At 37.4% G+C, this 144,179-nt stretch overlaps 1 protein-coding gene across 1 annotated transcript; it reads right to left on the reverse strand.

The window, feature by feature from the left end:
• Window positions 1-8,184: 8,184 nt before the first annotated feature.
• LOC140803366 (uncharacterized) lies at window positions 8,185-99,910 on the reverse strand. The gene is made up of 9 exons (XM_073159227.1): window positions 99,683-99,910; window positions 95,639-95,768; window positions 94,887-95,145; window positions 81,895-82,028; window positions 81,165-81,403; window positions 58,379-58,392; window positions 9,249-9,382; window positions 8,515-8,773; window positions 8,185-8,422 (listed from the first exon to the last, which is right to left on the reverse strand). Exons 1-9 carry the CDS (start codon window positions 99,765-99,767, stop codon window positions 8,321-8,323), a joined length of 1,356 nt encoding a protein of 451 aa, XP_073015328.1. The 5' UTR covers window positions 99,768-99,910; the 3' UTR covers window positions 8,185-8,320.
• Between the last annotated feature and the right edge of the window lie 44,269 nt (window positions 99,911-144,179).

Genomic DNA, 144,179 nt, shown 5'->3' on the forward strand with positions numbered 1-144,179 from the left:
ATCGATCAAAAGTTAGATTTTTTGACATTCATTTTGGAAAATTTGGTTGTAGGACAGGTACAACATGCCAAAGCTTGTGGTATATGTGCGATTGTTGGACATTCGACGGACATGTGCCCTACATTACAAGAAGATCCAACACAACAAGCTGATGCAGTCGACGGATTTCCTGGACAAACTCAGCGCCAATACGATCCATATTCTAATAGCTTCAATCCAAGATGGAAAGATCACCTGAATTTCGGCTACAAGAATCAAGGAGGTCAACAAGGATATCCACAAAAAAAAATTCACAAACATCCATCACCTGCGCAAGCCTCTAACTCAGGTATGTCCCTAGATGAAATTGTGAAGGCCTTAGCTGAGACACTCAATAATTTCAACAGGAAACAAACGTTAGCATTCAGAATTTGAGCACTCAAGTGAGACAGTTGGCGACCACAATTCACAAGTTGGAAGCACAAAATTTAGATAGTCTACCTACTCAGACAGTGGTGAATCCAAGGGAGAATGTGAGTGCAATTAATTTGAGAAATTGTTAAGAATTGGAGGTTCAAGAGATTGGGATACAAGCATCAGCCAAGCTAAAGGAAGAAAATGAGATAAAAGTCGAGGATAAAATAATCAATCAAGATGATGCTCTGAAAGGTAAGTTTTCTCCTCTATTTGAGTATAAACATATTCCCCATTCCCTCTTGCATTGAATAGGAAATGTGAAAGTATTAAGGAGTTGAATGATACTTTACGTAGAGGCGAGGTAAATATTCCTTTATTAGATGCTATTAAACCAGTACCTCGTTGTGCTAAATTTTTAGAAGAATTGTGTACTACACAAAAGAGAAATAAGCTGAAGGGCTGTAAAAGAGAAAAGTTAGGAGAATATGTTTCCGCTGTTATTCGAAAAACTATTCTTATCAAATGAAGTGATCCAGGTATGTTTTCTATCCCTTGTACTATTTGCGATACTAAACTTGAAAAGGCTATGTTGGATTTGGGTGCTTCTATCAATTTCATGCATGATTCTATTTGTAATTATTTAGAACTTGGACCTCTGAGCTGAAACCGGCATTGTGATTCAATTGGCTGATAGGTCCACTGTTTATCCTAGAGGTGTAATTGAATATGTTCTTGTGAAAGTTGAAAATTTGGTTTTTCCTGCTGACTTTTATGTGCTTGACATGGAAAATGATGATTTAAACAGTCAAATTTTGCTAGGAAGACCATTTTTGAAAACTTCAAAGTCTGTCATAAATGTTAATAGTGGTACCCTTACTATGGAATTTGATAGTGAGATTGCTAAGTTTAATATTTATGATACCATGAAATATCCCGATAGTGAAAGCACTATTAATACTCTTGATATCGCTAATCACTTGTCAAAATAAAATTCAAAAATTGTAGAAGAGATTATTGAAAGACCTATTGAGAATTCTAATACTATATTTTCTCTCTCTGATTCGCAGACATCTAAATTTGTGCGAAAACTTCTTCCAGATCGACCCAAGCATGTACTCGTAAAAAAGGGAAGAAATGTCCTAGGGTTAGGGATTTCCAAGAAATTCAAAGAAAACACGCATTTGCTGAAATTTTCTATGAAAATATTCAAGCGGAATAAAGTGGACAAAGTGACCATCTATGAACAACCATGAGCAACAAGAAAGAATGAATGTCATGCATAATGACTTAAAAAAATTGTGCTTTTGGGAGGCAAACCAAATTTTTGTTCTTAATATTTATAAGTTTTGTTACTTTTCTGCAGAAGAGGTCTTTTTACGGGGCGTGATAACGCCTTATAAGGAAACCACTTCTGGTAAAAAAAAAATTGAGGTCTTAAACGTAGATGAAGTCTATTAACAAGGCGTGAGCACGCCTTGTTCGCACACTTACTCTGTAGTCCCACCACAGTAGATGTCTTTTGACAAGGCGTGATCATGCCTTGTCAAAAAACATCTTCTTAAAAAAAATAGAATTTACGTTTCTTTTCTTCTGAAAAAAAATAGAATTTACGTTTCTTTTATCTAACACTATTTGTTCTCACCCCTTTCATATCTTCTCTCAAAAGCTTCCATCATCGATCCACCATTTCCCCAGCCACAACAATAGAAAGCTTTACTCTACGATATCAAACATTTTTCAAGGGAGTTTTCTTAATTCCCTTGCGTTTTTTTCTGTCTGCGTTGTGCATCTACTTTTTGTGTAATTGAGGACACTGCCATATATAGGCATGGGAGGGGTATATAGATTTATTTCTAGTTTCAATTTCTTTTTCTTTTTTTCTTTTTTTCCTATTTTTTTGCATGTTTATTCAAAAAAAAATTTAAAATAATGCAAAGTGAATTAAAAAAAAAAGAGAGAGTACGGCAGAGTGAAGTTGTTTGATCCATAAAGCATTTAATGTTTATTTGTTATCCCTCTCATTTGAATCTTGAATGCCTCTGATGCGAGTCTAAAAAAACTGATGTTTTCTATGTGTGAAACTATTTTTGCATTCTTATTACTACATTTATGGGAAGTTGCTCTTGATGATGTGTTGAAATGATAATTGCATGGGGTCTAGCACACATAACGTTCTTTTTGTGAGCTTTGGGCCTATGAACATTCATCATATCATGCTTTGTTTTTTTATTTGATTGTGTGTTGGTCATGCAATGTTGATTTTTCTAGAACTTGAATTGTTATACATGTCTTTGTTGACATATTTTGATGGATCAGGTGCACAAACAAAAGTAAAGGGCATTTGGTTCAAACCGTTTTCTTTCACATCATCAGTGTCGTTCTTTTGAGCCTACCCTGATTCATTTACCCTTTAGTGAGCCAAGTTCGAGCCTGAGCCTATTCTTTGGAAAATAGCCACATTACAAGCCATGATAAATCCCTTTTGTTGGTTATTCCTCTGTTTGAACCTTGAATTGGAGAATCATACAAAATTTTTGCATTTAGCATCGCTTTGAGCCAAGAAAGTGAAAATTGTTGTGATCGAGTAATTAATGCTCGAAATCGTTGTTTCAAAAACTTCTTATGCCAAAAAAAAAATTATATATATATATATATATATGATGAAAAAGGAAAATGAAAAAAAAGGGAGTGAGAAGGAAAATAAGAGCAATGAAGAAGAAAAAAATGTTCTTGGATGTTATAACGAGATTGAAGATGTTATTGTTAGTTGGATGCAATTGTCTTTGTGAAAAATGTCTATGATTTCTTCAATTCCATAAACTCATTTTGCCTTCTTTCCTATCTGACTTCTAGCCACGTACAACCCATTTACAGCCCTTGTTTGTGCACTTTAATTTATTAATTTGGTGGAAGATGTGATATATTTGCAAGCTTATGGTAAAAAATTTCAGTGTTTTGACATGAGAGCTCCTTGATACATACTAGACACTTACGAGTGAAATGAGCGAATCCTGTGAGGAGTGTTTGGACCCTATGCATTTTTATTTCTACACATTCGGATGGAAGCAGTTGATCATAATGTTGATATGTCAGATGCTCAACAATTAAATTTCTTTGGTGCTTGGAAAAATATTGTACATAGAGTTGAGAAAATGAATCGAGCTCTTTTATGTTTGGGGAGAAGCATGGTTTAGGTGTATGAGATTTGATAGACTCATAATAGTTTGCATCTTTGTTGTCATATCTCTCATTGTTACCACTACCTACGTGCTTAATTGACACATTTTTGTGTGATTTTATTGTAGGAGGAAGTTTTCTGCGCTTGCGATAAATTTAGACTAAAAATAGTGATTTTATATCACAATAAAAGTTTCCTTATGATCTTAGTAGAAGACTTGACGCAGAAAAATTCATAAGTAGTTTTTGGACAAGGCGTGATCACGTCTTGTGACTTCTCATCGGCTGTCTAGTGAGAATTAAGGAGTTTTATATCAAGGAAGAAATACAAGATAGGTTTTTTTTTTTCCATAAAAAACTCTATATTCTTAATGGATATTTCCTAGTATCTTTTAATTTTAAGTAATTAGGTTTTATTTTGGATTATTGGGCTTTTCTTCTTTTGGACTCATTTTTTGCTTTTGATTACCTACCATTCACGGAAACAAGGGAGGAGGCAGATTACAAAAGGAGATCTCCCAACCTTCTCATAGATCGTTTTTGCATCAATCCAAAGCTCCAAAAGGGTTTTCTAAAAGAATTATTGAAATGAGTTCAAATGGAAGTTCCTCACGTACAGTACAAAGGGGAGGCAATAGGCTGCGCTGAAATCTTCCGTATCATCTCCTGAGAAATTAGTTTGCACTCTTTTGTTTTATTTTTATTTAATATGCATGGAGATTGAATACCAAACCATGCTTGGCTAATTTTCTTGCCTGATTTAAGGGTTGTGTTTTAGTGTTTAATTTATCACTGTTAGGTATTCGTTCTTAAATTCAGTATTTTTTTTATTTCAAGTATTTGTCGATTTATCATTTAATTATATGAATATTTTATATCGATTAATCTGAAAATTTAATTCGATGTATGATTTTCTACTGCTAACCATTAATTCAGTGATCCGTAATTGTCATGAATGATTGGTACACGAGTAACATAGATTAAATGTGTTATGCTATCATAATATATTTAGTCTAAATAAATCAATAAAACTGTATTTATCAATTGCACATATCTCGATTGTTAGATTTAAGTATTAAATGTTTTCACAAATATAAAAGGTATCGGTAATTAATATGAAACGCTATCGTGCCCAGTTGGTTATCGATAAGTTTTGACGGGATGCTGGGTTTGGTCAATTAATTTACTAAACCACAAGAATTTGAGCGGCTATCCCTATAATTCTAGGGTTAATTGCTTGGAACAACTTGAATAAATTATTTGTTAGCCGATGAACAGTGATATAATTAAATAGTAGAACCCCCCTTGAATCAGATTTTTCTCGTGCTAAATTCTTCATTTTAGTCTAGTAGATTAATTATCATTTAAATTTATTGTTTTTATTTCTTGGATAAATTTAGTTTAGTATTTTATTAAATTCATATCACAATATCCCCCATGTATTTACATTTTACTCGAAAGAAATCATCCCATGTTCTCTGTGGATTCGACTCTGCTCACCATTACACTAATTTTATTTAGAGAGTAGGAATATAAGTTTGGTGGATCCACGACAGTACACCAGTAACTTTGGTAGCCATAGTTCGAAAAGAAACCACATTTTCATACACCAAAAATTCAAGAACGTCTCTACCATATCGTCCACCCACCTTAGCTTGCAGATATTTTACCTACATTTGTAACACTATTTTAAAACTTTAAAAAAACTCAATTTACCAATCCAAATTTTGAACTCATCATTCCAGCCCATGGGATATAAGTTATGCACATTATATTTTTTATTTAGTTTACCTAACAACACAATATAGGTCCCCCTATCTCTCCTAGAGCCAGTGCATCCAATTTCCTTATTTTTGTTAGCCAAAATAATTTAATCAATACAAAATACAGGAAATAATTGTGATTATTTGCAAATAAAAATTTAATACTTGATTAAAATATACCAACAGACTTAGACATAATAAGTTGAGTATCAAATTAAAATTAAATAAATCGATAATAAATTAACCAATTTTCTCTTGGAATTGATGAACCTCGTACTCTAAATAATTTGCCAGTCAAAATTGCTAAACCAATATATAGACAAAAAAAACTAACAAATAAATATATTGCAACATATAATAGAATAACAACATAAATATAATCCAACAAAACTAATTTGTATGAGAAATCTAATGAAACAAAAAAACCGAGGCCTGTAACAAAATACAATTTTTTTAGGATAGATGTAAACTCTACATGAGGTGCTTGAGGGTCAATGCAAATGTCTGTTTTCTAGGAAACAATGGTTGAACCAGTAATGAATTATGTTCGACGAACTCAAATCGTACCTTTACTTTATCACCAAAACTCAATGGAGGTCAAATGAAGAGTTAACGATAAAAAAATGCAAGATAATGATTGAATGAGATCTTGAGTGTGTGAATGTGGATTGAGTAAATTGACACATTTATTTATAGAATAAAAAAGACACTCCAAAAGTCATTCAAGAACGTAACTCAAGAATATAGAGAGTCAAAAGATACTTCCACCTTACACAATTTTTAATTCAAACTTTAATTTTAAATCCATTTTCCAACAATCGCCCGCAGGCCGCATGAATGAAAATTGATATAAAATCTTGATGATAAATCTATATAGTTGAACCCTTCATAGGATAAGTAGGTATATTTGTGTATTTTAAATACCTCAGCAATATGAAAATTACTCTCTAGTGTTCAGCTTCTGGATTATTCGTGAATCTGATTAATTTGCTTATTGCATAGGATATGTTTGGTCTTTAGCAACTCCCTAAGTATATCAGACTTCCAACTACTTGAGAGCATTCTAATTCATAGATATTCTCACATAGATTCTTTAATAGATGTTGACTAGTATCTATCATAATTCTAGCCGATGCAGAATCATCCTTATTGAATTTTTCAAGAATTTTGTCAACATAATGGAATTGACATAGAACAAACCATTTTGATGTTCTATGGATTTTAATTCCAATGATTACATCGGCTAGGTCCATATCTTTCACTTCGAATCTTGAATTCAAAACATTCTTAGTGAATGTTAGGATCCGTTAATAAGGATAAAGTGCTTAAAAGGGGGTTGAATAAACACTCTGACCTTTTGAAGACCTTTTGGATATGAATCAGTTCTTTGATTGAACTTATCCTGAGATCTTGTGTGTCAATATCAATCAGTCAACTAATGATAGTGAAAACTTATACTGAAAGATAGATTAAATACTTAGGCTAAGGTGTTGTGATAACTGAATAAACAATAGGATTTTAAACACCCAGATTTTTATGGATGTTCATGTACTTCAAATGGCCCTACGTCATCCCTTCTATCGTAAGGATAGATTTTGCACTAAAAGACAGAGATATATTACAGCAGAGTGTAATAATCCTCTTCAGTTGGACTTATACACTGCCAATTTTAAACTCTTAGTTTTCAACACTTTACAGTATATAACTGAATTGCTCTAATAAGTATCCTAAATGCTACGAATAAATACAATGAAATGAGAGCTAAAATGTACGAGTTGTAAACTGGCATAAACCTGACTATGGATCAGGTCAATTGAAGTGCCAAAGAAAAAAAAATGATAGAGTTTGATAGTTTGGTAGATTTCCGGACCATTGTTCATTTTGCTGTGATCTGGAAAGAAAAGAGGGTCAAGGAAGTTGTTGGTCTCAAACAGAAGATGTTAAAATAGGTAGAGACCCAAGTGATCTCTGAAGCTCTCCAACATCGAGACTTCATCGAGATGGAGGTTAAGTACAATCTTCTGCGCCTATTCAACAAAGGCGTGCTATTTTTGTAGCCCACAGTCCAACTGCCAAAGTTGATGCATCCATAATTAGTCAACTTAAAATGGATGCACTATGCTGGTCAATGAACGTTAAGTTGAAGTGCCAAGAAAATGAGCTAACAGAAGCTGAAACAGAAGAAAGCATTTCTGTTGGGTTTGAATTAGAGGAAAGTCAAGCTGGTCTGCGATATGAAATTGAAGAAATGAAAAAGCTAGCCTTTGAAGATAAAGCCGCTCAAAAATAAAAAAGCAAGAGGTTTAGATACCCAATCATGAGGAAGAACTCCCTCAATCCACTGTTGATGAGGTTAAGAATCTAATTCATGAAAAAATATAAAATTATATGCTAAAAATATTGTTTTTTAATTTAAGTATGGATCGGATCAGTCCTACAAAAATAAATCCGTGAGACCGTTTATGAGACCTATTCATAATATATGAGAGTTTCTACAGGTTTGAGTGCTAAATTCGGAAAACTCTACTTTTCCTCGTATCAACAAACTAAATAACTTTGCAAAATATTGAATCTCTCTTTTTAAATCATAGGTGAAATAGATATCATATAATATTTATAATTGTTCGTGATTTAAAAACTTAATTAAAAATCTTAGTTCTTTTGTACATTGTAATTGTATAATCTAAACGATGACTCGAAGTCATAAATTTCATGAGAGAAAAAAAGGTATCCCAACTCCCATAAAAAAGTTCAACAATACAATTTTTTTTCCATTTCCTTAAATATTGATAGGGTGCAAATGAAATCGATTTAACCACAGAAGCTGATTCTGTTTGGGCATAGGTCATTCTTCAAGAACAGAAGTATCGATTAGACCATAAAGAGTACTAAAAAGATAACACGCATTTGGTGAGCACAAAAATTAGAAGAAGAATCAGGTGCGGAAAAAGTCTGCAAACAACATGAGTTCAAGAAGCCAAAAACTAGTCACGGAGATATCGAATGACTTCTGTCCGGGCCTTGTTCATCAGCATACAGCGAGTCTCATCCCGAGTCAACTCCTTGGGCCTCACGGGAATGTTACTCTGTAAAGGAACTCTGTTAGCAACATAATTTTCACATGGGATTACAGTATCCTGCATATAGGGCATGACATCCAAAATGTAGCAGATCTTACCTCGGGTTTCAGGGAGCGGGAGCGATTGTCTGTCATCTCACTCGATGAAGCAAGATTTTTAGGTTGCTGTTTTTTACAAATTGGCTGAGATTTGCTAGTTTTGAATCTTTTCTGTTGTGCAGGAAGGCCTAAGATGATGCCGGCGTGTGTTTGATACCGAGTATGAGGGCTCAAGACATTATGTAAAACAGCAGCCGCTGGAGTCGTTGGTGATTGAGATTGGCCTGGGGGATCACGAGAGGTCATATCCTCCCTTGCACTAAAACAGAGGAAGAGAAGTCAGCAATGTCAATCTTATCTTTGCAAAAAATATGGTATGAATTACCAATAAACTAGATTGCCAACTTCTACAATTGAATAACTGTAAAATAATTCAAGAGAAAAACAGTCCCGCGATGTAGATTAATGATAATGAAAACTCAAATTGGTTATGAAGATCAACAGATGGAATCAGCCATTCGATGACTGTTGAAAAAGCAATGGAAAAAACACTATTTTGCTAGAAGTAACACAAAGATAAACCACACTAGGAATACATTTTCATTAGGCGTTTATAGTTTAAGGTTTAGACATTATATTCATCAGAGAAAACAATATATTTTGGAGAAGGGAAAAAATTGTCAAAAGTTTCAGATCATCAAACGGATTTCATCATTTGTTAGTGATATGCAGTAATTGAGTATAACCCACGAAGAAATAATTAATAAATGGGATATTTTTAAGCATGGCAGTACCATGAATCAGTCATGTTTGCAGAGGCGCCTGGGTGATTGAGATTGATCTCGGTGCTGGTTCCAGGTGTCAGATCATATGGGGGATTCATAGTAGGATCAACTGGAAAACTGCCGGCCTTTGTAGGAGTCCCTGGCTGCATAAGTTGGTAAAGAGATCAAGGGAACTCATGTAAATCATTGGATGAAAAATGTCAACAGAACAATGTCAATCTTAAGATCCCTAAAAAAATATGATCACAAATGCGACAACCAATAATCTTGATAGCCAGCTTCTAGAAAAGGGAAATAGATAAAAGGAGTAATCACAAAAAATATGGGGACAAAAAATCATGACCTAAGGGCTAAGATATGCGACGAAAGACATGAAAGAAAGACTTATGTTTCAAAAAGTAACATAACGACAAATTCGATGCACCCTAGCTAAATGGGATTTCATTTCCTTTTATGTCTTTGAAAATTGAGATTTAATTCATCATGTAAGTTCATCTCCAGCAAATGACATTCAATGAATCGTACGGAAACATCACCACAGCATATATATAATAAGGCAACAACAATAAACCAACCAACGGAAAACTAAATTAGCAAAATATTTAAGCTCCAAGCCAGACCACGTCAGATTACGAAAAAGTTACCCAACTTTTGAAATATGCAAACAGAACTGGCGCGAAAATCCTAACCAGGTCTAATTCTCATCAACTGCTAAATCTAAGCAAAACAGAAACTTTCATCACCATTTTATCCAATCAAATCAATCAAAAAAAGGACAGATAACATTCATCACTAATACCAGAATACATGAAAATCCAGATTTGTGAAAACACTTTTTTAACAAAGTTTTGTTCCTGGAAGCCCAAAACTATAGTCACCTACTTTTGCAACTTCGAAAGCCAAAAAGAAAGGAAAAGGTTTATGACTACTAGTCAATGCTTCAGAACATCAAATATTCAAATGTATCTTTATATCAGTGAGTAACACAAAATAATTGGGGAGAACCCACAAAAAAAAAACCAATACTTAAGAATAAACCCAATGATTGTTTCAAACAAAAACAATACAAAAATAGATTAAATCAACCTGTATGGTTATTCAAAATGACACTTGAGTGAAAGAGACCAAAAGAATGATAAAAGCTTTCTCAAAACTCAAATGAGAAACACCCTGTGTAATGATATGAAGGAACCTTACACAGAAAAGATAGGCATATATATAATACACATAAAAATCAGCAAATGAATTGACCCAACCAAAACCCTAGATTCCCAGAATAAGTTGACATACATTCAATTATATCCATAAAAGGTTGAATGTAGTTATTTATAGATTTAAATAGTGGTCAAACAATGAGGATGTGCACACAGAAAATAACAGAAATACATACAAAATTGCCTCTTTCCATTGTTGCTTTTAGCACACAGATAAATAGAGTTGCAGAGTAGTGGAGAACAAGAACTGATTTTTTGTGTTTTCTGAAAATCAAAGGGCAGCAAAAATGTCTAATTCTGGGAAGAGATACATAAACTGACTGAGGGATCTGAATAAAGGGACTGGAAAATTTGGAAGCCCTGGTTATTTAGTTAGAATTGCAACCAAGATTAGCTATGGATTTCAATGAATTTGGACACATATAACAGGAAAATTTCATTTAATGCTTGGCTCCTAATTACAGATTTGATGCATTAGAATTTGTGATAAGATTGCAAGAACATTTAAATTTTGTGAACCTTGATTGAGTTAAGGAAATACTGTTACAATTATTGTTGTTTTATAATTGTCAAAATGTATTTAGGGTTAGAAAATTTGAAAAAGTGACAGAAGGGATCAGACAAGGAAGGACTGGAAAATTTGGCTTTATCTCAAGTCTTACTGAAAAACGGGGTTCGTCATAATTTTCTCTGAATTCGGACACATATAACTGGATAGTTGCATATTAAAGCTGCTTGGTTTTCTGGTAAATACAAATTGGATTGCACTAGGATTTATAGTAAATAAGATTACGAGAACACCTAGGATTTTGTGAACCTTGATTGAGTCTAGGAAACAATGTTACAGTTATTGTTGCTTTATTGTTCAAATCTGTTTTATCATGGTTTGAAAAAAAAAATCCACATTAGATTGAATATTATTCATTAAAATTCAAAGTTGACATTTACAATTAGCTCCCCGAAAAATATAGACAATTACTTTTTGTCAATGTGCATGCAGATTTGTTCGATCTACTTATTTTCGTACTTGACATGCTTCGAGATTGCCAAATTCTTAGCAACAAAGTTGATAGAACCTATAACTCTGCAAAATCAGCACTTTGTCAAAGGGTATACTGTATAGGCAGGAGTGGACCAAGGATTTCGAGCAAAGGGAGGGTGAGCCAATAAGATGGGGACAAATCAAAAGAACTAGGGAGGCAAAACATGATTTTTAGAAAATTTACATGTAAAAATTATGTTTCCATGTGCTTAGGAGATGCATATGAGCTTTCATTAATTAAGTCAAAAAAGAGTTCTCTAGTCATCTGAAATTTAGCAGCAGGGTCAACTACGATAATATACAAATCAACTAAAAAGAACCATCTTTCAAATTGAATGAATGAGCCCTATCATAGCTTGGAGGAAGAGTCCTTTTGGTCAGCTTGAGGACACAATGAAGAGGAACTTAGAAACTATTAAAGTTATCGAAAAATCAACAATCAAGTTTATCGTATTTAATACCATTTCTGATAAGACGTATTATCATGATCTCTATCTTTCGAGGATATAAATCCTTTACCTTTTCAAACTCTTTTCTATTAATCATTTTCAATCTTTTTCTTACATTTAATTATTTTTCATCTCCTTATTTTTTCATTTTTTCTTTCTTCTTTCCACTTAATTTCATCCTAAGTTTCCGACAAGAATGAAACTGTGGAACAATGGCCATTCCCATTTCGTCCGATATTGCGGCATTCGGTGAAACTATTAAAGTTATCGAAAAATCAACAATCAAGTTTATCGTATTTAATACCATTTCTGATAAGACATATTATCATGATCTCTATCTTTCGAGGATATAAATCCTTTACCTTTTCAAACTCTTTTCTATTAATCATTTTCAATCTTTTTCTTACATTTAATTATTTTTCATCTCCTTATTTTTTCATATGTTTCTTTCTTCTTTCCACTTAATTTCATCCTAAGTTTCCGACAAGAATGAAACTGTGGAACAATGGCCATTCACATTTCGTCCGATATTGCGGCATTCGGTGAACCATGAGCTCTATGAGCAGAAATCCAACATCAAAATTCGTTCCCGAAGGGATAGAGTGAAAGAAATTAACTTGCATTTAGTACATTCCAATTTGAAACTAAATTGTGTTACATCCGCGAAAAATACATAATAATCTTTTACACCTGACATCAACCGGAGAAGGAAAAATTGGCAGAGCTTATTCAAGAATCGATTCTAAAATACACAGTAAACACACTGAATAATGCAAAAAAAAAAAGATAAACTTCGACGGAAAATATTCCATATATACAAAACACGTACTATAAAATACCCCCGTCCATCGACAGTGTCATGAAGACCGGTGCCGCCACGGCCATCGGTGTAAGTAACACCTTCCGTCGCATTCAATCACACTGACTTCCGCCACAGCCACATCGCCGGATGCGGCGGAGACCGGCGTGGGGCTTCCCGGCGGATTGTATTCCATCTGTTTTTCTCTGTAGAAAGAAGCGGAGAGTTGTGTGAAGGTAGACTTGACTCCAGGATTTTTAGATTGAATGTACAATCTGTATAGAACAACGTACAAGTTCAATTATTTAAATATTGAACTAATTTAAAACAATTATAATTATACTTGTAAATATAATATTTTTTAGGAAATAGAAAATTTTTAAAAATTAAATCCAATATATATAAAATATTAAATTTTAGATTTCATTTATTATGTTGGTAATAAGTTTAGCATATATATATTTAATTAATTCATCAATTAAATATCTTGGGATTAATATATAAACAAAAATAGAATTTATAATTTATTAATTCAGAAAAATTTCATTTGTCAGACTTTATATTTCTGGGTATTAAAATTATAAGATTGTGCTTATAAATGATGCTTGAATAAAATTTAATGGAAATGATCCCCAACTTGGCACTTGCCTAGGGTCACGAGGATTTATTAAAATTATTGATGTAAACGTTGCGTATTTGTATATTGTTTTCGTATTTAAATCGATTTAAATTCAATTGAAGTAATATCATAATGATAAAAAAAAAATAAGGAAAGATCGTTATGCAATTTAAAATGATCATGTTTAAACGAGGTCATATCATAATTGTAAAAACTAATAATCGACCTGAAAACTATGGACTCCCCCATTGCTAAATATTCTCGTATATTTTTGTCTCTTTGATTCAAAATATGATGAATCTCTCATGTTTATGCAACTTCTTATCCCTTGGTATGATAATATCCCTAAGTGCAAATGATTATTTGACACCGAAGTCACAATTCTTTTAGAGAAGTTTTGGTTTCTTGGCCCGAAAGATGTGAACTCCCTCACATCTCTAGAGTGACTCTCTTAATAGAATCTTATATTATGACAGTACACATGTTTCTTCACATCATCAGCATATTGAGATATCTATTTTGCCTAGAAAACCTTTCCTTGGAATCCTATATTTCTTTATCTTCATATTTTGAGTCACATGTTTTCCTTTCCTATTTTCATTTAGCAATGCACATAAATTTGTGATATTCAAATTCATAGAGGTCACTTGGGGAAACAAATCTTCATCGGTGACCATCTTTTCGGGAAAATTGAGTATTTGCTTTTTTATTTTTCCTTGCAAAATATCTATAGAAACACGACACACTTTAGTAGGATGATTAAATAAATCATGAGATTTACAGTGATCTTTGTCTTCCAACTCCTCCTCGGATGGTTGTCCCCTCGAGCGTTTGTACCAACATTTACTCCTTAGAACTCATACATGGTCTCATCTTCAAACCGTCCAGGCTGGTATGGGGGATTAATCACCATACGCTCATGGTTCACCGATTGTTTTGCATTTTCCTTCGAGCATCTAACAGATTCTCTTTACCAAAAGTTGCATCCCCCTATCTGGCAATATTTCTTTGTGGTTAGGTAGTACTGTCTCTAGGGAAGAAGATCACCTGCGTTGGAACTCCAGGACCCTTAGGTTGGTTGCTCCCTGGCAAAATATTTTTAAAAGTACAAAAAACTTTAATGACATTATACTAACAGCAACTTTTGTCTTTTGACTCATCTTTGGATGCTTGCCCCCGAGCATCTACTTCTTGTATGATCAAGGTTGATGGATTTAATAAGTCACAACTTGGTTTACTGGTTGATATTTATTTCCAATTGCACGTACACTTGATCGATTCCTCATGACAGAAACCTCTTCTATTCTTTGTGGTGGTGTGCACTCTTTATCACTAATAGAGTGTTGAGATTGGACTATGAATGTCACCTGTCTTGAAACTCCCTGAACCTTGTTCTACCTTCTTGGGTTGATTATTCTCTTGACTTGACTTCACATATTTAATTGTTTGACTCAAAACTGCTTTCACATAAGCCTGGATTTTATCGGCCAAAAGCTCTGAGAATTTTTCCACATCTAGTGCATTATTTCCTAGTGCATTCCTTTGAGGCTCTTAAGTTTTTTAAACACAAAATGGCCATGTTGTTGGCATTCAATTTGTTTAACCATGTGTTAAACAGATATATCTGGTTCAACTTCCTCATATCAGAGGTTCATCTGCGTTGGATTGAGACTCTTCAATTCCCTTGTCAGCATTTTCTCGTATCTGGCTCCAGTCCTACTGGGCGTGCCAATATTGTTAGCACAAATATTTGTAGATTCATGGTTTTCAGGTGCTAAATGCACCAATTTGTGTAGAAAAGTGTAAAAATCTAACTTCTACAAATCAAACAAAATGAATTTTAAATTCGATAGATATTTCTATTCTCCTAAACTATTATACATCAAATGCATCAAAATAGAGAACAGTGATGTAAACGTCACTGAAAATTGAAGAAAACAAATTCTCCACATGATTTTTTTAATAAATCATTAGGAATTCTCAAATATGAAAATTACTACAAAACTTACTGAAATCTGGAATGAAAAAGACGTAATCATGCTTAAATATAGGAAAAAAAATTAAAATACTTGAATTGAAATAATAAAATTTGTAGATTTGCTACTGGAGCATTGTTGACAGATGACTCTTCTTTCTATTGATGAATTCTTTTTTTTTTACAAACTGCCGGATGATTTCCATACTCTTCCCACGACTTTTGATCTTCTCATGTTTATTCCCACGATCTTCTCCTGCTTTGGTGGTGCATGATCTATTTTAAACAATTTAAATTGATGGATTTGGTCTAATTTTTTGTTAATATAAATTGATGGGCTTAGAAAATTAAATTGCTCACAATTTTAGCCCAAACACCATCATAACTCACAATATCTTTGATCATTGCAGCACAATTGTTGGTTTTGTTGAACTATTTTTTTTCCAAACATTTCCCCACAATTCTCGTTTTGTGTTTCCTGTAGATAAGAGCAGCTCCACAACCGCAATAATGTGGATGGAAGTCCCCCACAACCTCTTGAAATTTTCTTTCCTATTTCCACCAACTCGAGAGGACAAGATACCTCCAATAATCTTTCCCTCTGCTCTTAATTCAAAATTTTGATTTGGTTAATAGGCATATTAGAAGATCCTGCACAAACAGCAACATTAGATAGCCTCGTAGTCATCAATATCCGACTTCCACTACTATCGTCTGGAAATATCATCTTCAGGTAATCCCAGGCCTTGACATCTCATACATCATAAATCACGACTAGGTATCGCCTACCCACGAGATTATGGTACACTAGTGTTGCCAATTGAGCATCGCTATGATGAATTCTAAATACTTAATCTTTATCTATTTACTGGAAAACATTTTGATAATCATGACATGATTAAAAACAACAATCTTCTTATTCAAATAATAATTAACAATAATATTTATGATATATTTAATTTTGTTGACGTTACATACATAATTGAGTCGATAATGATAGTTCATCATATATTCATTTATGTTGAAGACATTATCTGTGGGGCCCTTAGCTCCTAATCGTTATTACAATACAATCTGATTAGGGTTAATTAATCACAGCGGAAACCCAGTTTAAATTTTCTTTACAATGAGCCCAAGTAAGTTTATTTGAATACTAAAAATAGTATATCATCTCACGTCATAATCATGCCCACACATAATCACAACCAATCACATACAAACATCTCATATCCTCGGGACATGCCCCGGTATGTAGATACATATACATATATACTGGGAACAAGACATAAACATAAACCTCAACCCAAGCTGTGGCTCCCACCAGAAGTACACTCTCCGGTCTCCTGATATTCTGGAGTACCTGCCATTGTCCACACATAAAGACAACAACAGCCCCCTTTGGGGGTGAGCAAAGCTCCGTATGGAACAACCAATCATATATACCACAGATATCTAAACAATGATATATGGTATGCAATGCATGTATGTCGTGGAGGTATCAGGTCAAATGCCCATCCACTGAGCACATGTCAGAATCAATCGAATCACTATCAAATCAAATCAATGCTCGAGCTGGCACACCGGCCGATATGGGAATACACGTATGATAGCGTCGACGAAGCGCCATCAAATCCCACATCTCATATCCAATCATATGGGGCCACAATTGTCTATGCTTTACGGGTCATATAATACCGGCATAGCGATTGTGTTCACAAACCCCGGAATCCAATCCAATTATATTAGGGTATCCAAGGATCATAGCTCAATGTGCATGCCATGTATCGATGTATGTATAAAATGACGTGTGTTAACAAAACATTTATTTTATACATCGATATTCAAATCATAATGTCATGTATGCCACATCAAATCAACAAATAGACATATAGACACGTATTCCAATCCAATCATATATCATATAATACAGATACATGTCGTATGTTATCCGGTCGCAACATACCTCAATTCTTTGTTTCCAATTGATGTAGCTTGAAGATATCGGTATAATACTTTATCTATATCAATAACATACTCATTCCAATCAATAACATACTCCAAAATCATTAATATGAGTTTCAAATATCATTTGAAACTTCAAAAATTCATATCAAATCATAATCATATCATAATTCAATTCCGACTTCGAATACGAGTTTATTGTCGGTTATTCTACTACATATCAGAAATTTAACTTCAAATACATGCTATTTCAGCACTGTGATATTTCGAGCTGCTGGAACTAGAAGAAAATTACCTCAGTCAGAAGCCCTCAACGCGACGATCACAAATATATAATTTGTTTCGCGTTTAGACAGCGTTTCGAAGTCGATTTGGACGAAGGAATTTTGAAATCTCGTATCCTCTCTCAAATCCTCGAAAATAGAAATGAAGGAAGAAGAAGAAAAAAGCTTATTCTTATCCTCATCTTCCTCGCGCTCGGGCGGTAGAATTCTCGCACCCGAGCGCGAGACACTCTGCCCCAGAACTTTGCTTGTAGCGCGCTCGGGCGGTCAAAAGTTACCGCTCGGGCGCGGCATGTTCTGCCCGAACATAAATGTCACTTACCCTGGCGCTCGGGCGGTAATCTTCTACCACTCGGGCGCCACATGTTCTGTACAGTTATTTGATTTTTGTACTATATTGGCGTCCGACCTTTCCAATCGAGCTCTTACAACGTCAATTCATATACAATATTTATTTTCTCAATTCATTGTCATGATATACATCAAATACATAATTACATGACAATTTCCTAGATTATCGATAATCTACACAGGATTTACGATAATACGGTACACGGTCCTTACATTTCTCCCCCACTTAAAGATTTCGTCCTCGAAATCTCAAACATCTCTATATACATAACATTGGTAAACATACATATGTCATCAGTTATAGTACATATCAAAACTAAAATCAGAATAAGGATCAGGATACATCGAATACAATGGAACAGATGGACTAGCATCAAATAAATGCGGATACGATTCTCGCATTTTGCTCGCCAATTCCCATGTCGATTCTTCAACACCATGTCTTGTCCATTGCACTCGAACTAGAGGAATCGATTTATTTCTTAGTATCTTTTCCTTTCGATCCATAATGCGAACAGGTTGTTCAACATAGGAAAGAGAAGGATCAAGTTCAACCTCGTCAGGCGCAAGCACATGTGATGGATCAGGTTCATATTTCCTCAACATAAAAACATGAAATACATCATGAATAGCAGATAGAGCTGGTGGCAATGCCAATCGATACGCAAGATCACCAACTTGATCAAGAATCTCGTATGGACCAACATATCGAGGAGATAACTTCCCTCGCATGCCGAATCGAACAGTGCCTCTAAAGGGAGATATTTTCAAAAACACTCTATCACCTTTCTGGAATTCCAAGGGTCGTCTTCGTTTATTCGCATAACTCGTTTGACGATCCTGAGCAGCTTTCATCCGCTGCCGAATTAAATGAACCTTATCGTTCATTTCCTGTATCATTTCAGGTCCAATCAATTGTTTTTCACCAATCTCATCCCAGAATAACGGTGATCTACATCGTCTCCCATATAGAGCTTCAAACGGTGCCATACCGATACTCGTCTGAAAGCTATTATTATACGAAAATTCAACCAATGGTAAGGCATTTTGCCATCCCATTCTGAAGTCCATCACAATTGCACGCAACATATCCTCTAAAGTCTGAATCGTACGCTCAGTTTGGCCATCAGTTTGAGGATGGTAAGCAGTACTCATAGCCAAACGCGTACCCATCGCTTCTTGAAAACTACCCCAGAATTTAGAAGCAAATCTGGGATCACGATCAGATACAATCGAGACTGGCACACCGTGCAGTCTCACAACATTCTCAATGTATAAACGGGCCATTCTCTTATAAGGATAAGTCCGCTCATACGGAATAAAATGCGCAATTTTCGAAAGCCGATCAATAATAACCCAAATAGCATCACAGCCCTTGGGAGAACGAGGTAAATGAGTCACGAAATCCATAGCAATATGTTCCCAATTCCATTTCTGGATTTCAAGACTATAGAGCAATCCTCCCGGTTTCATTCTCTCGGCTTTCACTTGCTGGCAGATAAGACATTTAGAAATAAACTTGGCAATAACCTTCTTCATACGTCTCCACCAGAATTGAGGTCTCAGTGTCAAATACATCTTTTGACCTCCAGGGTGAATACTGTATTTGCTACAATGTGCTTCTCGAAGAAGGGCAGATTTCAAATCAGAGTCGTCAGGAACTATCAGCCGACCATTAAGTCGTAAAGAACCATCAGAAGAAATTTGAAATCCAGACTGATGTCCAGCAGATACAAGTTCTTTCGTCTTTTGGATCTGAGCATCGCTTCGTTGGGCCTTTCGAATTTTTGATATCAAATTCGGCTCAATTTGTAATGCTGAGACAGTGACATAATTCCAATTCGAGTGAAAAGTCCAACCAGAAGTACAAATATCCTCGTGTACTTTGGCGACATTGACAGAAGCTAACACAGAATCATGAACTTTACGGCTCAGGGCATTCGCAGTAACATTCACCGATCCAGGGTGATATTGAATCTCACAATCAAAATCCTTCAGGAGATCCATCCACCTGCGCTGCCTCATATTCAAATCAGATTGAGAAAAGAAATATTTCAGACTCTTATGGTCCGAATAGATAACAAACTTTTCTCCGTACAAATAATGGCGCCAAATCTTCAAAGCAAACACAATGGCAGCCAATTCGAGATCATGAACAGGATAACGTGTTTCATGAGATTTCAATTGACGAGATGCATAAGCAACCACTTTGCCATGTTGCATCGGAACACAGCCCAAACCTTTACCAGACGCATCTGTACAAACCACAAATCCTCTGGTACCTGAGGGAATAGTAAGCACAGGTGTTGTGGTTAATCTCGTCTTCAATTCAAGAAAACTAGCTTCACATTCATCTGACCAAATGAATCGCTGATTCTTCTGTGTCAATTGAGTGATAGGTTTAGCTATCTTCGAAAATCCTTCAATAAAACGACGATAATAACCAGCTAAACCCATGAAGCTACGAATCTCAGGAACATTTGTAGGTCTCGGCCAATTCAATACAGCTTCGACCTTCGCGGGATCAACAGATATACCATGTCTCGAAATGACGTGGCCCAAAAATACAACCTTGTCCATCCAGAATTCACATTTGGACAATTTGGCATATAAGTGACTAGTACGAAGAGTTTGAAGTACTAATCTCAAATGTTCAGCATGCTCCTTTTTCGATTTCGAATAAACAAGAATATCATCGATAAATACAATAACGAATCGGTCTAGATAATCTCGAAAGACCCGATTCATTAAATCCATAAAAATAGCAGGAGCATTCGTAAGACCAAAAGGCATAACCAGGAATTCATAATGGCCATACCTCGTACGAAAAGCAATTTTGGGCACATCTTCGTCTCGAACTCGTACTTGATGATACCCAGAACGAAGATCAATCTTCGAGTATACAGAAGTACCTTGAAGCTGATCAAACAAATCATCTATACGCGGAAGTGGGTATTTGTTTTTCACAGTAGCCCAATTCAACTGCCTATAGTCGATACACATTCGCATCGTACCATCTTTTTTTCGAACAAATAAAACTGGAGCTCCCCAAGGTGATACACTCGGTCGAATATATCCCTTATCGAGAAGATCCTGTAATTTTTCTTTCAATTCTTTCAATTCTAGGGGTGCCATGTGATAAGGAGCTTTAGAAATAGGCGCAGTCCCCGGCACAAGATCAATACTAAACTCAACTTCTCGATGAGGAGGAAAATCAGGAATCTCATCGGTAAATACATCCGGGAATTCTTTCGCAACAGGAATCTCAGACAAGGAAGACTCCTTCTTCGAAATATCAATAGCGTAGATAAGATAACCCTCATCTCTGCTAGTCAACAATCGAGACATTTCCAAGGAAGATACCAATGGAATTTTGGCTTGGGAACCCTTGCCATAAAAATTCCACTTGGGTCCATCAATCGGTCAAAATCAAACCACTCCATGACAACAATCAACAGTAGCTCGATTTGTTGTCAAGATATCCATGCCAACAATACAATCAAATTCGTGCATAGGGAGGACAATCAAATTCAGAAATACCACATTATCCTCATAGATCAGTACACAATTATGCACAACTTTCTCTGACAAAATAATCTTCCCTGCTGGCGTGGCTATCGACAAAGTATCATACAACGGGGTACACTCAATATCGTGAGATGCAATAAATGCATGAGATATGAATGAATGAGATGCTCCCGTATCAAATAAAACACGTGCAGGATAATCGCAAAGCGTGCAAATACCTGCAATCACACCACCAGGAGCTTCTCTCGCCTAGTCCTCAGTCATGGCGTATACTCTCACTTGAGGATGAACTTGGGCACTCTGACCACCCGGTCCTCGATATCGTGGCACACTTGACTGCTAAAATGATGGAACAGGAACAGCAGGTCTCATCATACTAGGGCCACCTCTAAATACTGGCTGGGGTAGAGCAGAAGTCGTACCCCTGTTCGGACATACTCGAGAGAAATGACCTTCTTGCCCACATTGATAACAAGTACCGAACATACCTCGACACTGCTCGATAGTATGTTTACCCACACAATGGCTACAATAAGGAGCAATCACAGGACTCCCTCTCTGTGATCCACTAGAGCTCGAAGAAGAAGAAGAAGAAACAGAGCCAGTCTTCTTGAACTTCTTACCTCTCGGCCTCAAAGTAGGCTGCTGAGCTGACACCGGAGGTGGAGGAGTATACTGTGGACCTCCCCGCCTAAGTCCAGCCTCGGCTACCTTAGCTCGTTCAACTGCCTCTGCGTAGCTGGTAGGCATTCCAGAAACAACATATGTATATAAACCAGGATGTAAACCATTTACAAACCTGTTATACTTTGCCCTCGCATTCCCAGCTACGTGAGGTGCATACTTCAGTAAAGTAGAAAACTTCGAAGCATACTCTGCAACAGACATCATTCCCTGCTGCAGATTATTGAATTCATTCTCCTGAGCATAAGAAGGATGGGAATACTGCTCCAAAAACTGGGCCTTGAAGACATCCCATGTGACTTCAGTCCCGGCCTCTTTCAATCCAATCTCAGCGGCTTCCTACCAAGATTTAGCTCGGTCCTTCAATGATACAAAGCAAGTTTCAGTCTCCGAGCCTTGGAATACTCCACAATATTAAACAAGTGCTCGATATCCTTCAGCCAGACCTCAGCTCTTTCAGCACTCTCGGTGCCAAAGAACCTTGGTGGTTTCAGATCCTGGAATCGAGCCATCACAACATCCATGGACAACCCTTCAAATTTCCCAACAATCCTCTCAGTACTGCTGCTCGCAGTTTCATTTGTGTGATCCATCTACAAATCAAAAGATGAATATCACAATTTCATATCAATTCATAATGTCATCATCTCATAGCATCAATCTCATCAGATACTTACTCAAATCAAATCACATAAGAGCAATTAATACAAAAAAGTCACACACATACGCACAATTCATTTGTGCCTATCCACGTGTACACAAGAATCAATCGAGCATTCCCAGCTATGCTCTGATACCACTCTGTGTGGGGCCCTTACCTCCTATTCGTTATTACAATACAATCTGATTAGAGTTAATTAATCACAGAGAAAACGAGTTTAAATTTTCTTTACAATGAGCCCAAGTCATTTTATTTGAATACTAAAAATAGTATCTCGTCTCACGTCATAATCATGCCCACACGTAATCACAACCAATCACATACAAACATCTCATATCCTCGGGACATGCCCCGGTATATAGATACATATACATATATACTGGGAACAAGACATAAACATAAACCTCAACCCAAGCTGTGGCTCCCACCAGAAGTGTAAAGACCCGAAAATCCTCGCTTGAAAATTAACGGAAAATTTAAAAATTTTCTGTTTAAAAGAACTTAAATGCCTCATTCATAAAATCAACTGATAAATCAAGTTCAATGTTTAAAAATATAGCAGCGGAAGAAAATAAAGTTTGCCAAAAATAACAATTTAAGAATATCCAACAACTGATAAAAATTTGTTTGCGGAATAAAATAATGAATGCTGAACTGAGGTCCTCGGGTGCCACTACTGCCGACCCAAACTGGCTCACTGGTCCCCGCCCTCGGCCCTGACCTCATCGGTACCTACAACAATCAAGTCTAGTGAGCCTAAAGACTCAGCATGCATATATCGCAGGTAACGAGTAAAATCTGAAGTAAAATATGCATGGGATAAAATATCATGTCATGAGGCATGCTGAAAATAATCTGTACTGAGCAATTATAATACGTGCATAACTGAACTGATAATCACAGTAAAAATGTTTGCTTATTGGAGTCCTGTACTGAAATAACTGGTAAAAATTTTCTGTTGAGATTATGTTTTACGCCTGTGGCCCCTGCACTAAGCTGAACTGATCGGTAACTGGCTACCGGGGAGTCTGAAACTGAACTGAGCTGGCCGGTCACTGGCGAAAGGGTGGTACCAAACTGAACTGAGCGGTCACTGGCGACCGTATAAAATAATACTCCCACATAGTGAATGAACCACAAGCCATATTGCATAAATCTCAAAAATAATCATTTTCTATTTAATGCACGTAAAATAATTAACTAGCATAATGAAAATTCCTGTATATTTTACCAACTGGATTGGATTGGATCGTCCCCAGGCTCGCTGCAACCTAACTGTGCTATGAAAAATATGCAATAGCTTAAACATGACCAACTACGCAATTTACGTTCAAAAGATGCGACTATGATGCCTAACGACTTCGCATTTAATCATGACTCCGAACTAACCTGAACCGGCACTGAACCGACATAAAGTCATGATTAAAATACGCTTAAAATACCGAAATAATGCACCTATAATGATGATGGTCGAAATCTAGGTGAAATGGAGGCCAAAACATGAAACGCTCTTTCGAGAGTCAATTTGGCACATCGCACCGTAAATTCTCGTATGACCTCAAAAATGATCCGAATGACAAACGGTCAAAAACATGACCTTCCTAACTCAATGAGGCACTGTCCAGTCCAAGGCCATGGGCTAAAAGCCAACCAAGAACTCAAACGAGCCTTCTAAACGACACAGCAACTTGCTGTAATTTTCAGCAGCTGCGCACCCGTGCGTCTTGTGTTGGTTTCGAGTCTATCGGCCATTGGGGCGTGAACCACCCACCAGAGACCCTTAACAACATCCTAAGAAATGATTTGAACCATGGCTAAGGGCTTTTGGCTAGCCATAATTCGCACCATTCCAGCAACAACCGAAAACTCATACCGAGAATGCTTTTGTATGCAGTGTGTAGTGTGTTGCTTCGATTGATGTCTCGTGTCGTTCCAGTGGCCATTTGATTGACCATGACACAATCTAGACATCTAGGGGCATGGTATGAACCATGGCTAACGGCCATAGGCCAACCAAGATCCACATCAAACCACACAATTCGAAATACATGTTGCTGTCAAAAGAAGGGATCAGAAACCGAGAGGGGAGGGGTTGTTCTTGTTGTTTATTTAAAAACCGATGAGCCATGGACCAAGCCACCAAAAGGGCGACTTAGTCACGTCTTAGACATGCTAGGGGAGTGATCTAACCATGGCTATAGGCCCTTGGGGCAGCCAAGATCAGATCCTTCCTCCTTGCCAACAAATCTGAAATTCGAAACTCATAATGGACCAAATGAGAAGTTGCTGTCCATTTCTGAATTTCCAGCAACCAGGGGCTTGAACGAACGGACCAATCTGATCCTAATGCATCCTATTATGTATATAGATGTCGCCTTGGGAGCCTGGAACCGATCCATCCACCTGAAACCACATAACTCAGAAAAAAACGTGAAGCTTGCCAAGGAAAGAGCCGAAATCTGCATGCTTCTTTTCGAAAATATTTTGACATGCATCTCGGTTTTTGCTTGAATAAACATGATCATGTACTGAAAAATAAATGATAATATAACTTGATTGAGGTTTGAAAGAATCTAGACATGCCTTGGTTATCGTTTGAAATAGAAACGAAAAGAAGAGACGAGACGGCGCGGAGGAGACGGAGTGGCTTGCTTCTCTACCTTTCTTGGCTCTCGATTTTCTCTCCTTTTTTTTTCTAGCTATGCCTCATGACTTTTACCTCTGAAAAGGGGTCTTATTTTTGGTGGTGGTGGAGGGGGAGTGATGGTTATGAAGGTGAGGAGAAGGGTGCACAATAATAGGATCATATCAAGACTAAGTCTCCTAAATTTTGAATTTTGAATGGTTGTTGCTATCAAATGATATGTGGGATGGTTCTAGAATGTAAGTGGCCGAATTCTCTCTTGTTTCTAGACTAGGATATGTCCACTAATTAATTAATTAAGGGTGGTCATTAAATGGAAAGATTATCATGCTAATAGATGAAAAGGAAATGGTCAAAGGTGAGTTGGCATATCATAGTTGACACACTAATGGGATGGCCGAAATTTGCAATAAAATGAAGGGGAAATATTGTTATCTAGTTGATAATTAATAACTCTTAAAAGCCTCACTAATCCCTTAAATAATTTATTGAATAAAACCCATAATTAAGTAACTTAAATGAGCTCATTTCTTAATCACCTCAAATAATTAAATTAAATCCTCAACTTCCATTTTTAACTTAAATGAACTTACTTCCTAGCTAAATTGACTTCTGGAAGTATTTCTCCAATCTTAAATTCTATCTCAAAACTCCAACTCCGGTCCGGCCTCACTGAAATAACTGAAATGCTGAAAATCAAACTACTGAACTGAAATAATAAAATAATCAACTTCAAAGAAACACATTTAAAATAATCATGCAATGAAGTCAATTAAATTTAAAAATCTAGAATTATGCATGGCTTATACGTAAACTGATTTACGGGTTCTACAATCCTTCCCCCCTTAAAATAAATTTCGTCCTCGAAATTAGAACTCACCGAATAACTAGGGGTAACGCTCTCTCATCTCTGGCTCAGACTCCTACGTAGCTTCCTCCTCAGAATGGTTGAGCCATTTGACTTTGACTCGCTTAACCAACTTGTTCCAAAGTTTCTTCTCCTGCCGGTCTAGGATCTGCACGGGTCTCTCCTCATAAGATAAGTTCGGAGTAAGCTGCAACGGCTCAAAATTCAGCACATGCGAAGGATTCGCCATATACTTCCTCAGCATGGAGACGTGGAACACATTGTGTACTCCGGCCAGATTCGGCGGAAGAGCCACACGATACGCTAGCGTCCCAACTCTGTCAAGGATCTCAAACGGTCCAATGAATTTCGGACTGAGCTTCCCTTTCTTCCCAAATCGCATGACACCCTTCATAGGTGCCACTTTCACAAAGACGTGATCGCCCACTGAAAACTCTAAATCTCTCCTCCGCTGATCGGCATAACTCTTCTGTCGGCTCTGAGCGGTCCTCATCCTATCACGGATCTTGACTACTACATCTGCTGCCTGCTGAACAATCTCGGGACCCAACTCTACTCTCTCTCCTACTTCATCCGAATGAACAGGAGATCTACTACTTGCGGCCATACAGTGCTTCATACGGAGCCATACCAATAGAAGACTGGAAGCTGTTGTTATAGGTGAACTCTACCAGTGGCAAGTTCGACTCCCAACTCCCTGAGAAATCAATGACGCAAGCGCGAAGAAGATCCTCCAAAATCTGAATAACTCGCTCCGACTGCCCATCTGTCTGCGGATGGAAAGCTGTGCTAAACAGCAACTTCGTACCCAAAGTCGAATGCAAACTCTTCCAAAATGAGGAAGTGAATCTGGGATCTCTACGGATACGATCGAAACTGGAACACCATGAAGTCGGACTATCTCCCGGTTATACAGCTCTGCATAATGAATCATGGTGAATGTCGTCTTAATAGGCAAGAAGTGCGCTGATTTGGTAAGACGATCTACAATCACCCAAATAGCATTCGATCCCCTGGCTGACTTCGGCAATCCGGTCACAAAATCTATGGTAATGTTCTCCCACTTCCACTCAGGGATAGGAAGAGGCTTGAGCAAACCTGCTGGTCTCTGATGCTCGGCCTTCACTAACTGACAGGTCAGACACTCGGACACAAACCGTCTGATGTCCTTCTTCATCCCTGGTCACCAATACAATAGCTGCAGATCTTTGTACATCTTCGTACTCCCAGGGTGAATAGAGTACGGGGACATGTGGGCCTCTGTTAGAATATCTGCTCGGATAGAACCACTGCTAGGAACCCACATCCTGTCTCGGTATCTCACAATACCGTCGGTGACTGTATACAAGACACTGCCCTTGGCTTCATCTCTCTTCTTCCACTGTGCCAATTGCTCATCTGCTGACTGACCACTGCGAATACGGTCAAGAAGGGAAGACTGAATGGTCAAGGTAGATAGACGAGGAACTCTACCTCGAGGATAAGTCTCGAGATCAAACCTCTGCATCTCAGTCTGAAGAGGTCTCTGAATCGTCAAATGAGCCATCACTGCGCCTTTTCTGCTCAAAGCATCCGCAACTACATTAGCTTTACCCGGGTGGTAGCTAATGTCACAATCGTAGTCTTTCACAAGCTCCAACCAACGTCCTCTGACGCATGTTCAGCTCCTTCTGCGTAAAGAAATACTTGAGGCTCTTGTGGTCGGTAAAGATCTGGCACTTCTCTCCATACAAATAATGCCTCCAAATCTTCAATGCAAAAACTACGGCGGCCAACTCTAGATAATGGGTAGGGTAATTCTTATCGTGGGTTTTCAGCTGTCGAGACGCATATGCTATCACTCTCCCATGCTGCATCAATACTGCGCCAAGACCGAGCTTCGAAGCATCGGTATACAGAACAAACTCGCCGGGTCCTAAAGGTGTGGCCAAAACTGGTGCTGAAATAAGAGCTTGCTTCAAAGTATCGAAGCTCTTCTGACAGTCATCGCTCCACACAAACTTCGCATTCTTCTTTGTCAGTGCTGTGAGTGGAACGGCAATGGAGGAGAATCCCTGAATGAATTTCCTGTAATATCCTGCCAGCCCAAGAAAACTGCGGATCTCGGATGAATTCTGCGGCACAACCCAATCTCTGCCTGCAGCGACTTTCGCCGGGTCTACCTCAATGCCACTGCTAGAAACAATGTGGCCCAAGAACGCCACCTTCTCTAACCAGAATTCGCACTTACTGAACTTTGCGAATAATTTGTGCTTCTGCAAGGTCTGCAACACTGTGGTCAGATGTATGCTGTGCTCCTCCCGACTCTTGGAGTAGACGAGAATGTCATCTATGAACACTATCACAAACTGGTCGAGGTACGGCTGAAATACGCGGTTCATGAGATCCATGAAGATCGCTGGCGCATTCGTCAGACCGAACGGCATCACAAGGAACTCGTAGTGACCATAACGAGCTGTCTTCGAGACATCAGCATCTCTCACCCTTAACTGATGATAACCAGAACGCAGATCTATCTTAGAGAAAATCGAAGCTCCCTGCAACTGGCCAAACAGATCCTCAATCCTCGGCAGTGGGTACTTGTTATTCACTGTAACCATGTTCAACTCCCGGTAGTCAATACAAAGCCTCATAGAGCCATCTTTCTTCTTAACAAACAAGACTGGCGCGCCCCATGGTGAAAAACTCGGGCGAATAAACTCCTTGTCGAGTAGTTCTTGAATCTGCTTCTTAAGCTCTGCCATCTCTGTCGGTGCTAATCGGTACGGCGCTTTGGAGATCGGAGCTGTGCCTGGCATAAGCTCGATGGAAAACTCCACCTCTCTCTCTGGTGGCATACCAGAGACGTCTTCGGGAAAACGTCTAAGAAATCTCTGACAATCGGAACATCTGAGGCTGACTGGCTGGGTTCCTCGGGGACAGATAAAAAGGTCGCTAGAAATGCCCGACACCCTCTATGCATGAGTTTCCTAGCCTGAACATATGGAATAATGCGCGGTAACGAAAAGTACCTGTCTGGCTCAAATAAGAACTGCTCCATTCCAGGCGGTCGGACAAGAACAGATCTCCGCTGGAAGTCTATCAACACTCTGTTCCTCAATAGCCAATCCATCCCTAGGATGATGTCAAATTCTGGCATCGGTAGCACGATCAGATCCGCATAAACAAGATTACCGTGCAGCTCCAGGTCTATATCTCGGATAACATTGGTAGCTGCCATCTCCTCGCCTGACGGCAACACTACTGAAAAGGCTATGTCTAGCCCAATGGTCTTGATCTTGAGAAAGTTTGCAAAGACCTCCGAAATAAACGAGTGAGTGGCCCCTGAATCTATCAAGGCCTTGGTAGCGGAACCAGATATAAAAATTCTCCCTGAAAGATCGGAACTCTAAGTTGAATCCCACTACAAGATCTAAACTTATAGACATGCAAAGTTCAAGGTTCTTCTAGCTTAATTCCCCCGAAATAAATCTGAGTAGAGCATGCAATCCTATAACAGTTCTAAGTTCAAAATCTAAATCCTGATTCCCAAAACGCTGAAATTCGAATAATAACTTAACGCTTAAAGGTACCTGTCAACAACATAGTCTCCGGGTTTGTTTCCGCGGCATGGAGAGCAAAAACTCTGCCTTGAGTAGGCAGATGTCTCTGAGGGCACTGCAGCAACACGTGGTCTGGACTGCCACACTTAAAACACTTTCTTGAGCCAGCCATACACGCTCCAGGATGGCGGCGTGAGCACCTGGGACAGACTGGGTGCTCAAAAGTCCTCGGGGCTGGGAGCCCCTGCTGCTGCTGCGGCTGCTGGCCTCTGATTCTAGGCGGCCCATGAAATGGCTTCTTATTCTGCTGCTGATGCTGATGAGGAGGAGGGCGGTGTGGTACTTGGACGGGGCGCTTGCCCTGGCGATCCCTCTCGATGTCCCGCAGATCCTGCTCTGCGGCTAGGGCCTTGGAGACGGCAATCTCATAAGTAGCAGGGTCAGACACCCTAACATCCCGGCGCAAGATCGGCCGTAAACCCACTAGGAAGTGCATCAATTTGGCTCTGGCATCATTCGCTATCAGGGGCACAAAGTGACAGACGCTCTCGAACTTACAGATGAACTCCGTAACCGTCATATCACCCTGTCGCAGGCTCATGAACTCGGTGGTCAGCCTGGTGCGAACCTCCTCAGCAAAATACTTGGAGTAGAAAACCTCCGTAAAGCGTGTCCATGAAAGTGTAGCCAAGGTCAGGGCTACTGCTGCTCCTTCCCACCATAAGCGGGCATCTCCAGTGAACAGATAGGTGGCGCATCTGACTCTGTCGGCATCTCCCAGCTCCATAAACTCGAAGATGACCTCGAGGGATTTGATCCATCCCTCGGCAATCATGGGGTCAGACGTCCCAGAAAACTCCTTTGGACGCATTTTCATGAATCGCTCGTAAACAACCTCTGGCCCTGTCGGCCTAGCTGCGGCTGCGGCATTGTTCCCCGCAAACTGTGCGAAGAACTGCGTCATCACAGCTAGCATCTGGGCATTCATGTCAGGTGGGGTGGAGGTGGAGGTAGAGGTGGAGGAGGAGGTGTCTGCCTCTCTTGTCTCTGATCGTCATCGTCCTCGCGACGGTGCTCGCCACCACCTCTCGGGCGTCCTACTTGACGTCTAGAACTGATCGGTAACTGGCTACCGGGGAGTCTGAAACTGAACTGAGCTGGCCGGTCACTGGCGACCGGGTCGCTCAGTTCAGTTTCAGACTCCCCGGTATCCAGTTACCGATCAGTTCAGCTTAGTGCAGGGGCCACAGGCGTAAAACATAATCTCAACAGAAAAATTTTACCAGTTATTTCAGTACAGGGCTCCAAGGAGCAAACATTTTTACTGTGATTATCAGTTCAGTTATGCACGTATTATAATTGCTCAGTACAGATTATTTTCAGCATGCCTCATGACATGATATTTTATCCCATGCATATTTTACTTCAGATTTTACTCGTTACCTGCGATATATGCATGCTGAGTCTTTAGGCTCACTAGACTTGATTGTTGTAGGTACTGATGAAGCCAGGGCCGAGGGCGGGGACCAGTGAGCCAGCTTGGGTCGGCAGTAGTGGCACCCGAGGACCTCAGTCCAGCATTTGTTATTTTATTCCGCAAACAATTTTATCAATCGTTGGATATTTTTAAATTGTTATTTTTGGCAAACTTTATTTTCTTCCGCTGCTATATTTTAAACATTGAACTTGATTCATCAGTTGATTTTATTAATGAGGCAATTTTACTTACTTTAAAAAGAAAATTTTTAATTTTCCGCAAATTTTCAAGTAAGGATTTTCGGGCCTTTACAAAAAGTACCCTCTCCGGTCTCCTGTTATCCTGGAGCACCTGCCATTGTCCACACACAAAGACAACAACAGCCCCCCTTGGGGGTGAGCAAAGCTCCGTATGGAACAACCAATCATATATACCACAGATATCTAAACAATGATATATGGTATGCAATGCATGTATGTCGTGGAGGTATCAGGTCAAATGCCCATCCACTGAGCACATGTCAGAATAAATCGAATCGCTATCAAATCAAATCAATGCTCGAGCTGGCACACCGGCCGATATGGGAATACACGTATGATAGCGTCGACGAAGCGCCATCAAATCCCACATCTCATATCCAATCATATGGGGCCACAATTGTCTATGCTTTACGGGTCATATAATACCGGCATAGCGATTGTGTTCACAAACCCCGGAATCCAATCCAATCATATCAGGGTATCAAAGGATCATAGCTCAACGTGCATGTCATGTATCGATGTATGTATAAAATGACGTGTGTTAACAAAACATTTATTTTATACATCGATATTCAAATCATAATGTCATGTATGCCACATCAAATCAACAAATAGGCATATAGACACGTATTCCAATCCAATCAATCCTATCATATATCATATAATACAGATACCTGTCGTATGTTACCCGGTCACAACATACCTCAATTCTTCGTTTCCAATTGATGTAGCTTGAAGATATCGGTATAATATTTTATCTACATCAGTAACATATTCATTCCAATCAATAACATACTCCAAAATCATTAATATGAGTTTCAAATATCATTTGAAACTTCAAAAATTCATATCAAATCATAATCATATCATAATTCAATTCCGAATTCGAATACGAGTTTATTGTCGGTTATTCTACTAAATATCAGAAATTTAACTTCAAATACATGCTATTTCAGCACTTTGATATTTCGAGCTGCTAAAACTAGAAGAAAATTACCTCAGTCAGAAGCCCTCAACGCGACGATCACAAATATATAATTTGTTTCGCGTTTAGACAGCGTTTCGAAGTCGACTTGGACGAAGGAATTTCGAAATCTCGTATCCTCTCTCGAATCCTCGAAAATAGAAATGAAGGAAGAAGAAGAAAAAAGCTTATTCTTATCCTCATCTTCCTCGCGCTCGGGCGGTAGAATTCTCGCGCCCGAGCGCGAGACACTCTGCCCCCGAACTTTGCTTGTAGCGCGCTCGGGCGGTCAAAAGTTACCGCTCGGGCGCGGCATGTTCTGCCCGAACATAAATGTCACTTACCCTGGCGCTCGGGCGGTAATCTTCTACCGCTCGGGCGCCACATGTTCTGTAGTAGCCCGAATTCCAAATTGGGTAATTAACGGAGTAATGGTGATTAAGAAGGTTTAAGGTGAAATTTTGACCGAGTCATGATCGGACGGACCGAAGATGGTTCGGAAGCACCGAAGAGGTCGGAAGGTCCGAAGTGAGTTCGGTGGATCCGATCATTAGGTGTCAAGAGTTGATCGACACGTGGGAGTTCGGACGTTCCGAAGTGTAGGTTCGGTGGATCCGATCATGAGGTGTCAAGAGCAGCTGGACACGTGCATGTTCGGACGGTCCGAAGTGTATGATCGGAGGATCCGATCATGAGCTGTCAAGAGCCAATGGACACGTAGCGTTCGGACGTTCCGAAGTGTTGTTCGGAGGATCCGAACATGGCCTATAAATAGTGCTCGGATTTCTCATTTTTGACTTGCCAATTTCTTGAGTTTTCTCTCATTTTGGAGAGTTTGGAAGGTTTCTAGGGTTAGTTGTTGGTCGAGCGATAGCTAAGAGCTGCCAGGAGTAGTAGCGTAGCGGCGCCTGAGTTACGAGGCAATCGACATCAAAGGGCTGTCGACGGACGAAGGTAAACCCTAAACCTTTGGTAGTACTAGGGAGTACTGGTTTTGCTAGTCGAGCATGGTAGTATTGATTGAGTATGCTTTTGATGCGTAGGCTTGTTCTAGACCTGATTAGCGGTGTTGCGTAAGGCTAGGCTTGCTGTGATAGAGGTACGAAAGTACTATCCGAGATATCCTGGTTGAGTATACATTCTTATATGTGTTGCATGATTATGTGGTGCATTGATATATGTCATATGATGCATGCTATTATGTCACGTTTATTACTGCACGTTGCATTTCATGTTGAGCCGTATCTTCTTCGAGATAGCCTTTACTGTTGAGCTGTATCTCTTTCGAGATAAGCTATATCTTGGGGCCGCTCAGCCCTGTCTTGTGGACGCATGGACACCGAGAGTACACAGTGGCCGACGGGTCGGGAGGGCTTCGGTGGTCCGGGACATTTTAGGTCCACGTCTGTCTTGTAGTGGATGCAGTGACCCAGAGGTGTACCGCGCGGCACTATCCACTTGGCGCCTCTAGACTGAGCATTGTTGAGATCCTTTTGTGACTCCTGTTTCTTGACTACCCCGGTATCATGATCATAGCATGTGCATTTCATATAGGTCTGTATACTCATACTTTTGTACTGGGCGTTCTTATCGCTCACGTCCTCGGTTTTGTTTATTCTTGGACACCCCATTCCCACGGGGCAGGCCTCAGGTTGGACAGCTCAGGAGGAGCAGGAGGAGGACGTTGAGTAGCTGGTTGGTTTAGTTTATCGGTATTGTTTTGATTCGATATGGTTGTATTGGATATTTTATTTTGAGTTATTCTAGACTTCGATTGGGTTGTATAACCATTATTTTGTTGACTTTTCCGCTGTTATCTCTGATTATTGTTAATTAGGTTAATTACATGCTTAGTTTTTGATTAGTAGGTGATTCTGGAACGGGTCACTACATTTATGGTATCAGAGCATGCGTACGATTTGGGATATAGATTTCTGTTTTGGGATTTCCGTTGACCAATTTACTAGTTTCCCCATTCTATGTTGTAGCAATGGCTGACCACTTTGGTGATGAGAGTAGTCAGGGAAGTGTAGGTCGTTGGGATGACCAGGACGATTTGTTAAGCGTCATAAGTTACCGCATGTTTCTCTAGATGTCATTCTTTCCGTTTCTACTCCGATGGGTCATTCGGTTTTAGCCAAGCGTCTAGTGATGGGTTGTCCCTTAGATTTTGAGGGTAATGATGTTGTTATTTCGTTTTGTTCATTCTCTAAACTTGATTTCGAGGACGAAATTTTTTAAGGGGGGGAGAATGTAGTAGCCCGAATTCCAAATTGGGTAATTAACGGAGTAATGGTGATTAAGAAGGTTTAAGGTGAAATTTTGACCGAGTCATGATCGGACGGACCGAAGATGGTTCGGAAGCACCGAAGAGGTCGGAAGGTCCGAAGTGAGTTCGGTGGATCCGATCATTAGGTGTCAAGAGTTGATCGACACGTGGGAGTTCGGACGTTCCGAAGTGTAGGTTCGGTGGATCCGATCATGAGGTGTCAAGAGCAGCTGGACACGTGCATGTTCGGACGGTCCGAAGTGTATGATCGGAGGATCCGATCATGAGCTGTCAAGAGCCAATGGACACGTAGCGTTCGGACGTTCCGAAGTGTTGTTCGGAGGATCCGAACATGGCCTATAAATAGTGCTCGGATTTCTCATTTTTGACTTGCCAATTTCTTGAGTTTTCTCTCATTTTGGAGAGTTTGGAAGGTTTCTAGGGTTAGTTGTTGGTCGAGCGATAGCTAAGAGCTGCCAGGAGTAGTAGCGTAGCGGCGCCTGAGTTACGAGGCAATCGACATCAAAGGGCTGTCGACGGACGAAGGTAAACCCTAAACCTTTGGTAGTACTAGGGAGTACTGGTTTTGCTAGTCGAGCATGGTAGTATTGATTGAGTATGCTTTTGATGCGTAGGCTTGTTCTAGACCTGATTAGCGGTGTTGCGTAAGGCTAGGCTTGCTGTGATAGAGGTACGAAAGTACTATCCGAGATATCCTGGTTGAGTATACATTCTTATATGTGTTGCATGATTATGTGGTGCATTGATATATGTCATATGATGCATGCTATTATGTCACGTTTATTACTGCACGTTGCATTTCATGTTGAGCCGTATCTTCTTCGAGATAGCCTTTACTGTTGAGCTGTATCTCTTTCGAGATAAGCTATATCTTGGGGCCGCTCAGCCCTGTCTTGTGGACGCATGGACACCGAGTACACAGTGGCCGACGGGTCGGGAGGGCTTCGGTGGTCCGGGACATTTTAGGTCCACGTCTGTCTTGTAGTGGATGCAGTGACCCAGAGGTGTACCGCGCGGCACTATCCACTTGGCGCCTCTAGACTGAGCATTGTTGAGATCCTTTTGTGACTCCTGTTTCTTGACTACCCCGGTATCATGATCATAGCATGTGCATTTCATATAGGTCTGTATACTCATACTTTTGTACTGGGCGTTCTTATCGCTCACGTCCTCGGTTTTGTTTATTCTTGGACACCCCATTCCCACGGGGCAGGCCTCAGGTTGGACAGCTCAGGAGGAGCAGGAGGAGGACGTTGAGTAGCTGGTTGGTTTAGTTTATCGGTATTGTTTTGATTCGATATGGTTGTATTGGATATTTTATTTTGAGTTATTCTAGACTTCGATTGGGTTGTATAACCATTATTTTGTTGACTTTTCCGCTGTTATCTCTGATTATTGTTAATTAGGTTAATTACATGCTTAGTTTTTGATTAGTAGGTGATTCTGGAACGGGTCACTACATTTATGGTATCAGAGCATGCGTACGATTTTGGGATATAGATTTCTGTTTTGGGATTTCCGTTGACCAATTTACTAGTTTCCCCATTCTATGTTGTAGCAATGGCTGACCACTTTGGTGATGAGAGTAGTCAGGGAAGTGTAGGTCGTTGGGATGACCAGGACGATTTGTTAAGCGTCATAAGTTACCGCATGTTTCTCTAGATGTCATTCTTTCCGTTTCTACTCCGATGGGTCATTCGGTTTTAGCCAAGCGTCTAGTGATGGGTTGTCCCTTAGATTTTGAGGGTAATGATGTTGTTATTTCGTTTTGTTCATTCTCTAAACTTGATTTCGAGGACGAAATTTTTTAAGGGGGGGAGAATGTAGTAGCCCGAATTCCAAATTGGGTAATTAACGGAGTAATGGTGATTAAGAAGGTTTAAGGTGAAATTTTGACCGAGTCATGATCGGACGGACCGAAGATGGTTCGGAAGCACCGAAGAGGTCGGAAGGTCCGAAGTGAGTTCGGTGGATCCGATCATTAGGTGTCAAGAGTTGATCGACACGTGGGAGTTCGGACGTTCCGAAGTGTAGGTTCGGTGGATCCGATCATGAGGTGTCAAGAGCAGCTGGACACGTGCATGTTCGGACGGTCCGAAGTGTATGATCGGAGGATCCGATCATGAGCTGTCAAGAGCCAATGGACACGTAGCGTTCGGACGTTCCGAAGTGTTGTTCGGAGGATCCGAACATGGCCTATAAATAGTGCTCGGATTTCTCATTTTTGACTTGCCAATTTCTTGAGTTTTCTCTCATTTTGGAGAGTTTGGAAGGTTTCTAGGGTTAGTTGTTGGTCGAGCGATAGCTAAGAGCTGCCAGGAGTAGTAGCGTAGCGGCGCCTGAGTTACGAGGCAATCGACATCAAAGGGCTGTCGACGGACGAAGGTAAACCCTAAACCTTTGGTAGTACTAGGGAGTACTGGTTTTGCTAGTCGAGCATGGTAGTATTGATTGAGTATGCTTTTGATGCGTAGGCTTGTTCTAGACCTGATTAGCGGTGTTGCGTAAGGCTAGGCTTGCTGTGATAGAGGTACGAAAGTACTATCCGAGATATCCTGGTTGAGTATACATTCTTATATGTGTTGCATGATTATGTGGTGCATTGATATATGTCATATGATGCATGCTATTATGTCACGTTTATTACTGCACGTTGCATTTCATGTTGAGCCGTATCTTCTTCGAGATAGCCTTTACTGTTGAGCTGTATCTCTTTCGAGATAAGCTATATCTTGGGGCCGCTCAGCCCTGTCTTGTGGACGCATGGACACCGAGAGTACACAGTGGCCGACGGGTCGGGAGGGCTTCGGTGGTCCGGGACATTTTAGGTCCACGTCTGTCTTGTAGTGGATGCAGTGACCCAGAGGTGTACCGCGCGGCACTATCCACTTGGCGCCTCTAGACTGAGCATTGTTGAGATCCTTTTGTGACTCCTGTTTCTTGACTACCCCGGTATCATGATCATAGCATGTGCATTTCATATAGGTCTGTATACTCATACTTTTGTACTGGGCGTTCTTATCGCTCACGTCCTCGGTTTTGTTTATTCTTGGACACCCCATTCCCACGGGGCAGGCCTCAGGTTGGACAGCTCAGGAGGAGCAGGAGGAGGACGTTGAGTAGCTGGTTGGTTTAGTTTATCGGTATTGTTTTGATTCGATATGGTTGTATTGGATATTTTATTTGAGTTATTCTAGACTTCGATTGGGTTGTATAACCATTATTTTGTTGACTTTTCCGCTGTTATCTCTGATTATTGTTAATTAGGTTAATTACATGCTTAGTTTTTGATTAGTAGGTGATTCTGGAATGGGTCACTACATGTTCTGTACAGTTATTTGATTTTTGTACTATATTGGCGTCCGGCCTTTCCAATCGAGCTCTTACAACGTCAATTCATATACAATATTCATTTTCTCAATTTATTGTCATGATATACATCAAATACATAATTACGTGACAATTTTATAGACTATCAATAATCTACACAGGATTTACGATAATACGGTACACGGTCCTTACATTATCACTCTCATCAACTTTTGGCTTCATCGCACAAAAAGCATTAGAAAAGAAAATAACTATTGTTTAAAAGAACAATGCACTATATCATATATATATATATATATGTATATATATATATATATATATATCAAATTGAATGTATTTTTAATATTAGGACAACCATAGTAGTCAGAATATTTCTCTCAAATATTTTTGGGTCCATAGTTTGCATCATCAATCAAATATCATCATTCTCAGTTATCTCATATTTCACAATCAAATAACCCAACAATAAATATTTCTGGATCCCACATTCTACACTTAAATATACCGCCATTAAATATTGTAACCTGATATTCCACATAAGGGAATATTTCTCTTTTTCTCCAAATATTCCCGACTGTAGTTGCCGCTAAAAATAGGATCACCGGTGCAAGGACTTTGTTGTTACCTAATCCGTAGAATCAAAACTAGGAGCATACCATCCTAACTCTTCAGTCTTCTTCATTTTGTATTCCCGTTCTCTCGCGTCGCCCAAGGCCGTCGTAATAGGATACACGCATGTAACTTTGGTAGCCATAGTTCGAAATGAAACCACATTTTGATTCACAAAAAATTCAAGAACGTCTCTACCATATCCTCCATCCACCTCAGCTTGCAGATGTTTTACCTGCATTTTTAACACTATTGTAAAACTTTAAAAAAAACGCAATTTACTTTACCTGCATTTTTAACACTATTGTAAAACTTTAAAAAAATGCAATTTACCAATACAAATTTTGCACTCATCATTCCAGCCCATGGGATATAAGTTATGCATATTATATTTTTTCATTAGTTTATCTAAAAACACAATATAGGTCCCCTTATCTCTCCTAGAGTCAGTGCATCCAATTTCCTTATTTTTGTTAGCCAAAATAATTTAACCAATACAAAATACTAGAAATGATTGTGATTATTTGCAAATCAAAATATAATACTTGATTAAAATATACCAACAACTTAGACATAATAAGTTGAGTATCAAATTAAAATTAAATAAATCGATAATAAAATTAACCAAGTTTCTCTTGGAATTGATGAACATCACAGTCTAACTAATTTTCTATTCAAAACTGCTAAACCAATATATAGATAACAAAAAACTAACAAATAAATATATTGCAACATATAATAGAATAATAACATAAATATAATTCAACAAAACTAATTTGTATGAGGAAAATAATGAAACAAAAAAACCGAGGCCTGTAACAAAATATAGTTTTCTTAAAGTAGATTTGTCCTCTAGATGAGGTGCTTGAGGGTCATTGCAAACGTTTGTTTTCTAGGAAACAATGGTTGAAACAGTAACGAATTAAGCATTAATTCTCAGGTTCGACGAACTCAAATCGTACCTTTACTTTATCACCATAACTCAATGCAGGCCAAGTAAAAAGCTAACGATAAAAAAATGCAAGATAATGATTGAATGAGATCTTGAGTGTGAATGTGAATTGAGGAAATTGACACATTTATTTGTAGGATCAAAAAGGCACTCCAAAAGTCATTCCAGAACGTAGAAAACCAAAAGTTCACATTAATTCAAGAATTTGGAGAGCCAAAGGTCCACATTAACTCAAAAATTTGGAGAGCCAAAAGATACATCCACATTACACAATTTTTCATTCAAACTTTAATTTTAAATCCATTTTCCAACAATCCTCCACATGAATGAAAATTGATAAAAAAATCTTGATGATTGATAGGATCGGTTATCACACTAAGAGTGTTTAGAAGGGGGGGGTTGAATAAACACTCACACTTAAAATTGTTCTTTAAGAATATTTGAGTTCAGTTTAGTGACAAACTGAAACTTGGAATCTTGTTGGTCAATAACAATCAGTTAAACTGGAGTAGTTGCGGAAAGTAACTGACTGAAAGATAGAATACAAAAACTGAAAGAAATATGCAAGAGTTGTTTCTGGATGTTCGGAGAATTTAATTACTCCTACGTCACCCCTTCTATCACAAGGATATGATATTCACTAAAAGACTTTGATCAAGTACAACACTTGTACAGACCCACTTCAGTTTGGACTTACAACTGCCTAAACTGAAACTCTTAGTTATACACAATGTTTTCAGTACGTAACTGATATTAGCACAATTGAGTCTAACAACTTTTAGAGAGTGCTAATAAGCTCAGATTGTAGCCTTGATTGCTACGAGTAATTCAAATGAGAGTGAGTTGAGATTTTGACAGAGTAACAACAAGCTTAAGATTGAATGATTGTCTCACTTCTTCATCTGCTGTTTTTCAGTTATATTTATACCTTTTTTTTTTAACGGTAACTTTGATATGCATTTGAATTCTAGTATCCGTTGATTGCCACTTCATCATTCCTTGGGCAATGTTCTCTTCATTGATTATGATACGGCGTCTTAAATGCAATAGCCGAAACACATTGTTCTATGCTGTAGTGATCGAGGTGCGACACTCTTGTAATTTGTTTGTCTCCTTTGGTCTTTCCCGAGATGTCTTCAGTTGAGAAGCTTTTAAGACACTCTGTTTTTAACTGATCAGTTTCAACTGATCATTTTACTTTGTATCATTGTTTCAACTGTCTTCAGTTGCCGAATATGCTTGTGTGCATCAGTTGATTCATATTTTGTTAATTGATTGATTTACATTTTGTCAAACTCCAGAATCTTGTTTCCAACAATTTCCCCCTTTATGGTGTTTGACAAAACCAAGTGATTTAAGATCGGATAACTGAGCTCTTTGTAGACTATGCAGCTGAATTATAAAATAACTGGGTTTCTTGTAGATAACATAAAAACTGAAAATATAATATCTGGATTCCTTGTAGATAACATAAATCTGAGAAAATAAGCTGATTAGATCTTCTTCAGCTGCTTTGTCTTTGTCCTTCCCCTTTTTTGTCAAACATCTCCATTTGGTCTGATAACTTTCGAACGTTAATGGATAATAGTTTTACATCTGCGGAGATACTTGAGGCGACAGTTGTGAAGGAGGTTTGTAGCGATGTGATTTGATTAGAAACAGAGGTTTCCAGTCGCTCAACTCTCTGACTGATTACATTTGAGTTGTAAAGAATGATCCAACTAGCCCTTGCTTCATTTCTTGCACAGTCTTGCTAAGAGAGTCCATGTTGGTTTGAAGATTGTTTAGTTTTGCTGAGTCAAATTCAATTGAAGAATCTAATTTGACAGAATGCGACAGCTGTTCGTGTTGAATTTTCCTGATTTCAGCTATCATCTGCGCATGTTGTACTGTATGTTCTGAATTTCTTCAAGAACAGTATCCATTTCTGTAGATTGAATTGATGGTTGCTAGTTGGGTGTATCTGAATGCTTTGATAGTTGTCCAAAAAGAACTAATGCTTGATTAGTTTCCATTGTACCAACCGTAGATTGAGTTGGAATGTTTTCTTGAATTTGAGATGAAGATGGTTGATTTTGATCAAATAATGGTCTGTTTGCCTGAATGATAGAGATGATGGTTCATGCATAGAGGCTTCCTGTGGAGGATTAACTGGACTTTGTTCTTACTCTTTTGATTGAGTGAGCAACTGACTTTCTTTATGTTCAGCAGTTTTTGGGTCTGATGGTTTTGCTTGTTCGTCAGTTTGAACAACTTGTTCATCAGAACTTTCTGACTGAACAGGTACTTCAGTTTGAGCTTCAGTTTTAGCAGATATAACTTTTTCATCAATGAGTGACTCAGTTGGAGCTTCAGATGATATTTTAATATCTTTCTCTGGTTGTTCAGCTGACTGAGCAACTGAGTCATACTGAGCTTCTAATGCAACAGCTTGAATGATTTCATCGATGTTTGCCAAGGATAGTTCTTCTTCAGAGTATAACTGTTGTTCTTTCTGAGAAGATTGAGGTATTTCCTGAACTGGGTTTTCAGTTGACTGTGGTGGAGATGGTTCTTTCTGTGGAGAGAAGGATAAATCTTTTTCAGGATTTGAGTTGAAGGGTTTTTCGTGAATAACCAGTTCCTGATCTTCTTCCCAAAATCTTATTTCCCTTTGCAGACTACTAAGATCTGCGTCCAGTTGAGTGAACACAGCTCTATCATTGTATGTGGTTGGACTTGTTGGATGGTAGTTGGACTTCAGCTGTGCTACCATTCTTGCTAACTTTTTGAAGCGAATCTGATCAAAGAAGTATTTCTGACTTTCTAATGCTTGTGAGATTGTAGCGGCTTTGACTACTTTCATCACAATTGCTTCTAATTTGATGAACTTTTTCAGTTGAAATCTATGCTTCAGTTCTTTGGCAAAGATTTCTGTTCTGAAGCTTTTCCAACGGTCAAAAGATTTTAATTGTGATGTGGCAAATGCATTGACCTGTTCCCAAACAAGGTCAATGTGTGTTTGAATCACATTGGATGTCCGGGGTTCTTCAACTAGCTGTCTTTTTCCTTTGTCAGTTGAAAGAGTGTGGAGAAGATCCATCCCTGAGTGTGTTGATTGCACTGGTTCCCTTAATATTATACCTTTAGATCTGGCCCTTGGCAAGATGGTAGGGTGATTCACAAGGGTTAATGGGGCTTTAACTTTAGCTGTTGTCTTGGCTTTGGTAACTGGTTCATCATGTGAGAGTACCTGCAATGGTATGGCTTGAATGGGTTGTTGATCAGCTGATCGAATAACTTCCATTGTTGTTGTTGTTTTGGTTCTTTTAGTCCTTGGTCTTTTGACAAGCCTAGGTGAAGGAGTTTTCTCTGTGTCTGATTCACTGAGAATCAGTTTTCTTTTTGCTGTTTTGACCTTCTTAACTGGTGATGGTTCAACTTCCAGTTTGGTCCTTGATACCAAGACGTTTTTGGCAGTAAAAACTTTGAATTTTGATGATATTTCAGCATTTTCAGCTACTAAACCTTTCAGTTTTAACAGATAACTGATCTGGATAGCAAAGCCACATGATTATTTGGATGACTTGAGCATATTCTTCAAGATGTTAAACAGAATACATCTCCAATTTACTTTCTTTTCACTCATGATTATGGTCATTACCTGGAATTTTTCGAGTGTAAGAGCAGCATAAGAGCCGGCTTTTGCTAATATTCCCTTTGCTACGATATCAGCTAGCAACTGAATTTCTGGTTTCAGTTCCTTCTTTGGATCGGAAACCTTGATTTTTTGTCCATCAGAAGATAATCGGGATTGCATTTCTTCAATGTCCTGAGTTTTCACTTCAGAAAAATTCACATAACCATCAGTTGGTAAAGAAAAGATTTCTCCGAAAGATTCCTCAGAAAGACGTAACAACTGATCGTTGATAGTCACAGATATAGTGTCATTATTAGTGATAAATCCTTTTCTGTAGAATTCGTTGACTTCTTTGAGATATATCTTCTGGGAAGATTGTCCTAAGAACTTCCTGAGACCTACTGATTCAAGCTTTAGAAATACGTCCTTAATATATGTTTCTTGAATCGATAGAACGGAGTTAAAATCGATGACCATTGCATTCAATATATGAGCAGGAATTTGAGTTGCCATTGATAGCTGAGTGATTTCCTGTCGAGACAAAAATTATAGATTTGCTTTGAGAATAGAGAATAGTCGTGAATGTAAGGAAGACGAACTGAATCAAAGCCGGTAAAGTACTTTTGTTTGTGACTGTTTGAATTATTGGACACGTGTCAGTCCAGGAAAAATTTTGAATAAAAAAAATGTGTGTACGTGTGCTGTAAACGTGTGTACAATTTTGAACGGTTAAAAATGTGTCCACGTTATAATCTGAAATTCATCATGATTTGGCAGACAGTCACGTCATTTGATTTGGAATATAATAGATTTAATTAATTAACTTATATGAAAAGATTAGTGAAATTGTCAACTGATCGATCAGTTAGTGAAGCTGAGTCTTTTCAGTTGAGAATACACTAACAACTGTCTTCTCAGTTAACCTCTTAAACCACCATTCCCCCTAAATAAATACGTTAAAATAAAATAATGCTGATTAATTAAGAAAATCTTGAGGCTTAGTAGAGTAATCGTCATTTAAGGAAGTGTCTTTTCATTTTCCTCGTCTTGACCTATAAATAAAAGTAGAAGAGTTAGTCACAAGTATCAGAAAAAAAATGGAAGGAGTAAGCAGTTCAAACGTCTCTCCACTTTCGCTTGAAGCTGAAAAAGCTGCCATAGAGGACAAGGTTTTTTATGCCAGTCTTCCCTATTGGGAAGAGTTACAGGAGCTGGAGCTTCTGTACAATTCTGGGAGGGTTACCACTTTCAAGCGGATGGCCCAGCTGAGAGAGGTGCGAAATCACTTGAATATTTCTGTAGAGGTGGATGCTTTCAAGGAAGGCCATCTCTATGAGCTCATGCTTCGCAAGGAGCTGGAGATCCTTAACGGCATTGCTTCTTCTCACAGCTTCTCCAAGACTTCTTCCTCAGCTTTGGCTGTTTGGATGAGGATGTGGATAGCTAGTGTTGAAGAAACTTATCAACATGTTGTTCTCTACAAAATTTATGGATAAATAAAATGTTTATTTTGATAATGCGTCATTTTTCTTTATTTCTGCACATAATGATCTGTGTGAAATTCATCAGTTGTAAACTTATGATCAAACAAGAAAAACCAGTTGTGATAAGTAAACAAGTGAGCTGTTAAGAAACTAATTTATTATGAACTGATACTATTTAACCGGCTGAAAGTAAAACTGGTGTCAGTTGATAGTGAACAACTGATAACTTAAAAGTCCTCGGTATTTGTGAAAGCCTCTTTAATTGACTTGAGACTCTTCAGCTTCTCCAACGTTTTTTTCCTATAAATAAGATGATAGTGATTAGAGTGTGATGCAATATCAGTTCAAAATATTTCAATATGTCCGATTCTGATACATGCAGGAGCACTCATGTCCATGTGACTGAGCAATCAGCTCCTCGTTTAGCGGATATCAAAAGAAAAATGGAAAGATATGTCCTGCAGAAGGTGTTGACAACATGGGAGAAAATTCATGAATTGAAGAGGGTTAGTGACAGTGGTGCTATTCCTACTCGTGCTCAGGAGGCAAGAGCACTGAAGTATCTTGCACGTTTTGAAGTTAGGCATGTTAGAGATTTGGTTGAAGACGATTGTCTTTTGGAGGCGTTGTTGTGGAAGGAGTGGCATGTTGTTGATAAGATTTCGAAATCTAGGGCATTTGCTAGAGTTCGAATTTATGAATTAAATGATTTGGGTTAGAGCATGGCTTGATTCAGTTGATGCCATGATATGTTCTGTAAACTGGAAACGTTGGTATGCGTAATAAAATGTTATTTTCGATTTGTTGTGTTCTTATTTTTTGCATATAATTCTGTTAGTGAAGCAAAATTAATAATTTCTAAGACAACTCAATTAAGCCAAGTATATTTCTAAAATAAGAAAACTTAGCCTCGGGTAATGGTTTTGTGAAAATGTCAGTTGCTTGCTGTTCAGTTGAAATATATTCTAGTCGGATATCCTTCTTCAATGCATGTACCCTGATAAAGTGATGCCTGACATCTATATGCTTGGTCCTTGAGTGAAGAACTGGATTATAAGTAATGACAATTGTGCTTGTATTATCACAAAATATGGGCGATTCAGTTGACTTGACTCCATAATCCTTCAGTTGTTGCTGAATCCAAATCAGCTCTGCACAGCAGCTACCAGCAGCAAGATATTCTGCTTCAGTAGTCGATGTAGCTATAGTTGTCTGTTTCTTGCTGAACCAAGAGATCAGTCTATCTCCTAAGAACTGACAAGATCCACTTGTACTTTTGCGATCAAGCTTACATCCTGCATAATCTGCATCTGAGTATCCAACTAAATTGAAGGTGGAGTCTTTGGAATACCATAATCCAACATTTTGTGTATCCTTAAGATATCTCAGAATTCTTTTGGCTACTGAGAAATGTGATTGCTTAGGGTTTGCTTGAAATCTGGCACACATACAGACAGCAAAAACAATATCAGGGCGACTGGCTGTTAGGTATAGCAATGAACCTATTAATCCTCTGTATAATGTCGCTTCTACTGATATTCCCCCTTCGTCAATGTCTAGTTTAACTGATGAGCTCATGGGAGTTGTTGCTGCTAAACATGATTCCATACCAAATTTCTTTAACAGCTCCTTTGTATATTTTGTTTGACTAATGAATATGCCAGTTTCCAGTTGCTTCACTTGCAGTCCAAGAAAAAATGTCAGTTCACCCATCATACTCATTTCAAATTTATCCTGCATTAACTTAGCAAACTTTTCACACAATTTGGGGTTAGTTGACCCAAAAATTATATCATCAACATAAATTTGAACTAATAAGATATGATTATTTTTAGTAAATTTGAATAAGGTCTTATCAACTGATCCTACTGAAAAATCATGATCAGTTAGGAATTTTGAAAGAGTTTCGTACCAAGCTCTGGGAGCTTGTTTAAGACCATAAAATGCTTTGTTTAAATAATATACATGATCAGGAAATTTGTGATTAATAAAACTTGGAGGTTGTTTGACATATACTTCTTCCTGTAACTGACCATTTAGGAATGCACTTTTCACATCCATCTGATAAACTTTGAAGTTTTTGTGGGATGCATAAGCAAGAAATATCCTGATTGCTTCCAATCTTGCAACTGGAGCATACGTCTCATCATAGTCAATTCCTTCTTTTTGCCTATATCCCTGTGCTACTAGTCTTGCTTTGTTGCGTATAACTGAGCCATCCTCGTTTAGCTTATTCCTGTAAACCCATTTCGTACCTATAATGGTTTTTGAAGTTGGTCTTGGAACTAAGTTCCAGACGTTATTGTGAGTGAACTGATTCAGCTCTTCTTGCATAGCATTTACCCAGTTGGGATCAGCAAGAGCTTCATCAGTTTTCTTTGGTTCCAGTTGTGAGACAAAAGCTGAGTGAATAAATAAATTTAACATTTGATTGCGAGTTCTTACAGGATCAGATGGATTTCCTATTACCAGATGAGGTGGATGTGATTTTCTCCATCTGTATTCTGTATTTGTTGCATCAGCAACTTCTTCAGTTGGCATCTGAGTGCGATTTTCAGCTTCAGTTGATGTCTCACCAGCTGGTATTTGAATTTTATCAGTTTCCTTTAATAACTGATTGTTTTCATTGACTTCATGCTCATTTAATTGATCTAAAATCTCTGGTTCTGGTGTTTGGAAGATGTCTTGATTGTTATGACTTTCATCTCTATCATCATCGTCCAAACTAATATCTCTCAATCGATCAGCTAGCTCAACTTGATCAGTTGGCTTATCAGTTAGTACATGTTCATCAAAATTAACATGCGCAGATTCTTCAACATTTAATGTTTTCTTATTAAAGGCTCTATAAGCTATACTAACTGATGAATATCCAAGGAATATTCCTTCTGCAGATTTGGCATCAAATGCCTTTAAATAATTTTTACCATTATCATGAATGAAGCATCTACAGCCAAATATTTTAAAATAGGTGATTATACTTTTTCTTCCATGCCAGATCTTATATGGTGTTTTCATATGATTCTTATTAATCATCGATCTATTCTGAGTATAACACGCAGTGTTTACTGCCTCTGCCCAAAATCTTTGAGAAATCCCAGAATCAGCAAGCATTGTTCTAGCAGCTTCTTTTAGGGTCCGATTTCTTCTCTCAGCTACACCGTTTTGCTGAGGAGTTCTTGCTGCTGAGAGCTCATGCTTGATTCCAGCATTTTCTAGAAAATTTGAAAGTGTTTGATTGATAATTCAGTTCCTCGATCAGATCTGATTCGATCAATCCCAACTGATTTTTCATTTAAAAGTTTTTTGAAGAGTTTAATCAGTTGTGCAGCCGTATGGTCTTTGGATTTTAGAAATATAACCCAAGTAAATCTTGAAAAATCATCTACAACCACTAGGGTGTATTTCATTCCCCCTAAGCTCATGACTGGAATTGGACCAAAGAGATCCATGTGCAATAGTTCTAAGCATCGGGATGAAGATTTACAGCCCTTGTTTTTGAAAGAAGATCGTACTTGTTTTCCATACTGACATGCTGAGCAAAGTTTTTCTTTTGAAAAATTTATTTTGGGCAAACCAGTTACAAGTTCATGTTTACTCAGATAAGCAATGGATTTAAAGTTTAAATGATTTAATCTTTTATGCCATAACCAGTTTTGAGATGAATTTGAAGCAATGAAGCAAACTGGTGCATGAGGCTGTTCATTCCAACTGACTTTATATGTGTTTCCACATCGTTTGCCAGTTAGTATGATTTCATCAGTTGATGTTTTAACTGAGCATGAGTTTTTATCAAATTGTACCAAAAATCCATTGTCGCATAACTGACTTATACTAATCAAGTTATACTTTAGATTTTCTACCAATAATACATCTTTAATAGTAAAGTTACCATGGATAATCTTACCCTTACCCACGGTTTTACCTTTGGAATTATCTCCGAAACTAATGTTTGGACCACTATATTTGGTCAGTTGAGATAGCATACTTGCATCTCCTGTCATATGTCGTGAGCATCCGCTGTCCAAATACCATATTGAATTTTTATCTGTACATGTTACCTGCAAGCACATACATAATATGATTTGGTACCCATATCTATTTGGGTCCACGACTTATTAGTCCCTTTGGAATCCATACTTGGATTAGTCTAACTGTCTTTCCAGTAGCTGTGTTCCAAATTGTTTTTCTCGGCTTCTGTGTGTTAGGTGTGTGTTGTATAGATCACACAGTATGTATTTTGACTTGGTTCGACTGATTGTTTAGTCTGTATCTTTTCTGGACTGGTTTGCAGTTGTGATAATTCGAATAGTTATTTGAACGATTCCTCCCAAACATTTTTGATGACTGACTTACTGAGTCAGTAGAGATTTTTGGACTGTAACCAACTCCATGTCTTTTGCCCTTATACATATTCTCAATGGTTTGTTCATTCATTTTGCTAGGCTCAAATTTTTCTTGATTTGCTGTTGATCTGACAAATTGAATGTACTTTCCTTTGTTTACCGTCAACTGTGGTTGTGTATCTTTTGAAAGTGTTTCTCCTTGATTACTGAACCCTAAACCAGTTTTGTCAGAAACTGATTTTTGAGAATTATGCATCTCATTCAATGCAGTAGACGACTTATTCCAAGATTGAATGAGTTCAGTCTGTTTTGAATTTTCAAAGTTCAATTTCTGGATCAGTGATTGATCTTTCTTTTTCTCCGCTTTTAGCTCAGCAATTTCCCTTTTTAGACTCAACTCATCAACTGATTCATCAGTTTTGATTTTGTTGTCTATGGGATCATTTTGCTTTGATTTCATTTCCTCAAATGATGATGCAAGTTTCTGGTATTCATTTACCATATCATGCAATGTCAAAATGAGTTCTTCTCTTGTAAAATCAATTGAACTAAAATCAAATACCTGTTGACTTGTAGATTCTGCTTCAGCATCATTTGCCATTAGACATTTGACTTCCTCTTCATCACTTGAGCTATATGAGCTTTCTGGTTCTGATTCATCACTATCAGTTTCTGCCCATTTGGATTTGTTTTCTTCTGCTAATAGAACTTCGTATTTCTTTCTGTTGATTTTCTTATCATCTCTGGGCCTTCTCTTATGCTCATATGGTTTCTTTCTTCTGTCAGTTGATCCTTGACTGTCCTTTTTAGGTTTAGGACAGTCTGCAATGTAATGACCTGTTTTGCCACAATTGTAGCAAGCATTTGTTTCTTCTTTTGAATTATTTTTCTGGTATTGCTTCTGAAAGTTTCCTTGGTTCTTTCTCATGAACCTCCCGAAATTTTTGATGAATAATGACATTGCATCATTGCTTAACTGATCAGCAGATTTTTCAGCTGAACTGCTTGATTAAGTTCTGACAGCTGCTAAGGCAGTTGTAGTTGTAGGAGTAGATGGTTCTCCTTCTCTGTTCTGCATTTCAAATTCATAAGCTTTTAAATCAGCAAATAGTTCATGAATTTCGATCTGGTTCAAGTCTTTTGATTCTCTCATAGCCATAGTTTTGACGTCCCATTCCTTTGGAAGACCTCTCATTACTTTTAATGCAACCTCTTTGTTAGTGTGCACTTTTCCGAGTGCATTTAATTCATTTACAATACTGCTCACCCTTTCATCATACTCATTCATTGACTCTCCAACCTTCATTTTGATATTGTCAAATTTCTGGACATCAACAGATAGTTTATTTTCTTTTGTTTGGTCATTTCCTTCATATAACTGAATCAACTTCTCCCAAATTTTTTTTGCTGTTTTGCACATCTTTATTTTGTTGAAGGTTGCTTTATCCAGTGTTTTGTATAGAGTATATTTGGCCACATTGTCAAGATTGGCTTTTCTCTTGTCCTCAGTTGTCCACTCTTCTTTGGGCTTCTGAATTCTCTGTGGTGCCCCTTCAGTTATGGCTATTGCTGTGTTTGCTTTCAGAATCTTCATGGGTCCGTCTGTTATGACAAACTACATATCATCATCTTGTGCAGCTAAGTGAGCCTGCATTCAGATTTTCCAGTCATCAAAATTTTCTCTTGAGAACATAGGAATTTTATTGAAAGAAGTCATGCTAAAAGATTTATAGATCAGAAGTATTCAAAAACAAGATTCAACTGCTCTGATACCACTTGATAGGATCGGTTATCACACTAAGAATGTTTAGAAAGGGGGGTTGAATAAACACTCACACTTAAAATTGTTCTTTAAGAATATTTGAGTTCAGTTTAGTGACAAACTGAAACTTGGAATCTTGTTGGTCAATAACAATCAGTTAAACTGGAGTAGTTGCGGAAAGTAACTGACTGAAAGATAGAATACAAAAACTGAAAGAAATATGCAAGAGTTGTTTCTGGATGTTCGGAGAATTTAATTACTCCTACGTCACCCCTTCTATCACAAGGATATGATATTCACTAAAAGACTTTGATCAAGTACAACACTTGTACAGACCCACTTCAGTTTGGACTTACAACTGCCTAAACTGAAACTCTTAGTTATACACAATGTTTTCAGTACGTAACTGATATTAGCACAATTGAGTCTAACAACTTTTAGAGAGTGCTAATAAGCTCAGATTGTAGCCTTGATTGCTACGAGTAATTCAAATGAGAGTGAGCTGAGATTTTGACAGAGTAACAGCAAGCTTAAGATTGAATGATTGTCTCACTTCTTCATCTGCTGTTTTTAGTTATATTTCTACCTTTTTTTTAACGGTAACTTTGATATGCATTTGAATTCTAGTATCTGTTGATTGCCACTTCATCATTCCTTGGGCAATGTTCTCTTCATTGATTGTGATACGGCGTCTTAAATGCAATAGCCGAAACACATTGTTCTATGCTGTAGTGATCGAGGTGCGACACTCTTGTAATTTGTTTGTCTCCTTTGGTCTTTCCCGAGATGTCTTCAGTTGAGAAGCTTTTAAGACACTCTGTTTTTAACTGATCAGTTTCAACTGATCATTTTACTTTGTATCATTGTGTCAACTGTCTTCAGTTGCCGAATATGCTTGTGCGCATCAGTTGATTCATATTTTGTTAATTGATTGATTTACGTTTTGTCAAACTCCAGAATCTTGTTTCCAACAATGATAAAGCTCTATAGTTTAACTCTTCACAGGATAAGTAGGTATATTTGTGTACTTTAAATACCTCAGCAATATGAAAATTACTTTCTAGTGTTCAACTTCTGGATTATTCGTGAATCTGATTAATTTTCTTATTGCATAGGATATGTTTGATCTTGTGCAACTCCTTAAGTACATCAGACTTCCAACTACTCGAGAGCATTCTAATTCATAGATATTCTCGCCTCGATTCTTTGATGGATGTTGACTAGTATTTATCAGAATTCTAGCCTATACAGAATCATCCTTATTGAATTTTTCAAAAAATTGTCAACGTAATGGAATTGACATAGAACTAACCCTTCTGATGTTCTATGGATTTTAATTCCAAGGATTACATCGGCTAGGTCCATATCTTTCACTTCGAATCTTGAATTCAAAACATTCTTAGCGAATTTTAGGATCAGTTAAAAAGGGTAAAGTGTTTAAAAGGGAAGGTTGAATAAACACTCCGGCCTTTTGAAGACCTTTTGGATATGAATCAGTTATTTGATTGAACTAATCCTGAGATCTTGTGTGTCAATATCAATCAGTCAACTAATGATAGTGCAGAATTAGACTGAAAGGTATATTGAATAATTAGGCTGAGGTGTTGTGAAAACTGAATAAACAATAGGATTAAACACAAGGATTTGTATGAATGTTCATATACTTTAAATGCTCCTATGTCACCTCATCTATCTTCAGGATAAATTTTTCACTAAAAGACTTTGATATATTACAGCAGACTATAATAATTATCTTCAGTTGGACTTATACACTGCCAATTTTAAACTCTTAGTTTTCAACACTTTACAGTATATAACTGAATAGCTATATTAGTAGCCTAAATGCTACGAAAAAATACAATGAAATGAGAGCTAAAATGTACGTAGTAAACTGGCATAAACCTGACTATGGATCAGGTCAATTGAAGTGCCAAAGAAAAAAATGATAAAGTTTGATAATTTGGTAGATTTCTGGACCGTTGTTCGTTTTGCTGTGATCTGGAAAGAAAAGAAGGTCAAGGAAGTTGTTGGTCTCAAACAGAATATGTTAAAATAGGCAGAGACCCAAGTGATCTCTGAAGCTCTCCAACATCGAGACTTCATCGAGATGGAGCTAAAGTAAAATCTTCCGCGCCTATTCAACAAAGGCGTGCTAATTTTGTAGCCCACAGCCCAACTGCCAAAGTTGATGCGTCCATAATTAGTCAACTTGAAATGGATGCACTTTGCTGGTCAATGAACGTTAAGTTGAAGTGCCAAGAAAATGACAAACAGAAGCTGAGACAGAAGAAAGCATTTCTGTTGGGTTTTAATTAGAGGAAAGTCTAGCTGGTCTGCGATCTGAAATTGAAGAAATTCAAAAGCCAGCCTTTGAAGATCAAGCCACTCGAAAATAAAAAAAAAAGATACAAGAGGTTTAGATACCCACTCATGTGAAAGAACTCCCTCAATCCACTGTTTACGAGGTTAAGAATCAAACTAGTGGTTCGGTGGACCGGTTTGAAATTTCAAAAGACCCAGCCTCTATTGATGGAAATGTTCTCCTTTCCTCAAAAACAGATCATTTTTGAAGAGCTTCTAGAGATTTCTCTAACCTCTGTTGATGAGGTAGTGTGCTCTATCTTTGAGACTGCGCAAACGGCTCCATCCTCTCCGATAATTCCAAATCCATCCACTGAGATAGAAGGCTCTTACACAGATCTAGATTTGAACACCCAATCTCATGTTTCAGAAGACATAGATGAAGCACAAGAAATGTCTTATAAGAAATAGTCAGGTAAGGAGATTGTAGTTAACAGTACTTTTCTATAACAAGTTCAATTTGAACTTGAATTTCTGGAAGACGAAGATGAACTGACCCAAAATGAACAAGATTTTGTTCAACCACTTCCTTCCTTGAATGATAATGTTTTTGAACTTCAAGCTAGCCCTTTTTTTGCTCCTTAGCTAGATGTCTTGGAAAAAAAATTAGACTCCCCTACCACGTCACCTTTTGATCAATTGATATCTCAGTTGGTCAACATTTCATGATCTGTAAATGAAGTTGAGATCAAGAAATTTTCCCACAACATCATGTTCGAGAGCTTCAAGAGCCAAGTTCTGAAGAGTATAAGCATTATTGAATCTCAAGTTCGACTTGCTTCTGTTGATCACAATATAAAAAATCAAGATGTCTAACACTGAACTAGCAGGTCAAATTTCTCATGTTCAACACAATATAGAGGTCGATCTGCAATCTCAAGTAGCTAAATTTATCATTATATGGATGAATGGTTCGGCTCCATAAGCGGCCAGCTGCAAGAAAACTTAGAATACACGCAGCATGGTAATGAAGAAAGGGGGAAAAGTACAAGAAGATGCAAGAACACAAAAAACGTGCTGAATATAAGAAAAGAAGGGGTGGAGGCAGTGGATGTTCATATATTAGGAGATAATTTTTTTGATTTTGTAGGTATAATATGTTTACAAATTTCACACACGTGTAATATTGTCGTTTCATTACCTCAATGAAATACAATTAGTTGTTCTTAAATCTACATTATTATACCTTATTTTTAACTGACTGTATAACCATGCAGCTTGGTTTTGTCATCAACAAAAGGAAAGAAATTGTTATAATATTTCAATTACCTTTTAGTTTTGGTGATTGAAAAAATAAACAGAATCGAGCTGCTTCAGGATCCAACCGCTGTGTTCTTTTTGTAAAACAGGTTTTTCATACTACATGATTTTCAAGTCGTTCAGAAGTCAAACTGCTGAAGTTTTTCTCAAGCTTCAGATCATTCAAATTTTTGGCCACAACAAACTTTTTAATAAGCATTCAACATAGAGCGTTACGATCCAACCACCAGTCAGAAATGTGAAAACCAAATGGATAATTTTTTTCCAATCGTTCCAAAACTACCGATTTCGGTATAAAACTACAGTATCCCCCCAACTCCCAATGTGAAAGAAAGTTTCCCTGTATGCCATTCAAGTTACATTTCAGAATCTATTCAAGCTAAAGACGAAAAAGTAAAGAGAACATTAAATGGTATTTATTGCAGTGTACGATGTTGATAAATATAAAGACATTCTGTCGAGAATTGGTACAAGTGATCATTGAAAAACAGTTCCGGTTTGAGCTTTTCAACAATGAATATGCCGAACTCTCAAAGTGAAGACTATCAAAACTCTGAACAATCAGTAGTCTGCATACTTACAAAGATCTTTGAGCACTGTTAAATGTCTATATCTCAAACCGCTCAACCAAATCACACACACAACACTTCACATCATATCATTAAAGATCATTCTGTACTACCTCAACAAATTCAAGTTGTTACAAAGTTGACCATTGCGTCTTTGTTATTTGTTGTGTTTTCTGGTGAATGAAAAGTTCTTAAACATCTAAGTCTTGTAAAGTTATCACTAAGAGTTTTAGTCGAGGTAATGTGATAAGTCCTAACTGGATCAGGCTGTTTCAAGATGTTGTTAAACCAAAGTCTTTTAATAGAAACCTTCCTAAGTAGAAAAATGAGTGATGTAGAAATTTTATCTCGGAACATCCAAAAAAACCTTGTGTCATTTATTTACTCACTTTACATTTTTGCACATTCAAGTTTTCCGACCGTTTGTTGTTAAACTGATAATCTTTTTTTTTTTATCACTAGTCACACCGAACCGTTTTCGCACTTATTCTATTTTAAAGTGGTCCAATAGAGCTAGTAGTTCAAGAATAGTTCTTAACAGCCTAAAAACTTCTAAGAACGATTTAAAGTTAAAAAAATTTGTTCACCCTCTCCCCTTCTAAAATCTGACTCGATATCAACATGTTACATATAAATAATATACTTTATATTTTAAATATTAGCTTAGTTATTATTTTTTATATATAAAAAAGAATTTTTGAATATTTAAAATGATATATAAATAAATTGAAAAGTTATTTATCATATCTATAATAGTTAGTTGACAAAAATATATTGATAATTTTGATGAGATGCGCTTAAAATTACTAATATATACACATAAAATCAAATCTACATATATCGATATAATATAGGCAATTTTAGGGGAAAAAATTGGTGTCCCTTTAATAGGCTCAACTATTACATATCTATATGCTTGTAATGGAAATATTATGAAAATTTTCTCTAACTTAATAATAATTTATATTAAAATTCGAAATGAACTTAAGATTAACCATTTAATGAGTGATACAAAATTTTAATTTTAATTAATAAAAGAACTTTGTATAAAATCCTAAATTTATCCGGAATAAGCTTTTCTTATGGCTAAAAATAAATTTTTCGATTTGACAATGTCTTTATGATATCTTCTATAAGGAGGTATTTGGATTTATGGATTTCAAATATATTTTTGTAATTTTAGAAAAACAATACATAAAATTCAAATTCACATCTTCCATATTTATATAGTGTTTCATGTTAACGAGCAAGGATTTAAGTTCACCAAATAATAGTGACATTAAATTCATTCTATTTTTTGTGACTAATGTATAATTAAGTAAGATATAAATTTAAGTTTTTATGTATTGTTTCATTGTTAATAGTAAAAATATAATCGAAATCCGTGGATTTAAAATCCATTTATCCTTATGTAACCTAATATACTTTGAATACACGCGCGCGCTCACACGCTCACATAGACTATAATTATATAATTTTATTCCTATTTACAATCTGCATATCCATATTATACATAAGATTGAATTTTCATCATTAAATTCAAAATTAACATTTACTACTAAGTTTTTCCTGAAATAGATAATTTTTTTTTGTAGTTATTAACAAATTTGCACTTTTAGCACATAACCAGAATTGAAATAAAGCATGAAATCACAATATTACACGTTGTTGTAGGACTTGCTTGAGTTTAGGAAATAATGTCACACACATTGTTGATTTATATAAATCTTTTGTTATACTTTTTTTTATTATTATTTTTTGCCACGTTATTCACATTAAATTAAATTTTGATCACTAAAATTTAAACCAGATAAAATAGAAAGAAATATGTTACAGTTAATGAAAAATCAGCACAATTGTAGCACAAGACCTCTAAAATATGTAATAGAACCTCTAAAATCTACACAATTATAGCACACAACCTCTAGTAAAATCCGCATATTTAGAGACAAAACATCCGAAAGAGAAGCAAAAAAATATAAAAAATCTGGACAATTGTAGCACATGCACAGTTATAGCACAAACCTTTAAAATTTTCACAATCATAGCACAAAACTTCTAAATCTCCACAGTTATAGCACATGAACGGTTTTAACAGAAAACCTCTAGAAAAACATTGCACAGTTATAAATACAAACCTCTTTCTTTTTTTTTTTTCCCTACTCTCCTACAACATTAATCTTTTTTAGTTACAAATGATTATAGTTTATTCATCTCAATCAAGAGAGTTTGTGCATAAATTGTTCATCAACTACAATATATTAGAAGAAAACAAGGCATCCCATTTGCCCCAAAAAGATTCAACAATAGAATTTCTTTTCATTTCATTAAATAGCTTCTTGGCAGGAAGCCAAAAACTAATCATCGAAATAACTAGTGACTTCTATCCTCGCCTTATCCATAAGCATATGACCAGTCTAATCCCAAGTAAACTCCTAGGGCCTCCTGGACTGAAAAAGAACTGTTCTGTTATCAACTGAATTTCCACATGTTATCGCACCCTTACTTCTTGCTGCCCTCTTTTAATCGTCTTCTTTCCTTCTAAACCACTAGTGCCAGCATTGAAGACAGAGGCTGCATCAATCTTCCAAGTGAAAAAGGGATACTCTAGAGCAGAGCAGCATCCGAGAGAGAATTCAAAACATTGTACTTAGAGAAGGTATCTTTGTTACCATGAAGGGGAGATTGCATTCGTGGCCCAGAATCTTAGTTCTTTTGTACATTGTAATTGTATAATCTAAACGATGACTCGAAGTCATAAATTTCATGAGAGAAAAAAAAGGTATCCCATCTTCCCATAAAAAAATTCAACAATACAATTTTTTTTCTATTTCCTTAAATATAGATAGGGTGCAAATGAAATCGATTTAACCATAGAAGCTGATTCTGTTTGGGCATAGGTCATTCTTCAAGAACAGAAGTATCGATTAGACCATAAAGAGTGTTAAAAAGATAACACGCAATTGGTGAGCATAAAAATTAGAAGAAGAATCAGGTGCGGAAAAAGTCTGCAAACAACATGAGTTCAAGAAGCCAAAAACTAGTCACGGAGATATCGAATGACTTCTGTCCGGGCCTTGTTCATCAGCATACAGCGAGTCTCATCCCGAGTCAAATCCTTGGGCCTTACGGGAATGTTACGCTATAAAGGAACTCTTTTAGCAACATAATTTTCACATGGGATTACAGTATCCTGCATATAGGGCATGTCATCCAAAATGTAGCAGATCTTACCTCGGGTTTCAGGGAGCGGGAGCGATTGTCTGTCAACTACTTTTGCACCTTCGAAAGCCAAAAAGAAAGGAAAAGGTTTATGACTACTAGTCAATGCTTCAGATCATCAAATATTCAAATGTATCTTTATATCAGTGAGTAACACATAATAATTGGGGAGAACCCACAAAAAAAACCAATAATTAAGAATAAACCAAAACAATACAAAAAAAGATTAAATCAACCTGTATAGTTATTCAAAATGACACTTGAGTGAAAGAGACCAAAAGAATAATAAAAGCTTGCTCAAAACTCAAATGAGAAACACCCTATGTAATGATATGAAGGAACCTTACACAGAAAAGATAGGCATATATATAATACTCATAAAAATCAGCAAATGAATTGACCCAACCAAAACCCTAGATTCCCAGAATAAGTTGAAATACATTCAATTATATCCATAAAAGGTTGAATGTAGTTATTTATAGATTTAAATAGTGGTCAGACAATGATGTGCACACAGAAAATAACAGAAATACATACAAAATTGCCTCTTTCCATTGTTGCTTTTAGCACACAGATAAATAGAGTTGCAGAGTAGTGGAGAACAAGAACTGATTTTTTGTGTTTTCTGAAAATCAAAGGGCAGCAAAAATGTCTAATTCTGGGAAGAGATACATCAACTGACTGAGGGATCTGAATAAAGGGACTGGAAAATTTGGAAGCCCTGGTTATTTAGTTAGAATTGCGACCAAGATTAGCTATGGATTTTAATGAATTTGGACACATATAACCGGACAATTTTATTTAATGCTTGGCTCCTAATTACAGATTTGATGTATTAGAATTTCTGATAAGATTGCAAGAACATTTAAATTTTGTGAACCTTGATTGAGTTAAGGAAATACTGTTACAATTATTGTTGTTTTATAATTGTCAAAATGTATTTAGGGTTAGAAAATTTGAAAAAGTGACAGAAGGGATCAGACAAGGAAGGACTGGAAAATTTGGCTTTATCTTAAGTCTTACTGAAAAACGGGGTTAGTCATAATTTTCTCTGAATTCGGACACATATAACTGGATAGTTGCATATTAAAGCTGCTTGGTTTTCTGGTAAATACAAATTGGATTGCAATAGGATTTATAGTAAATAAGATTACGAGAACACCTAGGATTTTGTGAACCTTGATTGAGTCTAGGAAACAATGTTACAGTTATTGTTGCTTTATTGTTCAAATCTGTTTTATCATGGTTTGAAAAAAAAATCCACATTAGATTGAATATTATTCATTAAAATTCAAAGTTGACATTTACAATTAGCTCCCCGAAAAATAGAGACAATTACTTTTTGTCAATGTGCATGCAGATTTGTTCGATCTACTTATTTTCGTACTTGACATGCTTCGAGATTGCCAAATTCTTAGCAACAAAGTTGATAGAACCTATAACTCTGCAAAATCAGCACTTTGTCAAAGGGTATACTGTATAGGCAGGAGTGGACCAAGGATTTCGAGCAAAGGGAGGGTGAGCCAATAAGATGGGGACAAATCAAAAGAACTAGGGAGGCAAAACATGATTTTTAGAAAATTTACATGTAAAAATTATGTTTCCATGTGCTTAGGAGATGCATATGAGCTTTCATTAATTAAGTCAAAAAAGAGTTCTCCAGTCATCAGGGTCAACTAGGATAATATACAAATCAACTAAAAAGCACCATCTTTCGAATTGAATGAATGAGCCCTATCATAGCTTGGAGGAAGAGTCCTTTTGGTCAGCTTGAGGACACAATGAAGAGGAACCAACATATAAGTTATTTCATCAATCAAACTATTAAAGTTATCGAAAAATCAACAATCAAGTTTATCGTATTTAATACCATTTCTGATAAGACAAATTATCATGATCTCTGTGGGAAATCAGATAAGAGAGAAAACGAATATTCTGTATTTCCTTACTTTGAATTGATATAATACACGGTATTATATAGGAGATTACAAGGAGAAAGAGAAGGAAACTAACTCAATCCTAAATCTGGAAACTACCTAACTAATTCCCTCAATCTCAGGGATTACAAATTAATTCTCCCAATTTACAGATCTATTTACAGCTCAGCGACACCTCGACACTCCCCCTCAAGCTGAGGAATAGATGTCTTCCATTCCCAGCTTGGATACAAGATCATGGAAACTCGAACTGTTCAGCCCCTTTGTTAGAACATCGGCTAATTGTCTCTCTGATGGAACATAGGACATACACACTAACCCTTCCTCCAGTTTTTCTTTGATGAAATGTCTATCAATTTCAATATGTTTTGTCCTATCATGTTGTATAGGATTATGAGCCATATTAACAGCTGACTTGTTGTCACAGTAGAGCTTCATAGGACCCTCCCATTGGACTCTCAAATCATCCAAAATGATTCTCAGCCAAAGTAATTCGCATAATCCTTGAGCAATAGCCCTGAATTCTGATTCCGCAGATGACCTTGCCACTACATTCTGCTTCTTGCTCCTCCATGTCACTAGGTTACCTCCAAGAAAAGTACAATATCCTGTAGTTGATCTTCTATCCACTAGGGAGCCAGCATAGTCAGCGTCGGTGTAGGCTTCCAGAGTAAGAGTGCCATTCCTTTTGAACAAGATTCCTTTCCCCGGATTGCCTTTCAAGTAATGCAGTACCCTGTAAGCAGCCTGAAGATGAGGTTTTCTTGGATCATGCATGAATTGACTGATCATACTTACAGAATATGTTATGTCTGGTCGAGTGTGGGTAAGGTATATGAGTCTGCCAACCAACCTTTGGTACATTCTTTTATCCACAGCTGGTTCTTCTTTAGCTTATCCCAACTTATAGTTTGGATCTATTGGAGTAGAGATCGGTTTACACCCAGTCTTCCCTGTTTCTGCCAATAAATCAATTACGTACTTTTGTTGAGATATGTAGATTCCCTGTGTTGAATGTGCCACTTCAATACCGAGGAAGTACTTTAATTTCCCCAGTTCCTTTGTTTCAAATTCTTTTACTAGTCTTAGCTTCAATTCATGCTTCTCTTTCTCATCATTTCCAGTCACTATGATGTCGTCCACATAGACTAAAAGAGCAGTCACTCCCCCTCCAGCCGAATGCTTAATGAATAAGGTGTGGTCACCTTGGCTTTGTTTATAGCCAGATTCCTTCATGACTTTTGCAAATCTGCCAAACCATGCTCTAGGAGATTGTTTTAACCCATAAAGGGCCTTTTTCAGCTTGCACACATTGTTACCTGTGTCCCCTTCAAATCCCGGTGGGATGTTCATGTAGATTTCCTCATTTAGGTCACCATGGAGGAATGCATTCTTAACATCATATTGTAGCAGTTGCCAATTGATGTGAGCAGCCAATGCTAACAGGATTCTCACAGTGTTCATTTTTGCAACTGGAGCAAAGGTTTCCTGATAATCCACCCCATAAGTCTGAGTGTACCCTTTGGCTACTAACCTTGCTTTGTATCTTTCAAGGGATCCATCAGCCTTGTACTTCAATGTAAAAATCCACTTGCAATCAACAATGTTTTTTCCCTTCGGTTTATCAACGATCTCCCATGTATTATTCTTTTCTAATGTACTCATTTCCTCTCTCATAGCATCCCTCCATTCCCTTTTTGACAATGCCTCAGCCATATTGTTAGGGATGGCAATGGTGTTCAAACTCACAATGAATCCTTTTTGGGTTGGTGATAGGCGCTTGAGAGAGACATAGTGAGATAGTGGATAGAGTGGATGTTTAGTACATTCTCTGGTTCCTTTTCTAACAGCAATGGGAAGATCCAGAACGGTTGTTGAATTAGTGGTTTGTTCAACAGGTTGTGTGTGTAAAGGTGGGTCTGATCTTACCGTAATTTCATTTCCAGAATTTGGATTGGATTCTTGGACTTGTGTCAGTTCAGGAACGATCTTTCTCCTTGAATACACCTGAGGAAATCTTGGGAAATTGTGAGTAGGAGATGATACGGGTTCAGTGACAGGATCGGGTGACTCAGATGTGACTGGTTCAGAGGACTCGGGTTCAACAACACGGGTTGGCACATGCGGAAGGTCAAGGGTTTTAAGTGGTTCAAAGGACTCACAAGTACTATCTTCCATCATTGAAATCTCCCCCTGAAGAGAGGACTTGGAAAAAAAAGGGTTTATTTTCTGTGAAAGTGACATCTGCAGAGATGTAAAATTTTCTGTTAGAGGGGTTGTAACACTTGTATCCCTTTTGAGTGGATGAGTAACCGAGAAAAACACATTTGATGGCTCTGGGGTCTAGTTTCCCTCTATGTTGTTTGTGGATATGAACAAATGCAGTACACCCAAATACCCTAGGTGTGATGCCATTCGAGGTTCTGAAGTGAGGGTAGAAGCTATTAAGGACCTCTATGGGGCTTTTGTTTTCTAACACACGGGAGGGAAGTCTATTTATCATATATGTGGCAGTAAGAACGGCTTCTCCCCAATAGGACTTAGGAACATTCCCTTGAAACAGTAAGGCTCGGGTGCTGTTGAGTAAATGGCCATTCTTTCTTTCAGCTACCCCATTTTGTTGGGGTGTGTCCACACATGATGAATCATGGATAATCCCCTGAGATTGGAAGTAAGGGGATAGAGTCTGATTGAAGTAGTCTCTAGCATTGTCTGTCCTAAAGCTTTTTATTTTGACCCCAAATTGATTTTGAACCATTGAATGGAAATTAGGTATAACAGTGCTAACATCAGATTTTTGTTTAAGAAGAAAGAGCCATGTAACTCGGGTGCAATCATCAATTAAGGACACAAACCACCGAGCCCCGGAAACATTAGGTATAGTGGAAGGACCCCATATGTCACTATAAATCAAATGAAAAGGATGAGAACTTCTTTTATTGCTAATAGGAAAAGATACACGGGTATGTTTTGCCAATTCACAAATGTCACACTGAAACTCAGAAATATCTAATCCTTGGAATAAATGAGGAAACATTATGTTTAGAACCCTAAAAGAGGGATGACCAAGACGTAGGTGATATAGCCAAATGACATCTTTGTTTTTTTTTTTTTGAAAAGAAACAATATTAATATTATAAATCGATTGTTTACATCGGCGGATAAGAAATCCACCAAATATTACAAACACCATATGACAGAGTCAAAAGATTATATCACTACCAAACATAATTCCAGTCCCTAACTAAGTCCGAGATACTGAAATGGTTATATTCTGGCAGAATCACCAACCAACTTGCAACTCGGAATTTTATGTTATCCCAGATTTCTTCTACCGAGTCGGCCTGATCTTGAAAAATTCTTTTGTTGCGCTCCAACCATAAATTCCAGAATATGCACTGCACTGTCAAATACCAGAAAGTAGTTTGTCTTCTCCCAACTTGCAGACTTGGCTTTAGCAGAAACATGTCTTTTGCTTTCTTTGGAAACGTCCACTGAAATCCCATTGCTTGTATGACCTTGATCCAAATGCTATAAGAGAATGGACAATGTAGTAGCAAATGATCTTGATTTTCTTCATGTGACCTGCAAAGGCAACACCAATTCGGTCGTAGTGCACATGTGGGCCATCTTTTTTGCATGGATTCTCCTGTTTGCAATTTCCCCAAAGCCACTATCCACGAAAACACATGAACCTTTGTAGGTACAGGTACATCCCAGATGTTACGACCGAATGATAAGAAACTTTGACTTGGATTATTGAAAAAAGACTTATAGAATGACCCTACCGAAAACACTCCCGACGAATCCCCCAACCAAACTCTATAATCCCCGACACCCCACTGGACCCTCACCGATTGTAAGATACCTAACAAGGCCATGAAGTCATGTTCTTCCCTCTCTATGAATCCTCGTCTAAAAGCTAAATCCCAGCTAGTTATATCTGTGCCATTTCTCTGTGATTGATCTACGAAAAACTGAATAGGCTTATTATTAACAGAAGAGATTAGAAATAAAGAAGGAAAACGCTCTTTAAATGGCATCCCCCCAACCCATTCATCCTCCCAGAAACGAATAATGTTACCCTCTCTGAAAACTCCTTTCACTAACTGTTGAAAAGCCGGGAAAGATCGAGAAATGCACTTCCAAGGACTTCTAAACGTCACATTAACCGCCAACCCCAAGTCCCATCCATTAAGATGAACACCATACAGACTACTTATAACCTTTTTCCACAATGTGTCTCTTTCCACCGACCCTCTCCACCACCATTTTCCAAGCAAAGCTTTGTTACGTAATGAAACATTTCCCAGTCCCAGACCTCCCCTATCTTTTGGCAAGCACACTTGTTCCCACCCCACCACATGACAATGACTTTCCCCATCAGCTCCATCCCAAAGAAAATTTCTCATTATTTTTTCCATCTTAAGTGCCACCTGATTTGGCACTAAAAATAATGACATATAATAAGAGGGCATTGCGCACAAAACCGACTTGATCAAAGTTAGTCGACCCCCCCTGGAGAGAGAAGATTTCTTCCAACTTGCTAGCTTTTTTGTCATCTTGGATATTACCAGTTCCCAAAAATCCATTGCCCTCGGGTTGCCTCCCAATGGAATCCCCAAATATCTAATTGGCCAATTCCCTTTTTTACAACCAATTACGCTTGACAAAGCATCAATATCTTCATCCAATCGGTTCAGTCCTAACAACTCACTTTTTTCCCAATTAATCTTTAGTCCAGAATGTTGGCCGAATGTGTTTAGTATATCCACAATTGCCAACAAGTGCTGCTGTGACTTTGCAAAAAATAATGTATCATCCGCAAATTGGATGTGAGAGATTACAATCTTATGCCTCCCTACCTCAAGTCCTTCAACAACATTGTCCACCTTAGCCTTATCAATCATCCTTCCCAACCCATCGACAACTAGGTTGAAGAGGAATGGAGATAGAGGATCTCCCTGTCTAAGTCCTCTCTCGCCTTTAAATTTTCCGCAAGGTTTCCCATTAATGAATATAGAGAAAGATACGTTTGTAACGCAACCCCTGATCCATCTTCTCCATCTCGCACCGAATCCTTTTTTCCTCATCACATAATCCAAAAAATTCCAGTCAACCTTATCATAAGCCTTCTCCAAATCAACTTTGAAAACCCAACCCTCTTTTTTATTTTTCCGATAAGCCTCTACCGTTTCGTTAGCAATTAGACAACAATCCAGAATCTGTCTTCCTTTGATGAAGGCACTCTGATTTTCCGCAATCGTGGAACTCATGACTTTCTTCAATCTACTTGCCAGTACCTTTGCTAGAATCTTATTCAAACTTGTGATCAAGCTAATGGGCCTGAAATTGTTTATCTTGAGATCATTTTGTTTTTTCGGGATGAGACAAATATAAGTTTCGCTAGTAATAGCATTAACAGTCCCTGTCTCGAAAAATTCAGTGAAAACTTTCATTACATCCTCCTTCATCGTATCCCAATTTTGTTGGAAGAAAGCCATCGTAAATCCATCCGGTCCTGGGGCTTTAGATCCTTCACTTTCAAACACAGCTCGTTTGACTTCTATCTCCTCAAATGGACTCTCCAACACCTCAGCCTCTGTTAATTCAATTTCACTCCACTCCAGCCCTTGAAAAACTCCCTCATCCACTCCTTCCCCGACCCTCTCCCCACTATTTTCTTTGCTGTACAACTGCCGATAGAATTGTACAATTTCCTTTTTGATTTGTGTTTCGTCAGTGACAACCGACCCGTCTTCCAACTCCACTTTCTCTATCAAAGATTTATTCTTCCTGTTATTCAACAATGAATGGAAAAACTTCGTGTTGTGATCTCCATTCTTCAGCCAGTTTAATTTAGCTCGTTGACTGTCCATTTGGGCTTTTCGAATTATCAACTTTTCCACTTCCCATCTTAACTGCTTTCTGTCCTCTTTTAACAATTCGGACCCCCCTCCATTTCCTTCTATCACGTCTAGTTCCGAAATTTTGAAACTTAATTCTTTAATTTTAGTGCCCACATCTCCCCACTCCTCCCTGTTCCATTTTCGAATTTCTTCTTTCATCATTTTCAGTTTATGCATAAACTTGTATCCTTCCCATCCTCTCATATTTCTGTTATTCCACCATGTGTGTACCAGATCTTTGAATTTATGATGAGTAAGCCATATATTCTCGAATCTAAATGGAGTCGGTCCCCACCGCAACTTAGACGTATCAAAAATCAGTGGACTATGATCAGATGTAATCTTAGGTAAAGCTGATTGTCTGAATGATGGAAAAATATCACGCCATCCTCTTGTGAAAAGAAATCTGTCTAGTCGACAGCAGATCGGGTCTACTCTAAGATTAGACCAAGTGAATTTTGCATTAAGAAGCGGTGGGTCGATAAGTCGTAACTCGTCAATCAAACTGTCAAAGCAAGTCATACTCGTGGTGAGTGTCCTGCTGTTCAGCTTCTCCCCCGTGTTCCTGACCACATTAAAGTCCCCTCCCAAACACCACCTCTCCCCACAGATCGAGTACAATCCAGCTAGCTCATCCCAAAAAAATTCCCGATCTCTTGGTCTAACCGGCCCATAGATGGCTGAGAACCACCAGCTTGTATCGTCATGCCAACTGATCTCAATGGACACTGAATACTCTCCTATCATATTATTAATTACTTCCACAACTCTTGGATCCCACATGACCACAATACCCCCTGCACTTCCCACCGACGGTAACCACACCCAATCGACAAATCTCGATTTCTATATACTAGCAATAAATCTTCTGTCAACCCGTTCAGTTTTAGTTTCCAAAAGCACCACAATATCCGGATTTTGTTGGCGTAAAACTTTTCGAACAATTTCTCTTCTTCTAGCCGCCCCACCTCCTCTGATATTCCAAGAGAAAATCTTCATAGTGAAACATTTCCTCCCTTCGAAGATGAACCTCTCTCGTATGTAATCCCACATCTGAGTCTGTGTAGTTCTCTGTTTAACCTATTGTTCGATTTCCTCACCCCATCCTCACAATGACCTTGTAGATATAGTTTTTCCTTCATTTGTCCCCCACTTATTTGATTAACTATTGCATCTCCTTCAGAAGATTCTTTCTCGCTTCCCGGCTTAACGACTGCTCTCACCAACCCCCCACCCAAACACCCATTTAAGGAAAAACCCCTAAATGAAAAAGAGACTGGAAGGAAAGAATGAAGAGTGAAAGAATGATATAGAAATGATGAGTGAATACCCGAGAGTACCTGACCAACATTAGTAATCGTGTGTACCGTTTCAGATGGCTTGGTCGCTATATTTGATTTTTGTGGAGAAGAAAACAAACATGCCAATGATACGTCATCTTCCTCCAAAGCCACTGGTTCTTCAGATTGTAATGAAATTTGAGAATCAGATTCAAGGGACTCTAGATCCTCCAATGGTTCGTCAATTGAATCCTCGAATTCGAGTCCATCACTAACATCCATCTCGCACATCCCTTTCTTTTTGTTTATGTTGTCCAAGTTAATACAACCATCCATGCCCACTTCTTCCTCATCTTGTATATCTTCATTTATTATTTTCCTTCTGTGATAAGTATTCCCAAAGCTTGTCAATAAACTGCTGATTCTTTGATCACCCTCTGTCTTATCTTGAACCTCCTTCTTCTTATTTTCCATAGAGATAATTGAAAATTTGCCGAAATTAGGGAGTGGTTTAGGATTAATTCTAGCCAGAATTCTGTTGACCTTGCCCACATTTTTTCTCCCAGGCATATTTGCTGTATTATTAACTGCCTTTCCCCTGTTTTCCAATCCCTGCCCTTCATCCCATCTTGCAATATCTGCATGCGGTGAATTTTGTTTCCCCACAGCTTGTTGTGTAATATCATATTCGGTTCTGACTTGTGAATCAATATCCCCTGTGCTATTCCGACATTGTTGGATTCCATTTTTAAAAATTGTTCTTTGAATATTCTGATTGCCCCATCCCGCCAAAGTTTTCTTACCATTTACCACAACTTGCGCATAGGTTTGCTTTTCGTAACTATCATAAGCAGAAATATCAAAAGTTTCAACCCGAATAGTTACCTCTGTAGTTTCTCCTTGCAACGATATTTTCATCCGACTATGAATGAATCCTCCTTCCATACCTTTGACCTTGATTTTTGCAGCTCGTAGGTCTCTGAATGATAACGTATCAGCATGAATGTCCACCAATCCTCCACAATTTCCACCAATTGTTTTAAAATTATCCGGTGTCCATAGTTTCCACGAGAGTCCGTAAATACTAATCCAGCTGTTGCAGCATTTTTCTATTATATCTGCCGAATTAACATCTTCTGTCCATGCCTCGAAGTCCAAGGAAATTCCGTTTTCAAAGAACCCTCTTCTCAGTTTCAAATAGGATGAAAATTCATCAGTGTTACTAGGCCACCACACCGCCTTGTTCGCTTGGAATGGAAATAGTTCTATCTTGCTCTTAGTGGCTGTCTCAATTGCACCTTGAACATTCTCCCAGGTTAAATTTACTCTTCTTTTTGTGACGATAAGCGCTTCCTCCCAATTCTTCCTTGTATATTGTCTATCACTATCATCCAGATTTATCTCCCGGCCTTGGTGTTGAGTCTTCTGTAGAAGGGTATCCTCTTGTTTGTAACTAGTGGTCTGCCGGTGAATCATCCCAGAAGGTGGCTGATTAAATTTCGGCTGCTGAAACCCTAAAACCAACTTTCCCAAAGCAATCGATATATCTATCCAGCCCGATGATCTGTTCCCGCTTGGCACAATAGTAGAAACTTTCCGTCCTTGTTGGGTAATTTTTGACATCTCCAAGAACCGTCCACGCTTGTTGCTGAAGAGTTGTATAGTGAAAACAGCGTTCCTACCTCGAAATCTATAGAACTTTGTTCCTGATACTGATGCCATAGCAGCATCTCTGAATCTCGAACTTATCCAGCGGGCTTCCTCGTGGTCGAAATCCATCGTGTAACACGCGTTCCGAGTTCTTTCAGCCCACCAGATATACTTGCCTCCCTTGCCCATTCTCATCGTGAAAAGCTTGTGTTCAATCTTAATAACTTCATCTGTCAATCCTATCCTATTACCCGAGGGTAAATATCGATACTTAGCCCGATTCCATTGTACTGTACTCATCTTGAAAAGACTTATTCCGGCGACCGGCAGTCGGAGATGGTCGGAATATCAGGTCCGACCTACGGTGAAGAAAGATCGATGGTTGGTGATTGGGTAAAGGGCGAGGACGATGGGACGAAAAATAAAGGAGGGAGAGAGCATTTTTGAATTTTTTTGTTAAAGTAATTTTCAGATCTACCATGCTACATCTTTGTTTGAGGAACTAAGGAAAGATGAAGACAAATTGCTCCTGGATTTCTGGGATGGTTCAAGGTGGTAAAGACCGTTCCTTTCCTTAGCAAGTCCAATCCTCCTCCCCGAGTCCTGGTCCTGAAAAACACAATAAGAAGAGCAAAAAACAGCATAGCATTTGAGATCATGAGTCAACTTTTGAATAGACACAAGGCTTGTTGACAGTTTGGGTACATGGAGAACGTTTTTAAGGATAAGGCTAGGTGTGATATGTATATCTCCAATCCCTGCAACAGTAGCTAAAGAGCCATTGGCCACAACAATTTTTCTATTACTTGGACATGGGGTATAGGAATGGAAGAGTTGAGATGTGGGGGTCATATGGTCTGTAGCACCGGAGTCTATGATCCAAGAGTTGGGATAGAATTTGTCTAAGACATTCATGCAAACAGGTTTACCTGAAAGAGCCATTGAACATGCTCCAGAAGGCTTCTCAAGAGATCCCATTAAGCTTCTCAACTTCTCAATTTCTTCGCTGCTGAACCCCCCATTGCTGAATTTTCCTCAATATTGGGCTGCTCTGCCATATGTGCCTGAGGCCTTTGTTGCCCCCCACGGTTGCCCCATTCTCGGCTCGGAGGTTTACCATTCAGCTTCCAACACGTCTCCCTTGTATGCCTCGGTTTCTTGCAAAAAGTACACCAAAGATTGTCTTTGTTCCCTTGGTTATCTCTACCCGAGTGTTTAGGCAGATCATTCTTCGACTGCTCCTGATTTGTTTTCGCTGCTAAGGCTGACCCATCCATAGTATGGGGTTCTAGCATGACACTCCTCCGACTTTCTTCTGCTCGGATTAATGAGATTGTCTCTTCTAGAGACGGTGTATCCTCTTTGCCGAGGATTTGGATTCTAACTTGATCAAATTCAGAATTCAATCCTGCCAAAAAATCATAGATCCTATCCTTCTCAATGAATTTCTTCAATATGGCCGCATCATCAGGGCATTTCATCTCAATTACCCGATAGTGATCCAATTCCTGCCAAAGATTTTGCAACAGGGTTGCATAATCTGTGACAGATTTGTCTCCCTGCTTGGTGGCTGAGGTTTTTACCTTAATTTCATACACAAGGGCAGCATCACGGGCCTTCGAGTATGTGCGGTTGATATAGTCCCAAATTTCCTTTGCGGTATTCAAGAACATACAAGTGTCACTGATCGTTGGCTCCATGGAATCCCATAGCCAGGACATAATCATGGAATCCTCCTCATCCCATGCGGCAAAGGTTGGATCCCTTTCTTCTGGTCCGGTTTCAAGTAGGTGATTAAGCCTCCCTTTGCCCTTTAGGTATGTGCGGACAATTTGGGACCATTTGAGATAGTTTTTCCCATTGAATCTGTTGGATGCCCGAATATTCTGCAACTCTCCAATTTTCTGAACAGAATTGGATTCTTCGGACATTGACATGGTGAAGAAGAAATTCACAGCAATGAAGGCTGGAACACGTAGAAATGGAAGCCCAGAAAAAACTGGAATATGAAAAGGAAACACACAGCAATGAAGGCTGCTTGAAGAATACGAAACCCCAGAAAAATTCCTAGTGCTCTGATACCATGTGGGAAATCAGATAAGAGAGAAAACGAATATTCTGTATTTCCTTACTTTGAATTGATATAATACACGGTATTATATAGGAGATTACAAGGAGAAAGAGAAGGAAACTAACTCAATCCTAAATCTGGAAACTACCTAACTAATTCCCTCAATCTCAGGGATTACAAATTAATTCTCCCAATTTACAGATCTATTTACAGCTCAGCGACACCTCGACAATCTCTATCTTTCTAGGATATAAATCCTTTACCTTTTCAAACTCTTTTCTATTAATCATTTTTAATATTTTTCTTACATTTAATTATTTTTCATCTCCTTATTTTTTCATATGTTTCTTTCTTCTTTCCACTTAATTTCATCCTAAGTTTCCGACAAGAATGAAACCGTGGAACAATGGCCATTCCCATTTCGTCGGTTATTGAGGCATTCGGTGAACCATGAGCTCTATGAGCAGAAATCCAACATCAAAATTCGTTCCAGAAGGCATAGAGTGATAGAAATTAACTTGCATTTAGCATATTCCAATTTGAAACTAAATTGTGTTACAGCAGCGAAAAATACAAACTATCTTTTTCACCTGACATCAACCGGAGAAGGCAAAAATGGCAGAGCTTATTCTAGAATCGATTCTAACATACACAGTAAACGCACATAATAATGCCAAAAAAGATAAACTTCGACGGAAAATATTCAATATATACAAAACACGTACTATAAAACACCCCCGTCCATCGACATTGTCATGAAGACCGGTGCCACCACGGCCACCCGGTGAAAGTAACACCTTACGTCGGATTCAATCACACTGACTTCCGCCACATCTCCGGATGCGGCGGAGACCGGCGTGGCGCTTCGCGGCGGATTGTATTCCATTTATTTTTTACTCTCTGTAGAAGGAAGCGGAGAGTGGGGTGAAGGTAGCCTTGACTCCAGGAATTTTAGATTGAATGTACAATCTGTGTAGAACAACGTACAAGTTCATTTATTTTTATTTTTTTTTTGACAAAACAAGTTCATTTATTTAAATATTGAACTAATTTAAAACAATTATAATTTTATACTTTTAAATATAATATTTTTTTTAGGAAATAAAAGATTTTAAAAATTAAATCCAATATATATAACATATTTAAATTTTAGATTTCATTTATTATGTTGCTACTGGTAGGCAAATCACATTATGTGTTAATAATAAGTTTATAGTTACATATGTTTTTAATTAGTTCATCAATTAAATATCTTGGGTTTAATATATAAACAGAAAATAGAATTTATAATTTATTAATTAAGAAAAAATTCATTTGTGAGATTTTGTATTTCTGGGTATTAAAATTATAAGATTGTGCTTATAAATGATGCTTGAATAAAATTTAATGGAAACGATCCCCAACTTGGAACTTGACTGAGGTCACGAGGATTTATTAAAATTATTGATGTAACCGTTGCGTATTTGTATATTGTTTTCATATTTAAATCGATTTAAATTCAAATAAAGTAACATCATAATGATAAAAAAATAACGAAAGATCATTATGCAATTTAAAACGATCATATTTAAAAGAGGTTATATCATAATTGTAAAAACTAATAATCGACCTGAAAACTATGGACTCCCCCATTGCTAAATACTCTCATATATTTTTGACTCTTTGATCCAGAATATGATGAATCTCTCGTATTTATTAAACTTTTTATCCCTTGGTATGATAACACCCCAAGGTGCAAATGATTATTCGACCCTGAAGTCACAATTCTTTTAGAGAAGTTTTGGTTTCTTGGCCCAAAGGCTGTGAACTCCCTCACATTTCTAGAGTGACTCCCTTAATAGAATCTCCTATTATGACAGTACGCATGCTTCCTCACATCATCAGCATAATGAGACATCTACCTTTCCTTAGAATCCTATATTTCTTTATCTTCATATTTTGAGTCACTTGTTTTCCTTTCCTATTTTCATTTAGCCATGCACATAAATTTTTTATATTCAAATTCATAGAGGTCACCAGGGGAAACAAATCTTCATCAATGACCATCTTTTCGCGGAAATTGAGTATTTGCTTTTTTATTTTTCCTTGCAAAATATCTTTAGAAACACAACAAACTTTAGTAGGATGCTTAAATAAATCATGAGATTTACAGTGATCTTTGTCTTCCAACTCCTCCTTGGATGGTTGTCCCCCCGAGCGCTTGTACCAACATTTACTCCTTCAAACTCATACATGGTCTCATCTTCAAACCGACCGGGCTGATATGGGGGATTAATCACCATATGCTCATGGTTCACCGATTGTTTTGCATTTTCCTTCGAGCATTTAACCGATTCTCTTTACCAATAGTTGCATCCCCCTATCTGGCAATGTTTCTTTGTGGTTAGGTAGTACTATCTTTAGGCAGAGAAGATCGCATGCCTTGGAACTCCAGGACCCTTGGGTTTATACTTACAGCAACTTTTGCCTTTTGGACTCATCTTTGGATGCTTGCCACCGACCATCTACTTCTTGTGTGATCCAGGTTGATGGATTTAATAAGTCACAACATGGTTTACTAGTTGATCTTTATTTCCATTTGCACGTACACTTGACCGATTCCTCTTGCCAAAAACCACTTCTATTATTTGTGGTGGTGTGCACTCTTTTTCACGAATAGAGAGTGTTGAGATTGGAGGTGAATGTCACCTGCCTTGAAACTCCCTGAACCTTGTTCTACCTTCTTGGGTTGATTATTCCCTTGACTTGCCTTCACATATTTAATTGTTTGACTCAAAACTGCTTTCACATAAGCCAGGATTTTATCGGCCAAAAGCTCTGAGGATTTTTCCACATCTATTGCATTATTTCCTACTGCATTCCTTTGAAGCTCTTAAGTTTTTTAAACACAAAATGGCCATGTTGTTGGCATTCAATTTGTTTAACCATGTGTTAAACAGATATATCTGGTTCAACTTACTCATATCAGAGGTTCATCTGCGTTGGATTGAGATTCTTCAATTCCCTTGTCAGCATTTTCTCGTATCTGGCTGCATATCTACAGTCCTACTTTGCGTCATGTGCCAATATTGTTAGCACAAATATTTGTAGATTTCTGGTTTTTCAGGTGCTACAAGCACCAATTTGTGTAGAAAAGTGTAAAAATCTAACTTCTACAAATCAAACAAAATGAATTCGATAGATTTTTCTATTCTCCTAAACTAATATACATCAAATGCATCAAAATAGAGAACATTGATGTAAACGTCACCGAAAATTGAAGAAAACAAATTCTCAACATGACTTTTTTAATAAATCATTAGGAATTCTCAAATATGAAAATTACTATAAAACTTACTGAAATCTGGAATGGAAAAGACGTAATCATGCTTAAATATAGAATAAAAAAAATTAAAATACTTGAATTGAAATACTAAAATTTGTAGATTTGCTACTGGAGCATTGTTGACTGATAACTCTTCTTTCCATTGATGAATTCTTTTTTTTTTTTTACAAACTACCGGATGATTTCCATACTCTTCCCACGACTCTTGATCTTCTCATGTTTATTCCCACGATCTTCTCGTGCTTTGGTGGTTCATGATCTATTTTAAACAATTTGAATTGATGGATTTGGTCTATTTTTTTGTTAAAATAAATTGATGGGCTTAGAAAATTAAATTGCTCACAATTTTAGCCCAAACACCATGATAACTCACAGTATCTTTGATCATTGCAGCACAATTGTTGGTTCTGTTGAACTATTTTTTTTCCAAACATTTTCCCACAATTCTCGTTTAGTGTTTCCTGTAGATAAGAGCAGCCCCACAACCACAATAATGTGGATGGAAGTCCCCCACAACCTCTTGAAATATTCTTTCCTATTTCCACCAACTGGAGAGGACAAGATTCCTGTCCAAAAATCTTTCCCTCTGCTCTTAATTCAAAATTTTGATTTGGTGAACCGGAATATTAGAAGATCCTGCACAAACAGCAACATTAGATAGCCTCGTAGTCATCAATATCCGACTTCCACTACCATTGTCTGGAAATATCATCTTCAGGTAATCCCAAGCCTTGACATCCCATACGTAATAAATCACGACTAGGTATCGCCTACCCACGAGATTATGGTACACTAGTGTTGCCAATTGAGCATCGCTACAATGAATTCTAAATACTTAATATTTAGCTAATTACTGGAAAACATTTTGATAATCATGACATGATTAAAAATAACAATCTTCTTCTTCAAATAATAATTAACAATAATATTTATGATATATTGAATTTTGTTGACGTTACATACATAATTGAATCGATAATGATAGTTCATCATATATTCATTTATGTTGAAGACATTATAACTCTCATCAACTTTTGGCTTCATCGCACAAAATGCATTAGAAAAGAAAATAACTAATGTTTAAAAGAACAACGCACTATATCATAAATATATCAAACTGAACGTATTTTTAATATTCGGACAACCATAATAGTCAGAATATTTCTCTCAAATATTTTTGGGTCCATAGTTCGCATCATCAATCAAATATCATCATTCTCAGTTATCCCATATTTCACAATCAAATAACCCAACAATAAATATTTATGGATCCCACATTCTACACTTAAATATACCGCCATTAAATATTGTAACCGGATATTCCACGTAAGGGAATATTTCTCTTTTTCTCCAAATATTCCCGACTGTAGTTGGCGCTAAAATTAGGATCACCGGAGCAAGGACTTTGTTGTTACCTAGTCCGTAGAATCAAAACTAGGAGCATACCATCCTAACTCATTCAGTCTTCTTCATTTTGTATTCCTGTTCTCTCGCGTCGCCCAAGGCCGTCGTAAAAGTATACACACATGTAACTTTGGTTGCCATAGTTCGAAATGAAACCACATTTTCATTCACCAAAAATTCAAGAACATCTCTACCATATCCTCCATCCACCTCAGCTTGCATATATTTTACCTGCATTTTTAACACTATTGTTAAACTTAAAAAAAAACGCAATTTACCAATACAAATTTTGCACTCATAGCCCATGGGATATAAGTTATGCATATTATATTTTTTCATCAGTTTATCTAAACACACGGATTTTTATGAATGTTCATATACTTTAAATGCTCCTATGTTACCCCATTCTATCTTAAGGATAAATTTTTCACTAAAAGACTTTGATATATTATAGCAGACTGTAATAATCCTCCTCAGTTGGACTTATACACTGCCAATTTTAAACTCGTAGTTTTCAACACTTTACATTATATAACTAAATAGCTCTAATTAGTAGCCTAAATGCTACGAATAAATACAATGAAATGAGAGCTAAAATGTACGAGTTGTAAAATGGCACAAACCTGACTATGGATCAGGTCAATTGAAGTACCAAAGAAAAAATGATAAAGTTTGATAATTTGGTAGATTTCCGGACCGATGTTCGTTTTGCTGTGATCTGGAAAGAAAAGAAGGTCAAGGAAGCTATTGGTCTCAAATAGAAATGTTAAAATAGGCAGAGACCCAAGTGATCTCTGAAGCTCTCCAACATCGATATTTCATCGAGATGGAGCTAAAGTAAAATCTTCTGCGCCTATTCAACAAAGGCGTGCTAATTTTGTAGCCCACAGCCTAAATGCCAAAGTTGATGCATCCATAATTAGTCAACTTGAAATGGATGCACTATGCTGGTCAATGAATGTTAAGTTGAAGTGTTAAGAAATGACAAACAGAAGCTGAAACAGAAGAAAGCATTTCTGTTGGGTTTGAATTAGAGGAAAGTCAAGCTGGTCTGCGATCTGAAATTGAAGAAATGCAAAAGCCAGCCTTTGAAGATCAAGCCGCTCGAAAATTAAAAAAAAAAAGATACAAGAGGTTTAGATACCCACTCATGTGAAAGAACTCCCTCAATCCACTGTTGATGAGGTTAAGAATCAGACTAGTGGTTCGGTGGACAGGTTTGAAATTTCAAAAGACCCAGCCTCTATTGATGGAAATGTTCTCCTCTCCTCACAAACAGATCATTTCTGAAGAGCTTCTGGAGGTTTCTCTAACCTCTGTTGATGAGGTAGTGTGCTCTATCTTTGAGACTGCGCAAATGGCTCCATCCTCTCCGATCATTACAAATCCAGCCATTGAGATAGAAGGCTCTTACACAGATCAAGATTTGAACACCCAATCTCATGTTTCAGAAGACATAGATGAAGCACAAGAAATATCTTATAAGAAATAGTCAGGTAAGGATATTGTAGTTAGCAGTACTTTTCTATAACAAGTTCAATTTGAACTTGAATTTCTGGAAGACGAAGGTGAACTGACCCAAAATGAACAAGATTTTGTTGAACCACTTCCTTCTTGAATGAAAATGTTTTTGAACTTCAAGCTAGCCTTTTTTTGCTCCTTAGCTAGATTTCTTGGAAACAAATTAGACTCCCCTACCAAGTCACCTTTTGATCAATTGATGTCTCAGTTGGTCAACATTTCATGATCTATAAATGATGTTGAGATCAAGATCGAACTTTGTCCACAACATCATGTTCGAGAGCTTCAAGAGCCAAGTTCTGAAGAGTATAAGCATTATTGAATCTCAAGTTCAACTTGCTTCTGTTGATCACAATATAAAAAATCAAGATGTCTAACACTGAACTAGCAGGTCAAATTTCTCATGTTCAGCACAATATAGAGGTCGAGCTGCAATCTCAAGTAGCTAAAACTTATCAATATAGCAGCCATCTGCAAGAAAACATGGAATACATGCATCATGGTAATGAAAAAGGGGGAAAAAGTACAAGAAGATGCAAGAACATAAAAGACGTGCTGGACTAAAATTGAAGAAGATAAGATTCAGTCCGAAAATGACAAGAAAAGAAGGGGTGGAGGCAGTGGATGTTCATATATTATGAGATAATATTTTAGATTTTGTAGGTATAATAGGTTTACAAATTTCATGCACTCGTAATATTGTCGTTTCATTACCTCAATGAATACAATTAGTTGTTCTTAAATCTCCATTATTATATCTTATTTTTAACTGACTGTATAGCCATGCAGCTTGGTTTTGTCATCACCAAAAAAAAGAAATTGTTATAATATTTCAATTACCCTTTAGTTTTGGTGATTGACAAAATAAACAGAATCGGGCTGCTTCACGATCCAGCCGTTGTGTTCTTTTTGTAAAACAGGTTTTTCATACTATAGGATTTTCAAGTCGTTCAGAATTCAAACTGCTGAAGTTTTTCTCAAGCTTCAGATCACTCAAATTTTTGGCCAAAACAAGCTTTTTAATAAGCATTCAATATAGACCGTTACGATCCAACCACCAGTCATAAATGTGAAAAACAAATGGATAATTGTTTTCCAACGGTTCTGAAACTACCGATTTTAGTGTAAAACTACAGTATCCCCCCAATTCCCAATGTGAAAGAAAGTTTCTTTGTACGCTAGTCAAGTTACATTTCAGAATCTATTCAAGCTAAAGATGAAAAGGTAAGAGAACATTAAATGGTATTTATTGCAGTGTACGATGTTGATAAATATAAAGACATTCTGTCGAGAATTGGTACAAGTGATCGTTGAAAAGCAGTTCCGGTTTTAGCTTTTCAACAATGAATATGCCGAACTCTAAAGGTGAAGACTATCGAAACTCTGAACAATCAGTAGTCTGCATACTTACAAAGATCTTTGAGCACTATTAAACGTCTATATCTCAAACCGCTCAACCAAAGCACACACACAACACTTCACATCAGATCATCCTATACTACCTCAACAAATTCAAGATGTTACAAAGTCGACCATCGCGTCTTTCTCATTCATTGTGTTTTCTGGTGAACGAAAAGTTCTTAAACATCTAGGTCTTGTAAAGTTATCAATAAGAGTTTCAGTTGAGACAATGTGACAAGTCCTAACTGAATCGGGTTGTTTCAAGACGTTGTCAAACCAAAGTCTTTTAATAGAAACATTCCTAAGTAGAAAAATGAGTGATGTAGGATTTTTTATCTCGGAACATCCAAAAAAACTGTCATTTATTTACTCACTTTACATTTTTGCACATTCAAGTTTTCTGACCGTTTGTTGTTAAACTGCTAATCATTTTTTTTATCACTAGTCACACCGGACCTTTTTCGCACTTATTCTATTTTAAAGTGGCCCAATAGAGCTAGTAGTTCAAGAATAGTTCTTAACACCCTAAAAACTTCTAAGAAAGCTTTAAAGTTAAAAAATTTTAAAAAAAATTTGTTCACCCTCTCCCCTTCTAAAATCTAACTCGATATCAACATGTTACATATAAATAATATACTTTATATTTTAAATATTAGCTTAGTTATTATTTTGTATATATAAAAAAGAATTTTTGAATATTTAAAATGATATATAAATAAATTGAAAATTTATTTATCATATCTATAATAGTTAGTTGACAAAAATATATTGATAATTTCGATGAGATGCGCTTAAAATTACTAATATATACACATAAAATCAAATCTACATATATCTATATAATATGGGCAATTTTAGGGGAAAAAAATGGGTGTCCCTTTAATAGGCTCAACTATTACATATCTATATGCATGTAATGGAAATATTATGAAAATTTTCTCTAACTTAGTATAATAATTTATATTAAAATTCGAAATGAACTTAAGATTAACCATTTAATGAGCGATACAAAATTTTAATTTTAAATAATAAAAGCACGTTGTATAAAATCCTAAATTTATCCGGAATAAGCTTTTCTTATGGCTAAAAATAAATTTTTCGATTTGACAATGTCTTTATGATATCTTCTATAATGATGTATTTGGATTTATGGATTTAAGATATATTTTTGTAATTTTAGAAAAACAATACATAAAATTCAAATTCACATATTCCATATTTATATAGTGTTTCATGTTAATGAGGATGAATTTAAGTTCACCCAATAATAGTGACATTATAAATTCATTCTTTTTTTTTTGTGACTAATGTATAATTAAGTAAAATATAAATTTAAGTTTTTATGTATTGTTTCATTGTTAATAGTAACAATATAATCGAAATCCGTCTTATGTAACCTAATATACTTTGAATACACACATACACACACACACACTCTCTCACAAGCTCATATAGACTATAATTATATAATTTTATTCCTATTTACAAATACGCATATCCATATCATACATAAGATCTAATTTTGTTCATTAAATTCGAAATTAACATTTACCACTATGTTTTCCTGAAATAGATAATTTTTTTTGTAGTGATTAATAAATTTGCACTTTTAGCACATAACCAGAATTGAAATAAATCATGAAATCGCAATATTACACATTGTTGTAAGACTTGCTCGAGTTCAGGAAAGAATGTAACACACATTGTTGATTTAGGCTTATATAAATCTTTTGTTATACTTTTTTATTATTATTTTTTGCCACGATATTCACATTAAATTAAATTTTGTCCACTAACATTTAAACCAGATAAAATCGAAAAAAAGAAATATGTTACAGTTAATGAAAAATCAGCACAATTGTAGCACAAGACCTATAAAATATGTACTAGAACCTAAATCTACACAATTATTGCACACAACCTCTAGTAAAATCTGCATATTTAGAGTACAAAACATCTGAAATCGTAGCAAAAAAATCTAAAAAATCTGCACAATTGTAGCACATGCAGAGTTATAGCACAAACCTTTAAAATTTTCACAATCATAGCACAAAACTTCTAAATCTGCACAGTTATAGCACATGCACGGTTTTAACAGAAAACCTCTAGAAAAACGTTGCACAGTTATAAGTACAAACCTCTTTTTTTTTTTCCTACTCTCCTACAACATTAATCTTTTTTAGTTACTCTATAAAGGAACTCTGTTAGCAACATAATTTTCACATGGGATTACAGTATCCTGCATGTAGGGCATGACATCCAAAATGTAGCAGATCTTACCTCGGGTTTCAGGGAGCGGAAGCGATTGTCTGTCATCTGACTCGATGAAGCAAGATTTTTAGGCTGCTGTTTTTTACGAATTGGCTGAGATTTGCTAGTTTTGGATATATTCTGTTGAGCAGGAAGGCATAAGACGATGGCGTCATGTGTTTGATACCGAGTATGAGGGGTCAAGACATTATGTAAATCAGCAGCCGCTGGAGTCGTTGATGATTGAGATTGGCCTGGGGGATCACAAGAGGTCATAGCATCCCTTGCACTAAAACAGAGGAAGTGAAGTCAGCAATGCCAATCTTATCTTTGCAAAAAATATGGTATGAATTACCAATAAACTAGATTGCCAACTTCTACAATTGAATAACTGTAAAATAATTCAAGAGAAAAACAGTCCCGCGATGTAGATTAATGATAATGAATACTCAATTTGGTTATGAAGATCAACAGATGGAATCAGCCATTCAATGATGATTTTTTGCCTGTGAAAAAGCAATGGAAAAAATACTATGTTTCTAGAAGTAACACAAAGACAAACCACACTAGGTCTAGGAATACATTTTCATTAGGCGTTTAAAGTTGAAGGTTTAGACATTATAGTCATCAGAGAAAATAGTATCTTTTGGAGAAGGGAAAAAATTGTCAAAAGTTTGAGATCATCAAATGGATTTCATCATTTGTTAGTGATATGCAATAATTGAGTATAACCCACAAATAAATAATTAATAAATGGGATATTTTTAAGCATGGCAGTACCATGAATCAGTCATGTTTGCAGAGGCGCCTGAGTGATTGAGATTGATCTCGGTGCTGGTTCCAGGTGTCAGATAATATGGGGGATTCATAGTAGGATCAACTGGAAAACTGCCGGCCTTTGTAGGAGTCCCTGGCTGAATAAGTCGGTAAAGAGATCAAGGGAACTCATGGAAATCATTGCATGAAAAACATGAAAAATGTCACAGAACAATGTCAATCTTAAGATCCCTAAAAATATGATCACAAATGCGACAACCAATAAGCTTGATAGCCAGCTTCTAGAAAAGGGAAATAGATAAAAGGAGTAATCACAAAAATATGGGGACAAACACCATGACCTAAGATATGCGTCGAAAGACACTATAACTCTCATCAACTTTTGGCTTCATCGCACAAAAAGCATTAGAAAAGAAAATAACTAATTTTTAAAAGAACAATGCACTATATCATAAATATATCAAACTGAACGTATTTTTAATATTAGGACAACCATAGTAGTCAGAATATTTCTCTCAAATATTTTTGGGTCCATAGTTCGCATCATCAATCAAATATCATCATTCTCAGTTATCCCATATTTCACAATCAAATAACCCAACAATAAATATTTATGGATCCCACATTCTACACTTAAATATACCGTCATTAAATATTGTAACCGGATATTCCACGTAAGGGAATATTTCTCTTTTTCTTCAAATATTCCCGACTGTAGTTGGCGCTAAAATTAGGATCACCGGAGCAAGGACTTTGTTGTTACCTAATTCGTGTTCTCTCGCGTCGCCCAAGGCCGTCGTAAAAGTATACACACATGTAACTTTGGTTGCCATAGTTCGAAATGAAACCACATTTTCATTCACCAAAAATTCAAGAACGTCTCTACCATATCCTCCATCCACCTCAGCTTGCAGATATTTTACCTGCATTTTTAACACTATTGTTAAACTTTAAAAAAAACGCAATTTACCAATACGAATTTTGCACTCATAGCCCATGGGATATAAGTTATGCATATTATATTTTTTCTATCAGTTTATCTAACAACACAATATAGGTCCCATTTATCTCTCCTAGAGTCAGTGCACCCAGTTTCCTTATTTTTGTTAGCCAAAATAATTTAACCAATACAAAATACAGGAAATGATTGTGATTATTTGCAAATCAAAATATAATACTGGATTAAAATATACCAACAACTTAGACAAAATAAGTTGAGTATCAAATTAAAATTAGATAAATCAATAATAAATTAACCAAGTTTCTCTTGGAATTGATGAACCTCACACTCTAAATAATTTTCCTGTCAAAACTGCTAAACCAATATATAAACAACAAAAAAACTAACAAATAAATATATTGCAACATATGATAGAATAACAACATAAATATAATCCAACAAAACTAATTTGTATGAGGAAAATAATGAAACAAAAAAACCGAGGCCTATAACAAAATATAGTTTTCTTAAAATAGGTTTGTCCTCTACATGAGGTGCTTGAGGGTCAATGCAAACGTCTGTTTTCTACGAAACAATGGTTGAAACAGTAACGAATTAAGCATTAATTCACTGGTTCGACGAACTCAAATCGTACATTTACTTTATCACCAAAACTCAATGGAGGCCAAGTGAAAAGATAACGATAAAAAATGCAAGAAAAACGATTGAATGAGATCTTGAGTGTGTGAATGTGGATTGAGGAAATTGACACATTTATTTATAGGATCAAAAAGGCACTCCAAAAGTCATTCAAGAACGTAGAAAACCAAAAGTTCACATTAATTCAAGAATTTGGAGAGCCAAAGGTCCACATTAACTCAAGAATATGGAGAGCCAAATGATACTTCCACATTACACAATATTTCATTCAAACTTTAATTTTAAATCCATTTTCCAACAGTCCCCCACATGAATGAAAATTGGTATAAAATCTTGATGATAAAGCTCTATAGTTGAACTCTTCATAGGATAAGTAGGTATATTTGTGTACTTTAAATACCTCAGCAATATGAAAATTACTTTATAGTGTTCAGCTTCTGGATTATTCGTGAATCTGATTAATTTGCTTATTGCATAAGATATGTTTGGTCTTGTGCAACTCCTTAAGTACATCAGACTTCCAACTACTTGAGAGCATTCTAATTAATAGGTATTTTCGCCTCGATTCTTTGATAGATGTTGACTAGTATCTATCAGAATTATAGCCACTGCAGAATCAACCTTATTAATTTTTCAAAAAATTTGTCAACATAATGGAATTGACATAGAACTAACCCTTCTGATGTTCTATGGATTTTAATTCCAAGGATTACATCGGCTAGGTCCATATCTTTCACTTCGAATCTTGAATTCAAAACATTCTTAGTGAATGTTAGGATCGGTTAATAAGAGTAAAGTGTTTAAAAGGGGGGTTGAATAAACACTCTGGCATTTTGAAAACCTTTTGGATATGAATCATTTATTTGATTGAACTGATCCTGAGATCTTGTATGTCAATATCAATCAGTCAACTAATGATAGTGCGGAATTAGACTGAAAGGTAGATTGAGTACTTAGGTTGAGCTGTTGTGATAACTGAATAAACAATAGGATTAAACACACGGATTTTTATGAATGTTCATATACTTTAAATACTCCTACGTCACCCCTTCTATCTTAAAAATAAATTTTTCACTAAAAGACTTTGATATATTATAGCAGACTGTAATAATCCTCTTCAGTTGGACTTATACACTGCCAATTTTAAACTCGTAGTTTTCAACACTTTACAGTATATAACTGAATAGCTCTAATTAGTAGCCTAAATGCTACGAATAAATACAATGAAATGAGAGCTAAAATGTACGAGTTGTAAAATGGCACAAACCTGACTATGAATCAGGTCAATTGAAGTGCCAAAGAAAAAATGATAACGTTTGATAATTTGGTAGATTTCCGGACCGATGATCGTTTTGCTATGATCTGGAAAGAAAAGAAGGTCAAGGAAGCTGTTGGTCTCAAACAGAAGATGTTAAAATAGGCAGAGACCCAAGTGATCTCTGAAGCTCTCCAACATCGAGACTTCATCGAGATGGAGCTAAAGTAAAATCTTCTGCGCCTATTCAACAAAGGCGTGCTAATTTTGTAGCCCACAGCCTAAATGCCAAAGTTGATGCATCCATAATAGTCAACTTGAAATGGATGCACTATGCTGGTCAATGAATGTTAGGTTGAAGTGTTAAGAAAATGACAAACAGAAGCTGAAACAGAAGAAAGCATTTCTGTTGGGTTTGAATTAGAGGAAAGTCAAGCTGGTCTGCGATCTGAAATTGAAGAAATGCAAAAGCCAGCCTTTGAAGATCAAGCCGCTCGAAAATTAAAAAAAAAAGATACAAGAGGTTTAGATACCCACTCATGTGAAAGAACTCCCTCAATCCACTGTTGATGAGGTTAAGAATCAGACTAGTGGTTCGGTGGACCGGTAGTGTGCTTTGGTGGAAATGTTCTCCTCAATCCACTGTTTGAAATTTCAAAAGACCCAGCCTCTATTGATGGAAATGTTCTCCTCTCCTCACAAAGAGATCATTTCTGAAGAGCTTCTGGAGGTTTCTCTAACCTCTGTTGATGAGGTAGTGTGCTCTATCTTTGAGACTGCGCAAACGGCTCCATCCTCTCCGATCATTCCAAATCCAGCCATTGAGATAGAAGGCTCTTACACATATCACGATTTGAACACCCAATCTCATGTTTCAGAAGACATAGATGAAACACAAGAAATATCTTATAAGAAATAGTCAGGTAAGGGGATTGTAGTTAACAATACTTTTCCATAACAAGTTCAATTTGAACTTGAATTTCTGGAAGACGAAGATGAACTGACCCAAAATGAACAAGATTTTGTTCAACCACTTCCTTCTTGAATGATAATGTTTTTGAACTTCAAGCTAGCCCTTTTTTGCTCCTTAGCTAGATTTCTTGGAAACAAATTAGACTCCCCTACCAAGTCACCTTTTGATAAATTGATGTCTCAGTTGGTCAACATTTCATGATCTATAAATGATGTTGAGATCAAGATCGAACTTTGCCCACAACATCATGTTCGAGAGCTTCAAAAGCCAAGTTCTGAAGTGTATAAGCATTATTGAATCTCAAGTTCGACTTGCTTCTGTTGATCACAATATAAAAAATCAAGATGTCTAATTTTTTGAGGTATGGCATAGAGAGAGAATTTTTTGAAAATGCTTTCTCCCTCCTCCAACCCTTCAGTTTTCGTTCCCGTCCTTCGATCTATTTGCTTCTTCTTCAGCTGAGCTTCGTCGTCTGTTTCACCGTCGTCTCCGGCGCCGTCGCCGGCCACGGCAGGAAGTGGCATCCCAACCTTCCCCCTATCTCATTTTCCAACCTTTCTCGTCTTAACCCTTACGTTTTTTCGTTATTCTGCTCTCTTTCATCTACCGATTTCCCTCACCGGTCGTTTCAACATGTCAAGACGGAACTCGATTTTTTACTCAGATGAAGTGATAAAGATAGAGTTCAAAGCGTTCTCCCTCAGGATTGTTAATGGAGGCTCTGCCATTCGGTGGTCTGAAAGAACAAGGAATGCCAGTTACCTCCTAGACATGGATCGACAAGAGGCCGGCTGGTTCACTTCAAAACTCAGGAGCTTTGTTTACAGTCCTCAGTCAATGTCGGATTTCTATCGGTTTAGAGGGAGAAATGCGATCGTCATCATTCAGCGCTTTGTCAATAGGAGAGGCCGATTCTTAGAGGTATCGAAATTCGATTTGCAAGGAAGGAAAAGGGGAATAATTGTACCGAGTGGATTAAACTCTTGCGGGTGGATAAGGATATTACAATTACTTTACCAGTTACTGTCGGGGAAAGCCCACACATCGGAAAAAGCTAAAACTGATTTTGGACAGAACTCAAGTAGAGATACGCGACATCTTCAGGCAGTGAAGGCTAATGTAAAGGAACACCGCCAAAAGACGTTTATAAGCACGCAGGAATTGGTCACGACTAGAATTGATAGGAATTGGAACGAAGCCCTCATTGTTACTAGAGGCAGAATCAACGTATCATGGGAGCTAATTGAATCGGTTTTAGGGAAGGACGTTAAGAGAAGGATCAAATTATTTCCGTTTCGAGATAACAAAGCAGTGTGGTGGACTTCACATCCGAAGGAGTTCTCTTACTACCTTCAACTGAGAAGAGGATTCTTTGATAATGGAGTGGCTTTGGGCTTCGAAGGATGGAGACCAGATATTAACTCTTCGGATATGGTTTACAAGTGTTGTAATAGCTGGATTAGGATATCTAATCTCCCTTGGAATTTATGGACCAACGAGAACTTCAAGGTCATCGGGGATCGATGTGGGGGATTGATGGAAATCAGTGCTGATACATTATCTTTCAGAGATTTGGGGGCTGCAAAAATTAAGGTCAAAGGAACAAGAGATGGATTTATACCCAACAGAATTTCAATCAATTTGAATGGGGATAGTGCTGAGTTGTTAATTTCAGTTGCATCTTTCGACATGAAGGCGTACGAGACTTATGAGAAACAGACATACGCACAGGTAGTGATCAATGGCAAAAGGACTGCGGCGGGGTGGGGCAATTCCAATGTACAAAAGATTGGGGAAGCAAATGGGATGTCTACTTGCTGTAATGCCGAAGAGAAGAAAGATGAGCAGAGGGTTTTACCACCGAGCTCAGTAGAGGATATGCACTCAAAAAAAGGATATCAGGCAAATCAACTATTGGATAGGAAGGTGGAGAAAATCTTACAAAGAATTGTACCAAAAGAAATCGAAAATTTCAAACGATCTCCAATACAGTCGACCTCAATTAAAGATTACTCGGAAGGGGATGCGCAGAAACTTGGATTAGTACCTGGAACTTTGCTGCCTCCTTATGCACATACTTACTGCAGAAGAACTTTCGTATCATCTAAGGAAATTGAGGATGTAAACGATTCCAAAACAAGACCGAAGGCCACTGTTATTAATGAAGAGGATCTTAGCGAGGTCGGAGGAGCAGACTCTGTTGACCAAGAAGATTCTGACTTTGATGAGGCACAAGAAAATCTCCTGAATGACGGATTTGACTCCTCAGAATCTGGTAGCTTCACATCAATATATTCCGAAACCAGGGAGGATATCGACAATGAAGATTTAGACATCAAAGTGCTGTTCTCACAAGAGGAAGAAGAATTCACCAAAGAGCCACATTTCCTTGAAAACACTATACCAAATGTGGGTAAGGTACTGTCATGTCTCAATCCATCGAGTCTTAATCATTCATTTTCACTTCACGCCCTTTTTCCTTCCTCTTTTATTGCTTTGGGGTTGTCTAGTGGGTTGGTAGGGGGAGTCCAGACAGGTATGATTGACAAGTCGTGTTCTGAGTTAGATGCTATCAAAGGGGGCACAGGGGATCTCATAATTAAGGGCACAACGAAGTTGGGAGAGGTGGATCAGGATTTCAAATTGAGAGATATTGAGCAAAAGGACTCGAGCATGCTGAGGAAAGAACTTGCAAGATTGAAGTGGGGTATCAGTTATGAAAAAGGATCGAGTTCGAGAGGGTCACACCGGTTTTCATGAAGATTTTTTCTTGGAATATTAGGGGGGAGGATCATCTAGAAGGAGAGAAATTGTTCGTAGGGTGATTCGGAAAGAAAAACCGGACATTGTTGTGGTTTTAGAGACCAAGAAAGATATGGTGGATCGTCGATTTGTTGCAAGCTTATGGAAATCAAGATTTGTGGATTGGGTGAGTTTACCGGCTAATGGTTCAGCGGGAGGAATTACAGTCATGTGGGATCCTAGAGTTGTCTGTGTAAGAGATAATCTGATCGGGGAATTTACAGTTTCTATTCAAATTCAAATGACGAATGACATCAGTTGGTGGTTCACAGCGGTTTATGGCCCTTGTAAACCAAGACACAGAGAGTTCTTTTGGGATGAACTTGCAGGCTTGAAGTCCATTTGTGGGGACGAGTGGTGTGTTGGGGGAGACTTCAACGTGGTAAGGAATCTGACCGAAAAAATGAATAGCAACTCGGTAACCACGAGTATGGACTGTTTTGACAGGTTGATTGAGGAATTAGATTTATATGACCCTCCGTTATTGAACGCACGATACACTTGGTCAAACTTCAGAGTGGAGGCAATTTGTTGTAGACTGGATAGGTTCCTCTTCTCAGGTGGCTGGAAAGACATATTTCCAACGTTCAGACAAACGGTATTGCCGAGAATCACTTCAGACCATTATCCACTTCTGTTGGACACCACAAAGGTGCATCGGGGACCTACACCGTTCAGATTCGAGAATGCGTGGTTGCTACATCCCAAATTCAGTGATTCTGTCAAAATTTGGTGGAATGGATGCAATGCTAATGGGTGGGAAGGATACAAGTTCATGCAAAAACTGAAACGAATCAAATCCGAGATTAAAAAGTGGAACATCGAGGTTTTCGGGGATGTGAATCTTAAAGTTCAGGAGCTGGAAAGTTCGATAAAGCAATTGGACATGAGAGAGGCGACGGGGGATTGGACCCAAAGGTTACAAGAGCAGAGAAGGGAGGCCCGCTGTGAATTGCAAAATCTGGTCATTCGAAAACAGCAAATAGAGAGCCAAAAAGCGAAATTGAAATGGCTAAAAGATGGGGATCAAAATTCAAAGATTTTCCACTCTTTATTAAACAACCGCAGGAATAAAGCAATGATAAGTAAGATTGAGTTGGAGGATGGGTCATTGTGCATTCATGAACAAGAAATTGAGGAACAGATTGTTGGTTACTACAAAAACTTATACAGAAAATCAGAAGGAGATGGATTGGGGATTGATGGATTAGATTGGGCTCCAATAGATTCTGTTGAAGCTGAACGGCTGGAAATGCCTTTTTCAGAGGAGGAGATTCATAAAGCGGTGTTGGAATGCGATGGTTCAAAAGCACCCGGGCCAGATGGATACACGATAAAATTCTACCAAAAGAACTGGGAAACAATTAAAGCTGATCTCCTTAAGGTATTTGCTGAATTTTTCGAGGGAGGAGTGGTAAATGGAATTACTAACGAAACTTACATATGCCTAATACCGAAAAAGAAAGATGCGATGAAAATCAAAGATTTTAGGCCAATCAGTTTGATTACAAGTTTGTATAAAATCGTGGCAAAAGTTCTCACAACAAGACTCAAAACAGTAATGAGGAAAACAATATCGGAAACTCAATGTGCGTTCATTAAAGGGAGACAAATAATAGATTGCTGTATCATCGCCAATGAGGTCGTAGAGGAGCATAGAAGGAAAAAGAAAAAGGGTTGGATTTTTAAAGTTGATTTGGAAAAAGCCTACGACAATGTCGACTGGAGATTTCTAGATAATGTGCTTCTAAATAAAGGATTTGGACAGAGATGGAGGAGATGGATACAAGGCTGTGTCTCAAGTATTTCATTTTCAGTATTAATCAATGGAAAGCCGAGGGGGAAGTTTAAAGGGGAAAGAGGGCTCCGACAAGGAGATCCTTTATCCCCCTTCCTCTTCAATCTAGTGATAGATGGACTGGGGAGGTTGGTGGATAAGGCCAGGGCTGATAATTTGGTGCGGGGACTTGCGGTTGGAAGAGATAAAATAGAGATTTCGCATATTCAGTTCGCCGATGACACTTTGTTTCTTACACAATCAAAGGACCACATGTTGAAGGTGATCGAACTTTTACAACTTTTCTGCAGCAAATCGGGAATGAAAATAAGCTTCGAGAAGAGTGCCGTCCTAGGATTGAATTACTCGGACGACGAATGTGACAGTCTGGCTACGGAAATTGGGTGCAAGAAAGAGAATTGGCCAATCACGTACTTGGGAGCTCCGTTGGGAGGTAACCCAAACAAACTTGAATTCTGGGCACCTGTGGTCTCTAAAATATCGAAAAAATTGGCAAGTTGGAAGAAATCATTTCTCTCGAGAGGGGGCCGTTTGACTCTGATAAAAGCGGTTCTAAGTGCAATGCCAACATACTACATGTCACTCTTTAAGGTACCGGTTCGGGTATCTAAGATTATGGAAAAAATGATGCGGAACTTTCTATGGGATGGAGGAGATGGGGAGTTGCACTGTCATGTTGTTGGTTGGGATCAAGTGTGTAAGCCGAAAGATAGGGGAGGCCTTGGTTTGGGTAACATTCAACTACGAAACAAGGCTTTGCTAGGAAAATGGTGGTGGAGGTGTGCGGTAGAAAAAGATTCTTTATGGAAAAGAGTGTTGGGAAGCATATACCAGAAGGAGGATAATGGGTGGGATATTAGGACGGCCAGGACATCAACTTTGAGAAGCCCTTGGAAATTCATTTCTAACACTCGCACGACTTGTCATCATCTTATTGCCACTGTGCTCAAGGGGGGGAACATTCTAAGATTTTGGGAGGATTGTTGGGTAGGTGAGTTGCCTTTCATCGAGTGTTACCCGCGTCTGTACCGTCTTTCATCGTGTACCAACAAACCGATTAATCATTTCTATTCGACTACTAGCAGTCAAGGTCGGTCTACTTTACAGTGGGACATTAAGTTTAGAAGAGGGTTAACTAATTGTGAGATACAAGACTGCAGTAGGCTTTTAGGGGTCTTGGATTCAGTTATTTTGTCAGAGGGTGTCACGGATTGTCGTGTGTGGGTGGGGGATCCTTCGGGAGTCTTTTCAGTGTCATCTTTTTATTCTTCGTTTTTTCCAACACAGACATTTCCATTCTTTCCTCAGCACACTAGCATTTGGCAAGTACCGATACCACATAAGGTTAAAGTGTTTTCCTGGATTGTGGCTTTGGGGAAGTTGCAGACTAATGAACACATGCAGAGGAGGAGACCGGGCTTAGTTATTTCTCCAGATTGGTGCTGCTTATGCAAGAACGATTTGGAGACCCAGGACCACCTGCTACTTCACTGCGCTTTCACAAGGGAAATATGGATCAAGGTCATGAGGCATTTGGATTTTCAGTGGAGTTTCCCGAGCTGCTCAAAAGACATGTTCATAATGGATCAGTCATTCCTCAGGGGGAAAGGTCTTATGGATTTTTGGTATCTTGTGATTCATTGCGTTTTCTGGACAACATGGCTGGAACGCAACAAAAGAATTTTCAGCGACAACGAGGATTCACAGGAAGAAATATGGGAAACGATCCGGTTCAGAGTCGCGACTTGGACAATCAACTTAAAGAAGTTCCAACATTTGCGAATTTCAGACTTAGTTAGGGATTGGAAATTTATTTTTTCATAGAGCGACCTACGGATGTTTTTAGCACTCTTTATTTTTGTGGACCGCTCATCCACTTGCTATGTAAACACTAATTATACTTATTAATCTAAGTTTCTTATCAAAAAAAAAAAAAAATCAAGATGTCTAACACTGAACTAGCAGGTCAAATTTCTCAAGTTCAGCACAATATACAGGTCGAGTTGCAATCTCAAGGAGCTAAAACTTATCAATATATGGATGATTGGTTCGGCTCCATAAGCAGCCATCTGCAAGAAAACATAGAATACATGCAGCATGGTAATGAAAAAAGGGGGAAAAAGTACAAGAAGATGCAAGAACATAAAAGACGTGCTAGACTAAAATTGAAGAAGATAAGAGTCAGTCCGAAAATGACAAGAAAAGAAGGGGTGGAGGCAGTGGATGTTCATATATTATGAGATAATATTTTAGATTTTGTAGGTATAATAAATATGCCGAACTCTAAAGGTGAAGACTATCGAAACTCTGAACAATCAGTAGTCTGCATACTTACAAAGATCTTTGAGCACTATTAAACGTCTATATCTCAAACCGCTCAACCAAAGCACACACAACACTTCACATCAGATCATCCTATACTACCTCAACAAATTCAAGATGTTACAAAGTCGACCATCGCGCCTTTGTCATTCGTTGTGTTTTTTGGTGAACGAAAAGTTCTTAAACATCTAGGTCTTGTAAAGTTATCACTAAGAGTTTCAGTTGAGGCAATGTGATAAGTCCTAACTGAATCGGGTTGTTTCAAGACGTTGTTAAACCAAAGTCTTTTAATAGAAACATTCCCAAGTAGAAAAATGAGTGATGTAGGATTTTTATCTCGGAACATCCAAAAAAACTGTTTCATTTATTTACTCACTTTACATTTTTGCACATTCAAGTTTTCCGACCGTTTGTTGTTAAACTGCTAATCATTTTTTTATCACTAGTCACACCGGACCTTTTTCGCACTTATTCTATTTTAAAGTGGCCCAATAGAGCTAGTCGTTCAAGAATAGTTCTTAACACCCTAAAAACTTCTAAAAACGATTTAAAGTTAAAAAATTTTAAAAAAAATTTGTTCACCCTCTCCCCTTCTAAAATCTAACTCGATATCAACATGTTACATATAAATAATATACTTTATATTTTAAATGTTAGCGTAGTTATTATTTTGTATATATAAAAAAGAATTTTTTTGAATATTTAAAATTATAGATAAATAAATTGAATTATTTTCATATCTATAACAGTTAGTTGACAAAAATATATTGATAATTTCGATGAGATGCGCTTAAAACTACTAATATATACACATAAAATCAAATCTACATATATCTATATAATATGGGCAATTTTAGGGGAAAAAAATGGGTGTCCCTTTAATAGGCTCAACTATTACATATCCATATACATGTAAATATGAAAATTTTCTCTAACTTAAAGTATAATAATTTATATTAAAATTCGAAATGAACTTAAGATTAACCATTTAATGAGCGATACAAAATTTTAATTTTAAATAATAAAAGCACGTTGTATAAAATCCTAAATTTATCCGGAATAAGCTTTTCTTAATGCTAAAAATAAATTTTTCGATTTGACAATGTCTTTACGATATCTTCTATAATGATGTATTTGGATTTATGGATTTCAGATATATTTTTATAATTTTAGAAAAACAATACATAAAATTCAAATTCACGTATTCCATATTTATACAATGTTTCATGTTAATGAGGATGAATTTAAGTTCACCCAATAATAGTGACATTATAAATTCATTCTATTTTTTTGTGACTAATGCATAATTAAGTAAGATATATAAATTTAAGTTTTTATGTGTTGTTTAATTGTGTATAGTAACAATATAATTGAAATCCGTCTTATGTAACCTAATATACTTTGAATACACACACTCTCTCTCACACGCTCATATAGACTATAATTATACAATTTTATTCCTATTTACAAATACGCATATCCATATCATACATAAGATTGAATTTTGTTCATTAAATTCAAAATTAACATTTACCACTAAGTTTTCCTGAAATAGATAATTATTTTGTAGTTATTAATAAATTTGCACTTTTAGCACATAACCAGAATTGAAATAAAGCATGAAATCACAATATTACACGTTGTTGTAAGACTTGCTTGAGTTTAGGAAATAATGTAACACACATTGTTGATTTAGGCATACATAAATCTTTTGTTATACTTTTTTTTTATTATTTTTTGCCACGGTATTCACATTAAATTAAATTTTGTCACTAACATTTAAACCAGATAAAATAGAAAAAAGAAATATGTTACAGTTAATGAAAAATCAGGACAATTGTAGCACAAGACCTATAAAATATGTAATAGAACCTCTAAAATCTACACAATTATAGCACACAACCTCTAGTAAAATCCGCATATTTAGAGTACAAATCGTAGCAAAAAAATCTAAAAAATCTGCACAATTGTAGCACATGCACAGTTATAGCACAAACCTTTAAAATTTTCACAATCATAGCACAAACTTCTAAATCTGCACAGTTATAGCACATACACGGTTTTAACAGAAAACCTCTAGAAAAACGTTGCACATTTATAAGTACAAACCTCTTTTTTTTCTTACTCTCCTACAACATTAATCTTTTTTAGTTACTCTATAAACGAACTCTGTTAGCAACATTTTCACATGGGATTACAGTATCCTGCATGTAGGGCATGACATCCAAAATGTAGCAGATCTTACCTCGGGTTTCAGGGAGCGGAAGCGATTGTCTGTCATCTGACTCGATGAAGCAAGATTTTTAGGCTGCTGTTTTTTACGAATTGGCTGAGATTTGCTAGTTTTGGATCTATTCTGTTGAGCAGGAAGGCATAAGACGATGGCGTCATGTGTTTGATACCGAGTATGAGGGGTCAAGACATTATGTAAATCAGCAGCCGCTGGAGTCGTTGATGATTGAGATTGGCCTGGGGGATCACAAGAGGTCATAGCATCCCTTGCACTAAAACAGAGGAAGTGAAGTCAGCAATGCCAATCTTATCTTTGCAAAAAATATGGTATGAATTACCAATAAACTAGATTGCCAACTTCTACAATTGAATAACTGTAAAATAATTCAAGAGAAAAACAGTCCCGCGAGGTAGATTAATGATAATGAATACTCAATTTGGTTATGAAGATCAACAGATGGAATCAGCCATTCAATGATGATTTTTTGCCTGTTGAAAAAGCAATGGAAAAAATACTATGTTTCTAGAAGTAACACAAAGACAAACCACACTAGGTCTAGGAATACATTTTCATTAGGCGTTTAGAGTTGAAGGTTTAGACATTATAGTCATCAGAGAAAACAATATATTTTGGAGAAGGGAAAAAATTGTCAAAAGTTTCAGATCATCAAACGAATTTCATCATTTGTTAGTGATATGCAGTAATTGAACTATAACCCACAAAGAAATAATTAAAAAATGGGATATTTTTAAGCATGGCAGTACCATGAATCAGTCATGTTTGCAGAGGCGCCTGAGTGATTGAGATTGATCTCGGTGCTGGTTCCAGGTGTCAGATAATATGGGGGATTCATAGTAGGATCAACTGGAAAACTGCCGGCCTTTGTAGGAGTCCCTGGCTGCATAAGTTGGTAAAGAGATCAAGGGAACTCATGTAAGTCATTGCATGAAAAACAAATGAAAAATGTCAACAGAACAGTGTCAATCTTAAGATCCCTAAAAACATGATCACAAATGCGACAACCAATAAGCTTGATAGCCAGCTTCTAGAAAAGGGAAATAGATAAAAGGAGTAATCACAAAAATATGGGGACAAAACACCATGACCTAAGATATGCGACAAAAGACATGAAAGAAAGACTTATGTTTCAAAAAGTAACATAATGACAAATTTGATGCACCCTAGCTATATGGGATTTCATTTCCTTTTATGTCTTTGAAAATTGTGATTTAATTCATCATGTAAGTTCATCTCCAGCAAATGACATTCAATGAATCGTACGGAAACATCACCACAGCATATATATAATAAGGCAACAACAATAAACCAACCAACGGAAAACTAAATTAGCAAAATATTTAAGCTCCAAGCCAGACCACATCAGATTACAAAAAAGTTACCCCAACTTTTGAAATATGCAAACAGAACTGGTGCGAAAATCCTAACCAGGTGTAATTCTCATCAATTGCTAAATCTAAGCAAAACAGAAAACTTTCATCAACATTTTATCAAATCAAGTCAATCAAAATAAGGACAGAGAACATTTATCACTACTACCAGAATACATGAAAATCCAGATTTGTGAAAACACTTTTTTAACAAAGTTTTGTTCCTGGAAGCTCAAAACTATAGTCACCTACTTTTGCAACTTGGAAAGCCAAAAAGAAAGGAAAAGGTTTATGACTACTAGTCAATGCTTCAGAACATCAAATATTCAAATGTATCTTTATATCAGTGAGTAACACATAATAATTGGGGAGAACCCACAAAAAAAAACCAATAATTAAGAATAAACCCCATGATTGTTTCAAACAAAACCAATACAAAAACAGATTAAATCAACCTGTATAGTTATTCAAAATGACACTTGAGTGAAAGAGACCAAAAGAATAATAAAAGCTTGCTCAAAACTCAAATGAGAAACACCCTGTGTAATGATATGAAGGAACCTTACACAGAAAAGATAGGCATATATATAATACACGCAGTGTTCTAAATGGCGGTCGAGGCGGCCGCCTAGGCGGTAGGCGGCCCTCGACCGCACCGCCTACGCTTGAGGCGGGTGTTTTAGGCGGCTAAAGCTATACGGCGTTGGGGAGGCGGGTCGAGTCGGTGAGCAGACGGGCGAGGCGGGCAGTCGAGGCGGGCGAGGCGAGCAGGCGGGTCCTAGCACACCCAACTTATTTTTTTTTACTTTTGGTTTTCACTCTAAAGTCTCAACCACTAAGCCCACTACACACTGTCTGTCGCCCGCCGCTCGCCGCCCGCATAAGTAGATATAGTAGATGGTGCATATGTAGATGATTTCGAAGATTAATTATGGCATATATAGATGTAGTAGATGGTACAAATGTAGATGATTTGGAAGATTAGTTATGTTTACTCTAGTACTTGTTCTACTGATGGATAATAGATTGAAGCTTTGAAATTTAAACTTAGTTTTTTGGTGAAAATAATTATATTACTTTGTTAGCATAATAGCATTAATATCATGATGAATCTTTATTAATTATTTTGTTAGTTTGCATGTATATATATTTATTTGCTTTGTATGAAGCTTTTTTGTGCTTAAAAATTATTTAATTACACATCTTACATGAAAAATGACGACTATTTGTGATTATATTGTATGATTATATATGATTATCTATAAAAAATATTTAAAAAAATTCAACCGCCTAGACACTGCCTGGGCACCGCCTAGGCGGCGGCGGTAGGCGGTCACCGACCGCCCCGCCACCGCCTCCCGCCATTTACAACCTTGAATACACGTAAAAATCAGCAAATGAATTGACCCAACAAAAACCCTAGATTCCCAAAATAAGTTGACATACATTCAATTATATCCATAAAAGGTCGAATGTAGTTATTTATAGATTTAAATAGTGGTCAAACAATGAGGATGTGCACACAGAAAATAACAGAAATACATACAAAATTGCCTTTTTCCATTGTTGCTTTTAGCACACAGATAAATAGAGTTGCAGAGTAGTGGAGAACAAGAACTGATTTTTTGTGTTTTCTGAAAATCAAAGGGCAGCAAAAATGTTTAATTCTGGGAAGAGATACATAAACTGACTGAGGGATCTGAATAAAGGGACTGGAAAATTTGGAAGCCCTGGTTATTTAGTTAGAATTGCAGCCATGGTTAGCCATGGCTTTCAATGAATTTGGACACATATAACTGGACAATTTCATTTAATGCTTGGCTCCTAATTACAGATTTGATGCATTAGAATTTGTCATAAGATTGCAAGAACATTTAAATTTTGTGAACCTGGATTCAGTTAAGGAAATACTGTTACAATTATTGTTGTTTTATAATTTTTAAAATGTATTTAGGGTGAGAAAATTTGAAAAAGTGACAGAAGGGATCAGACAAGGAAGCACTGGAAAATTTGTCTTTATCTCAAGTCTTACACTCTTACTGAAAAACGGGGTTAGTCATAATTTTCTCTGAATTCGGACACATATAACTGGATAGTTGCATATTAAAGCTGCTTGGTTTTCTGGTAAATACAAATTGGATTGCACTAGGATTTATAGTAAATAAGATTATGAGAGCACCTAGGATTTTGTGAACCTTGATTGAGTCTAGGAAACAATGTTACAGTTATTGTTGCTTTATTGTTCAAATCTGTTTTATCATGGTTTGAAAAAAAAATCCACATTAGATTGAATATTATTCATTAAAATTCAAAGTTGACATTTTCAATTAGCTCCCCAAAAAATATAGACAATTACTTTTTGTCAATGTGCATGCAGATTTGTTCGATCTACTTATTTTCGTACTTGACATGCTTCGAGATTGCCAAATTCTTAGCAAAGTTGATAGAATCTAAAACTCTGCAAAATCAGCACTTTGTCAAAGGGTATACTGTATAGGCAGGAGTGGACCAAGGAATTCGAGAAAAGGGTGGGGGAGCCAGTAAGATGGGGAGGGGACAAATCAAAAGAACTAGGGAGGCAAAACATGATTTTTTAGAAAATTTACATGTAAAAATTATGTTTCCATGTGCTTTGTAGATAGCATATGAGCTTTCATTAATTAAGTCAAAAAAGAGTTCTCCAGTCATCTGAAATTTAGCAGCAGGGTCAACTACGATAATATACAAATCAACTAAAAAGCACCATCTTTCAAATTGAATGAATGAGCCCTATCATAGCTTGGAGGAAGAGTCCTTTTGGTCAGCTTGAGGACACAATGAAGAGGAACCAACCTATAAGTTATTTCATCTTACATACTATTAAAGTTATCCAAAAATCAACAATCAAGTTTATCGTATTTACTACCATTTCTGATAAGACAAATTATCATGATCTCTATCTTTCTAGGATATAAATCCTTTACCTTTTCAAACTCTTTTCTATTAATCATTTTTAATATTTTTCTTACATTTAATTATTTTTCATCTCCTTATTTTTTCATATGTTTCTTTTTCTTTCCACTTAATTTCATCCTAAGTTTCCGACAAGAATGAAACTGTGGAACAATGGACATTCCCATTTCGTCGGTTATTGAGGGATTCGGTGAACCATGAGCTCTACGAGCAGAAATCCAACATCAAAATTCGTTCCAGAAGGCATAGAGTGATAAAAATTAACTTGCATTTAGCATATTCCAATTTGAAACTAAATTGTGTTACAGCAGCGAAAAATACAAACTATCTTTTACACCTGACATCAACCGGAGAAGGCAAAAATGGCAGTGCTTATTCTAGAATCGATTCTAACATACACAGTAAACGCACATAATAATGCCAAAAAAGATAAACTTCGACGGAAAATATTCAATATATACAAAACACGTTCTATAAAATACCCCAGTCCATCGACATTGTCATGAAGACCTGTGCCGCCACGGCCACCCGGTGTACGTAACCTACGTCGCATTCAATCACACTAACTCTCGCCATAATCTCCGGATGCTGTGGAGACCGGCGCGGCGCTTCGCGGCGGATTGTATTCCATTTATTTTTTACCCTCTGTAGAAGGAAGCGGAGAGTGGGGTGAAGGTAGCCTTGACTCCAGGATTTTTAGATTGAATGTACAATCTGTGTAGAACAACGTACAAAATCAATTATTTAAATATTGAACTAATTTAATTAGTTGATCGATTAAATATCTTGGGATTATATCTTGGGATTAATATCTAAATAGAAAATATAATTTATAATTTATTAATTCAGAAAAAATTCATTTGTGAGATTTTGTATTTCTGGGTATTAAAATTATAAGATTGTGCTTATAAATGATACTTAAATAATGGAAATGATCCCCAACTTGAAACTTGACTAGGGTCACGAGAATTTATTAAAATTATTGATGTAAACGTTGTGTATTTGTATATTGTTTTCATATTTAAATCGATTTAAATTCAAATAAAGTAAAATCATAATGATTAAAAAAATAACCAAAGATCGTTATGCAATTTAAAATGATCATATTTAAACGAGGTCATATCATAAATGTAAAAACTAATAATCGACCTGAAAACTATGGACTCTCCCATTGCTAAATACTCTCATATATTTTCGATTCTTTGATCTAGAGTATGATGAATCTCTCGTCTTTATGCAACTTTTTATCTCTTGGTATGATAACACCCAAAGTGCAAATGATTATTCGACCCTGAAGTCACAATTTTTTTAGAGAAGTTTTGGTTGCCCCGAAGGCGATGAACTCCCTCACATCTCTAGAGTGACTCCCTTAATAGAATCTCCTATTATGAGAGTATGCATGTTTTTTCACATCATCATCATAACGAGACATCTATTTTGCCTGGAAAAGCATTCTTTGGAATCCTATATTTCTTTATCTTCATATTTTGAGTCACATGTTTTCCTTTCCTATTTTCATTTAGCAATGCACATAAATTTGTGATATTCAAATTCATAAAGGTCACTGGGGGAAACAAATCTTCATCAATGACCATCTTTTCGAGGAAATTGAGCATTCGTTTTTTTTCCCTTGCAAAATATCTTTAGAAACACAACAAACTTTAGTAGGATGATTAAATAAATCATGAGATTTACAGTGATCTTTGTATTCCAACTCCTCCTTGGATGGTTGTCCCCTCGAGCGTTTGTACAAACATTTACTCCTTAGAACTCATACATCGTCTCATCTTCAAACCGACCAGGCTGATATGGGGGATTAATCACTATATGCTCATGGTTAACCGATTGTTTTGCATTTTCCTTCGAGCATTTAACCGATTCTCTTTACCAATAGTTGCATCCCCCCTATCTGGCAATGTTTCTTTGTGGTTAGGTAGTACTGTCTCTAGGCAGAGAAGATCACCTTCCTTGGAACTCCTGGACCCTTAGGTTGGTTATTGCTTTGCAAAATATTCTTAAAGTACAACAAACTTTAATGACATTAGGGGTGGAAAAATACAACACGCCCCGTCAACCCGACACGACCCAACACGAAAAAAATCAGGTTCGGGTTGGGTTTCAGGGTCGGGTTCGGGTTGGGTGGATTCGGGTTTGTGCCAGGTTAGACGGGTTTCGGGTTGGGTCGCGGTTTGACCCGCAAACTTTGTTTTTGAAAATATTACCTATATTTTTATATATTGTATGTTTGAACAAAATTTATTGTATATTTATATGCTAAATTTTCATCATTTAATATTTATTTTGTATATTTTTTTTATTTTTTTAACATTTGTTTATGTGATTTAGTAAATATATTTTTAATTTTCTATAATTAAACTTTCAAATTTAAATCGGAAATTTTGTTATTATGTGTTTAAATTAAAATATTATTATTTTTTTATTTTTCCGAATTTTTTTTCATTAATTTTTTTTGAAAAATAAATAAAATTCGGGTTTTCTTAAACACAAAATGGCCATGTTGTTCTACCTTATTGTGTTGATTATTTCTCTGACTGCCTTCACATATTTAATTGTTTGACTCACAACTGCTATCACAGACAAAAGCTTTGAGGATTTTTCCACATCTATTGCATTATTTCTTAGTGCATTCCTTTGAGGCTCTTAAGTTTTCTTAAACACAAATGGCCATGTTGTTGGCCTTCAACTTGTTTAACCATATACTGAACAGAAATATCTGGTTCAACTTCCTATATCTGAGGTTCATCTGCATTGGATTGAGACTCTTCAATTCCCTTCTTAGCATTTCCTCGTTTTCGGCTGCATATCTCTGGTCTACTAAGCGTGCGAATAATGTTTGCACAAAAAATTGTAGATTTCAGGTTTTTCAGCACTTAAGCACCAATTTCATAGGAAATCTCAAATATGAAAATTACTATAAAACTTACTGAATTCTGGAAAAGATGTAATCATGCTTAAATATAAAATAAAAAAATAAAATACTTGAATTGAAATACTAAATATAAAGGCCTGAAATCCTTACTTGGAAAGTTTGCGGAAAAATTAAATTTTTTTTTTTAAATAATTAAAATTGCCTCCTTCATAAATGAACTTATAAATAAAGTTTGATGTTCAACATGGCAGCGGAAGAAATTAACACTTTTGAAATAACAGTAAAAAGTTTTTCCAACAATAATTAAAATGTTTGAGCCATCAATTAAAAATAAATGCTGAACTGAGGTCCTCGGGTCCTACTACTGCCGACTCGAGCCTGCTCACTGGTCCCCGCCCTCGGCCCCGACATCATCAGTACCTACAACAATCAAGTCTAGTGAGTCTAAAGACTCAACATGCATATATCGTAGATAACAATAAATATAGTAAAATTTGCATGAGATAAAAATATCATGTCATGAGGCATATCGTAAAAGTGTAGTGTCATGATTAATTATAATACGTGCATCACTGAACTGAAAATATCATGGTAAAAATGTTTGCTCCTTGGAGCCTTATACTGAAATAGCCTGTAATAATTTTTCCTGGTGAGATTATGGTATACGCAAGTGGCCCCTGCATTGAAACTGACTGGTAACTGGCGACCGGATAATAAAATGCTCCCATGACCGGTAACTGGCGACCGGGTAAAATAGTAAACGTCTGATCAGACTGTAGCCACAGTATACTGGGTGAAACAAACTCAACTGACCGGTAACTGGCGACTGGACCGGTAACTGGACGACCAGATTTAGCAATAATCCCATGATAGTGTAATAGCCACAAGCAATATTGCATAATCTCAAAAATGAACATTTTATATATTTATGCACGTAATATAATTAAATGACACAATTAACTATCCTGAAATAATTTACTGCTTGGATTGGATCGCTCCCAAGCTCCCTGCAACCTAAATATGTCATGAAAAATATGAAATAGATTTATGGGACCAAACTATGCAATTAAGTTTGAAAATGCGACAATTACTTCTAACGACTTCGTATTTAATCATGACTCTGAACCAACCCGAACCAACACTGAACCGACGTACATTCATGATTAAAATACGCTTAAAATTATGAACTAATGCTCCTAAAATGATGAGGGTCGAAATCTAGGTGAAATGGAGGCCAAAACAAGAAACGCTCTTTCGAGAGTCAATTTGGCACATCGCACCGTAAATTCTCGTTCGAACTCAAAAAATGATCCGAATCACAAACGGTCAAAACAATGACCTTCCTAACTCGATGAGGCACTGTCCAGTCCAAGGTTATAGGCTAAAAGCCAACCGAGCCCTCGAGAAGATCCTCCGAACAACGGCACCACTTGCTGTCAAATTCCAGCAGCTGTGCAATTGCGTATCTTGTGTCGTTTTCGAGTCTACCGGCCATTGGGGCTTGAACCACTGATCAGAGACTCTTACCAACATCCCAAGGAATGATTTGAACCATGGCTAAGGAGGGCCCTAGGCCAGCCACAATTCGAAATATTCCAGCAACAACCGAAAGGAGTTCACCCGAGAGCAATTCTGCACGTCGGGGTATGATTCTTGTTTTGCTGTCACGGATCGTTCAAATGGCCATTTGATTGGCCATGGCACGATCTAGACATCTAGGGGACATGGTATGAACCGTGGCTAAGGGCCATAGGCTAACCAGGATCCATACCATTCCACAAACTCGAAACACAAGTGCTGTAAAATGGAAGGGGCGAAGGGGTGCAGGGGCTGTTCTTGATGTTTGATTTAAAAACCGGTGAACCATGGACCAAGCCACCAAAAAGGCAACTTAGTCACGTCTTAGACATGCTAGGGAAGTGATCTAACCATGGCTATGAGCCTTGGGGCAGCCATGATCAGTTTTGCATCCCTTTGACAGCAACAACTGAATTTCGAAACACAAAAGGGACAAGGTTGAAAAGCTGCTGTCATTTCGGTTTCTATCATGCATGTAGCTTGCTTGAATGGACCAACATGGTCCTAATGCATCCTATTACATGTCTAGATGTCGCTTTGGGAGCCTGGACACGAGCCATCCACCTGAAACCACCAAAAACCAGCAAACCGTGAAGGCGCACATGAACCATAAAAATTCTGTGCATGCATTTTCGAATGGTGCTGAAAATATTTTCGGTTTTGATGATTAAAATCATGAATATGTGATGTAAAAATTTCAGTATATGGCTTGATTGAGGAGCAATGAAATATATATACATGCCTTTGATTCGTTTGAAAGGAAAACGAAAGGACGAGACGATACGGCACGGAGGAGTGGAATGCTTCTTTCCTTTTCTTTTCTTGCTCTCGATTTTCACTCTTGTTCTAGGCTATGGTGCTCACGATTTTTTAATCTGAAAATCTGCTGAATTCGGTGGGGAGGGAGAGGAGAAATGGTTGTTAAGAGAGTGAGGGGAGATCCACTAATAAAGGGATACCAAGTCTACCTTTCTTTGAAATTTGAATTATTGTTTGCTATCAAATCTTCTTGAGGTGTTTGTGGATGGGGTGGCCGATTTCTTTATGCTTAGACTAGGTTAGGATAATGCTAATTAGATAATTAAATGGTGCTAAAACTTGAAGGATTATCTTACTTAATTAATTACAAAGAAAGGGTTAAAGGTGATGTGTTGGCAAGGACTTAATTAATCATCTAGGGGCCGAAATTTACTATTTAAATGGAGGGAAAATATTATCTAGTTGATAAATTTCTAAACTTTAAAGCCTTACCTATTCTTTAAATAATTTAGTGAACTAATCCCTTAATTAATTGAATTCAAATGAATTTATTTCCTACTCACCTCAAGTAATTAAAATAAATCCTCAACCTCCTTTTTAACTTAAATCAACTTACTTGCTAGCTAAAAATAAATCCTGGAAATATTTTCTAAATTTTTAAATTTATCTCTAAATTCCAACTCCAGTCCGGCCTCACTGAATTACTGAAAAGAATAAAATTAAACTGTTGCATGAAATAATTAACTTAAGGAAAAAATCATTTAAATGCTCATGAAGCAAACTCATTTAAAATACTAGAATTATGCATGGCTTATACGTAGTCTAAGTACGGGTTCTACAATCCTTCCCCCCTTAAAAGAAATTTCGTCCTCGAAATTAAAACTCACCGAATAACTCTGGGTAACAATCTCTCATCTCCGGCTCAGACTCTCACGTAGCTTCCTCCTCTGAATGGTTGAGCCATTTGACTTTGACTCGCTTAACCAACTTGTTCCGAAGTTTCTTCTCATGTCTGTCTAAGATCTGTACTGGTCTCTCCTCATAAGACAGGTTCGGAGTAAGTTGCAACGGCTCAAAATTCAGCACATGCGAAGGATTTGACATATACTGCATAGAGACGTGAAAGACGTTGTGTACTCCGGCCAGATTCGGCGGAAGAGCCACACGATAATCTAACGTCCCAACTCTGTCAAGGATCTCAAATGGTCCAATAAATCTCGGGCTGAGCTTCCTTTTCTTCCCAAATCTCATGACACCCTTCATAGGTGCCACCTTCACAAAAACATGATCGCCCACTGCAAACTCTAAATCTCTCCTTCGCTGATCGGCATAACTCTTCTGTCGAATCTGAGCAGTCCTCATCCTATCACGGATCTTGACTACTACATCTGCAGCCTGCTGAATAATCTCTGGGCCCAACTCTGCTCTCTCTCCTACTTCGTCCCAATGAACAGGAGATCTGCACTTGTGGCCATACAGTGCTTCGTACGGAGCCATACCAATAGAAGACTGGAAGCTGTTATTATAGGTGAACTCTACCAATGGCAAGTTCGACGCCCAACTCCCAGAAAAATCAATGACGCAAGCACGGAGAAGATCCTCCAAAATCTGAATGACTCGCTCTGACTGCCCATCTGTCTGAGGGTGGAAAGCTGTGCTAAACAACAACTTTGTACCCATGGTCGAATGTAAACTCTTCCAAAAGGAGGAAGTGAATCTAGGATCTCTGTCAGATACGATCGAAACTGGAATACCATGAAGTCGGACTATCTCCCGGTTATACAACTCCGCATACTGAACCATGGTGAAAGTCGTCTTAATAAGCAAGAAGTGTACTGATTTGGTAAGACGATCAACAATCACCCTAAATAGCATTCGATCCCCTGGCTGACTTCGGCAATCCGGTCACGAAATCCATGGTAATGTTCTCCCACTTGCACTCGGGAATAGGAAGAGGCTTGAGCAAACCTGCTGGTCTCTGATGTTCTGCCTTCACTAACTGGCGAGTCAGACACTCGGATACAAATCCCCTGATGTCTTTCTTCATACCAGGCCACCAATACAGAAACTGCAGATCTTTGTACATCTTCGTACTCCCAGGGTGAATAGAGTACGGGGACATGTGGGCCTCTGATAGAATATCTGCTCGGATAGAATCACTGCTAGGAACCCACATCCTGTCTCGGTATCTCACAATACCGTCGGTGACTGTATACAAGACACTGCCCTTGGTTTCATCCCTCTGCTTCCACTTTTCCAATTGCTCATCTGCTGCCTGACCACTGCGAATGCGGTCCAAAAGGGAAGACTGAATGGTCAAGGTAGATAAACGGGGAACTCTACCTTGGGGATAAGTCTCAAGATCAAACCTCTGCATCTCAATCTGAAGAGGTCTCGAAACTGTCAAATGAGCCATCACTGCGACTTTTCTGCTCAATGCATCCGCAAATACATTAGCTTTGCCCGGGTGGTAGCTAATGTCACAGTCATAATCCTTCACAAGTTCCAACCAACGCCTCTGACGCATATTCAGCTCCTTCTGCGTAAAGAAATACTTGAGGCTCTTGTGGTCAGTAAAGATCTGACACTTCTCCCCATATAGATAGTGCCTCCAAATTTTCAGTGCAAAAACTACGGCAGCCAACTCTAGATCATGGGTAGGGTAGTTCTTCTCATGAGTTTTCATCTGTCTAGAAGCATATGCTGTCACCTTCCCATTCTGCATCAATACTGCGCCAAGACCGAGCTTCGAAGTATCGGTATACAGAACAAACTCACCGGACCCTAATGGCACGGCCACAACTGGTGCTGATATAAGAGCTTGCTTCAAAGTATCGAAGCTCTTCTGACACTCCTCGCTCCAAACAAATTTCACATTCTTCTTTGTCAGTGCTGTGAGTGGAACTGCAATCGAAGAGAATCCCTTAATGAACTTCCGATAATATCCTTCTAAGCCAAGAAAACTGCGGATCTCTAATGCATTCTGCGGCACCACCCAATCTCTGACTGCTGCAAATTTCACGGGGTCTACCTCAATGCCACTGCTGGAAACAATGTGGCTTAAGAACGCCACCTTCTCTAACCAGAATTCGCATTTACTGAACTTTGCGAATAATTTGTGCTTCTGCAATGTCTGCAACACTAGTGGTCAGATGCCTGCTGTGATCCTCCCGACTCTTGGAGTAGACGAGAATGTCATCTATGAACATTATCACAAACTGGTCGAGGTACGGCCGAAACACGCGATTCATGAGACCCATGAAGATCGCTGGCGCATTCGTCAAACCGAACGGCATCACAAGGAACTCGTAGTGGCCATAACGAGTCCTGAAAGCTGTCTTCGACACATCAGCATCTCTCACCCTCAACTGGTGATAACAGGAACGCAGATCTATCTTGGAGAAAATCGAAGCTCCCTGCAACTGGTCAAACAGATCCTCAATTCTCGGAAGTGGGTATTTATTTTTCACTGTAACCCTGTTCAACTCCCGATAGTCAATACAAAGCCTCATCGTGCCATCTTTCTTCTTAACAAACAAGACTGGCGCGCCGCAAGGTGAGAAACTAGGGCGAATGAACTCCTTGTCAAGAAGTTCCTGAATATGCTTCTTAAGCTCTGCCATCTCTGTCGGTGCAAGTCGGTACGGTGCTTTAGAGATCGGAGCCGTACCTGGCATAAGCTCAATGGAAAACTCCACCTCTCTCTCAGGTGGCATACCAGAGACGTCCTCAGGAAAAACGTCTAAGAAGTCTCTAACGATCGGAACATCTGAGGCTGACTGACTGGGCGCTTCGGGGACAGATACAAAGGTTGCTAGAAACGCCCGACATCCTCTATGCATGAGCTTCCTAGCCTAGGACATAAGGAATAATACGTGGTAGAGGAAAGTACCTGTCTGGCTCGAATAAGAATTGCGTCATTCCAGGCGGTCGGACTAGAACAGATCTCTGATGGAAGTCAATCAAACTCTGTTCTGTCAGTAGATAATCCATCCCTAGTATAATGTCAAACTCTGGCATCGGCAGTACGATCAGATCCGCATAAACAAGGTTGCCATGGAGCTCAAGATCTATGTCTCGGATCACATTGGTGGCTACCATCTCCTCGCCAGACGGCAGTACTACGGAATAGGCTATATCTAGCCTAATGGTCTTAACTTTGAGGAAATTAGCAATGACCTCTGAAATGAATGAGTGAGTGGCCCTGAATCTATCAAGGCCTTCGTAGAGGAACCGGATATAAAAATTCTCCCTGAAAGATTGGAACTCTAAGTTGAACCCAATAGTTACAAAGACTAAACCTATAGACATGCAGAGGTTGAAGTTCTTCTAACTTAAATTTCCAAAAATATTACAAGATAGAACATGCAATCCTAACGCAATTCTATGTTAAAAATATTAACCCAAAACATTATGTTCCAAATGCAGACTCAAAGCTTAAGATACCTGTCATCAGCATAGTATCGGGGTTCGTCTCCGTCGCATCGAGAGCAAACACTCTGCCCTGGGTAGGCAGGTTCCTCTGAGGGCAGTGCAGAAATAAGTGGTCTGGACTACCACACCTATAACACTTTCCTGAGCCGTACATACATGCTCCAGGATGGCGACGTGAGCACTTAGGACAGACTAGGCGCTCAGGAGCCGTCGGGGTTGGGCATCCCCGCTGCTGCTGCTGGCCTCTGTTTCTAGGCGGCCCGTGAAAAAGCCTCTTGTTCTGCTGCTGATGCTGCTGAGGAGGAGGGCGGTGCGGTACCTGGACTGGTCGCTTTCCCAAGCGATCTCTCTCGATATCGCGCTGATCCTGCTCTACGGCTAGGGCTTTGGAGACAGAGACCTCATAAGAAGTAGGGTCAGACACCCTAACATCACGGCGCAAGATCGGCCGTAGACCCACCAGAAAATGCATCATCCTGGCTCTAGAATCATTTGCGATCAGGGGTACAAAATGACAACCCCTCTCAAACTTACGGATGAACTCCGTAAAAGTCATATCTCCTTGCCTCAAGCTCATAAACTCAGTGGTCAACCTGGTGCGCACTTCCTCAGCAAAGTATTTGGAGTAGAAAACCTCCGTGAAGCATGCCCATGTCAGTGTAGCCAAGGTCAGGGCTACGGACGCTCCTTCCCACCATAAGCGGACATCTCCACTGAACAGATAGGTGGCACATCGGACTCTGTCTGCGTCTCCTAGCTCCATAAACTCGAAGATGACCTCGAGGGATTTGATCCATCCCTCGGCAATCATGGGGTCAGACGTCCCAGAAAACTTCTTCGGGCGCATCTTCATAAACCTCTCATAAATAGCCTCGGGCCCTATCGGCCTGGCTGCTGCTGCGGCTGCGACTGCGGCAACGGCATTGTTCCCCGCAAACTGTGCGAAGAACTGCGTCATCCCAGCTAGCATCTGGGCATTCATGTCAGGTGGAGGTGGAGGTGGAGGTGGAGGAGGGGGAGGAGGAGGAGGTGCCTGCCTCTCTTGTCTCAGATCATCACCGTCCTCGCAACGGTGCTCGCCACCACCTCTCGGGCATCCGACTTGACGTCTAGGGGGCATACTGTTCCAAACATAACCCATACGTAACTAACATGCATAATTCCATAATTTATTTTAAATGAACACTGAAATACTGAAAATCTGATCGAAACTATTTCATGGAAGCATGCTGTCAAAATAATTCATGCTTTAAATAAAATGCGTAAATGTAAACTTACAGACCGAAGACGTGACTTCATGAGCTTCTCTTGGTCAGTAGTAGTACAACTCTATACAGAACCATTGCTCTGATAGCATCTACAAAGGCCTGAAATCCTTACTTGGAAAATTTGCGGAAAAATTAAAATTTTCTTTTTAAATAATTAAAATTGCCTCATTCATAAATGAACTTATAAATAAAGTTTGATGTTCAACATGGCAGCGGAAGAAATTAACACTTTTGAAATAACAGTAAAAAGTTTTTCCAACAATAATTAAAATGTTTGAGCCATCAATTAAAAATAAATGCTGAACTGAGGTCCTCGGGTCCTACTACTGCCGACTCGAGCCTGCTCACTGGTCCCCGCCCTCAGCCCCGACATCATCAGTACCTACAACAATCAAGTCTAGTGAGTCTAAAGACTCAACATGCATATATCGTAGATAACAAATAATATAGTAAAATTTGCATGGGATAAAAATATCATGTCATGAGGCATATCGTAAAAGTGCCGTGTCATGATTAATTATAATACGTGCATCACTGAATTGAAAATATCATGGTAAAAATGTTTGCTCTTGGAGCCTTATACTGAAATAGCCTGTAATAATTTTTCCTGGTGAGATTATGGTATACGCAAGTGGCCCCTGCACTGAAACTGACCGGTAACTGGCGACCGGATAATAAAATGCTCCCATGACCGGAAACTGGCGACCGGGTAAAATAGTAAACGTCTGATCAGACTGTAGCCACAGTATAATGGGTGAAACAAACTCAACTGACCGGTAACTGGCGATCGGATTTAGCAATAATCCCATGATAGTGTAATGGCCACAAGCAATATCGCATAATCTCAAAAATGAACATTTTATCTTGTGTCGTTTTCGAGTATACCGGCCATTGGGGCTTGAACCACCGACCAGAGACTCTTACCAACATCCCAAGGAATGATTTGAACCATGGCTAAGGGCACTAGGCCAGCCACAATTCGAAATATTCCAGCAACAACCGAAAGGAGTTCACCTGAGAGTAATTCTGCACGTCGGGGTATGATTCTTGTTTTGCTGTCACGGATCGTTCCAGTGGCCATTTGATTGACCATGGTGCGATCTAGACATCTAGGGGCATGGTATGAAATGTGGCTAAGGTCCATAGGCTAACCAGGATCCATACCATTCCACAAACTCGAAACACAAGTGCTGTAAAATGGAAGGGGCGAAGGGGTGCAGGGGCTGTTCTTGATGTTTGATTTAAAAACCGGTGAACCACGGACCAAGCCATCAAAAAGGCAACTTAGTCACGTCTTAGACATGCTAGGGAAGTGATCTAACCATGGCTATGAGCCTTGGGGCAGCCATGATCAGTTTCGCATCCCTTTGACAGCAACAACTGAATTTCGAAACACAAAAGGGACAAGGTTGAAAAGCTGCTGTCATTTCGGTTTCTATCATGCATGTAGCTTGCTTGAATGGACCAACATGGTCCTAATGCATCCTATTACATGTCTAGATGTCGCTTTGGGAGCCTGGACACGAGCCATCCACCTGAAACCACCAAAAACCAGCAAACCGTGAAGGCGCACATGAACCATAAAAATTCTGTGCATGCATTTTCGAATGGTGCTGAAAATATTTTCGGTTTTGATGATTAAAATCATGAATATGTGATGTAAAAATTTCAGTATATGGCTTGATTGAGGAGCAATGAAATATATATACATGCCTTTGATTCGTTTGAAAGGAAAACGAAAGGACGAGACGATACAGCACGGAGGAGTGGAATGCTTCTTTCCTTTTCTTTTCTTGCTCTCGATTTTCACTCTTGTTCTAGGCTATGGTGCTCACGATTTTTTAATCTGAAAAGCTGCTGAATTCGGTGGGGAGGGAGAGGAGAAATGGTTGTTAAGAGAGTGAGGGGAGATCCGCTAATAAAGGGATACCAAGTCTACCTTTCTTTGAAATTTGAATTATTGTTTGCTATCAAATCTTCTTGGGGTGTTTGTGGATGGGGTGGCCGATTTCTTTATGCTTAGACTAGGTTAGGATAATGCTAATTAGATAATTAAATGGTGCTAAAACTTGAAGGATTATCTTACTTAATTAATTACAAAGAAAGGGTTAAAGGTGATGTGTTGGCAAGGACTTAATTAATCATCTAGGGGCCGAAATTTACTATTTAAATGGAGGGAAAATATTATCTAGTTGATAAATTTCTAAACCTTTAAAGCCTTACCTATTCTTTAAATAATTTAGTGAACTAATCCCTTAATTAATTGAACTCAAATGAATTTATTTCCTACTCACCTCAAGTAATTAAAATAAATCCTCAACCTCCTTTTTAACTTAAATCAACTTACTTGCTAGCTAAAAATAAATCCTGGAAATATTTTCTAAATTTTTAAATTTATCTCTAAATTCCAACTCCAGTCCGGCCTCACTGAATTATTGAAAAGAATAAAATTAAACTGTTGCATGAAATAATTAACTTAAGGAAAAAATCATTTAAATGCTCATGAAGCAAACTCATTTAAAATACTAGAATTATACATGGCTTATACGTAGTCTAAGTACGGGTTCTACACTAAAATTTGTAGATTTGCTACTGGAGCATTGCTGACTGATGACTCTTCTTTTTATTGATGAATGGTTTTTTTTTTGCAAGACTACTGGGTGGTTTCCATACTCTTCCCACGACTTATGATCTTCCCATGTTTGTTCCCAATATCTTCTCCTGCTTTGGTGCTTCATGATCTATTTTAATCAATTTGAATTGATGGATTTCGTCTAATTTTTTGTTAATATAAATTGACGGGCTTACACAATTTTAGCCCAAAAACCATCATAACTCAAACTCGGTATCTTTGATCATTGCAACACAATTGTTGGTTCTGTTGAACTATTTTTTTCGAACACTTTTCCACAATTCTTGTTTTGTTTCCTGTAGATAAGAGTAGCCCCACAACCACAATAACGTGGATGGAAGTCCCTCACAACATCTTGAATTTTTTTTTTCATATTTCCACCAATTGGAGAGGACAAGATTCCGGTCCAAAAATCTTTCCCTCTGCTCTTAATTCAAAATTTTGATTTGGTGAACCGGAATATTAGAAGATCCTGCACAAACAACAACATCAGATAGCCTCGTAGTCATCAATATCCGACCACTACCATCATCTGGAAATATCATCTTCAGGTCATCCCAAGCCCTGGCATCCCATACATCATAAATCACGACAAGGTATCTGTTGGAACATTTCATGTTCGCAATCTTGATTTTGATGTAAACAAAACTTGTTATTTTGTTTCCAATGAATTTACCTAAGTGCGCAGAAACTGGAACTGATCAGTTATCGAGCCAAAACTGAAGCTATCGAGACGCAAACTGATCGCCCAAACTGAACCAGTTCAACTGATATATCAAAAGACCAGTTCAACTGATTGTCCAGCTGATGGGCAGTTCAGCAGAAAACCTTCAGGAACCTGGCCAGCTGATGAAGAGCTCAACTAATGAAGAGTCCAGCTGACAAGTTCAACTGAAGCAACGAAATCAGTTCAGCTGACGAGCCAACTGATTTCATCGAACCAGTTCAAGATCAGTTCAACTGTACCAGTTCAGAATATCAGTTAGGAATCAATCAGTTTGCAGAACACGACAAGCTTATTTAATGGAATCCAGCTGTGCGCACTGAGGAAAAGCTTTATTCCAGTCAAAGAACAATAATAGAAGTTGCAAAAGTGTTTAAAGCCAAAACATTCCAGAATGGCTATCGGAAAGTACAAACACATTTCGAGGAACGAATTCAAACTGCAACGTTCATATTTGATAAGTCTTGGTGTACGGTCACATTGCCTCTATAAATACCAGACCAAGATCATTAACATACAAGGGTGTAGAAAATACACAAGTGTGTGAAAATCAAAAGAGAAAAAGGGCATGCCAACTGCTTAGTATAGAAGAAAAATTCTCAGTGTGTGAGAACCCTTTCGTGTTGTATTCATAGTTCATTCTCACACACTCACACACACAATCACTCACATATATAGAGAGTTGAGCTTATTGACTACCTCAGTGAGTCTTGCACAAAGACATAAAACTTGTGTATGTAGTCTTTGATACATAGACGTTAAAAAAATGTTGGTTGGAAGGTGCTGTCTTCAGTCTAGGCTAGGAGTTCAGTTAGGTAGTAATGTAAGTCCTAAGCTAAGTGTGTTCGTACAAGACGTTGTATAATCAAAGTTTTCTAGTGGAACCTACCTGAGGTGGTAGAAGGGGTGACGTAGGAGCAGTTGAAGTCTCCGAACATCCATAAATATATCTTGTGTTATTAATTGTCTAACTATTGTTTTAAAAATGATTTGATCAGTTCGGGCAGTTATCAGTTCAGTTTCACCATAACTGAACTGATATATGCAAGAACTGGTTCCCTTATATCAATTAATCAGTTTACACAAGTTTAAAAGCTTTAAACTGATTATCTTTCTTAATGAATGACTATTTCAAGTATTTTTCGCTTGGTTTAAAATTAAACTCGATCTAATTCATCGGTGTTTACATTCTTAGAATACGAACTATTGCAGCTCATTGAGAATATTGTGTTTGAAGAACCTTCAAAGGTGCCCGAACCGATCCATCAGTATCGACTACCATGGGGGTTATGGTACACTAGTGTTGCCAATTGAGCATCTCTACGATGAATTCTAAATGCTTAATCTTTAGCTATTTACTGGAAAACATTTTGATAATCATGACATGATTAAAAATACTTCTTCAAATATTAATTAACAATAATATTTATTATATATTGAATTTTGATGACGCTACATACATAATTGAGTCGATAATGATAGTTCATCATATATTTATTTATGTTGAAGACATTATTATTCTCATTAAATTTTGGCTTCATCGCACAAAAAGTATTAGAAAAGAAAATAACCAATGTTTAAAAGAACTATGCACTATAACATAAATATAACAAATTGAACGTATTTTTAATATTAGGACAACCATAGTAGTTAGAATAATTCTCCCAAATATTTTTGGGTTCATAGTTCGCATCATCAATCAAATATTATCATTCTCAGCTATCCCATATTTCACAATAAATTAACCCAACAATAAATATTTATGGATCCCACGTTCCACACTTAAATATACTGCCATTAAATATTGTACCCGGATATTCCACGTCAGGGGCGACTGCAGTTGCAGCTAAAAGTAGGAACACCGGTGCAAGGATTTTGTTGTTACCTAATCCATAGAATCAAAACTTGGAGTATACCATCCTAACTCATTCACAGCCTTCTTCATTTTCTATTCATGTTCTCTCGCGTCGTCCAAGGCCGTCGTAAAAGGATACACGCATGTAACTTTGGTAGCCATAGTTCAAAATGAAACACATTTTCATTCACCAAAAATTCAAGAACGTCTCTACCATATCCTACATTCACATCAGCTTGCAGATATTTTACCTACATTTGTAACACTATTGTAAAACTTTTAAAAAAAAAACTCAATTTACCAATTCAAATTCTGCACTCATTCTTGCGTGTTTTCACTATCGCAAGTGTACGGTGTCAAGTTTTAGTACTGGTTAGAGTACAGATATCGATCTCATGAGGAATGTGTATAAAAATGTATATCAATTCTTGTAATTAAAATAGTTTCAATTTTATTTAGAATAATCAACTAAAAGGTTGGTTTGCTTAATCGAATTAATTGAAAACAAATGATTAATCTAATCACCGAATTGAGAAATAACAATGAGAGAAAATATCTAGAGAAATGATTTCACCAAGTTTTCTCGACAATTATTCCCAGTTAAATTTATATCCTGAATTCCAATAATTTAATGGCCAAGAACACTTAATTATTTTATTCTCCCTTTCCCAAGTGACGAATAACTGTATCAATCAAACCTCGATTCAATTATTCCTAATAAAATCTAAGTTTACTTGATAAATGCGAATGATGTTCTTATCTAAGCCTCGCTAAAGTTATACGCCTTCCGAATTCTATAAACATTCAACAATTTGTTTCTCACAATCTATAATCCTAGTCCTATCCCGATTTATAGAATTAATCAAATAACACACAATTTATGGCCAGTAAATTACAGTGAAATGAATACAGAGAACACAATTAAACAAAAGCGGAATTCAATCAAATAAACAACAGTGTCAGATCATCGTATCAACAAAGTTACGTCATTCTCTAGACTAGAAAATTAGTTCATGACGAATTCTAAATAAAACAACAATTGTTCGAAGGGTTAGACATCGAGATAAAGGAAAATATAAAAACGAGAGAATAGATGACAAATTCGATTGTCGTCTTCGTCCCCAGATCCGTCGTTCTTCGTATTTGTGATTTTTCTTCGCACTCTAGATCTTCGTCTCATTTCTGTGCCTTTATTCTCTCGTGTATTTCTTTGCCAAGGCGGCTCTCCTTCTTTTTGACCTAACTCGTTCATTTTATAAGATTCTGGACGTTCGGCGCGCGCGATTGCGAGTGAAGTTTTTCGGCCGTGCGCATCATTCTGGTCGCTGGTTCTTTTCTGCGCGTGTGCGGGTGCGCGCGATCTCGCACAGTCGCACGCACCTCTTGGGTTTTATGCTGCTTACATGCGTGCGGGTGCGGGCGATCTCGCGCGACCACGCGCCAGGTTTTGGTCTCTTGCCTGTATTTGTGCGCGCGCGGCTGCGCGTGAAGTTGTGCGGCCGCGCGCGCACCTCTGTCCAATGGATTGCTCGCGGCTGTGCAACTTATTAGTCCGCTTTTGCGCACCGCTCTGTTTTCTTGGTCCAATTGGCCTGGTTTCCCCTTTTTACTCCATACCTGAAATGACAACAAAAACAAACCAAAACGCATAATTCTGTTCGAAACAAGCATAATTCAAAATGGATTCTAATATAAATTAATTGCAAATCTTGCACTTATCAAACCCCCCCAAACTTGAACTTTTGCTTGTCCCGAGCAAAATAGAATAAAAGCTAATAAATAAGGAAAAAATTTACGCAAACTACTAAAGTCATGGATATGCGAAAAGTGATATTGACCTCTGACTTATCTAATTTCATGTAATTCACGATTTCCCAAGAGTCACGTGCGTGTGTGATATGTCAATGTTCGTTTACCCCATCGAATGCTCAAATAGAGTTGTAATGCCCATTCGCCTTACAGAATCAAGAAATCATCAGTTCAGTTCAACTCACACTTTATTAAAATATAAATTCACATTCACAGATCACAACATTCAAAGATCACATATGACTTTATCGATGATTATTTGGCTCGAAAGATAGTCAACGCAAGTATGCCAAAGATGAAATCACACAATGAGATGCTTGCAAGCAAGTGATTAAAGTCTATACTCGTTGACAATGTTTTTCATGTATCCATAGGCTTGACTTGAACAAATTTTCTCCACTAGTATATTGGATAAATGTGGCAAGGTTAATAGGTCTTGTAGTCTTGTAATGTTAGGCCACGGCTCACGGCTACAATAAAGGGTATGGAAATAAAAATTTGAGAGAAATAATCAAATCTTCATCATTTTCACTATCATTTCATTCACCATCACTTTATTGTTTTCTTCCCCATCATATCCTCCATTTTCCAATTTTTCCTTTTTTCACCACTATTCATTCCTTTGATTGATTTCTTTTCCTTCTTTTTTCTTTTTTTTTTGGAGTGTTTGAATCATTACAACAATTATGAACTTATTTCTCTAAAAATTAGGTAGGACAATAAGTGTATAAGCTTCATTAGGTGGTTGTTGTGGGCTTGCAGAATATATACAAGTGGGGGCTATTGTGTGTCATTGACACACACCACTTGATTCTTTAGTAGGCTCAAAGTGGGAGACTAGGGATATTTCATTTTCATTTGGTAGGCTCAAAGGCTCAGAATGGCTCAAAAGATCGCCTAAATCATTCATATGTCATATATTATATGTATTTCGCCTCGAAAAGTGTTCAAAAAAGTTCTAGACTTCCGTCAATCCATTAGTCAACTCATACAAACCAGTCACATGCAGTTTTCAATCAAAATGATATATGAAATAGGTGCACGAAGAAAATTTAAGTATCTCAATTAACTCGAAGCTCAAAAGGCTACAATTGACAGTAAACAAAGAACACATGTCCAAGGATATTGTGAAAAATTGCCTAGATCATTTCTATGATTGCAAAAGTGTCAATCAATGTCATGCAAGAATTACCAAGAATCGGATCTCCATCGTCTATTTAGCAGCACATGCATGCAACTTGTCTCTAAGCAACAATATATACACTTCAGGACCGCAATTCACTTTTCATCATCAGTCACACATTTTACTTATCCATGACTCTACCTAACAAATCTATCAAGCAATAAAAAATTCAAATACTGAGCAATAATAAAAAAATGCAAAAAATTCTAACAAGCAGTTTCACCCCCCTCCCCAAAAAAAACTTGAAGTATGCATTGTCCTCAATGTATAGAAATAAAGAACACAACAACACATACCTCGTGCACGAGTGTCAGAACTCGGGGCTCGAGTCATCGTTCCCAGTATCTTCAGCATCATCGTCTATGGGCTGTGGTGGTGATAGATCTGGTGGTGGGTACTGTGGTGGCCAGGCTGGATATGGTGGAAAAGGAGCGTCCTCAGGTCCAGTAGGTGGAAAAATCTGGGCGAGAACCAATGTGAAGTCCATCATAAAATACATGAAAGTATTAGTAGTGTGTCGGTGTTCGGGCAGCTCTTGGCGCTGAGCCCGCGTATCATGTTCCAGTCGGAACATCCTGTCTCGCAAACTGGCTCGAGAGATCGATGGTGGCGGCGGCGGTTGGCGTTCTCTAGCCCTCTGATTGTAATCTGTCCTAGCCTCTTGTTGTTCTACTTCTCGTCCTCCTCGCAAGCGGTATGCTTCATATATCGTGATTGAGGCCTTGGATTTCAAAACTTGTTCATCCGAGCCCCATTGCACACCAGCATGAAGACATAGTGTAGTGATAGTATGTGGACAAGGGAGGCTGACGGTCATGAGTCCCGTACCGGCACGCGTGATAAAACTGTTAATGAGCTTCCCAAGATCCACGGTCTTCCCAGTCATTATGGTGTAAATCAACGCCACTTTATCCTTTGCAATTTTTGTTTGATGTGATGCGGGCATGATCCGTGATAGAATGAAAGATGCCCAACTGCGTGGGTCACGGCGTAAGTCAGATTTCTTCAGAGTGACTGTGGAACCTTGATTCCAGCGCCACTCTGCACCCTCGATGTATAAGGTTCTGATAATTGCATCGTAATCCACAGTGCTAGTAATCAAAGCAGTATACTCAGTCATTTTCAAAACTCGGCAGATTATAGATAGCATTAATGGTTTGCTAATCGAAATAGACCAGTTTCCCTCGTACCAAAACTCCGTAGTCCTCGTGTTTGATTATCAGATTAGCATAAAATTCCATGACTATAAATATAACTGCATATGGCGGTTACTGGGCTATATCTACCCACCCCTTTCGCTTAACCTCTTCAATGATCGCACAGTCAGGGTAAGTCAGATATAGCCCTCTTTCTTTGATAATAGACCTAGACAGGGTGCTCTCGTAAACTCTGAAGGCTTTCTCATTCCAAAATCTATTAGCATCGTAGGAACGAGAAGAAGAAGCCACATCCTTCGATCTATTTCTAGGCGACATGATTATCAACAATATGCACACTTATAATCAACAAATATAGAGACAATGACACCCACAATGCTTGATTTTTGAAAATTGACACAAACTATAACAAAGTATAGCACAATACTGGCACCAACGGTTGTATGATTGCTAGAAGTTATCCCAATAATCAATAAACAAGAATAATCGGAACCTTGAGTGTAGAAAATTAACCCGTAGATGACACTTGGCTGGCGGCGGTAGTAGCGGCGGCGGCGGCGGCTCTATGTAGGTGGTTGGAGAGGATGAGTTGTGGTTGTGTTATGTAGGAGATGAGTGAAGATGAAGATGGTGTTGGAGATGGTGGTGTTGGTGGAGTGGTAGTGTTTGAGTTGGAGAGGATTTGTAAGGGAAGAGAGTAGGGGGAGGCGGCTGTTTTTGAGGGAGAGGAGAGTTGTGTGTGTGAAATTGTGAGATAGAGTTTTTAAATAAGGGGTGTAAGCGGCGCGCGTGGTCGCACGAGAAGTGCTGCGGCGACGCACGAGGTTCTGTTGGTCTTCTATGATCGAGGGTGCGCGGTTGCGCGTGAAGTGGCGCGGCAGCGCACGATGCTCTGTCCCCTGCAATAATTGAGAGCGCGCGGTCGCGCGAGATGTGGCGCGGCCGTGCGAATGATTCTGTTCGTCATGGTTGATGGGGCGCGCACGGCTGCGTGAGAAATGGCGCGATCGCGCGCGAGGTTCTGTGCTGACCACTGGTTCCGAGCGCACTGCTGCGCGTGAACTGGCGCGGCTGCGCGCTTACGTCTGTCCATAATTTTTTTTTAAAGAATACCTATAAAAAATAAAACAATTGAATCAATATCGAATAATGAAAATTAAAATTACAATTAAAAGATTAAAATGAAATAACATAAATAAAACGAATGCATTGTGGGTTGCCTCCCACACAGCGCTTGGTTTAACGTCGTCAGCCAGACTGTCACCAGTTTATTCAAGGTGGGTCGTGAGAACTTTTGGATGCCTTGATTTCTACCCTTTGACCTTCAACTTCCATGGTCAACTTTCCTCGTTTCATGTCAATGATGGCTCCAACAGCAGCCAATAATGGTCGTCCTAGAATGACGTGAACGTTCTGACTATTCTCCATGTCAAGTACCACGAACTCTGCTAGAACCTTGAATTTGTCGATCCGAAGTTCAACATCTTACACAATACCCAACGGTATCCTGATCGATTTATCTGCCATCTCTAAGCTTAGTCCTGTGGGCCTCATCCTGCTCAATCCAAGTTTCTCGTAGAGAGAACTTGACATTATATTTATGCTCGCTCCTGAGTCACAGATAGCTTTTTCCACTAAATGACCCCCTATTTCACATGGCATAATAAAATCACCGGGATCTAGCAACTTTTGAGGAAGATTTCTTCGTGTTCCTTCGGTAAATTCACCCTCCACCTGATCTGCAAACTCATTATTAGTGTGTAGGTTCTTGAGATCTTCAAGACCTTTTTTCTTTTGAAATTCAGCTTGCAATTGTAAAAATCTCTGGGGGTAGGGAAGTAAAGAAATATCAATACATTGATTTAAATATTACCTCTCATATTTCTTACCTCGGGCTCTTTTGGTTGTAGTTGGCTTTTCATCCCGAACAGGTGTGGGTTCAACCTCTTTCTCTTCTCTGCCTACCACACAGCTCTTCATGTTGTATAAAAATGGCATCTACTTCTCTCAGATTTGGGTCTGCTGTCTTTTGAACTGTGCCTGACGGTTGAGACGTGAGTTGCTTCGTTATCTACCCACTTGTGATTCAAGGATTTTCAAGGAAGCACCAATATTCGCCATGTGTGTCTCAAGGTTGTCAAGTCTAGACTCAGTCCTCGCCATCCTCTTTCCTGATTCAGCAACAAATATTCCAACCAAATCCTCAAATGATGGTTCCCTTCCCCATTTGATGTATTGAACCCCGGTGGAGGATTCAATACATTCTAATTATTCGCGTATGAAAAATTTTCATGGTTTCTCAAACTAGGATGATAAGTGTTAGGGGGAGGGTTACCTCGATAACCTCCATAGCCTCCAAAATTCTTGTTGTTGATTTATTGAACTTCTTCAGGAAATTGTGATTCTTCAACAACAACCGATGGGCTCTCAGTCTCTGATGTGCTCACCTTATTCATCGCTGCTATTTGAGTGGTCAATGCAGATACATGTGCAGTGAGTGATGTGATAGGATCCACAGCATAAACTCCAGCAGTCCTATTTACTCCTAACCTCTCAGACGGCCATTAGTAGCTATTAATAGTCATCTGCTCAAGCAAGTCATAGGCTTGAGCAGGGGACTTGGCAAAGATCGTGCAACCTGTCGTTGCATCCACTGTGGTCCGTGACTGACCATTCATTCCATTATAAAAAAATTCAATCTGCACCAAGTCTTCGAAACCATGATTCGGGCACCTCCGCAAGAACTCTTTATACATTTCCCAAGCTTCATACAACTGCTCGAAGACTGTCTGTCTAAAGTGCCGATCTCAATCTTTAAATGTGCAAACTTCGCAGGTGGAAAATATTTAGAAAGGAACTTCGTCGCCAGCTCCTGCCATGTCGTGATGCTTCCTAACGACAATGATTGGAGTCATTCTCTTGCTTGATCCCTGAGAGAAAATGGAAACAAACGCAATCTAATAATATCGTCAATAAACATTATTAATTTTTACTGTATATGTGATTTCCAAGAAGGTTCTCAAGTGAACGTGAGGATCTGAAGTAGCAGTTCCAGCGAAATGGTTTTTTTGAACCATATTGATCAGTGCAGGCTTCAGCTCAAAATTGTTGGCATTTATGGTCCCCCGAGCAGTGCCAGAATAATGTGCATTGATCACTGGTCTGAAGTGATCTCTGATCGGTATAGCCTCTGGTGGCATATGTATGTCATTCTATCTGTTCTCAGCCATGGCTTAGATCTCTTCTCTTTGTGATTTTCTTAATCTTCTCGCAGTTTTTTCGATCTCCGGATAAAAGATAAGCACGTCAGTGTTTTGCGATCTTAGCATACACTGTCAAACAGAAAAAAATGCAAAACTCAATTAATATATAATAAAAATAAAAAACTCTAAATTAAAATCTAGACTAATTGGTAACAATACTGATATAAATTCAAATTTGACACTCTCCGGCAATGGCGCCGAAAACTTGTTGCGTGTTTTCACTGTAGCAAGTGTACGGTGTCAAGTTTTAGTATTGGTTGGAGTACAGATATCGATCACACGAGGAGTGTGTATAAAAATGTATATCAATTCTTGTAATTAAAATATTTCAATTTTATTTAGAATAATCAACTAAAATGTTGGTTTGCTTAATCGAATTAATTGAAAACAAATGATTAATCTAATCACCAAATTGGGAAATAACAATGAGAGAAAATATCTAGAGAAATGATTTCACCAAGTTTCCTCGACAATTATTCCCAGTTAAATTTATATCTTGAATTCCAATTATTTAATGGCCTAGAACACTTAATTATTTTATTCCACCTTTCCCAATTGACGAATAACTGTATCAATCAAACCTCGATTCAATTATTCCTAATAAAATCTAAGTTTAATTGATAAATGCGAATGATGTTCTTATCTAAGCCCGCTAAAGTTATACGCCTTCCGGACTCTATAAACATTCAACGATTTGTTTCTAACGATCTATAATCCTAGTCCTCTCCCGAGTTAAAGTATTAATCAAAAAACACACAATTTATGGCCAGTAAATTGCAGTGAAATGAATACAGATAATACAATTAAACAAAAGCGGAGTTCAATCAAATAAACAACAGTGTCAGATCATCGTATTAACAAAGTTACGTCATTCTCTAGGCTAGAAAATTAGTTCATGACGAATTCTAAATAAAAACAACGCATGTTCGAAGGGTTAGATATCGAGATAAAGGAAAATATAAAAACGAGAGAATAGATGACAAATCCAAATTCTCGTCTCCGTCCACAGATCCGTCGTTCTTCGTATTTTTTATTGTTCTTCGCACTCTAGATCTTCGTCTCGTTTCTGCGCCTCTATTCTCTCGTCTATTTCTTTCTCAAGGCGGCTCTCCTTCTTTCTGACCTAACTCGTGCATTTTATAAGATTCTGGACGTTCGACGCGCGCGGTTGCGCGTGAAGTTGCGCGGCCACGCGCATCATTCTGGTCGCTGGTTATTTTCTGCGAGTGCGCGGGTGCGCGCGATCTCGTGCGGTCGCGCGCGCCTCTCGAGTTATGCTGCTTCCGTGCGTGTGGGTGCGCGCGGTCGCGCGGTTCTGGTCTCTTGCTTGTATTTGTGCGCGCGCGGCTGCGCGTGAAGTTGCACGGTTACGCACGCACCTCTGTCCGATGGATTGCTCGCGGTTGTGCAACTTATTGGTCCGCTTTTGCACACTGCTCTGTTTTCTTGGTCCAATTGGATTCGTTTCCCTTTTTAACTCCATACCTGAAATGACAACAAAAACAAACCAAAATACATAATTCTGTTCGAAACAAGCATAATTTAAAATGGATTCTAATATAAATTAAGTGCAAATCTTGCACTTATCACTCATCATTCCAGCCCATGGGATATAAGTTATGCATATTATATTTTTTCATCTGTTTATCTAACTACACACTATAATTTCCCTTGTCTCTCCTAGAGCTAGTGCATCCAATTTCCTTATTTTTGTTAGCCAAATAATTTAACCCATATAAAATACAGGAAATGATTGTGATTATTTGCAAATCAAAATTTAATACTTGATTAAAATATACCAACAGACGACTTAGACATAATAAGTTGAGTATAAAATTAAAATTAAATAAATCGATAATAAATTAACCAAGTTTCTCTTGGAATTGATGAACCTCACAGTCTAAATAATTTTCCTGTCAAAACTGCTAAACCAATATATAGACCACAAAACCTAACAAATAAATATATTGCAACGTATAATAGAATAACAACATAAATATAATCCAACAAAACTAATTTGTATGAGGAAAATAATGAAACAAAAAACCGAGCCCTCTAATAAATTAGAGTTTTCTTAAAATAGATTTGTCCTCTACATGAGGTGCTTGAGTATCAATATATGTAAACGTCTGTTTTCTAGGAAACGATGGTTGAAGCAGTAACGAATTAAGCAATAATTCACATGTTCGATGAACTCAAATCGTACATTTACTTTATGACCAAAACTCAATGGAGGCCAAATGAAAAGCTAACAATAAAAAAAAAATGCAAGATAATGATTGAATGAGATCTTGAGTGTGAGAACGTGGATTGAGGAAATTGACACATTTATTTTACAATAAAAATGCACTCGAAAAGTCATTCAATAACGTATAGAACCAAAATTTCACATTAACTCAAGAATTTGGAGAGCCAAAGGTCCACATTAACTCAATAACATGGAGAGCCAAAAGATACTTCCACAGTACACAATTTTTCATTCAAACTTTTAATTTAAATCTATTTTCCAACAATCCCTCGCATGAATGAAAATTGATATAAAATCTTGATAATAAAACTCTATAGTTGAACCCTTCATAGGATAAGTAGGTATATTTGTGTACTTTAAATACCTCAGCAATATGAAAATTAGTTTCTCGTGTTCAGCTTCTGGATTATTCGTTAATCTGATTAATTTTCTTATTGCATATATAGGATATGTTTGGTCTTGTGCAACTCCTTAAGTACATCAGACTTCTAACTACTTGAGAGCATTCTAATTCATAGATATTCTCGTCTCTATTATTTGATAGATGTTGACTATTATATATCAAAATTCTAGCCAATGCAGAATTATCCTTATTGAATTTTTCAAGAATTTTGTCAACATAATGGAATTGACATAGAACTAACCCTTCTGATGTTCTATGGATTTTAATTCGAAGGATTACATCGGCTAGGTCAGTATCTTTCACTTGGAATCTTGAATTCAAAACATTCTTAGTGAATGTTAGGATCAACTAATAAGGGTAAAGTGTTTAAAAGGGGGGTTGAATAAACACTCTGGCCTTTTGAAAACCTTTTGGATATGAATCAGTTATTTGATTGAACTGATCCTGAGATCTTTTGTGTCAATATCAATCAGTCAACTAATGATAGTGCAGAATTAGACTGAAAGGTAGATTAAATACTTAGACTGAGGTGTTGTGATAAATGAATAAACAATAGGATTAAACACAAGGATTTTTATGTATGTTCATATATTTCAAATGCTCCTACGACACCCTTTCTATCTTAAGGATAGATTTTTCACTAAAAGACTTTGATATATTCCAGCAGACTGTAATAGTCCTATTTAGTTGGACATATACACTGCGAATTTGAAACTCTTAGTTTTCAACACTTTACAGTATATAACTGAATATCTCTAATTAGTAGCCTGAATGCTACAAATAAATAAAATTAAATGAGAGCTAAAATGTACGAGTTGTAAACTTGCATAAACCTGACTATGGATCATGCCAATTGAAGTGCCAAAGAAAAAATGATAGAGTTTGATAGGTTGGTAGATTTCCTGACCGTTGTTCGTTTTGTTGTGATCTGGAAAGATAAGTTGTTGGTCTCTAACAAAAGATGTTAAAATATGCAGAGACCCAAGTGATCTCTCAAGCTCATCAAAGTCGAGACTTCATCGAGATGAGCTAAAGTAAAATCTTCTGCGCATATTGTGCCTATTCAACAAAGGCGTGCTAATTTTAAGGCGTGCTAATTTTGTAGCCCGCAGTCCAGCTGCCAAAGTTGATGCATCCATAATTAGTCAACTTGAAATAGATGCACTATGTTGGTCAATGAACGTTAAGTTTAAGTGACAAGAAAATGAGCTAACAGAAGCTGAAACAAAAGAAAGCATTTTTGTTGGGTTTGAACTAGAGAAAAGTCAAGCTGGTCTGCGATCTGAAATTGAAGAAATGAAAAGGCCAGCCTTTGAAGATCAAGCTGCTCGAAACTAAAAAAAAAAGATACAAGAGGTTTAGATACCCACTCATGTGGAAGAAATCCCTCAATCCACTGTTGATGAGGTTATGAATCAGAGTATCAGACTAGTGGTTTGGTGGACCAGTTTGAAATTTCAAAAGATCTAGCCTCTATTGATGGAAATGTTCTCCTCTCCTCTCCTCTCCTCTCCTCACAAACAAATCATTTCTTCAGAGCTTCTGGAGGTTTCTCTAACCTATGTTGATGAAGTGGTGTGATCTATCTTTTAGACTGAGCATACGGCTCCATCCTCTCTGATCATTCCAGCTTTAGCCATTGAGATAGAAGGCTCTTACATACATAAAGATTTGAACATCCAATCTCATGTTTCAGAAGAGATAGATGAAGCACAAGAAATATCTTATAAGAAAGTCAGGTAAGGAGATTGTAGTTAACATTACTTTTCTAGAACAAGTTCAATTTGAACTTGAATTTCTGCAAGACGAAGACGAACTGACACAAAAAGAACAAGTTTTGTTACCACTTCCTTCCTTGAATGATAATGTTTTTGAACTTCAAGCTAGCCCCTTTTTTGCTCCTTAGCTAGATTTCTCGGAAGACAAATTAGACTCCCCTACCAAGTCACCCTATTGATCAATTGACGTTTCAGTCGATCAACATTTCATGATCTATAAATGATGTTGAGATCAAGAACTTTTCCCACAACATCATGTTCGAGAGCTTCAAGAGCCAAGTTCTGAAGAGTATAAGCATTATTGAATCTCAAGTTCGACTTGCTTCTGTTGATCACAATGTAAAAAATCAAGATGTCTAACACTGAACCAGAAGGTCAAATTTCTCTTGTTCAGCACAATATAGAGGCTGAGCTGCAATCTCAAATAGTTAAAATTTATCAATATATGGATGAATGGTTCGGCTCCATAAGTGGCCAGCTACAAGAAAACTTAGAATACATGCAGCATGGGAATGAAAAACGAGGAAAGAGTACAAGAAGATGCAAGAACATAAAAGACGTGTTGTGCTAAAATTGAAGAAGATAAGAGTCGGTCTGAAAATGACAATAAAAGAAGGGGAGGAGGCAGTGGATGTTCGTATATTAGGAGATAATTTTTTTGATTTTGTAGGAATAATAGGTTTACAAATTTCATGCTCAATGAAATACAGTTAGTTGTTCTTAAATCTCCATTATTATATCTTATTTTTAACTGATTGTATAGCCATGCAACTTGGTTTTATCATCACCAAAAAGAAAGAAATGTTTATAATATTTCAATTAGTCTTTAGTTTTGGTCATTGAAAAAATAAATAGAATCGAACTGCTTTAGGATCTAGCCGCCGTGTTCTTATTTTAAAACAAGTTTTTCATACTACAGGATTTTCAAGTTATTTAGAAGTCAAATCGCTGAAGTTTTTCTCAAGCTTCAGATCACTCAAATTTTTGGCCGGAAAAATCTTTTTAATAAGAATTCTGTAAGGACCGTGTATCGTATTATCGTAAATCCTATGTTGATTATCGATAATTCATGAATTTGATATGAGATTATGTATTTGATGTATATTATGACAATGAATTGAGAAAATGAATATTGAATATGAATTGACGTTGTAAGGGCTCGAGTGGAGAAGCCAGACGCAAATATAGTACAAAAATGTATATTTGTACAGAACATGTGGCGCCCGGGCGGTAGAAAATGACCGCCCGGGCGCCAAGGCATGCCAACTTAGTATTTGGACAGAACATGCCGCGCTCGAGCGGTAGTTTTTGACCGCCCGAGCGCGGTGTAAGTTGAAGTCGGGGGCAGAATGTCTCGCGCTCGGGCACGAGAATTCTACCGCCCGAGCGCCGAAGTGGTGAGTTGATAAGAACAATTCTTTCATTCGTTTTCTTCATTTTCATTTCAGAGACTTCGAGAGAATACGAGGGAATTTAAATTTCTTTCTTCCAAATCGACTCTGAAACACTGTCTAAACGCGAAAGAAATTATATATTTGTGATCTTCTCGTCGAGGGATTCTGACTGAGGTAATTTTCTTCCAGTTCCAGCAGCTCTAAATATCAAAGTGCTGGAATAGCATGTATTTGAAGTTGAATTTCCTATATGTAGTAGAATAACCAACAAGAAACGCATATTCGAAGTCGGAATTGAATTATAATATGATTTTGATTTGATATGAATTTTTGAAGTTTCAAATGATATTTGAAACTCATATTAATGATTTTGGAGTATGTTATTGATGTAGATAAAGTATTATACCGATATCTTCAGGCTACATCAATTGGGAACGAAGAATTGAGGTATGTTGCGACCTGGTAACATACGACAGGTATCTGTATTATATGATATATGTCGGATTGATTGGAATGAGAATACATGTATATATGTCTTATTTGTTGATTGATGTGGCATACATGACATTGAGATTGATATATCGATGTATAAAATAAATGTTTTGTTAACACACATCATTTTATGCATACATCGATACATGACATGCACGTTGAGCTATGATCCTTGGATACCCTGATATGATTTGATTGGATTCTGGGGTTTGTGAACACAATTGCTATGTTGGTATTATGTGACCCGTAAAGCATAGACAATTGTGGCCCCGATGATTGGATATGAGATTTGGGATTTGATGGCGCTTTGTCGACGCTATCATACGTGTATCCCTTATTGAGGTCGGTGTGCCATCTCGAGCATTGATTTGATAGCGATTCGTTTGATTCTGACATGTGCTCAGTGGATGGGCATTTGACCTGATACCTCCACGACATACATGCATTGCATACCATATATCATTGTTTAGATATCTCTGGTATATATGATTGGTTGTTCCATACGGAGCTTTGCTCACCCCCAAGGGGGGCTGTTGTTGTCTTTGTGTGTGGACAATGGCAGTTACTCCAGGATATCAGGAGACCGGAGAGGGTACTTCTGGAGGGAGCCACAGCTTGGACTGAGGTTTTATGTTTATGTCTTGTTCCATGTATATATGTATATGAATCTATATACCGGGGCATGTCCTGAGGATATGAGTTGTTTGTATGTGATTGGTTTTTGATTTCGTGTGGGCATGTTTTATGATATGAGATTAAATACTATTTTTAGTATTATAAATTCTAGAAGAAATGTTTTGGGCTTGTTGTAAAGAAATTTTAAACTCGTTTTCCGCTGTAATTATTTAACCCTAATCAGATTGCATTGTAATAACGATTAGGAGCTAAGGGCTCCACACAGAGTGGTATCAGAGCATAGCTGAGAATGCTCGATTGAGTCTTGTGTACACTTGAATAGGCACAAATGAATTGTGCGCTTGTGTTTGATTTATTTGTATTACTTGCTCCTAATTGATTTGGTTTGAGTAAGTATATGATGAGATTGATCATATTAGATGATGATGATGTGGAATCGATATGGAATTGTGATATTCATATTTTGCTTTGTAGATGGATCCCACAAATGAAACTGCGAGTAGCAGTACTGAGAGGATAGTTGGACAATTTGAAGGATTGTCCTTGGATGTGGTTATGGCTCGATTTCAGGATCTGAAACCACCGAGGTTCTTTGGCACTGAGAGTGCTGAAAGAGCTGAAGCCTGGTTAAAGGATATCGAGCACTTGTTTAATATTGTGGAGTATTCTAAGGCTCGGAGACTGAAACTTGCTTTGTATCAGTTGAAAGATCGAGCTAAATATTGGTGGGAAGCCGCTGAGATTGGATTGAAAGAAGCCGGGACTGAAGTCACATGGGATGTCTTCAAGGCCTAGTTTTTAGGGCAATATTCTCCTCCTTCTTATTATAATGCACAGGAGAATGAATTTAATAATCTGTAGCAGGGAACGATGTCTGTTGCGGAGTATGCTTCGAAATTTTCTATTCTGTTGAAGTATGCTCCTCACGTAGCTGGGAATGCGAGGGCAAAATATAACAGGTTTGTAAATGGATTACATCCTGCTTTATATACATGTTGTTTCTGGATTGCCTACCAGCTACGCAGAGGCAGTTGAACGAGCCAAGGCAGCCGAGGCTGGACTTAGGAGAGGAGGTCCACAGTATACTCCTCCACCTCCGGTATCAGCTCAGCAGCCTACTTTGCGACCAAGAGGTAAGAAGTTCAAGAAGACTGGTTCTGTTTCCTCGTCTTCTTCGAGCTCTAGTGGATCTCAGCGAGGGAGCCCTGTGATGGCTCCTTATTGTAGCCATTGTGGAGGCAAACATACTATCGAGCAGTGTCGAGGTATGTTTGGTACTTGTTATCAGTGTGGGCAGGAAGGCCATTTCTCTCGAGTATGTCCGAACAGGGGTACGACTTCTGCTCAACCCCAGCTAGGATTTAGAGATGGCCCTAGTATGATGAGACCTGCTGTTCCTGTTCCACCTTCTCAGCAGTCGAGTGTCCCACGTTATCGAGGACCGAGTGGTCAGAGTGCCCAAGTTCCTCCTCAAGTGAGAGTGTACGCCATGACTGAGGATCAGGCGAGAGAAGCTCCTGGTGGTGTGATTGAAGGTATTTGCACGCTTTGCGATTATCCTGCACATGTTTTATTTGATATAGGAGCATCTCATTCATTCATATCTCATGCATTTGTTGCATCCCACGATATTGAGTGTACCCCGTTGTATGATACCTTGTCGATAGCCACGCCAGCTGGAAAGATTATTTTATATGAGAACGTTGTGCATAATTGTGTATTGATATATGAGGACAATGTGATATTTCTGAATTTGATTGTTGTTCCAATGCACGACTTTGATTGTATTGTTGGCATGGATATCTTGATGACAAATCGAGTTACTGTTGATTGTTGTCATGGAGTGGTTCGATTTCGACCGATTGATGGACCTAAATGGAATTTTTATGGCAAGGGTTCCCAAGCCAAAATTCCATTGGTATCTTCCTTGGAAATGTCTCGAATTTTGACTAGCGGAGATGAGGGTTATCTTATCTACGCTATTGATGTCTCGAAGAAGGAACCTTCTTTATCGGAGATTCCTGTTGCGAAAGAGTTCCCAGATGTATTTCTCGATGAGATTCCTGATTTTCCTCCTCATCGAGAAGTTGAGTTTAGTATTGATCTTGTGCCGAGGACTACGTCTATTTCTAGAGCTCCTTATCGCATGGCACCATTGGAATTGAAAGAATTGAAAGAACAATTACAGGATCTTCTCGATAAGGGTTATATTCGACCGAGTGTATCACTTTGGGGAGCTCCAGTTATATTTGTTTGAAAGAAAGATGGTACTATGCGAATGTGCATCGACTATAGGCAACTGAATCGGGCTACTGTGAAAAATAAGTACCCACTTCCTCGTATTGATGATTTATTTGATCAGCTTCAGGGTACTTCTGTATACTCGAAGATTGATCTTCGATCTGGTTATCATCAAGTACGAGTTCGAGACGAAGATGTGCCTAAAACTGCTTTTCGTACGAGGTATGGCCACTATGAGTTTTTGGTTATGCCTTTTGGTCTCACGAATGCTCCTGCTGTATTTATGGATTTAATGAATCGTGTCTTTCGAGATTATCTTGACCGATTCGTTATTGTATTTATTGATGATATTCTTGTATATTCGAAATCAAAAAAAGAGCATGCTGAACATTTGAGACTGGTACTTCAAACTCTTCGTAATGGACATTTATATGCTAAATTGTCCAAATGCGAATTTTGGATGGATAGAGTTGTATTTTTGGGCCACGTCATCTCGAGACATGGCATATCTGTTGATCCTGCTAAGGTTGAAGCCGTATTGAATTGGCCGAGACCTACGAATGTTCCTGAGATCCGTAGCTTTATGGGTTTGGCTGGTTATTATCGTCGCTTTATTGAAGTATTTTCGAAAATAGCTAAACCGATTACTCAACTGACACAGAAGAATCAGCGATTCATTTGGTCAGATGAATGTGAAGCTAGTTTTCTTGAATTGGAGACGAGATTGACCACAGCACCTGTGCTTACTATTCCCTCAGGTACCGGAGGATTTGTGGTGTGTACAGATGCGTCTGGTAAATGTTTAGGCTGTGTTCTGATGCAACATGGCAAGGTGGTTGCTTATGCGTCTCGTCAATTGAAATCTCATGAAACACATTATCCTGTTCATGATCTTGAATTGGCCGCCATTTTGTTTGCTCTGAAGATTTGGCGCCATTACTTGTATGGAGAGAAATTTGTTATCTATTCGGACCATAAAAGTCTGAAATATCTCTTTTCTCAATCTGATTTGAATATGAGGCAACACAGGTGGATGGATCTCTTGAAAGATTTTTATTGTGAGATTCAATATCACCCTGGATCGGTGAATGTTACTGCAGATGCCCTTAGTCATAAGGTGCATGATTCTGTGCTAGCTTCTCTCAATGTCGCCAAAGTACACGAGGATATATGTACTTCTGGTTGGACTTTTCACTCGAATTGGAATTCTGTCACTGTCTCAGCATTGAAAATTGAGCCGAACTTGATATCGAAAATCCGAAAGGCCCAACGAAGCGATGCTCAGATCCAATAGTCGAAAGAGCTTGTATCTGCAGGACATCAGTCTGGATTTCAGATTTCTTATGGTTCTTTACGACTTAATGGTCGGCTGGTAGTTCCTGATGATTCTGATTTGAAATCTGCCCTTCTTCGAGAAGCACATTGTAGCAAATACAGTATTCACCCTGGAGGCCGAAAGATGTATTTGACATTGAGACCTCAATTCTGGTGGAAACGTATGAAGAAGGACATTGCTGAGTTTATTTCGAAATGTCTTATCTGCCAGCAAGTGAAAGCCGAGAGAATGAAACCAGGAGGATTACTCCATAGTCTTGAAATCCCGAAATGGAATTGGGAACATATTGCTATGGATTTTTTGACTCATTTGCCTCGTTCGCCCAAGGGCTGTGATGCTATTTGGGTGATTATTGATCGGCTTTCGAAATCTGCAAATTTTATTCCGTATGAGCGGACTTATCCTTATAAGAGAATGGCCCGTTTATACATTGAGAATGTTGTGAGACTGCATGGTGTGCCAGTCTCAATTGTATCTGATCGTGATCCCAGGTTTTCTTCTAAATTCTGGGGTAGTTTTCAAGAAGCGATGGGTACGCGCTTGGCTATGAGTACTGCTTATCATCCTCAAACTGATGGCCAAACTGAGCGTACGATTCAGACTCTAGAGGATATGTTGCGTGCGATTGTGATGGACTTCAGAATGGGATGGCAAGATGCCTTACCATTGGTTGAATTTTCTTATAATAATAGTTTTCAGACGAGTATCGGTATGGCACCGTTTGAAGCTCTATATGGGAGACGATGTAGATCACCGTTATTCTGGGATGAGATTGGTGAGAAACAATTAACTGGACCTGAAATGATACAGGAAATGAACGATAAGGTTCAGTTAATTCGGCAGCGGATGAAAGCTGCTCAGGATCTTCAAACGAGTTATGCGAATAAACGAAGACGACCCTTGGAATTCCAGAAAGGTGACAGAGTGTTTTTGAAAATATCTCCCTTTAGAGGCACTGTTCGATTTGGCATGCGAGGGAAATTATCTCCTCGATATGTTGGTCCATACGAGATCCTTGATCGAGTTGGTGATCTTGCTTATCGACTGGCATTGCCACCAGCTTTATCTGCCATTCACGATGTATTTCATGTTTCTATGCTGAGGAAATATGAACCAGATCCATCACATGTGCTTGCACCTGACGAAGTTGAACTTGATCCTTCTCTTTCCTATGTTGAACAACCTGTTCGTATTATGGATCGAAAGGAAAAGATATTGCGAAATAAATCGATTCCTCTAGTTCGAGTGCAATGGACACGACATGGTGTTGAAGAATCAACATGGGAATTGGAGAGCAAGATGCGAGATTCGTATCCCCATTTGTTTGATTCTATGTCATCTGTTCCATTGTATTCGATGTATAATGATACTTTTACTGATTTTAGTTTTGATATGTACTACAACTGGTGACATAGGTATGTTTGCCAATGTTATGTATATAGAGACGTTTGAGATTTCGAGGACGAAATCTTTTAAGAGAGGGAGAAATGTAAGGACCGTGTATCATATTATCGTAAATCCTATGTTGATTATCGATAATTCATGAATTTGATATGAGATTATGTATTTGATGTATATTATGACAATGAATTGAAAAAATGAATATTGAATATGAATTGACGTTGTAAGGGCTCGAGTGGAGAAGCCGGACGCCAATATAGTACAAAACTGTATATTTGTACAGAACATGTGGCGCCCGGGCGGTATAAAATGACCGCCCGAGCGCCAAGGCATGCCAACTTAGTATTTGGAAAGAACATGCTACGCCCGAGCGGTAGTTTTTGACCGTCCGAGCGCGGTGTAAGTTGAAATCGGGGGCAGAATGTCTCGCGCTCGGGCGCGAGAATTCTACCGCCCGAGCGCCGAAGTGGTGAGTTGATAAGAACAATTCTTTCATTCGTTTTCTTCATTTTCATTTCAGAGACTTCAAGAGAAAACGAGAGAATTTAAATTTCTTTCTTCCAAATCGACTCTGAAACACTGTCTAAACGCGAAACAAATTATATATTTGTGATCTTCGCGTCGAGGACTTCTGACTGAGGTAATTTTCTTCCAGTTCCAGCAGCTCTAAATATCAAAGTGCTGGAATAGCATGTATTTGAAGTTGAATTTCCTATATGTAGTAGAATAATCGACAAGAAACGCATATTCGAAGTCGGAATTGAATTATGATATGATTTTGATTTGATATGAATTTTTGAAGTTTCAAATGATATTTGAAACTCATATTAATGATTTTGGAGTATGTTATTGATTGAAATGAGTATGTTATTGATGTAAATAAAGTATTATACCGATATCTTGAGGCTACATCAATTGGGAACGAAGAATTGAGGTATGTTGCGACCTGGTAACATACGACAGGTATCTGTATTATATGATATATGTCGGATTGATTGGAATGAGAATAAATGTCTATATGTCTTATTTGTTGATTGATGTGGCATACATGACATTGAGATTGATATATCGATGTATAAATAAATGTTTTGTTAACACACATCATTTTATGCATACATCGATACATGACATGCACGTTGAGCTATGATCCTTGGATACCCTGATATGATTTGATTGGATTCCGGGATTTGTGAACACAATTGCTATGTTGGTATTATATGACCCGTAAAGCATAGACAATTGTGGCCCCGATGATTGGATATGAGATTTGAGATTTGATGGCGCTTTGTCGACGCTATCATACGTGTATCCCTTATTGAGGTCGGTGTGCCAGCTCGAGCATTGATTTGATAGCGATTCGTTTGATTCTGACATGTGCTCAGTGGATGGGCATTTGACCTGATACCTCCACGACATACATGCATTGCATACCATATATCATTGTTTAGATATCTCTGGTATATATGATTGGTTGTTCTATTGTGTGTGGACAATGGCAGGTACTCCAGGATATCAGGAGACCGGAGAGGGTACTTCTGGAGGGAGCCACAGCTTGGGCTGAGGTTTTATGTTTATGTCTTGTTCCCAGTATATATGTATATGTATCTATATACCGGGGTATGTCCCGATGATATGAGTTGTTTGTAAGTGATTGGTTTTTGATTTCGTGTGGGCATGTTTTATGATATGAGATTAAATACTATTTTTAGTATTATAAATTCTAGAAGAAATGTTTTGGGCTCGTTGTAAAGAAATTTTAAACTCGTTTTCCGCTGTAATTATTTAACCCTAATCAGATTGCATTGTAATAACGATTAAGAGCTAAGGGCCCCACAAATTCAATATAAACCGTTACAATCCAACCACCAGTCAGAAATGTGAAAAACAAATGGACAATTGTTTTCCAACCGTTCTGAAACTACCGATTTTGGTATAAAACTATAGTATCGCCCCAACTCCCAATGTGAAAGAAAGTTTCCTTGTATGCCAGTCAAGTTACATTTCAGAATCTATTCAAGCTAAAGACGAAAAAGCAAAGGGAACATTAAATGGTATTTATTGCAATGTACGAGTTGATAAATACAAAGACATTCTGTCGAGAACTGGTACAAGTTATTGTTGAATAGCCGTTCCGATTTGAGCTATTCAACAATAAATATGCCGAACTCTCAAAGTGAAGACTATCGAAACTCTGAACGATCAGTAGTCTGCATACTTATAAAGATATTTGAGCAATGTTAAACATCTATATCTCAAACCTCTCAACCAAAGCATACGCACAACAGTTCACATCAGATCATTAAGGATCATTCTGTACTACGTCAACAAATTCAAGATGTTACAAAGTCGACCATTGCGTCTTTGTTATTCATTGTGTTTTCTGGTGAACGAAAAGTTCTTAAGCATTTAGGTCTTGTAAAGTTATCACTAAGAGTTTCAGTAGAGGCAATGTGATAAGTCATAACTGAATCAGGTTGTTTCAAGACATTGTAAAACCAAAGTCTTTTAGTAGAAACCTTCTTAAATAGAAAAATAAGTGATGTAGGATAATCTCGGAACATGCAAAAAAAAAAAACCTTGTGTCATTTATTTACGCACTTTACATTTTTGCACATTCAAGTTTTCCGACCGTTTGTTATTAAACTTCTAATATTTTTTATCACTAGTCACACCAGACCGATTTCGCACTTATTCTATTTTAAAGTGTTCCAGTAAAGCTAGCCGTTCAAGAATAGTTTTTAACAGCCTAAAAACTTCTAAAAACGATTTAAAGTTCAAAAATCATTAAAAAAATTTGTTCACCCTCTCCCCTTCTAAAATCTAACTCGATATCAACATGTTACATATAAATAATATACTTTATATTTAAATATTAGATTAGTTATTAATTTTTATATATAAAAAAGAATTTTTGAATATTTAAATGATAGATGAATAAATTCATATCTATAATAGTTAGATGACAAAAATATATTGATAATTTTGATGAGATGCGCTTAAAATTACTAATGTATATACATAAAATCAAATCTACATATATCTATATAATATGGGCAATTTTAGGGAAAAAAATTGATGTCCCTTTAATAGGCTCAACTATTACATATATATATGCATGTAATGGAAATATTATGAAAATTTTCTCTAACTTAAAAGTATAATAATTTATATTAAAATTCGAAATGAACTTAAGATTAACCATTTAATGAGCTAGCGATACAAATATTTAATTTTAAATAATAATAGCACATTGTATAAAATCCTAAATTTATAGAAATAAGCTTTTCTTATGGCTAAAAATAAATTTTTCGATTTGACAATGTCTTTATGATATCTTCTATAAGGATATATTTGGATTTATGGATTTCAAATATATTTTTGTAATTTTAGAAAAACAATACATAAACTTAAAATTCATGTCTTCCATATTTATATAGTGCTTCATGTTAATGATGATGAATTTTAAGTTCACCCAATAATAGAGACATTAGAAATTCATTCTATTGTTTGTTACTAATGTATAATTAAGTAAGATATGAATTTAAGTTTTTGTGTATTGTTTCATTGTTAATAGTAAAAATATAATCAAAATCCGTGGATTTAAAATCCATTTATCCTTATGTAACCTAATATACTTTGAATATATAAACACACACACACACACGCGCTCACACGCACATATAGACTATAATTATATAATTTTATTCCTATTTACAAATATGCATTTCCATATTTTAAGATTGAATTTTGTTCATTAAATTCAAAGTTAACATTTACCACTAGGTTTTCCTGAAATAGATAATTTTTTTTAGTTAATAATAAATTTACACTTTTAGCACATAACCCGAATCGAAATAAAGCATGAAATCACAATATTACACGTTGTAGTAAGACTTGATTTAGGAAATAATGTAACACACATTGTTGATTTAGGCTTATATAAATCTTTTGTTATACTTTTTCTTTTTATTATTTTTTGCCACAATATTCACATTAAATTAAATTTTGGCCACTGAAATTTAAACTAGATAAAATAAAAAGAACTATGTTACAGTTAATGAATAGCAAAAAAATCTAAAAAATTTGCACAATTGTAGCACATGCACAATTATAGCACAAACCTTTAAAATTTTCACAATCAAAGCACAAAACTTCTAAATCTGAACAGTTATAGCACATGCACGGCTTTAACAGAAAACCTCTAGAAAAACGTTGCACAGTTATAAGTACAAACCTCTTTTTTTCCCTACAACATTAGTCTTTTTTAGTTACAAATGATTATAGTTTCTTCATCTCAATCAAGAGAGTTTGTGCATAAATTGTTCATTGACTACAATATATTAGAAGAAAACAAGGCATCCCATTTGCCCCAAAAAAATTCAACAATAGAATTTCTTTTCATTTCTTTAAATAGATTCTTGGCAGGAAGCCAAAAACTAATCATAGAAATAACTAATGACTTCTATCCTCGCCTTATCCATAAGCATATAACTAGTCTAATCCCAAGTAAACTCCAAGGGCCTCCTGGACTGAAAAAGAACTGCTCCGTTATCAACTGAATTTCCACATGTTATCGCACCCTTACTTCTTGCCATCATCTTTTTAATCGTCTTCTTTGCTTCTAAACCACTAGTGTCAGCATTGAAGACTGAGGCTGCACCAATCTTCCAAGTGAAAAAGGGATACTCTAAAGCAGAGCAACATTAGAGAGAGAAGTCAGAAAATTATACGTAGAGAAGGTATCTTTGTTACCATGAAAGGGAGATTGCATTCGTCATCCCAGAATCTCCAGGTTGAGAAAAATATTTATGTATTCAAACATCATCAGATGCAAAAAAGAGTCTACAAAAAACATTATATTCAAAGCTCTAGGAAGCCAAAAACTAATCAACGAGATATCGAGTGACTTCTGTCCTAGCCTTATCCATCAACATACGGTGACTCACTTTCCCAAGTAAACTCCTTGGGGCTTACTGGCATGTTACTCAGTAAATTAACACTGATACCAAGAGAATTTTCACATGGGATCGCCCTCTTACTCCTTGCCCTCCATTTCGCAATCGTCTTCAAAGAAGAATGAAGCCTTCCATCTATACCATATTGGTGCAGATCATCAGTGAGATACTTCAGAACACTCTCTGTACTTGAAGAAGGCATATTTGTTTCCATGAAGGAGAGATTTCATTTGTGGCACAAAATCTGTTGATTGATAAAAATATTTGTGTACCCATTTAACATCCTGCATTTAGAACATGGCGTCCAAAATGTAGCAGATTTTTCCTTGGGTTTTAGGGAAAAATTGTATGTAATCTAACTACATGAAGAAAGATTTTTAGTTGGCGGTTTTGTAGGAATTGGCTGCGACTTGCTAGTTTTGGCTCGAGTCTGTTGAGCAAGAAGGCATAAGATGATGTCGGCATGTGTTTGATTCCAAGTATGAGGGGACAAGAGATTTTCACATAAATCAGCAGCAGCCGCTAGAGTCGTTGGTGAAAGAGATTGTCCTTGGGGATCGCAGAAAGTCATGGTATCCCTTACACTAAAACACAAGAACAAAAGTGAGCAATGCCAATCATTGAAAAAAATATAGTTATAAGTCACAAATAAACTAGATACCAATAAACTAAATTTTGTTTTACTTTTAATTTTTTTATTTTTTGCTAGAAAATCCACAATAAATTAAATTTAGTTTCTGAAAATTAAAGTTTGACATTTAAAATTAATTCTCCTCAAATAGAGAGAAATAGTCACAATTAATGAAAAATATGCACAATCATAGCACAAAACCTCTCAAATATGCACAATTATAGCACATGAACAATTATAGCACAAAACGTCTAGAAAAATTTGTAGTTAAACCACAAAGGGTTTCGGTCTTCACCTTATCCATCAACACCCGATCGATGAATGTCATCCTGAAATTGTCCTGGGGGATCGCAAGAAGTCATGGTATCCCTTGCACTAAAACACAAGAACAGAAGTGAGCAATGCCAATCTTTGAAAAGAATGTAGTTATGAATCACAAATAAATAGATACAAAACATCTGAAATGTGCACAATTTAGAGCACATGAATCCTCTTTTTCATTCCTTGCTTACCTTCTACACCACTACTACTAGCAGATGATGTTTGTGTAGTCCTTGAATTGCTACATGCAGCAAACATAGTTGGACACATGTAGGGAAGGAGATATTGGTAAACTCACAAAGGGATATGACTAAGAATAATAAAAATTTTAAAATCCATGGTTATTAGTTAGTCAAAAAGGTAACCATGGTTGGTTATAACTTAAATGAATTTGGACACATATAATTGGATATCTTCATTTAATACAGCTTGCATGTCCACTAAATATAGATTGGATGGCATCAAATTTGTGATAAATAATATTAAAAGAATAAATGAACTTAAGATTAACAATTTAATGAGAACACGGGGAATGACTTCAAAAAATCTGCTTTTGGAGAAGGTATCCCAATTGCCACGGAGGGAGAAACAAGATAACAACATTGATAGAGTAAGTTGACTTACATTCAATTATATCCAGTTAAAGGTTTGATGTAGTTATCTTTAGATTCAAACAATGAAGATGTGTCTACATAAAATCACATAAATACATACAAAATGCCTATTTCCAGTGTTGCTTTAAGCACATGGATAAATATTGTTGTAGAAACAAGAACTAGTTTTTGTTGATTTTTGGAAAACAAAAGGCAGCAAAAAAAATCTAATTAGAGGACGACATATTGGTAAACTCACAAAGGGATCTGAATGGAATAATAAATTTTTAAAATCACTAGTTAGTTAGTTAGTCAGAAATGTAACCATAGTTGGTTATAGTTTAAATCAAGTTGGACACATATAATTGGATATCTTCATTTAATACAGCTTGCATGTCCACTAAATATAGATTGGATGGCATCAAAATTTGTGATAAATAATATTAAAAGAATAAATGAATTTAAGATTAACAATTTAATGAGCGATACAAAATTTTAAATTTAAATAATAAAAGCACTTTGTATAAAATCCGAAATTTATTTGGAATAAGCTTTTCTTATGGCTAAATATAAAATTTTCGATTTGAAAATGTATTTATGATGTCTTCTATAAGAATGCGTTTGGATTGATGGACTTCAAATCAATTCAAATGTATTTTTGTAGTTTTAGAAAAGCAATACATAATTTTCAAATTCACATATTTTATGTTTATATGGTGTTTCATGTTAATGAACATGAATTTCAAGTTCACCCAATAATAGAGGTATTTGAATTTCGATCTACTTTTTGTGACTAATGTATAATTAAGTAAAATATGAAATTAAGTTTCTATGTATTGTTTCATTGTTAATAATAAAAATATAATCGAAATCTATGGATTTCAAATCCATTTATCGTTATATAACCTAATATACTTTGAACATATGTGTATATATATATATATATATATATATATATATATATATATATATATATATATATATATATATATAGAAACACACATACATATATATACGCTCACACGCGCATATAGACTATAATTATATAATTATTCATATTTAAAAATATGCATGTCGATATTATACATAAGATTGAATCTTGTTCAATAAATTCAATGTTAACATTTACCAATAATATTCCTGAAATAGAGAAATTTTTTGTAGTTAACAACAAATTTGCACTTTTAGCACATAACCATAATCGAAATAAAACATGAAATCACAATGTTACAGATTGTTTTAAGTCTTGATTGAGTTTAGGAAATAATGTAACACACATTGATGTTTTATTCTTATACAAATCTTTTGTTGTACGCTTTCTTTTTATTATTTTTTGCCACAATATTTACATTAAATTAAATTTTGGCCATTAAAAATGATACCAGATAAAATAGAAATAAATATGTTGCAGTAAAAGAAAAATAAGCACAAATTTAGCACAAGACTGCTAAAATTTGTACAACCATAACACATAACCTCATAATCTACCCAATTATAGCACAAAACCTCTAGAAAAATCAACATATTTAGAGTACAGAACATCTGAAATCGTAGCAAAAAAATCTGCACAATCGTAGCACATGCACAGTTATAGCACAAACCTTTAAAATGTCCACATTAATCACAGCACAAAACTTCTAAAATGTGCACGGTTATAGATATGAACGGTGATAACATAAAATCTGTAGAAAAACGTTGCACATTTACAAGCACAAGCCTCATTTTTTTTGTCTTCTACTCTCTTTCTACCCCAATGATCTTTTTTAGTTACAAACGATTATACTTTATTCATCTTAATCAAGAGAGTTTGTGCACAAATTTTTCATCGACTACAATATATTAGAAGAAAACAAGGAATCTCATTTGCCCCAAAAAAAGTCAACAATAGAATTTCTTTTCATTTCATTAAAAAGCTTCTTGGCAGGAATCCAAAAACTAAACATCGAAATAACTAGTGACTTCTGTCCTCCACTCATCCCTAAGCATGTGACGAGTCTAATCCCAAGTAAACTCCTAGGGCCTCCTAGAGTAAAAAAGAACTGCTATGTTATCAACTGAATTTCCACATGTTATCGCACCCTTACTTTTTGCCCTCATCTTTTTAATCTTATTCTCTCCTTCTAAACCACTAGTGCCAGCATTCAAAACTGAGGGCGTATCAATCTTCCAATTGAAAAAAGGGGTACTCTAGAGCAGAGCAGCATCAGAGAGAGAATTCAGAACATTGTACTTAGAGAAGGTATCTTTGTTACCATGAAGGGGAGATTGCATTCGTGGCACAAAATCTTCAGGTTGAGAAAATATTTATGTATTCATACCATATGTGCAATAAGAGTCCGCAAACATGATATTCAAATCTCTAGAAAGCCAAAAACTAATCAACGAGATATCGAGTGACTTCTGTCCTAGCCTTATCCATCAGCATATGGCGACTCATATCCCAAGTAAACTACTTGGGGCTTACTCGCATGTTACTCAGTAAATGAACCCTGTTACTAAGAGAATTTTCACATGGGATCACCCTCTTACTCCCGGTCGTCCATTTCACCATCGTCTTCTCTCCATCTATACCATATTATCAACATGGAAGAATGAGGCTGCAACAATCTTCCTAGTGAAAAAGGAGGCATTTTGGTGCAGATCATCAGTGAGGTACTTCATAACACTCTCTGTACTTGGAGAAGGCATATTTGTTGCCATGAAGGGAGATCGCATTTGTGGAAAAAAATCTGTTGATTGAGAAAAATATTTATGTACCCATTTATCATCTTTCCTTTAGGGCATGAAGTCCAAAATGTAGCAGATTTTGCCATGGGTTTTAGGTAAAAAATTGTATGTAATATAACTCTATGAAGGAATATTTTAGTTGGCGGTTTTTGTAGGAATTGGCTGCGACTTGCTAGTTTTTTTCTCGTGTCTGTTGAGCAAGAAGGCATACGATGATGTCGGGGATGTGTTTGATTCCAAGTATGAAGAGGGGCAAG

This window comes from Primulina eburnea, chromosome 10, assembly GCF_022965805.1.
Source record: "Primulina eburnea isolate SZY01 chromosome 10, ASM2296580v1, whole genome shotgun sequence".
Taxonomy (NCBI): Eukaryota; Viridiplantae; Streptophyta; class Magnoliopsida; order Lamiales; family Gesneriaceae; genus Primulina; species Primulina eburnea.

Bases quoted from the DNA above. Each gene is read 5' to 3' on its own strand.
- LOC140803366 (XM_073159227.1), bottom strand. From the start codon at position 99,767: ATGCGACGTAGGTTACGTACACCGGGTGGCCGTGGCGGCACAGGTCTT. The intron at 95,146-95,638 runs GTACTGCCATGC...CCTCTGTTTTAG, and splicing joins GCAAACATGACTGATTCATG to TGCAAGGGATGCTATGACCT. The intron at 82,029-94,886 runs GTAAGATCTGCT...CGACTTATTCAG, and splicing joins TCCGCTCCCTGAAACCCGAG to CCAGGGACTCCTACAAAGGC.